We start from the raw sequence: 142753 nt of genomic DNA, 5'->3' as shown, positions 1-142753 counted from the left end.
GAGTAATCAGAGGTCCCTATTGACACCTCTCCTAGGCCTCTGGCTGCTCCAGGGTGGTGCCCGCTCACCCATCACTATGTCCACTTCCCTCAGCTCCCTATGCCTTGAGGGGAAGCCGAGAGAAGTTGTAAACACAAAAGCAAACCAACACACGCCAAAAACAAGGAAGGAAAAAGCCTTAAAACCGTTCTGCTGAAAACCTGAGGGTGTAGATGCTGTTATAAAGGTTTAGTACTAGCATATCATAAGCTCAAGGCCAGCAGTAAGGAACCAATAAGAACGAGGCCAGCAACTCAATAGAAAAATGAACAAAAGATATGAATAAAGAGTCCACTTAAAACAAAATGCCAAACAGCCCCTGAACATAGAAACAGATGCTCAGACTAATTCACTATTTAAAAACTGTAAATTAAAGTTTTTCTGAGATATCATTTTTTACCTATAAATTTGGCAAGAAATTAGAAGTTTAATAACATAATCTGTTGGAGAGGATGAAGGGAACAGGCACTCCACTGGAAGTTCAAAGTGGTGCCATCTCATGGAAGGTATTATGGCAGGATCTAGCCAAGTTATTAATACAAATGCATTTAGCCTTGACCTAGCAATCCTACTACCAGGTATTTATTCAACAAATATCCCAAATATACTTGGTTATTTATTTCATCATGGTTTATAACAGCAAATGATTAGAAATAACTCAAGTGTTCATAAACGGGGCTAATGAAATAAATTATGGTATATCCATTTTAACAGAATACTGTGCAGAATCTGATGACTCTCTGTGGACCATAGCAAGCTCTCCAAGAGGCAGTACAGCATAGCAATTAAGAATATGGATTCAGGCCAGGCGCGGTGGCTCATGCCTGTAATCCTAGCACTCTGGGAGGCCAAGGCAGGAGGATCTTTTGAGCTCAGGAGTTCCAGACCAGCCTGAGCAAGAGTGAGACCCCATCTCTACCAAAAATAGAAAGAAGTTAATTGGACAACTAAAAGTGTGTATATATAATTAGCCGGGCATGGTGGCACATGCCTATAATCCCAGCTACTCAGGAGGCTGAGGCATAAGGATTGCTTGAGCCCAGGAGTTTGAGGTTGCTGTGAGCTAGGCTGACACCACGGCACTCTAGCCAGGGCAACAAAGTGAGACTCTGTCTCAAAAAAAAAAAAGAAAAAAGAGTGAGTTAAAATTTGAAAAGCACCTAGAATAGTGCCTGATCACCATGCTAAGCAAAAATAGTCAAGGGGCCAGGCGAGGTGGCTCACGCCTGTAATCCTAGCACTCTGGGAGGCTGAGGCGGGCGGATTGCTCGAGGTCAGGAGTTTGAAACCAGCCTGAGCAAGAGCGAGACTCCGTCTCTACTATAAAATAGAAAGAAATTAATTGGCCAACTAATATATATAGAAAAAATTAGCCGGGCATGGTGGTGCATGCCTGTAGTCCCAGCTACTTGGGAGGCTGAGGCAGGAGGATCCCTTGAGCCCAGGAGTTTGAGGTTGCTGTGAGCTGGGCTGACGCCATGGCACTCACTCTAGCCTGGACAACAAAGTGAGAGACTCTGTCTCAAAAAAAAAAGTCAAGGTAGAGAATAGTGTGTATTACATGATATATATGTGTGTGTATGTTTATTATTTATACAAATAAATTCTGGAAGGATACATAACTATAAAAATAACTAGAATTCACAGTAGAAAATAAGAGACAGGGTTTTCACTATAAACCTTTATATATATATATATATATATATTTTTTTTTTTTTTTTTTTTTTTTTAAGAGTCTCACTCCGTCACCCCGCTAGAGTGCAGTGGCATCATCATAGCTCTCTGCAACCTCTCCTGGGCTCCAGTGATCCTCCTGCCTCAGCCTCCCAAGTAGCTGGGACTACAGGCCTGCGCTAACTTGCCTGGCTAATTTTTCTATTTTTGGTAGATGGGGTCTTGCTATGTTGCTCAGGCTGGTCTTGAACTCCTGACCTCAAGCCATCCTCCCACCTTGGCCTCCCAGAGTGCTAGGATTACAGATGTGAGCCACAATGCCCAGCCTGTTTTGATTTTTGAACCATATAAATAAATACCTATTCAAAAGAATAAAAACTAAATAAAACGGAAGCGTTAGGGTCTGTTCCATGTCAGCCAGCCATAACCTTAGTGATAATGGAAACAAATGGGCATTACCTGAAAAAGACTTAAAAGATGGGGTCATTTCTATCAGAAAGACAAAGGCAATGCTAGCTAGGTACAACCACGGTTTACAAACCAATATGAACAGGAATAAGTGAAATCCCTCCTTCACAAAAGAAATCTGCACAGGTGTTTCATGCTTAATAACATAACAATATTTATTTCATTTTTGAAATTATTTTTTAAATAACATTTTTCCTATGAAGTCAAAATGCATACAATGAACTTTTAATTTACAACAACAAACTTTCTCAATACTTATAATTCTTTCAAAAGGAGGGAGCGAGGGAATTTGAGATAGACAAAAAGGTAAAAGAAGAATGAAGGTGAAAGAACTACATAAGAAAGGGTAGAAGAGAATGAGCAAAATAAAAACTGACAAAGGGCCCACCAACCAAATGATAGCAAATAGAAATAGTTATAAGTTTTTGCCTTGTGATGAATTCCTAACTCATTCAGGCCCTGCACTCCTCTAGAAGGCAGGACTGTTGGCCAAGAACTATGCACTCCCTATATTAAGCAGGCAAGCCTAAAGGAGGACAGCAGAGCAGTGAAAGACGCCTGCTGGCATGGTAGAATAACAATAAAAAAAAAAAATCCAAGTGGTTGAAGAAGACTGAAGGGGGTCACAGAGTAGTGAGAGGATAAAAAAAAAAATGAGAAAAGAACTTAAATGTAGAGTCAGAGCCTGAGAAGTATTTGGAAACACCCAACAGTGGTGGTGGTGCTAGTGGGGCCTCTAGGCATGGAACTGGAAATGCAGATGGGCCATATGTTAGAGTTTGAGAGACAGAAAGTTTCCTTCCATTTTCCAGAGAGGATAGGAGTTGGGATTGGGGTGCTGGAGGTGGGGAAGTGTGGCTGAGAAGGAGGAGCTGGCACTGCAGATCTGGACATGGGTAACAAGAGTAGGGACAACAAGTCACTAGATAGCATGGTACCCAGGGAGAAGCCCAGGAGAAAGTGCCCATTTCTGTGGCTTCTGCTTTGAGGACGAGGTTCTATTAATATTTTATTCATGGAAGGAAATGCTCAAGATTTCTTTATGAGGAGCCCTTGAGACCATCCACAGCACTGGTGTTTTCTGGGTGGCAAGGCCCCCTGGGTTCCCAATTACTCCTTGGGCTTCACCATGAGGCAATCACAGACATCTACTAGCTCGTTGCTCTGAAAAGACAAATGATTCTCCAACAAAACAGGCATAGACCAACAGTGATGGGTGAAAATAGAGGAAGATGGAGAAGGGTGTCTTCCCCTCTGTCCAGTGGGATTCATGCTTCTTAGAGGACAGAAGGAAAACAGAATTTGACATTTACATTCCTTTTACAGCAAATGGTTATTCAAAAAAAAGCGCAGGAACACCTGAACTCTTCTAAAGAAAAAGATGACAAAACGAGCCCGTGGATCTCTGCCATCCTGCTGAAGGCCCTGTTTAAAAAGAAAGAGAGAGAGGTCAAAAAAAAAAAAAAAAAAAGGCAATAGAATAATTCAAAGTTAGAAACTTAACATTGGAGTTGAATATGATGATCAGAAATATAAATAAAAAGAAATTTAACACAAAATACTAATCAATCAATCCTGCAGACAATCTTCTTGGGTTGCTTTATCAATTGTATGAGCTGAAAGAGAGTCCCTAGGTTTGTTCCACATGTCCATATCCTTCCCATCACCTCTGAAGCTTTCCACTGGACGTGTTTTTCCACCTTGACTATCAGCAAGTGGGGCACTCTTTTCAGGGTTGAGAACCTGTCCCTCTGGCTTCCTCAAACACTTTCCTAGTCCTCTCAAAGATGCGAGAGAGTTTGCTTTGGATAGGACTTAGATGGGCCAAGAGGTACGGTTGAATATTAGGAAAACTGGAAGTTATAAATTGCACACCAGGTTTGTGGAACAGTAAATAAATGCCATAGTTTACGTGAACATCGGGAAAAGGAGACACAAATGATCTTCCCGCCCCTGCCCCCTACAGTCTGTTCTCTACACAGCCACCTCAGAGGACTGTTGAAATGTGCTCAACACTCTCCAATGGCGCCACCTCACTCAGAGGAAGTCTTTTTGGTGGCCTCAGGGCACCACATAATCTGGCCACCACCCGTATCACCATCTGACCATATCTTTTACTGTTTTCTCCCTCACTCAGCTTCAGCCACACTGGCCTCCTTGCTATTCTTTAAACATCCAGACACATCTCTGTATCAGGGTCTTTGCTATCCTCCTGCCTCCCATCCTCTGCTCCTGTCTGCCCCCATATTCCCTGCTCACCATCTCTTTTAAGGTTTTGCTCAGAAGTTACCTTCTCAGTGAGGCCCTCCCTAGATATCTCTACTGCAAATTACAACACCCCCAACATTCTTCCTCTCTTCCCTTGCTGTATTTTTCTCTAAAACATTTATCACTATCTGATAAACCACATATCTTATTTGTTTGCTTATTGTTTGTCTTTCTCATATACTCCTTGAGATCAGGGATTTTGTGTCTTTTGATCACTGCCATATCTCTAGTACTTAAACAGAGCCTGACATATAGCAGGTGCTTAATAAATATTAGTTGAATAAATGAATGAATGAATGATGCAGGCTGAGGGATTTAGACTTTGTCCTGTCAGTAATCATTAAAGGATTACTTTTTCCCCTTTTATAGTTGATATTGATTAGGAAAACTGAATGAATTTCCTCTTCCCATGGCAGACAAGAAAAAGTCAGATGGTCATATATTTAAATTCCAGTTTTGCCACTTAGAAGCTGAGTAACCTGAGATAGGGTATGTAATCTCTTTGAAACTCAACTGCTTCTCCTGAAATACTTACGATAGTGGATTTATAGGACTACTGGGAGAATTCAACATTAAATAAAACATGTAAAAGAGTACCTAGAAGAAATTGTTTAATAAATGTTAGTTTCCCTCACCTAACAAACTAAGAAATTCCCTATGTATCACTGTATCAGTCCGAGTACCAGAGGAGACAGATAGTACACCCAAATTAGGCTAATTTGAAGTGGGTTAAATAAGGAACACTATCTAGACTATCTATACAGAGAAGATAGTGGGAAACCATAGGAGATGGTGTGGCATTTCTGCCTGGTAACAACAGTATGTCACCACTCCTAGGCCTGCAGAGACAGAGAGGGAGCAGCTTCCAGAACCCAAAAGGAGAAAATCCCATGGAGAAAAATTTCAAAGGCACATTTAAGATCCTAAGAGTAATAAGAAGCCTAACTGTTTTAAAACATGCTTTATATTTAGAAAAATTACATGCCCCAGGTTAAAAACAACAACAACTACAACAGAAGAGGTACTTGAACCAAAACCCCACATAACTAAATGAAAAATAGAAGATATTATTTTGAGAAACACAGAACACTTTTGAAAACACAGGTACCTGCTTAAATAAAAAGAACAAGACAGCAAGAAATGTGGCAATTCAAGAACAATCAATTCAGCAGACAAAAATATAACTTGATGAGCTCCTTGCTAGGCAGTTCCAAGAGCAAGAATAAAAGTTTCTATAAATACATGAACATCAGGAAGGCATCTAGAGAATCAATGTGGTCACTTGATTAAACAAAGTACGAAAGGTAAACAAATGATGACTATATATGAAAGAAATGTGCCCTGCCAGATTTGAAATTCTGTTACAATTGCTTTAAAAGCAGCAAAAGTTTCAGCAATTTAGAGCCAAATTTAGGGGGAATTTTTAAAATTACTTTTTTAAAGTGCTGTGGTTTATTTAAAGGTGTTCTAAAATGCAACTTTGTAGTACAGGGTAAGACATCTTTAAAAGTCTAGGTCAAAGCTAGCTTTGTAAAAACACTGCAAGAAAAGCTGGGGCAGGCATAAGGTTAGATATAGATCAATGGAATATGATTGAGAGTCCAGAAATAAACCTTCACATTTGCAGTCAATTGATTTTCAACAAGGGTGCCAAGACAAATTATAGGGAAAGAGAAGTCTTTTCAACAAATGGTGCTGGGACAAATGGATTCCCACATCAAAAAAATGAAGATGGACTCAAAATGTATATAAAAATTAACTCCAAATGGGTCAAAGACCTAAATTTAACAGCTAAAACTATAAAGCTTCTAGAATAAAATATAAGTGTACATCTTCACGATCTTGGGTTAGGCAATCATTTCTTAGATATGGCACCAAAAGCACTAGCAACAAAAGAAAAAAACAGATAAACTGAACTTCATCAAAATTTTTTTCAGTTTCCTTTTTTTCTTTTTTAAATTTTTTCTTACCCTTAGACTCTTGAAATAAGACAAAATTTAAAACTTTTGTACTTCAAAGAACACTATACAGAAAGTGAAAGGACAACCTATAGAATGTGAGAAAATATTTGCAAATCCTGTATCTGATAATGAACTTACATCTAAAATATAAAAAGGACTCCTACAACTCAATAACAAAAAAGACAAACCAATAAAAAATGGGCAAAGGACATGAATGGACATTTCTCCAAAGAGATAAACAAATGACCAATAAGCACATGAAAAGATGCATATTAGTCATCAGGGAAATGCAAATCAAAACCACAATGAGGTACAACTTCACAACTACTAAGATGGCTAGAATCAAAAAGACAGTCAGTAACAAATGTTAACAAGGATGTGGAGAAACTGGAACCCTTACACACTTCTAGTGGGCCACAATGTAAAATGGTACAACCATTTCAAAAAACAGTCTGAAAGTTCCTCAAAAAATGAAATATAGGCCAGGTGTGGTGGCTTACACCTGTAATCCTAGCACTCTGGGAGGCCAAGGTGGGAGGATCTCTTGAGTTCAAGACAAACCTGAGCAAGAACAAGACCCTGTCTCTACTAAATATAGAAAAATTAGCCAGGCATGGTGGTGCATGCCTGTAGCCCCAGCTACTCAGGAGGCTGAGGCAGGAGGATCCCTTGAGCCCAGGGGTTTGAGGTTGCTGTGAGCTAGGCTGACGCCACGGCACTCACCAGTGCAACAGTGCAAGACTCTGTCTCAAAAAAATAAAAAAGTGAAATATAGAGTTGTCATATGACCTAGCAATTCCATTCCTAGGTATGTACCCAAAAGAATAGAAAACACATGTCTACACAAAAACTTATGCACAAATGATCATAACATCATTATTCGTAATAGGCAAAAAGTGGAAACAACCCAAATGTCCACCAACTGATAAATGGATAAACAAAATGTGGTATATATTAATACATACAAGAAATATTCAGCCATATAAAGAAATGAAGTACTGACACATGCTACAACATGGATAAACCTTGAAAAAACAATATGTTAAGTGAAATAAGCTAAACTCAAAAGACTCAACACTCCATATTGTGTTATTCCTCTTATATGAAATGTCCAAAATAGACAAATCTGTAAGACAGAAAGTAGACTGTTGTGGGCCAGGTGTGGTGGCTCACAACTGTAATCCTAGCACTTTAGGAGGCCAAGGTGGGAGAATCACTTGAGGCCAGGAGTTCAAGGTTGCAGTGAACAATGATCACACCACTGCACTCCAGTCTAGCCTGGGTGATAGAGCTAGACCCTGGTCTCTTAAGAAAACAAAAAAGAAAGAAATGAAAGTAGAATGATAGGGGCCAGGCTTTGCACTCTCACTGTTCCCTCTGCCTGGAACGAACTCCAGGTGTTCCCAAGGCTAGCTCATTTCTAATCTGCTCAACTATCATATCCCCAGAGAGGCCTTCCCTGACCACCCATCCAGAGTCACTCTCCATCACTCAGTGTCACCTCATCCTGCTTTGGGCCCATATCCCTGTCTGACTAGGCTGTTGATGGTTCATCTGGTTGATGGCTCATCCTCTGACCAGCTCACTGCTCTAGCTACCAATGTCTAGAACTGAGTCTGGTATATAGCAGGCACTCAATAAATACTTGTTTGAATGAAAGGGGTTTATCAAATATTTCATTGGACTGTGTTTTTCTCTTTGTTTCCTTCTTGCTTTTATAGCATTATTGTTGGGATCTCATATTCATGTTTTGTCTCGGGGGATGTTTTATTTGAGGGAAAGGCTGTGTATCTTCCACATTTGGACCACAGTATAAAGAGGCATGCATACTGTGTCATGCGTGCTGGTGAATAGCATGGTCACAGCTGCAGTGATTAACAAGACATCATCACAAGACAGGTGAATTAAGGGCAAGAAGTAGGGCTCTGAGGGGCAGCCACCGCTCCTACCATGCAGTACCATGTGATCATTCTCTGCTGCCAACTACAGCCTGTTCTGGGGGGAAACTATAGCTGTGGATTTTTTTTTTTTTTTTTTTGAGACAGAGTCTCGCTCTGTTGTCCAGGCTAGAGTGAGTGCCGTGGCGTCAGCCTAGCTCACAGCAACCTCAAACTCCTGGGCTCGAGCGATCCTTCTGCCTCAGCCTCCCGAGTAGCTGGGACTACAGGCATGCGCCACCATGCCCGGCTAATTTTATATATATATCAGTTGGCCAATTAATTTCTTTCTATTTATAGTAGAGACGGGGTCTTGCTCTTGCTCAGGCTGGTTTTGAACTCCTGACTTTGAGCAATCCGCCCGCCCCGGCCTCCCAAGAGCTAGGATTACAGGCGTGAGCCACCGCGCCCGGCTTATAGCTGTGGATTTTATCACTCCCAAGATTTCAAACAGTAACCATTAGTCATTCCTATTTTCCCTTATAGTCTCTCATAATAATCAGGAGAAACTAAGAAACTGGTAGGGATGGGGCTCACATCATAACCTTCAGGCTGATTCAAGGGAAATAACCACAATTAAAGGCTCAGGTTCTCCTCCCTGACTATGTGTTAGATTCACCTGGGGAGCGTTTAAAAAGATAGACGCCCAGGCCTTACCTGATGCCAATGAAATCAGAATTTCTCAGGGTTGGGCCCATGCATCTGTAGTTTGCAAAACTCTACAGGTGACTCTAATATGCATCCTATTTGGAGGGTGTAGACCACTTTCTCACACTTTACTATGCACACAAATCCCCTGGGGAAAGCGTAAAAAGGCACATTCTGATTCTGGCTGTGTGGACTGGGGCCTGAGATTTACACATCTAACCACCTGCCAAGTGATGCTGATGCTGCCAGTCCACAGACCAAGTTTGAATGTCAAGTGTGAGATCAGATGCTGGCTTTGACTCAGCTTCATAACTTTTAGATCTAATGTTTGATAATCCAGACAATATTAATCCATGAGTTCTGATAGTTCCCGAGCATCCCAGCCACTTGGCAGCCATTGCTTTGTTTGCGTTCTCCTCCCGCCTGACAGGCCCTTGCTGGGGAAAATGAAGTCTTACCTCTTGAACCATCATCCTATGATCCATGCTGTCCCCAATTTGTCTCAGCTGTATGGCCATCTTGTGAATTACTTCCTCCTGGTGATGCTTCTGGCCAACGTTATTCTCCTTGGGCTGAGAAGGTAGACTGTGATCTGCATTGACAGAAAAGAGTTCAAAAGAGATAACTCCATTTAATTATCTATGAATTTTGCTAGTTACTTAAAACTGTCTTAGACAATGAGAGGGTTGAAATCCAGCCATTGTAATAGTCATCAAAAAGCAAAGCCTTGCACTGGAATAGATCACCTCTCTTCAACAGAAATATAACTCAAGCCACATATGTAATTTTAAATTTTCTAGTAGTAAAATCAGGTAAAATTAATTTTAGTAATTTATTTTACTTAAGCCAATATACCTAAAATATTATCATTTTAATATAAAATCAATATAAAAAAATTTTCATGATATATTTTAATTTTAAAAATTCTATCTAAATCATTGAAATCCAGAGTTTATTTTATATTTATAGCACATCTCAATTCAGATACTAACTTTTCTATGGAAACCCCTGATCTGTATTTAGCTTTCATGAAGTTGATAGCTAAAAAAGTAGAATCATTGGGGGATGGTCACACTTGAAGCTCTAACTTGGGGGGGGCGGCGCGCATGGGCAATATACATAACCTTAACATTTGTACCCCCATAAAATGCTGAAATAAAAAAAAATCTACTTTTAAAGCTTTCTTTAAAAAAACAAAAAGTAGAATCACAAATCCAAGTTGTTTCAAACACACTTAAAAATTTTCCAACAATTAAATCAAGTATCGGTTTTTATTAAATAAAACCTAAAATTCAGCTCCTCAATTGCACTAGCCACATTCCAAGTGATCAATAACCAAATGTGGTTAGTAGCTGTCATATGTGATATGCAGGACTAGATATTTACAGTTTTTTAAAATAGATTTTTCCATTTCATACTTTTAACCACTCTCCTTGTATGAGGCCTCCAAACCTTACTTACTTCCAGCAACTAATGAGTGTTTTTAAGCAACACTATAAGTAAACTACTTACTGGGTGCTTTGGGGAACCTCTAAAGCAGGCGTCCTCAAACTACAGCCTCCGGGCCACATGCGACATTTATCCAGCCCACCGAGTGTTTTTGCCACCGCTGCCTATCCTGCTTACCAGCCAACCTGTCCGGGGCCCACAGTGCGCATGTGTGGAATGTGCGCCGCACTCTCCAACAGCTTTCCAATGGTCTGAGGGACAGTGAACTGGCCCCCTGTTTAAAAAGTTTGAGGACCCCTGCTCTAAAGAATAAAGACAAGGTTTCTGTCCTTTAGTTGCTTAGAACCCATAGGTTCAATACAATTCTCAAGTGCTTTAAGAATACAGAGAAGGAAGCCGGGCACGGTGGCTCACGACTGTAATACTAGCACTCTGGGAGGCCAAGGCAGGTGGATCGTTTGAGCTAAGGAGTTCCAGACGAGCCTGAGCAAGAGTGAGACCCCGTCTCTACTAAAAAAAGAAAGAAATTGATTGGCCAACTAAAGCTATATAGAAAAAATTAGCCGGGCATGGTGGTGCATGCCTGTAGTCCCAGCTACTCAGGAGGCTGAGGCAGAAGGATTGCTTGAGCCCAGGAGTTTGAGGTTGTTGTGAACTAGGCTGACGCCACGGCACTCACTCTAGCCTGGGCAACAAAAGGAGACTCTGTCTCAAAGTACAGTTTCATATGCAAAGCAAGTTTTGTGTTGGACATGTTTGATTTCAATAAAATTTGAGGACCTTTGATTTTTCAGGGCTGTCCTCTAAGAGTCTGGAGGGAGAGAGAGACACAAACTGCAATTCAACACGTTATAGCGAGAGCAAGGTTTGCAGAGGGTTCAGGAAGATGTCCCACAGAAGATGATATCTGAGTTGAGTCTTGAAGGATGAAGGATGAATTAGAAACAGCCAGGGCCAGGCGAGGTGGCTCACGCCTATAATCCTAGCACTCTGAGAGGCCGAGGCAGGCGGATTGCTCTAGGTCAGGAGTTCGAAACCAGCCTGAGCAACAGCAAGACCCCGTCTCTACTATAAATAGAAAGAAATTCATTGGCCAACTAATATATATATACAAAAAATTAGCCCGGTGTGGTGGCACATGCCTGTAGTCCCAGCTACTTGGGAGGCTGAGGCAGGAGGATTGCTTGAGCCCAGGAGTTTGAGGTTGCTGTGAGCTAGGCTGATGCCACGGCATTCACTCTATCCTGGGCAACAAAGTGAGACTCTGTCTCAAAAAAAAAGAAAAGAAACAGTCAGAAGAGACAGATGGGTTGTGTGTGTGTGTGGGGGGGGCAGAACTGGGAGGGAGTAGCAAACAGGACATTCTAGGCAGAAGGATAACATGAGGAAAGGTGAGGAGGGTAGCAGTAAGAGAAGGGAACATTTCTGTAAACTCTAAGTAGTACTGTTATTGAAAGGCAGGGAGCGATAGGAGACAAACCAACTAGAGAAGGCAAGTGAAAAGCTAATAGTTAATACAGAAAGCACAGAAAGAGGCTTGGACTTAATCGAATAGTGATAAATGGGAAGCTTTTATAAAACTCCCAAATGCTCAGGCCTTGCTCCATTCCACTGAAATCAGAATCCTTGGAGTTGGACCAAGTGTTAGTTTTTTTTTTTTAAAGCTTCCCAGGTGGTTCCCCTGTGCAGCCAAGTTTGAGGATTGATGGTTTAGACTGGTTGAGTAATTTGCTCAGGGTTTGAAAGCCACTGAATGTGAGAGTCAGGATTGAGACTCAGATCTGTCTGCTGCAAGGCCCATCCATGTTCTTAACTTTAGCATAGAGCCTAAACTAAAACAGCTCTAACACGGACACAATGGGGAAAAGAGATTCTATAAATATTTAAGAAACAGAATAGGCCGGGCGAGGTGGCTCATGCCTATAATCCTAGCACTCTGGGAGGCCAAGGCGGGCAGATTGCTCAAGGCCAGGAGTTCGAAACCAGCCTGAGCAAGAGCGAGACCCCATCTCTACTAAAAATAGAAAGAAAAAAATTGGCCAACTAAAATATATAGAAAAAATTAGCTGGGCATGGTGGCGCATGCCTGTAGTCCCAGCTACTCGGGAGGCTGAAGCAGAAGGATTGCTTGAGCCCAGGAGTTTGAGGTTGCTGTGAGCTAGGCTGACGCCACGGCACTCAAGCCCGGGCACAGAGTGAGACCCTGTCTAAAAAAAAATAATAAAAAAATAAAAAAAAGAAAGAAACAGAATAGGCTGGAATTTGGTGATAGATTAAATGGAAAAAGTAAGGAAAAGAGAAAGCTCCCACTTTTCAGGCTTGGGAGATTAGAAAGGCAAATGGCAACATCAGCCCCAATACAGAATAGAGGTGAAGGGCAGGTGTGGAAGGCAGAGGAGGCCAGTGGAAAGAGAAAGGAAAATTCGAGTTAATTTATAAATTTAAGGTACCTGTAAGTCATCTTAGCAAATATTTGGATATTTAATACAGTACATAATACTTAATTATGATAACAAATGTCTATGTTACTGGTTTATGTATTTATTATAGTATACTTTTTATCATTATTAGAGTATATTCCTTCTACTTATAAGAAAAAGTTAAGTGTAAAACAGCCTCAGGCAGTCCTTCAGGAGGTGTTCCAGAAGAAGGCATTGTTATCATAAGAGATGACAGCTCCAGGTATGTTATTGCCCCTGAAGGACAAGATGTGGAGGTGGAAGATAGAGCAGGCATACACTAATGTGTGTGTTGTGTCTTAGTTTTTAACAAAAAAGTTTGAAAAGTAAAAAATAAATTGAAAATGTTTTAAACAGAAAAAAGCTTATAGAATAAGGATATAAAGAAAGAAAATATTTTTGTACAGCTGTACAATGTGTTTGTATTTTAAGCTAAGTGTTGTTATTACAAGACTCAAAAAGTTTTTTAAAATCTGGGCAAGGTGGCTCACACTTATAATCCTAGCACTAGGAGGCCAAGGGGGGAGGATCGCTTGAGGCCAGGAATTCAAGACCAGCCTGGCAATACCAAGACCCCATCGCTAAAAAAATTTAAAATATTAGCTGGGTATAGTGGTGTGTGCCTGTAGTCCAGCTACTCAGGAGGCTGAGACAGGAAGATAGCTTGAGCCCAGGAGTTGGAGGCTACGATGGACTATAATGACACCACTGCAGAGGTGGTGATAGAGCAAGGCCCTGTCTCAAACAACAACAAAAAAATTTTAAATATTAAAGTTTATAAAATAAAAAGTTACAGTAAGCTAAGGTTAATTTATTATTGGAGAAAAACTTGTTTTTGTAAATTTAGTATAGCTTAAGCGTACAGTGTTTATAAAGTCTACAGTAATGTGCAGTAATGTCCCAGGCATTCACATTCACTCACCACTCGCCCACTAACTCACCCAGAACAATTTACAGTCCTACAAGCTCTAGTGCCCTACATAGGTATAGTATTCTTTTTATCTTTTATACTATATTTTTACTGTACCTTGTCTATGTTTAGATACACAAATACTTACCATTGTGTTACAATTGGCCTACAGTATTCAGTACAGTAACCTCCTATACATGTTTATATCCTAGGAATAATAGGCTGTATCATATAAGCTAGGTATGTAGTAGGCTATGCTATCTAGGTTTGTGTAAGTACACTCTATGATGTTCTCACAATGATGAAATAGTTTAACAACAAATTTCTCAGAATGTATCCCCGATGTTAAGCAATGCATAATAATTGTGTGTGTGTGTGCGTGTGTGTGTGTGTGTGTGTGTGTGTGTGAGTGAGATGATTCAGAATCCTGAAACACACCTTAGGGGCCCTACCAACTGTTATTTGATTTGCCACACCCTATTCCAGAAGAATCTATCCTATTGCCTAAGCAGTCAGGTTCTTTCCTGTGTATTCCCCAACCCCAGGCCATAGTTGATTGGATCAGAGATAGACCCCCCCCCTAAGAGCAAATAATCCATTGGCTGGTCAGGTACTCTGAAACTGAACCTAGTTTCAAAAGGAACAGGGTCAGGCAGCTTGACTGACCCTGCTCTGCTCACTGTGGCAGAGACCCAGTCTCTGCTCACTGTAGACTCAAGAGACTAAGGGAATTAGTTGCTAGTTGGGATCACAAATGCCACAGTATTGTGTTGGGTTCAGGATAACTGACAGCCACTTGCAAGTGAAAATTATGAAGAGAAAGAAAACATTTAAAACAGAGGCAGAGGATGATCACTAATAGAAAAATGAGCAGACACTCAGAAAGAAACTGAGACTCAAAAAAAAAGACAGGCCCCCAGAGCCAGTCTGCCTCAGGGCCAGAACCTTCCACATTCAGTTCCTTTTCATAGGCATCCTCACCAGAAACCACATCTTTCTGGAGTGGAATAGGTTTCTATTCCCTGCAACTCAACAAATAATCATAAATATCCATATCAATTACCACTGTCCAGAGCTGTCCAATGCAGATAAAACTGTGCAGGAGAATATATTGGCTATATATCAGCTTCAGCACAGACTCTGAAAGTGAAATTTTAAAATTAAGTTCCTGGCCGGGTGAGGTGGCTCACGCCTGTAATCCTAACTCTCTGGGAGGCCAAGGCGGGCGGATTGCCCCAGGTCAGGAGTTCAAAGCCAGCCTGAGCAAGAGCGAGACCCCGTCTCTACTATAAATAGAAAGAAATTCATTGGCCAACTAATATATAGAGAAAAAATTAGCCGGGCATGGTGGTGCATGCCTGTAGTCCCAGCTACTTGGGAGGCTGAGGCAGTAGGATCGCTTGAGCCCAGGAGTCTGAGGTTGCTGTGAGCTAGGCTGACGCCATGGCACTCACTCTCGCCTGGGCAATAAAGCGAGACTCTGTCTCAAAAAAAAAAAATTAAGTTCCTGATATTAGTGGGTTGTGGTTTTGGTTCCGGTCTTTTACCATGCCTCAAAAAGTTGAATGCAAAACAGATTGAGAGTTCTGCAGTACTTGAACTATATATGACATTATTTGCTAGCTAAAGAAAGTTGGTGTCCCTGTCCTGCAGACATTAAGATAGCCATACTACCATATTATAAGAAACATTAAAACAGGAAAGAAATCATTAAATCACAGCTCTAAATTGGTCATATATTGAAAGCAAGTGAAAGTCCTTTGACAAGATCATCAAAATGTACAAAATAAAAAAGTAGGCCGGGCGCGGTGGCTCACGCCTGTAATCCTAGCTCTCTGGGAGGCCGAGGCGGGCGGATTGCTCAAGGTCAGGAGTTCAAAACCAGCCTGAGCAAGAGCGAGACCCCGTTTCTACTATAAATAGAAAGAAATTAATTGGCCAACTGATATATATATAAAATTAGCCGGGCATGGTGGCACATGCCTGTAGTCCCAGCTACTCGGGAGGCTGAGGCAGGAGGATCGCTCGAGCCCAGGAGTGTGAGGTTGCTGTGAGCTAGGCTGATGCCACGGCACTCACTCTAGCCTGGACAACAAAGCGAGACTCTGTCTCAAAAAAAAAAAAAAAAAAAGTAAAAACTCTGTATTATTTTCCAAGTATTACATTTTTAATATCCAGAGGAAAAAAGTATCTCACTCCACAATTGTTACTGAAAAGTTGTGAAAATATGTATATATCCACACAGAGTTCTGAAAACAGGCATAGTCTAAATGGCCTAGTGAGGAATTTGGAAAAACATGGTTAATATTTTTGCAAGAAAAATTCCTTTGTAAAGCAATTAATTGGTCTCAATGTGTTGGAACTTTTAAAAAATCTTGTACATTGAGAATCCCATGTGGACCTTTGACCAGCTGTCCTTTCAGTTGCATTTAGGAAAGCTTTTAAGCAAACATGTTTTGAAGGTTTTGTAAGTACTTTTCCACTATCAGTTATAATGTTAATATTTTATTTTCTCATATAATGGTTATCCCTTTAAACTCCTGATTTTGTTCATTAAAAAGGGGGTATAGGGACCTATGGTTCACAAGCACTGGCTTCTCCATCTCTCCTAATCTCCTGCAAGACCTTACCAAAATGAAAGTATAAAAAAGAATAAAGCCACAACATTGAAGAGAATGGGAGGCAGTGTCAACAACAGATGAGAGATCTATACATGCTTCTGGAAGGCAGAATGCAGATGAGACAACATCCAGACAAATGAACCAGGCTGAGAAAGCACCAAGAAGCCACTATAGGGGATCCTGGAGCTTGGAAGCCCACCTACCCCATCAAGACCCAGAGGCGGCCAGCAGAGCTTGGCTGTGGGTGGTGGGTAAGCCCTTGTGTGTCTCCCCCGCTAGGCTCACACAAGCCATGCCATCCCAGTGGGATGGGAAGGAGGAGTTCTGCCCTGCTTGGACTTGAAAGAGATCCCAGCTTTGATGGAGGACTAAAAATAATGTAGTTAATTTGAGGGTGTTGCTATGCAGCTGTCAAAGAAAAAAAGATGAGGAAAGTCTCTGAACCAATATACAGTGATTTCAAGGATATGCTCTTAAAGAAGCAAAACACAAAAGCATATCTATAATATGCTATCCTTCATGCAGGCAAGAAGGGGATATAATAAAATATGAATGTAAACATGAAGGGGATACACACACACACAAAATATACATATGGCCTGATCATTGTGTGAAAGAAATTTAGGAAGGATAAACCAGAAACTAAAGAGAATAGCTAATGGGGATGAATTGGGGGAAGGGTTGGAGAGAAGGAGGGAATAAGAACAGAGTAGCAGGATTAATAAGGGAGCTACCAAAAAAAAAAAAAAAAAAAAGACCCAGAGGCTGGGAGATGGAGAGACACCACTAACTGGAAGTCTGATGGGGATCAACTATACCGCTTACTACCCTTGGCACCCCCAGCTCACTGCACCCAGCACAGGTTTCAGGCAAAAAGAAAGAAAAAAAAAAAAGCCAACCCACTCTTCTCTAATAGAAGAGAACAAATCTTATAGAAAAAGCAGAGGCTTCCTTATGGATGTTGGTGCCTGAGATTAAAGGTCTCTCTGTTCTGGCATTTGGGGGATGTGGAACCAGAGGTAGCCCTCTAACTCATCTCCCGAAAGCCCCCCAAATTGGAGTCTTCCTATGCCCTATTTGAGTCTCCAGTCAGCTGGGAGCCCTGGAGAGGCCACCAAGCATAGTGGTAGAATTCTGAAGCCAGAAAGCTTAAGTTTAAATATAAACTATACTACTTATTAACTATGTAACCCCGGGCAAGATATTTAATTTCTCCATGACTCAGTTTCTTCCTTTGTAAAATGGGAATAGTAATGTATTGTTCCTTACTATTATTGTACATTAATTACAATGTAATTGTATTACAATAATAGTAATGTATTGCTTAGATTTTTAACATGTCCAAAATCTGAATATGTCTTATAATCTTATAATGGCATGTCACATTTAAATAGCATTGTTTACCTTCTCAGTGGTAAACAAAATAATGGTTCATCAATTAAATTTAATGAAATATTATAATACTACTTCATAGAGGAGTTGTTGTGATGACAATTAATATATTTAACTTACACAGAACAGTGCCTGGAATATAGGTAAACACTATATAAATGTTAGAACCCATACCAGCTATTTAGTGTGTCTTTCTTTAAAATAACAAAGGATCACCAGGCAATTGAGGACCACAGAATAAAAGAAAAATCCAGGTAAACAAACAAAACAGTTATCCTAAGGAAAACATATAATTCAGAGAACAGAAAAGAATTGTTTTGCAAATAAAAATACATATGTTTAGACAGATTTAAGACAATATTAAATTCATGAAATAAAAGACAATGCTATGAAAAAGAAAAATCTTAGAAAATCGTGCAGAATTAAAAAACATGATTGCAAAATTAAAAATACAATCGATAGTCTGAAAAAAATTAAGTCAAGGAAATCACTGAGAAAAAAACTAGAATTTTAAAAACTGAGAGAAAAGATAGGACAGGTGTCCTCAAACTATGGCCCGCGGGCCACATGCCGTCTACCTAGGACATTTATCCAGCCCGCCAGGTGTTTTTGCTGCCGCTGCCTGTCCTGCTTAGCAGCCGACTTATCCCGGGCCCACAGTGCGCACTCTCCAACGGTCTGAGGGACAGTGAACTGGCCCCCTGTTTAAAAAGTTTGAGGACCCCTGAGATAGGCAATATAGACAACCAATATGGAAAGACCAGCATATGATCCATGGGAACCCCAGAAAGAGAAATAGAGGAAGAAATTATCAAAACAATGTAAAACAGCTTCCCACAGTTGGAGGACACAAAACATATTAAGAAGTCCCACTAAGTGCTCAGAATAACAAATGGGGAAATAAAAACTTCACCCCTTGCACACAGTGGAATTTCAAAACACTAAGAATAAGGATAAAGAGAATCCCAAAAACTGCTAAAGAGAAACATGAATTAGTTTCTCAAATGACTTCTCACCAACAAGAATGGATACTAGAATACAGTGGAACAATTTTTTTAATGCCCTCAAAGATTTTATAAAAAAATATTTTCGGCCAGGTGTGCTGGCTCACACCTGTAAGTCCTAGCACTCTGGGAGATCCAGGAGGGAGGATCGCTTGAGGTCAGGGGTTCAAGACCAGCCTGAGCAGGAGCAAGACCCCGTCTCTACTAAAAAAATAGAAAGAAATTAATTGGCCAACTAAAACTATATAGAATATATGTATATATAGAATATATATAGAGAGAATATATAGAATATATATAAATATATAGAATATAGCCAGGCATGGTGGCACATGCCTGTAGTCCCAGCTACGTGAGAGGCAGAGGCAGGAGGATCACTTGAGCCCAGGAGTTTGAGGGCACTCTAGCCTCAGCAACAGAGTGAGACTCTGTCTCAAAAAACAAAACAAAACAAAACAAAACAAAACATTATTTTCAATCTAGAATTCTATGCCCAGCTATCAATAGTATGCCAGAGGTGAATAAAGACATTTGCAGCATGGAAGGACTCAGGAAATTTTTCTCCCATACACAATTTGTTAGGAAGTCTCTTGAAGTATTCCAGTAAAACAGTAAATATCACACCTGTAATCCTAGCACTCTGGGAGGCTGAGGTGGAAGGATTGCTTGAGCTCATGAGTTCCAGAAAAGCATGAGCAAGAGCAAAACTCATCTCTACAAAAAATGTTTAAAAAATTAGTGCAGTGTGGTGACATGCCTACAGTCTCAGCTATTCCGGAGTCGGAGACAAGAGGATCACTTGAGCCCAGGAGTTTGAGGTTTCAGTGAGCTATCATGATGCCACTGTGCTCTAGCCCAGATGACAGAGCAAGACTTTGTTTCAAAAAAAAAAACAGACTAAATAGAGTAAGATTAATTTAAGAAAGAAAAAGCCATGAGACTTAGCAAACCCATTCACTAACCCACTTAGTGAATCCAACCCATGCGAAAGGAAGTCCCAGGATCTCAACAGTGCAGTGAGCCTAGAAAGACAGACTTGATAGAAGATAGTATAGTTGAGAATTTGGGGAACTTTTAGGACATAGTAATAACAAATCATGTGGAGGAGGGGAGGAAATGCAATGAGAATGCCCAGAAAACAAAAGATCATACAAAAAGTTTATGGTCCAGATGTGAAGCAAACTAAAATGTGGCTTAAGTTTAAGCCTAAGGAACTGTTTTATAGTTCCTTCCAAAAGGATATATTGCTCTGTGTTAAACATGGCAGTCCTTTATCTGTATGACTAGGCATAATTTTAAGCAATCACAGCCTTAATCCTTATTTCATTACTGAGAGGTGATTATTCTCAAGGGAAAATCATTCCAGGAACATATACAGTCTTTACTGCTGGTGGCCACTACCCCCTAAATCCCAAACCCTTAAGGGAATTTGAAAAAAGTATTTGAACATTTTGCCTTTGGAACGTTGACACAACAAGTGGTCAAAAATGAGGACACAAGTACTGGAAGTCCTAGCCTCTCCACATACTGGACCATCTGTTTTCAGTTTGGGAATACATACCCTGCTTTCTTGGAGACAAACCACCTTACCAGAACTGAAGGCTTCATCTCACATTCAAATTGATCACTTCTTTTAGTTGAGGAAAGTGGAGTATTTTATGAAGGTCTTAGGGCATTAGCTAGAGCTTTAAATTCTAATCACTTTGAATATTTAAGTATTTCAAGTATGAAATCAACAGTTATTGCCCCATCTCAAAGGGCATGCCCTTCCATAATTAGCCATAGTATAGTTGAATGTTTAATTCCTAACAATCTGTATAATAATTTCAAAATAATTTGCTTATATTTAGTAGGCCTACTAATCAATCTTGGGAAGGTTCAAAGTCTCTTGCCAAGGACAAACTGATCCTTTAAAAAGGGTTGCTGGCATAACCCACGATTGAAATATCGGAAAACACAATTCAATTAGAAATGCAGTAGAGATGAAAGGAAATTTGCATGACAGTGAAATATGAATTTGAACTCCCACAGTAACCTTGGCATCAATAAGTGTAGACTGCTCTTCCAAGAGTGGCCTGATGAAGAAATGAGAGAACTGGCAGTAGCTAGAAAAAGAGGTGTGTTGGAGGAATTTTCTAAGTTGAAAATCTTGAGCAGGTTTGTAAATTGAGGAGAGGAATTAGATCAGGAGCAATGGAAAATGGGAGATAGAGTAGTACAAACTGTTGACGCAAAGTCCTAGAGGTTTAGGAGGAATGAGAATAAAAACATGTGGAAGGATTAGCTTTGAACAGGAGGAGGGCCCCCCTTCTTTTGAGATAGGCTAGGAGGAGGTAAGATGGGATATGTGATGCTTATGTAAGGAAGCATCCTTACAAGGGAGATGCAACAAGGGACAAGATTCAGGTGCTTACTCCTGATTAAATTAATTTTGTACTTGAAACAGAAGACTAGGCCATCTGCTGAGGAGGGAGATCCTAAAGTGGCTGGAATTAGTCACTAACAGAAATGGAAAAAAAGAAAACTGAACAGAGTTGAAGACCATCAACCGCCCTCCCCCCCAAAAATAACAGAGAAATAAAAAATATGTATTTGATCTTGATGTACATTTTCTTTTCAGCTGTCAAGGACCCTAAACTTATACCTAAAGAAAAGAAAATTTTATCCTATCCTTTCATAGGGGAGGGGGGTTCAAGTCCTAGGTCAGCCGCTTTCTGATTTCCTGTTCTAAGACAAGTTACTTCCCTGGGCCTTGGTTTCCCCATTTGTTAAAAGGGACTTTCAGATTACTCTAACTATTAAACAATGATGTTCATAAAGTACCTAATATAGAATAAATCCTACATTATATAAGTGTTAGCTACTACCACTAGTGTTAGACACTATTTACATAGATATTATAATATAAACCAAGTTTACTGGTTTTTAATTTTTATTTATTTATTTTTTTGAAACAGACTCTCGCTCTATTGCCTGGGCTAGAGTGCCATGGCATCAGCCTAGCTCACAGCAACCTCAAACTCCTGGGCTCAAGCGATCCTTCTGTCTCAGTCTCCCGGGTAGCTGGGACTACAGGCATGCGCCACCATGCCCAGCTAATATTTTCTACATATTTTTAGCTGGCCAATTAATTTCTTTCTATTTTTTTTTTTAATGGAGACGGGGTCTTACTCTTGCCCAGGCTGATTTCGAACTCCTGACCTTGAGCAATCCACCTGCCTTGGCCTCCCAGAGAGCTAGGATTACAGGCGTGAGCCACCGCACCAGGCATGGCTTTTAATTTTTAGAACTGACTGATGGACAAAGCATGGAAGAGTTTGTTGTAGCTGGAGGCCAGAATGCAAATGTTAGCAACCTTAAACATGTAAAAATAAAAAGTAAAGGCAACAAATAGGCTGTGGAAGGGTGAGAAGACATGGAAGTTAGCATCTTTATCTTATAAAATAGGGATTCATGTGATATTGCTGAAAATAAGATGAAATAAAAAATAGGAGTTTACCATTACCCAAATACAAACTTTTAAATATATTGTGCAACTAGTGGGAACCATTTCCAATGAAAGGAAAGGGCAACCACCTACACAGGGTGATACAGAGGGGAAAAAACCACCTTTCATAATGGGCAGCAGGGCTGCAAGCTGACCAGAAGACAAAGACCGAGGAGAAGTGCTATGGGCATTGGAGAGGACCCACGCACTTCCACTGTCACATACCCCTTCCCCTCTAGACCAGAGTCAGGGCCGCCCATCTGGGTTCAAAAGTAAAGAGCTCTAGGCCGGGCACGGTGGCTCAGGCCTGTAATCCTAGCTCTTGGGAGGCCGAGGCGGGCGGATTGCTCAAGGTCAGGAGTTCAAAACCAGCCTGAGCAAGAGCGAGATCCCGTCTCTACTATAAATAGAAAGAAATTAATTGGCCAACTGATATATATATATAAAAAATTAGCCGGGCATGGTGGCGCATGCCTGTAGTCCCAGCTACTCGGGAGGCTGAGGCAGAAGGATCGCTCGAGCCCAGGAGTTTGAGGTTGCTGTGAGCTAGGCTGACGCCACGGCACTCACTCTAGCCTGGGCAACAAAGGGAGACTCTGTCTCAAAAAAAAAAAAAAAAAAAGTAAAGAGCTCTGATGGCAATGGTCCCCAGAGCTCCAGAACCCTACAACAGAGCAAAGAGGGAGAAGACAGAGCAGGCCAGAGTCTCAATGCATTAATTCACCTCAGCCAACGGTAAACTCCCAGATAGGTAGCTTAAACAGTAGGTAAAATATATGACCTTTTGATCAAAACTGCAACCCTGCTGCCTGTACTTTCAGTTTTCTGTAAAACTGTATCTTGAAACATACACATATGTGTATTTGACTACTGTCTGCTTCCTTTAACAGACTGTATGTATGCTCCAGGACGGAAGGGACAGTTACTGTTTTTATTTACTATTGTCACCCAGTACCTAGCACAATGCCTGGAATATAAGAGGTCCTAGTGCTTTTTGAATGAAAAAAGAAAATGTAGACATCTAGAGGAGGAAGAGTTGATTAGTCTTAATACAAATTAAAAAAAAAAAAAAGGGCAAAGAAAGCATCCGAGCACTCGCAAAGGGAAAAAGGTGAACAACTGAACTCACTACTGACTTCCACAATTATATATCCCGTTTATACTACGCACATACTTTCTATTTTGCCCTTTCTTTCCTATCAATAATTACTGTATTTTTGTCCTTTGTCAAATCATTTCATAACCCAAACAATGGTGGGCAGGGCCTCCTTTCACTTTTACTGAACTTTTGTTTCCCCAAGAGTTTCTAATTTCCCTTAAATGATGTCTTTAGGGCGGTTGCTCTGGACACTTAACTCGTCTAAGAGAAAGTGGCTTTAGCTGGGCGTGGTGGCTCGCGCCTGTAATCCTAGCACTCTGGGAGGCCAAGGCGGGCGGATTGCTCCAGGTCAGGAGTTCGAAACCAGCCTGAGCAAGAGCGAGACCCCGCTATTTCTACTATAGAGAAATTAATTGGCCAACTAATATATATAGGAAAAATTAGCCGGGCATGGTGGTGCATGCCTGTAGTCCCAGCTACTTGGGAGGCTGAGGCAGCAGGATTGCTTGAGCCAGGAGATTGAGGTTGCTGTGAGCTAGGCTGACGCCACGGCACTCACTCTAGCCTAGACAACAAAGTGAGATTCGGTCTCAAAAAAAAAAAAAGTAGCTTTAAATTCCTCACACAAAGATTATGTATTTTTCCCAAAGAGTTATATTTATACGTGTAGATTTCCCCAAAGTAACAGAGATAAATCTTGACTTCAGTGAGTCACTTTCCAGCCAATGGTGGCTTCTGATTTCCATTTTCGGTCTGTGTCACAGTCTCTGACAAATCACACTGACGGGAGAAGTGAAACTCCTCAATTACAAGTTTCCTCACTAACAGTTTTACTTTGGGCAGTACTTAGGGTTTTTTGTTTTTCTTAAGTTTCCTGGCCAAACAAACTCCCGTACCTTAGGAGGGCCGGAGACGCGCGCCACACGACCTACTGCTCCAGCCGCTGGCGTTCTTGTGGCTGGAAAAGCGCGCGCTCCGCCCGGCGTGTGAGGCGGTAGAGGTCACGTGGGCCGGCTGTGGCCAATGGGGAGCGCACGCGGGGGCGGGGGCGCGGCCGCCCCAGGCGGATCTCCGGCGCCGGCAGCGGCGCGCGCGTGGCTCTTTCCCGCCACTGACGGGAGCGGGCGGCAGAGAGGCAGGGAGCGGGAGAACCAGGTTACTCAGCCCAGCGTTTTTCTGTTCGTACTGGGTTACTCTGGCGTTCTCCACGATGCGTTAGCAACTCCCCGTCCCTCTCACATATCCCCTCACATATCCCCGTACTTTCCCTGTTCCTTCAACACTGTGAAGCGTCAGCGGAGAAGCGCGCCGCTGCCCCAACGCTCCGGCAGCCCAGGTGCCGGGAAGGGAAGTTGGGGGACCCCTGCTAGCAACGGTTCGGTGGGCAAATGCACACCGGTGGCCCAAGAGGCTAAAATACGTCACAAACAGGATTTTACCTACGGCGGACGCTAAAACGAGGGTTCTAGGCATGAAAACCAACACGGAGATAACGTTGTGGGCTGTTATTCTATAAATCAAGGCAGCAGCGTTAATTCTTCACCCTGCCCGAGCTTTTAAATAAAGAGGAACTAATTAGGACAGCATTTTAGGTGGTAACGCCCACGGGGCGCCTCAGAAGATACCGAGCAGCTTCACAGGAATCTCTGAGGATCAGGCAGTAGAGTGAGTGTAAAAGCATACTGGGAAAGGTTTACAATAAAATACTTAATACAAGTTCTAGAATAGTGGCGACGACTGCACAACTTTATGAGTACACTAAAAATCACTGTAGTCTGCATTTTAAAAGGGTGGGCGGGGGCGGGGAGGGTGGCTCATGCCTGGAATGCTGGTCCCCAGGCAGGTGCACTGCTGGAGCCCCCGAGTTCGAGACCAGCCTGAGGAAAATAGTGAGACCCTCCCCGACCCAGCCCCCAACTCCGTCTCTACGAAAAATGGAACAATTGGCCGGGCGTGGTGACACCGCCGGCACCTGCAGTCCCGGCCACTCGGGAGCCTGAGGCAGGTGAATCGCTTGAGCCCAGGAGTTTGAGGCTGCAGTGAGCTGTGGTGACGGCACTGCACTCCAGCCAGGGTGAGAGAGCCATACCCTGTCTCTAAAAAGTATTATAATTTTTAAAAGGGGGTGAACTCTATAGTATATAAATTATATCTTCATTTAAAACAAAAAATGTGTAAGTTCTAAACGGTGTTCATGGGTGACAGAATCTCATGCTTTGAGAAATAATTGTCGCTGACACCTGCACAAATAAAAATCGAAAATTTTAGTCCATTGAGTCTTTTCTAAAAAATAGAGTCCGTATTTGGTGTGGTAGCAAACAACTATCAGGGTGCTTGAAATTTCCACTTTCTCGGTGGCATGTAATTCTTTTAAACATGATAATAATTTGAAATTAATGTTAACAATTCCTTTCAAGTGTCTAGCATATTTTTAATCTAAAAGCCTAAGACCCCATAAATTTAATCCCAACTGTTCTCCTTTAATGCTTTTCACAATGTAAGAATTTAATTTTCCAGCATTTTGCAACATTTAGGAATCACACATTTTTGCAAAACAAATTTTCAAATTTATCTTTCCTTCATGTTCTCGCCTATGTTAGCAAATTCAAGAAGGAACCTAATCTGAATGTTCTCTGCCTTAACAATGCAGACATTGTCAGGTCAAGTTTAAAGACAAATTTTTATTAAAATATAAATATGATCTATTTTAGTCCATTTGGGATCATCTTAATTGGTTGTCACATCGATAATCCATGGCTAATAGAAACTAAGAGATTTAGTACTAGGAAGCAGTCAGTTGGATAGATTTACCACTATCTTCTTACAGTTAATTTTTAAATAATATACTTAATGCTCAATTTTATATCCTTAATATCAAGAAAAATACATGCTAAGTAGGATATTTATTTTAGTTTAATACAAATAAAATCTTACCTGGGTTCCTTGACATGGCTGGAACTGGCTGGGAGCTGACAAGTTGGGTCATGTTTGCCTCCTGAAAACTGTATTTTACCCACAGTGATTTGCAACAATTTGTTACTTTGGGGGTTGGATTCAGAACTTCCTCAGGTTCATAAACAATACCATCATGTTTTTTCTTCGAGGATTTTCCCTGTTGAAAAATATGTCTTCTTAGGATTTCCCCATTTGTCAGAAAATACGTGGAATATGTTAGATGAATATTGATGTTTTAACAACATTAACAGCCTTTATACCACTTATAAGAGAGTTATGGATTTGGGTGGAACAGGAGTGATCTATAAGGTCTTTTTCCATTTAGTTAAACATCTTTCTAGGTTGCTTGATATTTAGATCTGCTATACCAGCCCACCTCCTCATCTCCCATTAGTTTTTGTCATCTTTTAATACCCACATTCCATCGGGGAAAAGTCTAAATTGATACACACAAAGAGAGAAAAATTAGTGTAGCCAAAAGAAAAATAGATCAAAACTTAGAAAGGTAGGGAGGGGTGGAGGTGAATACAATATATTTCTCCTGTGTGTTTTTCCTCCCCAGAACCAGTTATAGTTTCTCTTTAATACTCCATACACACAGAGTCCATATCTACAAACACTGATGAAGGTTATTCTTCTGCCCTTTCCCCTTTTTCCCCTAATATTGTAGCACCAATCCAATAAGATGAAGAATACAATTAAGACTTTCATTGTATTTCTGGGCATTTAATTCTCTTGACTTAAAGTCTGGCCACAGAGTTCTATTCTACCTTCTAAATCTAAGCAGCTGCAAAAAGGGAAGGAAGGAATGGGTAAGAGCATAATGAGGGACTAAAGAAAGTAACATAGGTGGCCCTTAGGAGCTTTAAATCCATTCTAATAAGTGACTCACATGTCATTTTAAGTTTTCTAATAGTTATAATACATTTAAAAAGTAAAAAGAAGGCCAGGTGCCTCATGCCTGTAATCCTAGCACTCTGGAAGGCCAAGGTGGGTGGATCAATCGCTTGAGGTTAGGAGTTCAAGACCAGCCTGAGCAAGAGGGAGACCCCTATCTCTACTAAAACAGAAAAAATTAGCTGGGCATGTTGGCTCTTGCCTGTAGTCCCAGCTACTGGGGAAGCTGAGGCAGGAGGATCGCTTGAGCCCAGGAGTTTGAGGTTGCTGTGAGCTAGGCTGACGCCACAGCACTCACTCTAGCCTGGGCAACAAAACGAGACTCTGTCTCAAAAAAAAAAAAAAAAGGAAAAAGAAACAGGTAACATTAATTGTAGTGGTATATTTTATTTAACTTAATATAACCCAAAATAAATCCAAATGTTATCATTTCAACATATAATCAATATAAAAATTATTAATGAAATATTTTACATTCTCATTAATGTAAGTCTTAAAAATCTGGTATGTATTTTGCACTTACAGCACATTTCAATTCAGACTAGCCACATTTCTGGTGCTCAGTAGTCACATGTGACCAGTAGCCACTGTTTAGAGCACCCTTTAGAGGAATAAGCAAAAATTGAGAAGAAATGGGCTGGGCACAGTGGCTCACGCCTGTATCCCAGCACTCTGGGAGGCCAAGGCGGGTGGATCGTTTGAGTTCAGAGTTCGAGACCAGCCTGAGCAAGAGTGAGACCCCCCATCTCTACTAAAAATAGAAAGAAATTAGCTAGACAACTAAAAATATATAGAAAAAATTATCCAGGCATGGTGGCTCATGCCTGTAGTCCCAGCTACTCAGGAGGCTGAGACAGGAGGATCCTTCAAGCCCAGGAGTTTGACGTTGCTGTGAGCTGTGAGCTAGGCTGATGCCACGGCAACAGAGTGAGACTCTGTCTCAAAAAAAAAAAAAGAAGGCCGGGTGTGGTGGCTCGCGCCTGTAATCCTAGCTCTCTGGGAGGCCGAGGCGTGCGGATTGCTCGAGGTCAGGAGTTAGAAACCAGCCTGAGCAAGAGTGAGACCCCGTCTCTACTATAAATAGAAAGAAATTAATTGGCCAGCTAATATATATACAAAAAATTAGCCAGGCGTGGTGGCGAATGCCTGTAGTCCCAGCTACTTGGGAGGCTGAGGCAGGAGGATTGCTTGAGCCAGGAGTTTGAGGTTGCTGTGAGCTAGGCTGACGCCATGGCACTCACTCTAGCCTGGGCAACAAAGCGAGACTCTGTCTCAAAAAAAAAAAAAAAAAAAGAAATGACTTTGAAAGAATGGTAATAAATGGCTTGCTCAGCTATCCAAACCAAGGGGAGAAAGATCATTAAGTAGAATTCTGACTCATCATTTTTCAAATATACCACATTTTTCAGTGTAGAATGCTACTCCCATATATTGATTAAATTTGTAATTTGGGCCACATTGAGGAAGAAGGAGCTGAAGGATGAGGGGTTTTGGGCTTTGGGGCATTTTTAGTGCCTGACATTTTACCTATATTCATCAGGCAAACTTTTGATCTTAATTTATCAAGTAAAATTTTTATTGGGAAAAAGACATGATCTTTAACTAATACATCAAGGCCATATCAGCCCTGGATGAACTGATAAAATTTTTTAAATTCCTAAGTGGGCAAAGTTAGTAATCAAGATGCAGATACCAGGTGAGGTTCTTACCTAAAAGAGCCAACCAACAGCCTTACACATCAGCCCATTGTGGAATTGTCATTTTGTCTAGTTATGCATATGACATTGTATATAACTAAGAATAAAACATCTAACCATGGCCTTTTGAAATAATCAAGAATGTTGGACTTCTACATTTTAAACAACATAAAACACACTTCTTGCCAATAGTCTATAAGGATCCTATAGTTCTTCCAAACAAGTATAATTTTACTCAATGTTTAACTTAATTCTGACTATCAAACATCTATAACCTTTTGGTGTCAAGAGTTACAAAATCTATTTCTCCCAATTCTACAGCTTGTAGACTTAATAATAAAAATTACAGATAAAATGCTTTATTTCTAAAATGTAGATGTGTTCCTAATTAGATAAATATTAATAGGTCCTCTCCCCCTTCCCCAACAAAAGATATTTCAAAGACTAGTACTGTCAATAAATTGACTGACAGTATTTATCAATACCAATAAAAACAAAAAAGCGGCCAGGCACTGTGGCTCACGCATGTAGGAGGCCCAGGCGAGAGGATTGCTCAAGGTCAGGAGTTCGAAACCAGCTGACCAAGAGCAAGACCCCGTCTCTACTAAAAATAAACAGAAATTAATTGGCCAACTAAAAATATATAGAAAAAATTTGCCGGGCATGGTGGCGCATGTCTGTAGTCCCAACTACTCCAGAGGCTGAGGCAGAAGGATTGCTTGAGCCCAGGAGTTTAAGGTTGCTGTGAGCTAGGCTGACACCACAGGACAGCCCAGGCAACAGAGTGAGACTCTTTCTCAAAAAAAAAAAAAAAAAAAAGGCTTTAATTACTCTCAATTCTAAGATTTGTTTCCATAATCATGTTGTCATTGGAACATACAACTAATTGACTAATTCTGAAATGTCCTCTCTATTATTACATGTTTTATATTATCATAGGTCCTTGTTTGATCATGTATATTCAGGAATCTCTAAAGTTTCCTTATTATTTGGGGATCTCTTCTCCTCTTATTGTGTCCATCTCCTTCATCATGTTCATTTTCAAATGCAATTTCCTTTTTTTTTCTTGTCAGAAAAAAAGTGTCAGAAAAACTGATGAACTATTTCCTAAACTATATATGCTGAAGAATGATTAAAAAGATGCATGAACATTAACTACCAATTTCCTTAAGATATTTCTTTCAAAATATTCGACAGGGGCCGGGCATGGTGGCTCACGCCTGTAATCCTAGCACTCTGGGAGGCCGAGGCAGGAGGATCACTCAAGGTCAGGAGTTCAAGACCAGCCTGAGCAAGAGGGAGACCCCGTCTCTAGAAAGAAAATAGCTGGACAACTAAATATATATATATATAAAAAATAAGCTTGGCATGGTGACACATGCCTGTAGTCCCAGGTACTTGGGAGGCTGAAACAGGAGGATCACTTGAGCCCAGGAATTTGAGGTTGCTGTGAGCTAGGCTGACACCACGGCACTCTAGCCCCGGCAACAGAGCCAAACTCTGTCTCAAAAAAAGAAAAAAAAATTAGACAGAAATCGAATACCTGTGCTTATTTTTGCTGTAATTGTATCACAATATGTCTATTCTGTGCATCGTAAAAGGCAATAACAACAACCAAATCCAATAAAAGAAAACTTTGAAAATAAAGGAGAAAAATTAATCACTTCAAAAAAAAAATGTTGGACTTGATTTTCCCCAAGTAGATTTTTATTCTAGTGTAATTTTTCTTAAATAATTCTGCAGGATATTAATAGGTATTTATTGAAAATAATCAATGCTAATTATATTTTTCATCTAAAACTTGTTTTAAAATATATGTAAGAAAAATACTACACTTTTTTGTAACTTTATAAATGGTATAATTGGATAATTACCTCTGTGCCTACCTGAAAATACCAGGAAATCCCAGAATTCATAAAAACATGAGAGTGGACTTGCACATGGAAGCCTAGGCAATCATTAAGCTGATATATGTTGTCCCTTTAATAATCATTGGTTTATGTGAGGTATCTTATTATTTCAATATATATTTATGAAAATTTCACTTAATAAAATTATTTAATCTTCATTGTGGGTTGTTCTGATATAAAGTTTAAAATATATAGAAGTATCATTTGTATCATTTCTTGTAACAATTAATTCATCTATAGGTTCGCATTTTGCTGTCTATATGTGGTAGACTGAATAATGGCCCCCCCCAAAGATGTCTACCTCCTAATCCCCAAAACCTGTGAATGTTACCTTACCTGGCAAATTGGACTCTGCAGATATAATTAAATTAAGGCTCTTGAGATAAGGAGATTATTCTCGATTATCTGGGCCCAACCTAATCACATAGGTCCTTATAGAGGGAGGCAGGTGTGACAATGGAAGCATAGGAAAGAGTCAGGTGAGAAAGGATCTATGAGCCAACAATGCAGGCAGCCTCTAGAAGCTGAAAAAGGCAAGGAAATGGATTCTCCCCTCATCCAGAAGGAATGCAGCCCTGCCAACTCTAACCTTCAGACTCTAAGATAATAAGTTCATCTTGTTTTAAGCCATTCAGTTTGTGGTTATTTGTTAGAGCAGCAATAAAAAATGTATACACTATGTTAATCTGAGTGAATAGTATTAATATATTACTGTCAGTACATTATAATTTTAAAACTGCTCATTGTAAAATAAATTTGGAAATGTAATTATGGAAACTCTACACTGTAACATGGGCTCTTGTCCATAATAAGAAATAAACAATCATAATAATTAGGAATGCTGAACTCTATGAACTACTTATTAGTGACAGTAACTGTAAACTAAGCCACAAATCTTTATAGCAAGCAACATATATTGATTGATAATGAATAATATATATTGATCCTCTACTGTAGTGGTCCTCAACCTTTTTGACACCAGGGACTGGTTTCATGGACGACAATTTTTCCACAGACTGGGTAGGGTGGGGCGTGGGGATGGCAAACAATGGAGAATGGCTGTAAATACAGATGAAGCTTCGCTAGCTCGCTAGCCTGCTGCTCACCTCCTGCGGCTCGGCCCAGTTCCTAACAGGCCATGGACCACTACCAGTCCTCAGCCTAGGGGTTGGACCTCGGCCCTACTAAGTGCCAAGCACTGCAATATACACTGGGGATATACCAGTGAACAAGACAGACATGGTCCCTTCCCTTGTGAAGCTGACAGTCTAGTAGAAGAAACAGGCTTATATACTTAGTTAGAGTCATGTTAGTTGGTAGGAGAATATATCATGGGGAATGGCCCTAACCTAGTCTGGGTGGTCAGGAAGGATTCATCTAGGAGTTGAAGTTGGGACCTAAAAGATGACTTGGGCTGGGCACGGTGGCTCATTCTTGTAGACTGAGGTGGAGGATCACTTGAGGCCTGGAGTTCAAGACCAGCCTGGGCAACATATTGAGACCCTGTCCCTACAAAAAATTTAAAAAATTAGTGCAGTGTGATGATATGCCTGTAGTCCCAGCTACTCCAGAGGCTGAGTCAGGAGGATCACTTGAACCCAGGAGTTTGAGGTTACAGTGAGCTAAGATTGTGCCACTACACTCCAGTCTGGGCAATAGAGCAAGATCCTGTCTTGCTCTATTTTTCTTTTTTTCTATAAAAAAAGAAAAAGATGATTTGGAATTGGCCAGGAGGGAGGGGAAAAGAATGCTTCAGAAAGCTGGAATACCAAGTGCAAAAGCTCAAAGACAATAAAGAATTCAAGGCCTGTGAAGAACTAAAAATAAAAACAGTGAGAATTTTTCAATTCAAGACAGCTGAGATCTTCCCCACACCACTCTCTCAAAAGTAACAAGGAGAAAAAAAATCCACCCAGAAACATCTATTTCATTCTTATTGAACTGGGAGTCACCTCAAACCACAATGCACGAAAATGGAAGATGAATGGAGGCTGTTAAAGGACTTAGCAGACCCAAGCAAGGTCAAGCCTAAGTCAGGGGGTAAGGGGTGGGGGACCAAGAAGAAGCAAGGCAGGTCACCCTGAGGAACCCTGGAAAGGCTCAGGTATCAAAAGCAAGTAAGGTGCAGAGGGAAATTAAAGGGATGGAGATGGGAGAAATGTAGTGCTTCAACAGGGAGATTTGTTCGAAAATCTGTTTACAATGTGGTCAGAGCCCCAGGATCCCCCTCATCTTTCACCTCAATAGTTAACAGGAAATTTCAGTGCTGGAGAAAAGTAAACTAAAGGAGTGCTGGATAGGGGGACACCTGGCCCAGATAAGAGTGGGAGTCAAACATACTGCAAAAAGAGAGGAATTCACTGAAGCTGAAAATGAGAATCTAGGCCTCTTCTGCTCATATACAGAACTTCATAGTTTCTACACTCTAGCAGTTTCTACACTATAGTAGAAAAAATGGGTACTTAAGAATATGAGGCTTGAAAGAGCCACAGAGATCATCACTTGAGGGTCCTCACAGAAAAAGGCTACAGTGAATTCCTTCAATTGACAAGACTCAAACATATATATTCAGAGCCTCCAATCAGCTTTTAGTATTTTACTCTTAAAATATGAATATGACAAAAATCATCACATACTAGAGGAAAAACTTCACCATGAAAAAAATAAAAAACTTCCAACATGGTAGAATCAGGAGAAAAAAAGAACCACAGAAACCTGAGACAATGCAGGGAGCATAAAAATACTTCAGTGAAATTATAATATTATCAGAGAAATATCATATCCATGAAACAAGAACAAGATGATAAAAGAAGAAACACTCTTAGAATAAAAAAGAGCAGTTGGACATTACAAATATTATAATTAAAATTCTATACAGAAACTTTGAGAATAAAAAAGATAAAGTAAAAAAAAAAAAAAAATTCTGTAAAAAATTATATATTGAAAGATAAGAGAAATTCTCCAAAGTGGAATGACTTTGGAAATTGTTACAAGTCAGAAAAAGTCATGAGAAAATTACACAAGATCACTGCCCTGACGTTTTTAAGAAATTAGTATTATGGGGATAAAATGGTGGGCAGATGTGGGGCCACTGCTCAGATTAAAAGAGGCTAAAGTGAATACATTCAAATATAATACATGAAGTTTGGATCCTGGTTTTAAAAAAACTACTATAAAATGATATTAAGGAATTATTGTTATTAGTATCAGATGTACTAATGCTATAATAGGCATATGAAGAATGTCCTTAATTTTAGGAGTTTCATTTTGAAGTATTTTGTGGTGAAATGTCATACTGTCTGCCATTTACTTTCAAACAGTTGAGGGAAAAATAATTAGATAACTATGAAGATAAAGAAAATATGGGGAAATGTTAACAATTGTTTATTTCTTCATTTATTTATAGTTTTTGAGACAGAGTCTTGCTCTGTTGCCCTGGGTAAAGTGGAGTGATGTCATTACAGCTCACAGCAACCCCAAACTCATGGGCTCAAGGAATCCTCCTGCCTCAGCCTCCTGATTAGCTAGGACTACAGGCATGCGCCACCACCCCCAGCAGCTGTACCTCATAGGCATGCACCACCACACCTGGTAGCTGGACTACAGGCATGCACCACCATGTCCGGCTAATTTTTCTATTTTTAGTAGAGACAGGGTCTCGCTCTTGCTCGGTCTTGGTCTCAAACTCCTGAACTCAAGCAATTCTCCTGCCTTAGCTTCCCAGAGTGCTAGGATTACAGGTGTGAACCACCATGCCCAGCGTTTGTGGGGTGAGAATTGAGGCAGGTCCATGAGGAGATCGCTACAGAGGATAAGGAAATTGATAGGCAACAGAGAGAAATAAAAGAATACATAGAGACTAAGGTATAGTTTATAGTTTTATATATATATAAAGATCAGATATAACACAGCAGGGGTACCTAGGAGATTGGCGTATCTTTATAAACGCCAGCAATATGGTTAGATTTATATAGGTTTTTATAATCAAAGACATCAATTACCAGTTGTCAGGGTAACATATTTGCATATCAGGGAATGCAGTTGTTAGGGGATACAGGTAGTGGGTTAGGGTCAAAAGTCTTCTCAAGGGGCTTCTAATCTATCTAGGTGAACAAACAGGTACAAAGTCTTTTAGCGGCTAACTTTTAAGTTATAAGAGATAGTTGTCAATTAACAAAGGTAAAACAAAAGAGGTATAGTGACTCCATATTTTTTTGATTAGTTATGGTGGACTTAAAGGTAGACAGACAGGAGAGAGCAGGAAGCCTATCTCTAATAAACAGGTTGTTTATAACCACCGGGGCACTTCTCTGGGCAAAGTGCACTCGTTGTCTCCAGCTCCCATCCTGTGGGCCATATTTGCCTTGTCGTGTCTTTCAAGACACAGGGAAGCTCACAGATTTTGAGATACCGGGAAGCCTTCCTAGAAAACGTCCCTACCAAAGATTTGAGAGATCTCCCATGATAGCAGGCTCTAATAGGTGAACCATTGAGTCCACACATTCCTTCAGGGCAAAACCCTGCAAACTCCTGTTTCTGTCTTTAATATAGTAATATTGGGTTATTCAATAAAATAATGATCTTATGAGCCACATTTCATTAATTCCTCAATCATATTTTCCCAACAGGCATTAACAATTGTTTAAATAGAGAGTATACTAGTGTTGATCATATTATTCTCTCAACTTTTCTTTATGTTTGAAATTTTTCATAATAAACAGCCATAAAAATAAAGCAGATGTCAAGATGTTGATTATTGCATTTAAGTAGTGGGTATACTGGGGTTGAATATATTACACTCTCCACTTTTCTTTATGTTTGAAGTTTTTCATAATAAAAACTTGGGGGAAAAAGTCATGAGAAATATCTAAAATTTAATAAATTTTATGTTAATGTCTGTAAGAATTATGGCTTATTTTGAGAAAAATTCAAAATAGAATTAAGCAGTAAATAAATCAATTGAATCCAATCAAATGAGGGGCCATTATAGGTTCCAATCTGGTTGGAAAGTTAATGATGATAGAACTGAAATCCTCCTTCGTTTTTTTGTTGTTTTTTTTTTTTTTTGAGACAGAGTCTCACTTTGTTGCTCAGGCTAGAGTGAGTGCCGTGGCATCAGCCTAGCTCACAGCAACCTCAATCTCCTGGACTCAAGCGATCCTCCTGCCTCAGCCTCCCAAGTAGCTGGGACTACAGGTATGCGCCACCATGCCCGGCTAATTTTTTGTATATATATTTTTAGTTGGTCAATTAATTTCCTTCTACTTTTAGTAGAGACGGGGTCTCGCTCAGGCTGGTCTTGAACTCCTGATCTCAGGCAATCTGCCTGCCTCTGCCTTCCAGAGTGCTAGGATTATAGGCATGAGCCACCGCACCCGGCCTACAGCCTCCTCTTATTCTGGTCCACTCTCAGTTTCTTTCTCCCTCTCTGATTTCTCCTTTCTCTTCCCTAACTTTCTTCTTTGTGACTCTTCTTTTCCTTCTCCCCAACTTTAAATTTTTCTTCTGCCTTTTTCTCCTTTTCTTTTTTCTTCACCTTTTTCTCTTTCACTTAGTATTGGCTTCCCCTTCTTCCTCTCTCCCATCTCCTCCTTTCACGGGAATTCTCCCCCTTAGCTAGACATAATACTTATTTATTATATTTATTGAAAGTTCATTGCCTATAAAAATTTTATTTCCTACTTATAGTGCTAAAAATAACTTTAAAATGTAATATGTCTATATGTGTTCTTAATTTTAAGAACTATTTTAAGAGTACATTAAGAGCTAAATTAAGTTGCCTTTTAATTGCATGCGACTTTTCTTTGACTTCTCAGTGGTTCTGGATGTAAAAGTTTCCTTACCCTTATTTTCTAAGGAAAAGGAATACCCTGCAGTGACCTTCAAATCTTGGAAATTCTGCTTATTTGGACAGACAATATCTACACATATAAGTGAGGTTATCTTCAGGAAGCTTTTGGAACCCAGGCCAAATTCCACTTCCTGACCTATCTTTCCATATATATTTATATATAGTCAGAATCAGATTATAATGGCATTATGGACAAACTTGAAAGAGAAAATAGATCACAACCATGAGCTGGTCATGAATCTTCTTTGGGCTTTAGATCCCTTCTTCACAAGTGAAAAACCTGGCACTGATGATTTCTGAGTCCCTATCCACATTTGGCATTCCAGGCCAAACAATGGAATTTTTAAAAAGAGGATCATGAAGCCCAAAAGGTAGATTTCCTCTCCAAAGAATAGAATTGCAAAGCTGAAATGATTCCATGGAGTTTACCAAATGTGATCTAAAATGATAATTGCATCTCTTTGAACCGTGATTTTTTGCATGTGTAATATGGAACTAATAAGGCTGCTGAGAAAATTAGAGTTAGTGCCTGTCTACCATATGGAAGGCACTTAGCAAATGGTAGCTATCATTTGACCCAAACTTCCTCGTTGTTATTATTTATTTATTTTGAGACAGTTTTGCTGTGTTGCCTGCGCTAGAGTGAATGCCGTGGCATCATCATAGCTCACTGCAATCTCAAACTTCTGGGCTCAAGCAATCCTCTTGCCTTGGCCTCCTGAGTATCTGCAACTACAGGGTGTACCACCACATCCAGCTAATTTTTAAAAAGTTTTTAGAGATGGAGTCTCCCTATGTTGCCCAGGCTGGTCTTAAACTCCTGGCCTCAAGCAATCCTACTGCCTCAGCTTCCCAGAGTTCTGGGATTACAGATGTGAGCCACTGCACCCAGCCATCCTCATTTTTAGATAAAAATAAATGAGGCCAGGTGTAGTGGCTCACACCTGTAATCCCAGCACTCTGGTAGGCCGAGGCGGGCAGATCGTTTGAGCTCAGGAGTTTGACACCAGCCTGAGCAAGAGCAAGACCCCATCTCTACTAAAAATAGAAAGAAATTAGCTGGACAACTAAAAGTATATAGAAAAAAAATTAGCCGGGCATGGTGGCACATGCCTGTAGTCCCAGTTACTTGGGATGCTGAGGCAGGAGCCTCAGGAGTTTGAGCCCAGGAGTTTGAGGTTGCTGTGAGCTAGGCTGACGCCAAGGCACTCTAGCCCGGGGAACACAGTTAGATTCTGTCTAAAAAAATTTAAAAAAATGAGACCACAGAAGCAATGACTGACATAAAAGTGACCATGCTGGTATCAGATGTTAGATCTCCTTAATTCCTATTCAACTTTTTTTTCACCGAGAACCTTCTCAAAGTTAATTTTTAAATATATAGCTCCTATCCCAAGGCCAAGGGGTCTATTTCCATTTACAATAAATTAAAAAACAAGAGAGGCCAGGCGAGGTGGCTCACGCCTGTAATCCTAGCACTCTGGGTGGCCGAGGCAGGCGGATTGCTCAAGGTTAGGCGTTCGAGACCAGCCTGAGCAAGAGCGAGACCCCATCTCTACTAAAAATAGAAAAAAATTAGCCAGTCAACTAAAAATGAAACAAATAATTAGTCGGGCATGGTGGCTCGCACCTGTCATCTCAGCTACTCGGGAGGCTGAGGCAGGAGGATCCCTTGAGCCCAGGAGTTTGAGGTTGCTGTGAGCTAAGCTGATGCTATGGCACTCACTCTAGCCTGGGCAACAAAGCAAGACTGTCTCAAACAAAAACAAAAACAAAAACAAAAACAAAAAAAACAAGAGAGACCAATCCAAATAATTAGCTAAACTTAAGTTTAGCTTAATCTCTGTAACACAGAAATACAAAGCCAGAAGAGGAACTTTTTGAAATTGCTTTTGCCAATTGTTCACATGTTACTATCATGTGGTTTATTAAAAACCAAAGAGAAGCTGAGGAAAGAAATAAGCTAGCAATTCCTAATAATTCCTCCCAGATCCAGCCTGGAGAGTTGACATTGTGTGTGTGTGTGTGTGTGTGTATTTCACAACCTTTTAAGAATAAGAATCTATGAGAGCAATTATTTGGGGTATCATTAAAAAATGCATTAAAGTTTCCTTCACAGTGGAAGAGGGAAAAGAAAGAAAAAACATAGGCCAGGTGCAGTGGCTCACACCTGCTGTAATCCTAGCTCTCTGGGAGGCCAAGGCTGGACGATTGCTCAAGGTCAGGAGTTCAAAATCAGCCTGAGAAGAGCGAGACTCTATCTCTACCAAAAATAGAAAGAAATTAATTGGACAACTAAAATATATAGAAAAAATTAACCGGGCATGGTGGTGTGTGCCTCCCAGCTACTTGGGAGGTTGAGGCAGAAGGATTGCTTGAGCCCAGGAGACTGAGGTTGCTGTGAGGTAGGCTGATGGCCCAGCACTCTAGCCTGGGCAATAGAGTGAAAAAGAAAGAAAGAAAGAAAGAAAGAGAGAGAGAGAGAGAGGGAGGGAGGGAGGGAGGGAGGGAGGGAGGGAAGGAAGGAAGGAAGGAAGGAAGGAAGGAAGGAAGGAAGGAAGGAAGGAAGGAAGGAAGGAAGGAAGGAAGGAAGGAAGGAAGGAGAGAGAGAGAGAGAAAGAGAGAGAGGGAGGGAGGAAGGAAAGTTAAAGACACATTTGGTAGAAAACCAAATAGCGCCTTAAGAAGTGATGTTTAATTTTCTTTAAAATAATGACTTTATTATTAGCAGTGATTATGGATAAAAGGAGAAAATATTGAAAATATTTTGTCACTGTAACATGTGTTTATTTTTGTTCAAATTACATAACCAATGTTAAGGAAACTGGTATATTGTGATATACAAACAATTTAAGGTTGACATAAGGAGGGCAACTTTACCTTACAAAATGTCTTTTGGTGTTCCTTTTAGAGATAATATTAGTTTGAATGATACTAGGTTGGATGGGTTGATATTAATACTATTTAATAATAGTGCCTTAAGTTTTTCTAGTGTTTTGAGCTATAAAATAGTTTTGCATACATTTTGTTTATTTTTTTCCTCTTTGAATCTCATGGCAAAGGTAGGTGGGTTATCATCTTACAGATTAGGAAACCTAAGCTGTGTGACCAGTTCAGTCAGTAAGTGGTGCAATGAGCAGCCACAGAGGTCATTTGGCTCTTCCTGCAGTACTTTTTTCACTACATCATACTGGCTTATGACTATATCACTTCATGTTGTTATGCTTCCTCTTTCACATACTTTACATATTCAACACTGACTTGTTTCCACGTAGGCAGCACAATTCCAAATAAACAAGAAGAAAGCTTTGTTTGGGCTCTTGGCTAACAAGCAGAAGAAATCTTTCTGAATTTCCCTAGTTTCCACTATTTATCTTATTATTTATTTGTTTTTCATTGTGAACTTTCTCAGAGTGGAGATCAGGGGCCAGGACACATGCTTTGATAAACACATTCTGCATGTTTTGGTTGTTGAAATTTTGGGGAAAGGAGGTATGATTTGAGCAAGGTAAAAGAATATTAGGGTTTTCTGTGGTGGCTCAGTTGGGTGACTGGAACCTATTTTGTAAGCCTGAAGTTCATGAGTTCAAACCTCAGTTTAAAGAATGTATATTTTGGGGCTTGTTTATTTGTTTTCTTCTTCAAATGCAGTCTGTTTAAAACCCATGGAAGGGAAAAAAAAAAAAATTAAAAAAAAAAAAAAGGGGTAGGTGAGGGAGGCGAAAAAAAAAATAAATAAAAAATAAATAAATAAAAATAAAACCCATGGAAGGTTAAAAACAAAACAAACTTCCCAGCATTCTTGGTATTGGGGTCAAGAATGTGGCTTGTGTGTTCACAAACAAGAGGCAATGTGAACTGTTAGGGCTGGTGCATGGGATAGGAAGGTCGGAGTCTGTTTGTAACCCGGTAACAGCAGTAATAAGAGATAAACATTATCAGTTTACACCCAGCCTCAGCTGAGGCCCAGGGTAACATGCTTACTTGTTTCCTCACTCCTCCATTCTGATGCTCCATAGGACTTTTATTTGCAGAGGTGTATTTGATTATTGACTTTCAAACTTAGCATTCTGTGTACTTTTAAAAAGTCATACTGTTCTGAGGCAAATTATCCTGGCATGTGGGTGAGAAAGAGAAGAGCTCATGCCCTCATCAAAATGTCAACAGGAAATGTTTATAGATCACTCTCCTGGCTAGTACTGGAGACTGGTCTCCTTGTCCTTCGTTATTCCTGTTTGCCTTTCCTCAAGATATACTCTATTACATACTTGTCCATTATCTTTAAAAAAAAAAAAAGACAGAATGTCTAAATAAAATTCCAAAATTGTATTACAATATGTAATATTCCTCAAAGAATTTGTTTTTTCTTAAAGCATTTATTTTTCTTTTAGAATAATCTAACCTTAATATTGTCCCAGAAAGGCAAACATACATTTGCAACTAGCATGGTGTGGAGAAAATATATTTTACCTCTGAAGCAGGACCTCTGCCTTCAAACTTTTCCTTTTAAAATCTTTTTATTATAAAACATGGAAACAGAAAACCACACAAAGGAAATGTTTGTCTTAATGAATTATTCTCAGGGAGACACCCTTGTGTCAAGAAACAACTTCACCACCCATCTTAGAAGCCCCTTCCATGTGTCCCTTCTCAATAACTACTTTCCCCACCAACTCTGTAAGTAACCACTACCCTGACTTAGAGTAATCACTTTTACTTCCTTTCTTCTTTAATGGTTTTATCACCCAAATGTATACCCCTAGACAATATAGTTTCCCCTACCACACACACACTTTTTACAAGTTATATATATATATATTTCGTTTTCCTCAACCACACTGGAATGCATATATATATATATATATATTTTTTTTTTTTTTTTTTTTTTTTTTTTGAGACAGAGTCTCACTTTGTTGCCCTGGCTAGAGTGAGTGCTGTGGCATTAGCCTAGCTTACAGCAACCTCAAACTCCTGGGCTCAAGCGATCCTACTGCCTCAGCCTCCCAAGTAGCTGGGACTACAGGCATGCACCACCATGCCCGGCTAATTTTTTGTATATATATTTTTAATTGATCAATTAATTTCTTTCTATTTTTAGTAGAGATGGGGGTCTCGCTCAGGCTGGTTTTGAACTCCCGACCTCGAGCAATCCGCCCACCTCGGCCTCCCAGAGTGCTAGGATTACAGGCGTGAGCCACCACGCCCGGCCCTGGAATGCATATATTTTAATGTTTTGTTTTTACTTTACAATTTATTTCTTGAAAAACAGAGGCCTTTGGCCTATAGAGTTTTCCAGAGTCATGACTTTGGAGATTGCACACTCATGGTGCAGTTCGACATGTTCTTCTGTTCCCTATATTTCCTATAAATTGGCAGCTGGATTCTTTTTTTTTAAGAGATGGGGATCTCACTATGTTGCCCACTGACTTGAATTCCTGGGCTTAAGAGATCCTCCCACCTCAGCCTCCCAAGTAACTGGGACTACAGACACGTGCCACCACACCAAGCTTGGATCTTGAGGCTCGATCAGACTTAGGTCTGATCCTTTTGGCAGCATTTTGATGATGATATAGTCTTCTCTCAGGAGGCACATAATGTCGGGATCTCTTTTTATGATTTTAGGAGGTGTTGATGTATAATGCATATATTCATTCACAGAGATTTACAAAATAGAGATATTCTATCATTTCCTCTTTACTTAATAGTGGAATACATTTAGTTAGATTCACTTCCCCTTATCTCCTATCTGGTTACTCAATTTTGGTTATTTAACTTTAACTTTTAAAATTTCTTTAGAGCAGTGATCCTGCAATCATTTTCATAGCCTTTTTGGGGGTCCTATACCTTTGGGCTGGCTATATATTTTTAAATTTAAAGATGAAACATTTCCTTTAAATGAGACTGAAAGACACACTGAAGCCATACATAGAGCAAATGGAGTGCAGGGGATGTTCACAGGCGTGATCATAGTGTGTAGCAGCCTTAAACTCCTGGGCTCATGCAAATAAGGTTTTTTTTTTTTTTTTTTTTTTTTTTTTGAGACAGAGTCTCACTTGTTGCCCAGGCTAGAGTGAGTGCTGTGGCGTCAGCCTGGCTCACAGCAACCTCAATCTCCTGGGCTCAGCGATCCTACTGCCTCAGCCTCCCGAGTAGCTGGGACTACAGGCATGCGCCACCATGCCCGGCTAATTTTTTGTATATATTTTTTTAGTTGGTCAATTAGTTTCTTTCTATTTTTGGTAGAGACGGGGTCTCGCTCAGGCTGGTTTTGAACTCCTGACCTTGAGCGATCCGCCCGCCTCGGCCTCCCAAAGTGCTAGGATTACAGGCGTGAGCCACCGCGCCCGGCCTGCAAATAAGGTTTTAATAGCAAATTCCAGCCACTAGACACTTAAAATTCTTGATTTTCTGGTTGATTATGTATTCAAGGTACAGACTTTGTTTCCTGCTGATCATTAGCCTTTATAATTTTCATGAAGAAATTTTTAACAAAAGTGAACTGATGGAACTTAAGTAAAAAGATTCTTGTGAATTTGTTTTGGGTTAACATGCAGGGTCTCCCTCTTCCCTGAAAGTTAGAAATTAAACAATGATTTACGTCTATATTTGAGCACAATTTTGGACTTCCAAATGAAGGTGATTATTCTTTCAAAAAGTCTCATTTGATATGTCTGCAGTGATATAGAGATCATATAGCCTAAAGCATTTAGTTGAAAAAAATTAGCAAATTTAATTATTTTGAAAGAGTTAAAAAAAACCTTGAAATTTTGAGGGTTTTTTGTATTTACTATATATGATGTAGTAGGTAGAAAGCATAATTATATTTTATATTATAATTAATAATAGATATTATTAAAAAAATATTTTCATTCTTAAAAATACAGTTAACCCTAAATTAGTTGTCTGGTGTTAACAGCTGAAGGCATTTAAGAGTCTCATTACCATCTGAGCTAGCCAGATGACAGGCAGCAGCTGAAGGCATTTAAAGTGCCTCCTGGGCCTGGCACGGTGGCTCACGCCTGTAATCCTAGCACTCTGGGAGGCCGTGGCGGGTGGATTGCTCAAGGTCAGGAGTTCGAAACCACCCTGAGCAAGAACGAGACCTCGTCTCTACTATAAATAAAAAAGAAATTAATTGGCCAACTAATATACATAGAAAAAATTAGCCGGGCATGGTGGCGCATGCCTATAGTCCCAGCTACTCGGGAGGCTGAGGCAGGAGGATCACTTGAGCCCAGCTGAGGCAGGAAGATCACTTGAGCCCAGGAGTTTGAGGTTGCTGTGAGCTACGCTGAGGCCATGGCACTCACTCTAGCCTGGGCAACAAAGTGAGACTCTGTCTCAAAAAAAAAAAAAGTGCCTCCTGGAAGTGCTGAGGGATTCACCCAGAAGCAGTTAGATGGAATTGTCACATGCTCAGTGGATGGCGAGCAAGAACTTCGGGGTAAAATAATCTGGGTTCTGAATCCAGAAGCACCACTTAGTAGTCTAATGATTTAGATACTTACTTTTTTTTTTTTTTTTTTTTTGGAGAATCAGCTTTTTATTACGCCGGCAGTCTCAGAGGGGTTCACCATCGGGCTCAGAGGGACATATCACCAAACTCTGAGCCTGTTTTTTAAATTTTTTATTTATTTATTTTTTTCCATTTTGCAGATGAAGACACTTGTTTATGTGTTGTCTTCCTCATTTGTAAATCTGAATAATAAAATCTGTCTGCCATGTTTTTTGAGAAGTTTAAATGATGTAAAATGCTGGGGTGAGTGCTTTGTAATATTTACTGGTGGTAGATACTATTAAGTTAAGGAGACTTAAATAACTCAGTTAATCAGGTGAACTATATTGCCCTTTACATTGGCTATTACAAAACTGAAAACTTCAGGCCTGTCAGTTTGACATTGGAAAGGGTTTTGACCCAGCATGGTGGCTCATTCCTATAATCCTAGCACTTTGGGAGGCTGTGATGGGAGGATTTGGCGACCAGCCTGAGCTAGAACCCATCTCTACAAAAAACCAAAAACATTAGCCTGGCAAGGTAGAGTGGGCCTGTAAATCCCACCTACTCAGGAGGCTGAGGCAGGAGGATCGCTTAAGCGCAGGAGTTTGAGGTTGCAGTGAGTTAATGATCACACTATCGTACTCTAGCATGGGTGACAAAGCAAGACCCTGTCTAAAAAAAAAAGAACAAAACAGAAAGAAAAGGTTTCAGCTTGATATATAAATACATCTCAGAGCTCAGAGATTCAGGGCTTTGAGTGAGATACATACATTAAATTTGAAGTACAATGATAAAAATCAGCAAACACCTGTGCTTTTTGTGAATAGGTATTTCCTCATATTCCATCTCCTTGATGTCTAAAGTATCAGGTCTGATATGCTGTTCATTAAATTAAATTTAAGCCAAAAATAGAAATAGAACCATTTAGTCTTAACTATTAATTAAAAGACATCATTTATTCTAAATGATGAGTAATGGGCGTTAATTATATTTTATTGTATGGGAGTTTGTTTCGTTTTGTTTTGAAGAGACAGGGTCTCACTCTGTTGCCCAAGCTGGAGTGCAGTGGCCTGATCCCAGTTCACTGCAGCCTTTATCTCCAGGGCCTCCAGGGAAGCTGGGACTACAGTAGGTATGTGCCACCACACTAATTTTTCTATTTTTTTTTTTTTTTTATCGACTGGGCATTGTTATGTTGCTCAGGTTGGTCAGACCTCCCTGGCCTTAAGTTGTTACAGCAAGTGTTACAGCGGGTGGTCCCGTGGATTAACAGAGAAAGAGACTGAGAATCAAAGTTTATCAGCCAGCGGGCTCAGAGGAGTCTGGCCACCAAATTCTGAGCCCTGTCCACCCAATTTTTCCCACTTTTATTAAGTTGGGGTGATCTAAGGGGTGGGATATCAGGTGACAAATGCCCGACAGGTAATAGGTTAGTTGATGTATCAGGTAATAGGTTTGTATTATGTTGATGCACCAGGTAATCGGTTTAGTGTTATGCTGATGCACCAGGTAATAGATTAGCTGACGGGCCAGGTAATAGGTTAATACTATGCTGATGCAGATCTTCTGTGAAGGGTGGGGGTCTCAGGTGCCTGATGCACCAAGTAATGGATGGGGGTTTTCCTTATCAAAGTGACCCTTCTGCTTCAGCCTTCCAAAGTGCTAGGATTAATGCATGGTTTTTAATCTCCAAAACAAAAGTAATTTAAGAAAAGAAAAAAAGACAGTAGTTAGCCTGATTCTCCAAACTTTGGGGCAGATTTTTGTGTATCACAAATCTACAGGGAGAAATCTTTCCAGAAAGGAAGAATTTGTTTCAAGAATCCTCTTGCAGGAATATCAAACTTTTTTTTTTTTTCTTTACTAGAAGGCTATATATAACATTATACTTTATCAAAATGGAAATAAAGTCATTAGTTTGAACTATCCTCTGTGGTACTTTGGTTGTAAAGCTTGGATCCTATAGCCTTATTCAAATTGGTTTATCCCTATGTGTTCACCAAATCTTTTTCATATCCCAGGCACACAGTGAGTTATAACCTCACAGCCTTCTTCCTGTCAGCCAGGTTGAGCCATATGTCTAGTTCAGGCCAATGAAACGTCAGCAGAAGTGAAAAGACCACTTCTGGCAGAGGCAAATCCTTGCAGGATTCTCCAGTCTAGCTCTTCTGCCATCCCTGTTGTGCTGGAATGGAGTGCCAAGGATGGAGGCAGCTGGGCATGCTGAGTCACCACACGGAGGCGAGCTGCTCAGGACAGTCAGCTGACTTACAGGTGACGAGTGCAGCTTCTTCACCTAGCCCATCCTTACTGAGATAAACACAATACTGCCCTGCATACTTCATGATCATAAGTGAGGTTAGAGTAGAAATGGGAAATGGCCCTCAATTATAATAAAAAATTAATACCTTCAGTTTTGAAAATTAAAATTGTCGACCGTGGTAAAGCAATTTTGCTATACAAGTATCTGTAAATTATTTGAAACGTATTAGAACAAGTCAAAGTATTTCTCACATTCCTTCCATGTCAATACCAGTCCTAATTCTTAGCCCCAAATTAGTTTTTAGAGGCTCCCTTCTAAGGAAAACAACCCTTAAGTTTAAATCTCGATTTTAAAAATCATGCTTTTAGTTTACATGGCTTTCAACAATTTAAAAATAGCACAGCTTGCGTAATCAGAATAAATATTTAATTAACGTAATTTTTGAAAGTACAAAAGCCACTAGAAACCATAACAGTAAGAACTGATGCTATTTTTCTTTGTGTGTGTGTGTGTGTGTGTGGAAATATTTTACATAGCCAGTTTTCCAATAATTTGCTTCTGGTTGATTTAAAATTTGTAATTCAACTTTGCTGTAAGAGCTAGTTTCATGAATCAAAGTTTGACGAAAATGTGAGGCTTTTTCCTTTCTTTTGGCCAAAAAGCATATCCAGGATAGGCGCTTTCAAGCAAAATGCGTTTAAGGAGCTCCAGGATTCTTACAGACAGTGCCCCGAATGTACGGGTGGACCGGGCTCCACGTTTTTCTGTAAGCATTCGCTGTCCTGGGGCTGCAGGAGCTCACTTTACAATTCAGAAAACAACTAACTTTTCCGTCTTAGACCTTTAATAATTGAGAGAGGGTATCCGCGGCTCGGAACCCGAGTGGACCCCGGCAGAGCGCGTCCTCCCGTGCCGGCGCGGACGGGCAGGGAGTGGGGCGCCCCCCTCCGCCCCCCACGGGTCGGCCCCGGGCGGGAGCCCCCCGCGCCTTCCCGGCGTGCCCCGCGCGGAGGGGACTCTTAACTTGAAGCGCCGGGTGACTCAGCCGCGTGGCCGCGCCGGCCAGGGCGGGGGGGCGCGCGCCGCTGCGGCAAGGCCGGTCCCCGCGGCGGCTGGTGGCGGCGCGGCCTGCGCGCGCCTTCCCGGCGGATCCGGCGCGGAGCGCTGGAGCGCTGTAGGCTGCGGCGAGTAAGCGGAGGCGCGGGTTCAGGCGCGAAGCCCCGGGAGGGCGAGCGCGGCGGCGGGCGTGGCCCGAGTCCCGCCTTTGTGATCAAGTGGTGTCTCCTCGGGGCGCCCGCGGCGGCCCGGACCCCCGGATCGAAAGGCCGCGGGAGCGAACTCGGCGCCAGGAGAACGCCGGCAGATGGGCGACCGGCGCCTGCCTTCGTGCTGAGGGTGAAGTCTGGCCGTCGGGGAAGGGAGGTCACACGCTGCCGAGACTGTAAACACAGTCCCGGGGACGGCTGAAGTCTAACTTGACTGCTGTCCGCAGGCCTCCGGCGGCTCGTGCCATCCGCCCGGAGACCCGGGACGAGCCGGGGAGTGTCCTCTGCAAAACGCGGCCGGGCGCGTTGGTTCTGGCGACTGACTGCATCCGGTACGCCGGGTGGTCGTGGCACTTCCTCCTCACCTCGGAGCACAGAGCGCCTCTTGCTCGGTCTTTTCATCCTTGCTCCGGAGACTTCCCCGCCGCCCACAAGTTACCGCCTCTCCTCGGCGGCTCTGAGTGCCACAGAGATCCTTAACCGGTAATTCGCTTTTAAATAAAATCCTTACTTTCTGTAGCAGTGTCTACAGGTTTACGAGGCCAATTCTGACTATCAGAAAACTTGTATTTTGGAGTTTGTGATTCTTTCAGAAAATTCCTAGGTTGAATTGATTTATTTAAAAATGAGAATCCAGTGAAAAAGCTGACGTGATAAGCAAAGCTGTGAAGGAACTGTTTAACCAGCTTATGAAAATATATTTCCAAGTCCCTTTTTTTTTTGAGACAGGGCAAGACTCCGATAGAGTACCGATAGAGTACCTAGAGTGCCGTGGCGCCATCACAGCTCACTGCAGCCTCAAACTCCTGGGCTCAAGCGATTCACCTGCCTGGGCCTCCTGAGTAGCTGGGACTACAGGCGCGGGCCACCGTGCCTGCTTATTTTTTCTATTTTTAGTAAGATGGGCTCTTGCTCTTGCTCTTGCTCAGGCTGATGTCCAACTCTTGAGCTCAAGCCATCCTCCAGCCTGGGCCTCCTAGAGTGCTAGGATTACAGGCGTGAGCCACTCCTGTTTGCTATTAAACCACTATCTGTGCAACTGTTACCTGAGAAATTGAGGTGGTTTTTTAGTGGTCCCCAAAACAGAGTGTTGTAGTGATATCACTCGATGTGACAAATCCAGAGTCAGAGAAAGGACTTCACCCTCAACTCCCCTATCCCCTAAAAAATTCTGTGGGCCAGAGTTCTAGAACATAAGGTTGCTCCTTAATAATAAAGTTGCAGTAACCTAGCACCACTTCCAGAAATTTGATTCTAAAGATCTGTGATGGGTCCCTGAGTGCACATTTAAGCAAGCACCCCCTCCCTTGGTCTATTACTGGTGATCCAGGGACCATACTTTGAGAAACACCACCATTGGGCTGGGCTAGGATTTTGGGGGGCTTTTTTTTTTTTAAATAGATTTAGGGAGTACAAATGTTTTTTGTTACATGGATGAATTATATAGTGGTGGAATTGTACAGTGGAAGTCAGGGCTTTTAGTATACCAGTCACCAGAATGGTGTACATTGTACCCAATAAGTCATTTTTACTGGAAATTTTTAAAATTACCCAATTCCCTTATCCCTTTGATGACTTATTCATCCTCTGCCTCCAACCAGTCATATAGGCCAAGAAACCCTGACTCTCTTGAAGACAATGTGAGGAAAGATAGTGCTTTCTTGGAATCTGACACCAGGGTAGGACATGACTTTCATACATATTGTGATATTGCCATTGCTGTGGTGGTTTAGAGTTAGCCTAGGCCTGATTAATCTGTCCTTTTTCCTTCTGAGGGCTGCTTCCAGTATCACCAGAGCTTAAGCAATGCCCAGGCTCCCCCCTCCCAGCTCACTCCCCCATAGACCCAAGGTAGCCAGTTCCCATGGCCTTGAGCTCTCAAATTGTCTGAGATATAACAGTACCAGTATTTATAAGGGCTTTCAGTTCAGCTGGACATTAATTCAGTCACCAAATATCTGAGTAATGTCTATTTTGTGCAAAGCACTGTAGTAGGCCATTTTATCAACAACATTGCAAATATGGCATAGAGTTGCATTGCTTCTTTGAGGCAGAAATGAGGGCTGAATAACCTCTACTGCTGCCAAAAGCTTTTTCTATTTCTTTTTATTCAAGGGGGGAAATGCAGGGGGGGTTCTATTTCTTATTCCTCCTTCAAATAGATGTGTAGAAATGAGATTAGAGTTATGCCATGTGTTTCTTTTTTCCTGTCTTGGTATCTTTTTGGTGTTTCATTTCTCTTATTAATGGATATTTTTCTGTTGATTCACAAGATGTCATGTCTTTCCTTCTGTAGCCCTGGGCTTCCTGATTATTGTGTCTTCCTCTAACCCCTAATCTGACCTTGCCCTTCCTTGGCTAAGTGGAGTAAAAAATTGAGGGGAATTGTTGGAAAACAGTGATTTCTAGTTGGAAGACCCAGAGTTATGGAAATATGAGGCTTAGAGATATAAGGGAAATTATTTCAAACTTATTGAGTGCAATCCTCTCATCTTTCAGATAATCTTAGAGCTGAGGTGACAATGAGGATTCCTGGCTCCTAGCCCAATGCTCTTCCCACTAAATCATATCAAGAAAAATGCTTCAAAAATGGAAAAGGTCCAGAGAAATTATGAGTAGATGAAGAAGATGGAGAGACTTTCATATGACTACAAAAGCAATTTTATCTTATCTGGAAAGATGGAGATTGAAACAGAATATGATGCAACCATATAAATCATGAAGAGTAGGAATACTAATATAAGGAACGCTTTTAGATTTGAAATAAGTGAAAGGACAAATAAGAGTGAGCAGATAGCTATCTTATAAAACCCAAGAGATGTTATGAACACAGTATTTTAAAAAAGATTCCGTAAAGGTTTAGGTAAATACTTAAGTGATTTGTTATTAGATGTTAGATGCTTGAGCAATATCCAGAATCTTTTGAAGTTGTCATCATAAGTATACTGATGCCTTACCAGAGTTATTAGATATTTCTAGGTATCTCTGTGGTAGAATTTAAGACTGATCTATCTAACTACTAACCTCATTTATTTCTTAGTTGTGGGAAGTTAGATTGTTGGCATACTACATGTATTTCTGGAATAGTAGGAAGGAAAGAAGTATGGATGAAAGAAGAAGGCCATTTGATCTTTTAGCTTGGAGTCTCCAATTTTAGACAGTGTTGGATTGTTCTTGTATATTTATAAAAGTAGTAGAAATAAAAATAGTAATAGGGCTTACCAAGTATACATTATGTACCAGACACTGTACTAAATGGTTTTATATCATTGTCTCATCTAATTATCTCCATTTTATAGATGAAGAATCTAAGACACAGAGATTGAGTGCCCAAAATCATAGTAAGTGGCTAAGCCTGTGTTCAAATTTAAGTCCACCTGACTTCAATGCCATTAATATATATGCTTGATAGTGTCCTAGTTATACTTCATTGGGTAGTAGTTAAGAATGTGGGCTCTGTAGTCAGTGTTGCCTGAGTTCAAATCCTGCCTCCTCCAGTTACTAGCTTGTATAAGGTACTCATTACCTTCTATGTCTATGAAATAGTACCTAGCTCAAAAGACTTTTAGGATTGAGTTAATTCACATAAAGTGCTTAGAACCATGCCAAAATACCCATTTTATTTAAATTTAGATTGGTCTTTCCACTATTTGAAATTCTAAGGTTTTATGGTAAAGATAGATATAAAGTAGACTTTGTCTCTGTGCTTACCAAGGCAGGGGAGCCTTATTAAAATTTTGGAAAACTTTGGGATGTAGTATAAAGAACTATGACCCAGGCCAGAGGATTTGCTTCTAGTTGTCTCTGTTACTGCCTAGCTCGGAGATCCTAGGCTCAAAACTTCTGTTTCACATAGAAGGTTGTAAGGATCAGACAAAGTAATAAATATGAATGAAATTTGAATTTCATATATGAATATAAATTAGTGTTATTAAAATTATGGAGGAAAGTTACAATGAATTGTTGTTGGCTTTTTTTTTTTTTTTTGTATGTTTGGTTTTTGGGGTTTTTTTGAGACAAGGTCTCACACTGTTGCCCAGGCTAGAGTGCAGTGGCATCATCATAGTTCACAGCAGCCTTGAACTCCTGGTGTATAATCCTACCACTTTGGGAGGCTGAGGTGGGAGGATTGCTTGAGGCCAGGAGTTAGAGGTTGCAGTGAGCTATGGCGACACACTGCACTGTAGTCTGGGAGACAGAGCAAGACTCTGTCGCAATTAAAAAAAAAAAAGTCAAGTGCTTTAGGACTCAGATAATACTGTGTGTTACATTATCTACATGTCCCCATTTTTTCCAAGAATGCATGAAAACTTACACTGATTATCATTGGTCCTTGAACTAGATGACCTTTTTTACACCATCTTCTGACAGAGTGATTTTGAATTGTCTCCAGAATTTTCTACATGTTCTCTTGCTCTAGTACTGATTGTTCAAGCCTTCAGCTCTTTTATTGCCGTACGAACACTTAGCTCTTTTCTATAAAATAGCCTAATGCACTTTTTATTTTTTTAATTGTACTGCCTTTAAAAATGTTATTGTTAATAGAATCTTCCTTGGATTTACTAGAAGTTTGTCACTGAATTATCCTTAAAAGCCTGCATATCTCTTCTTTAGGAGTTTCAGTTAATAGCAAACAGAAGAGTATCCTGGATTTTGGAGACCTCATCCTGGAGATTCTACCATATGTTGACATGTCTTTTCTTAAGAGTCATGAGCTTTGCTTGGCCTATTGTGTGCTTTGGATTGTTCCTTGCTAAAGGTATCATTAGAATGACCTTAACTAATTAAATCTAATCAAAAGATGTAGCACTTTATGTGGAAATTATAAAATTTTATCCAATTTTTAGGTAATAAAGTTGAAAGAAGTTATAGCAGAATTAGGTAAAATCTTAATTTGAACTCAGATTATAAAACCAACCCCCATCTGGAGGTAACTGATTTAGAGGTCCTTTTGTAGCAATTATTTAAACAGAAAAGGTGGTAGGTATGTTCATTATGAGCACAGAAAGGTGTGAATCAGACCTATAAGAAGAGAGCATAGCATGATGGTAAACAGCATAAACTATGATGCCGGAAGCCTGGCTCCACTACTGGTTAGCTGTGTGACTGTGGGAACTTTTTCTCAACGTCCTCTTTCCTCAGTTCCTTATCTGTAAAATGGGGGTAATGGCACCTACTTTATAAAGTTTTTTGAGTATTAAATATTTATAAAGTATTTAAACAATATATAAAATGTGTGTTAAATCAATAAAGTTGAAGTCCATCTGGACTTAGAATGTGATGTTTTTGGTAATTTGACATTAAAGAATCTCAGCAGATTAATTTGTTCTCATTTAAAATATGTTCTTGAGTAACTGGTTTAGATTTGATTTACTTTAAGGATGAAAACAATTGCTATGTTTGAAAAGAATGTTGTAACATTTAGGAACTTTTTATATATACTATTTCTTTTTTTTTTTTTTTGAGACAGAGTCTTCACTCTTGCCTGGGCTAAAGTGCGTGGCATCAGCTAGCTCACAGCAATCTCAAACTCCTGGGCTCAAGCAATACTCCTGCCTCAGCCTCCCAAGTAGCTGGGACTACAGGCATGTACCACCATGCCTGGCTAATTTTATATATATATATATATATTTTTTAATTGTCTAGCTAATTTCTTTCTTTTTTTTTTTTTTTTTTTTTTTGAGACAGAGTCTCACTTTGTTGCCCAGGCTAGAGTGAGTGCCGTGGCGTCAGCCTAGCTCACAGCAACCTCAAACTCCTGGGCTCAAGCGATCCTCCTGCCTCAGCCTCCCGAGTAGCTGGGACTACAGGCATGCGCCACCATGCCCGGCTAATTTTTTATATATATATCAGTTGGCCAATTCATTTCTTTCTATTTATAGTAGAGACGGGGTCTCGCTCAGGCTGGTTTTGAACTCCTGACCTTGAGCAATCTGCCCGCCTCGGCCTCCCAAGAGCTAGGATTACAGGCGTGAGCCACAGCACCCGGCCGCTAATTTCTTTCTATTTTTTTAGTAGAGACGGAGTCTCACTTGTGCTCAGGCTGGTCTCCAACTCCTGAGCTTAAATGATCCACCTGTCTCGGCCTCCCAGTGTGCTAGGTTCCAGTGTGCTAGGTTACAGGTGTGAGCCACCGCACCTGGCCTGATGAATCGTTTTTACTTCTGGAATTTTCTATTTAATATTTTTGGACCACAGGAAACCTTGGATAAGGAGGGACAACTGCATCTATCTATATATATAGAGAGAGTGTGTGTGCAGGATGTGAAGCAGGATGATCATTGATGAATCTGAGTAATGGGTATAAAAGTACCAATTATAATGTTTCAATTTTCATATAGATTTGAAAAGTTTCAACATAAAAAGTTGGGGAGAAAATATTACCTATACTTTATAGCCCAGCTCAGATTTTTCTTTTATGAAGACTTCCTTTTCCCAACCACAGTAGCTAGGGGTGATTTTCTAATAAGAATTTTTAAAATTCTATGTTAATGATCCCCAACCAAACCTGAATGCAGACGAGAACTGCCTTAGAAGTTGTTTTTTCTCTTTTTTATTTTATTTTATTTTATTTTATTTATTTATTTATTTATTTTGAGACAGAGTCTTGCTTGTTGCCCAGGCTAGAGTGAGTGCCGTGGCGTCAGCCTAGCTCACAGCAACCTCAAACTCCTGGGCTCAAGCGATCCTGCTGCCTCAGCCTCCCGAGTAGCTGGGACTACAGGCATGTGCCACCATGCCCGGCTAATTTTATATATATATATATTAGTTGGCCAATTAATTTCTTTCTATTTATAGTAGAGACGGGGTCTTGCTCTTGCTCAAGCTGGTTTCGAACTCCTGACCTTGAGCAATCCGCCCGCCTCAGCCTCCCAGAGTGCTAGGATTACAGGCGTGAGCCACCGCGCCCGGCTTTTTCTCTTTTTTAAATTACAAATTCCTAGACCACAGTGTAAGCCTATGGAGACAGACTCTCAGGGGATAGGCTTAAGAATCTGGACTCACTGGTCTGTATGTACTACCTATTCTGTATTTACTAAAGTTAACTTACATCTTTTCCATATATCCCCACTTAACTAGCTTGGGAACTGAGGGCCAGCCCTTGAACGTGTTGCTCAATCCAGTGTGTCAGTGCTGGCACCATGCCTTCCACCCAATAGACATTTGGTAAATATATATTGAGTATATATGTTGATAACCTGAAGAGATTACCAGAAGTTTCTCTATAGCTGTGAGATATTAAAAAAGAAACCAAGCTGATATAAGTGCTTAGACAATACAGAAGATCCAGTTGCATGATTGGAAAGCTTTGTAGTGTTTTAAAACTATAGGTTTGACTTACAGAAATAACATGGTCATTATCAGTATTTACTTGGGATTGTGTTAACAATGGTATCATAATTGAGTTTTATTATCTCTGCCAGAACCTGCTTTGCTTTCATCTGGTGGGTGATCTTGTCATCATGTCTTATTATCTCAGAAGTCTAGGGAGATGTGAGCAAGTCATGGGAAGCATCCAGTGATTCGAGTGAAGCCTGACCAACTTGATAGGAATAAATCACTGCTCTCACCTGGTACCCACCCAGCATGGGTTTTAACCCTAGCACCCAAAATTTTTAAGGTTCTCAAAGGTGAAATTTTAGAGTATTATTGAGAATGAATGACTTTTGAAATGACCACATTAAAATGAGCTATCTTATTTATCAGATAAAGATGAGAAAGACTGAAACAGTGAATGTTAACATTCCATGCTGTTGGAAGGGTAAATTGATGTTTATAGAGGTCAGTCTGGCAATATATATCAAACCTTTAAAATTACCCTTTTCTACAGCAGTTTTACCTCTAGGATTTTATTCCAAGGAAATAATGGGGTAAATGCCCAAAGATACATGTACAAAGATTTCCCCACAACATCGTTAATTTTTCAAGTATTTATATTTTTCTGTATTGACTGAATTTTTTTAGTGAGCACATACTAATTTTATGAGCAATGAAACACCAATAATGTTTCAGTCACTGGATTTCTGCATTACTTCCCTAACTCCTAATTGATAAGAACTTCAGCAGCAGTGACCCTGGAAAATACTGGTTTTCTCTTTATTTCAGACAAACAATAGAGGGAAGAATAACTTCTAGAATCAGTAATGTATGAAAGACAAGATGGTTTTGGGAAACAGTGTGATGGGATGGAAAGAGTATGAAAATCCAAGGACCCAGGTTTGGAATCTATCTCTGCCTCTTAGCTTGAGTTATAATTGGGGAAAGGGCCTAACCTCTCTGAGACTTGATTTTCCCCCCCAACAGTAAAGTGAGGATAATTAAAGTATCTCTCTTGGGGTTCTTTCAGGATTGAATAAGATTAGGCATATAAAAGCTCTTTGTAGACTCAGAGTGTTAGTGTGGGGTGGGAAAAATAACAATCAACATTTATTGAGTGCTTTCGGTATGCCAGGCATTGTATTAAGCACTTTAAATGTGTTAACCTCCTTTAATCCTTACAGCTTGTGTGGTTAATGGTTATTTTCCTCTCTTACAAGTAAGGAAGTTGAGACAGAAAGACTGAGGAACTGTCCAGGGGGCCACCATTATAAAAGGTAGAGTCATAATGGAAGATCATAATTTTGGAGAAAAGCAGCAAGCGATCTCTAAGATGTATCCATGCACGTCTTACCAGTCTGCCAGTGTTCTTTGAGAGAAACAGCAAGTAGGTGGAAAGGAGAAGTACCCTGTGGAAATACTAACAAGCGTCTATTTCTTTGCTAATATAAGCGGCTTAAGTTTGGGGTTTGGGGAACATATTGTAGGAAAACTCTGAGATTTAGATATGTTAAGAATAGAGTTTTTTGGCAGGGCGTGGTGGCCCACGCCTGTGATCCTAGCACTCTGGAAGGCCGAGGCAGAAGGATCTTGGGAGGATCGCTTGAGCTCTGGAGTTAGAGACCAGCCTCAGCAAGAGCAAGACCCATCTCTACTAAAAATAGAAAAAATTAGCCAGTCAACTAAAAATGAAACAAAAAGGCCGGGCGCTGTGGCTCACGCCTGTAATCCTAGCTCTTGGGAGGCCGAGGCGGGCGGATTGCTCAAGGTCAGGAGTTCAAAACCAGCCTGAGCAAGAGCGAGACCCCGTCTCTACTATAAATAGAAAGAAATTAATTGGCCAACTGATATATATATATATATATATATAAAAAAAAAACTAGCCGGGCATGGTGGCGCATGCCTGTAGTCCCAGCTACTCGGGAGGCTGAGGCAGAAGGATCACTCGAGCCCAGGAGTTTGAGGTTGCTGTGAGCTAGGCTGACGCCACGGCACTCACTCTAGCCTGGACAACAAAAGTGAGACTCTGTCTCAAAAAAAAAAACAAAAAAACAAACAAAAAAACACACAAAAAAACAAAAAAAAATGAAACAAAAAATTAGCCGGGCGTGGTGGCTCGCACCTGTAGTCCCAGCTACTTGGGAGGCTGAGGCAGGAGAATCACTTGAGCCCAGGAGTTTGAGGTTGCTGTGAGCTAGGCTGATGCCATGGCACTCACCCTAGCCTGGGCAACAAAGTGAGACTCTGCTTAAAAAAAAAATAGATTAATACTGGAGTGTTTTTACTTAACATTTTTAGAAATAATCTGGAAAAAGGAAAATCAGAAAGCGTTAATAGTCAGAAGACAGAATTCTTTCTGAGATTGGAACATTGGGGTCACATATGCAAAGGGAATGATTAGCACCATGATAAAAAAGCTTCAGTGGATTTGGTTTTAAGGAAAATATACCCTTAAAATAATATACCCTTCAAATACACATTTTGAAGATGGTGACCTCTTATTATTTGTTAATAATAGTCCTAGAAGGAGATCTTATAGACCTATTAGATTGTGCCTGTCCATTTCTCCTTAACCCACTTTTATCCCTTTTTAACTAACTTCTATTCCCAGAAATCCTGGGTATCACCAGAGAGCATATGTGAAGCAAAAAGGGAGACCTGTTTAATAGAAAGCATTAGCAGAGTTCTCATTATTATGCATAAAGGAAAAATGATAATGGAACTAGCTTAAGGTCAATGATTAAAATAGTTAAATTCTTATAATTAAATAATTAAATTAGTCATTTTCATGTAAAGAGACTGAAAGGGCTAGGATTTTTCAGTTTGGAATGAAGGTTGGCAAAGATGTAATTACTTTTTAAATTTGGTTACAGAGTGTGAGTTAAGGGTAGTTCAGTTTATTTACCAGATTCAGTGGCATCCGGTTTCATCATCACCACCCACTTAGAGTGGGTACATAGTCTTAAGTACAGAAAGGGAATGCTGCCGTTTTAAAAGATCATGCCCAGTCTGAAAGCATTATGCTTTTCAGATACATCTGTGTTAAGTTTGATTGCACCCACCCTCATTCCAACTAGTTTTTTAAAACATGAATAGTTCAATGGTAGAATATTAAACTTAATGGAACAATGATCCTGGTAAATATCTTGTTTTTTCAGAAATAATTGATATGGGGAAATTACAAATGAGAAAATACATAGATTTATTATCTAGAGGTTATTTTGGATTCATACTCAAGATGATTACGTTCAAGGGAGAAACCAGTGTGTTCTTTTTTAGGTGCAGGGAGTATATGGAGATAATTCTATCAAAGATTTTATGTAAATTTTCCAAGATGAGATTATGATGCTAATAAACTATTTTGCTATTCTGGGTCAGCAAAATTAAGACTTAACAAAATGGGCTAGATGTGGTGGCTCACGCCTGTAATCCTAGCACTCTGGGAGGCCAACTCGGGAGGATTGCTCGAGGTCAGGAGTTTGAAACCAGTCTGAGCAAGAGCAAGACCCCCTCTCTACTATAAATAGAAATTAATTGGCCAACTAATATATATAGAAAAAATTAGCCGGGCATGGTGGTGCATGCCTGTAGTCCCAGCTACTCAGGAGGCTGAGGCAGGAGGATTGCTTGAGCCCAGGAGTTTGAGGTTGCTGTGAGCTAGGCTGACGCTACGGCACTCACTCTAGCCTGGGCAACAAAGGAAGACTGTCTCAAAGAAAAAGACTTAACAAAATGGCCTTCATGGAGGCTTGTGAAATAAATAATAAAATATATACTTGCATAGCTCTTTTGGTGTAAAATACTTTTGCTTAATTTATGGAAGTGAAGCTTGAGCTGGCTTGCTGGATGTTAAGTTTTTGGTGCTCCACAGCTGTACAGTGTGAGTTCCAGTATTAATATATTTTTAATCTCCTGGTTCTTTTCTGCAGTAGTCTTTTCTGTTATTGGTTAGGAGTGCCAGGGGGTGTGGTGAACCCTTGGTTCTTGTAATTATGCATTGCTGTGACTTTCAGGGTCATCTTGACCAAAAAATAGTTTTGTAGCAATAAAGAACTATATTGTGCTTTGCTTATTTCTTTTTCCCCCCTTAGATCTGTTCTAAGGACCAAGATTCATTTGGGGGATGGTTACAGAATTGAACCATGGTAGTCAATGAAAGTATCATTCAAAGTTGAATGAAAGATCCATCCTTGAAAGGGAGTAGACCCTTACTATTTTGTTTAACCAGCTTCTCTGTTGTACAGTGAAGAATTTGATGTCAGTCAGTTTACTCCTTAGGTTTCATAGGTCAAGAGATTTTTGTTTTGTCATTCTGGGATTATAGGGGACTTTGGGAAATGCTGGATTAGGTGATTTCTTAAAGGGTGTGCCATTAAACATTAATAATCCGGAGAAGATTTCTTGTAAAAAGGAGTTCTGAGGCCAGATCTCTGCAAACTGTATCCTCTCTTGGAGTTTCATAGTACACTCTGACCTTGTTCACTGAAGCATTGTTATAGTTGAGTTATAAACAAATATTCATAGATATGATCAGAATACTATGCAGCAGTTAAAAAGGATTGAACTATGGATGGATGGATAGTTCTCAATATTAGTTTAGAACAACATTATATAATGAGAATTATGCATATGGTATATAGTTTGTGTTTTAAATATATCTGTATAATATAAATGCCTTTTAATAAAGTCTAAAAGGATTCATACCAAGCAAATAGTGATAGTTACTTGGAGAAGTATCTGGGATTGGGGATGATCAAAGCAAAGGGTCCTTTTTGCCTTACCTGTAAGGTTTGCATTTTCTTAAAAGGCAATATATTCATGTATCACTTATAAAAAATAAGTACAAATGTCTGTTAAGGGTTCAGAAAGTTACTGGGTTTTTTTTGTGTGTGTGTGTTTTTTAAGACAGAGTCTTACTCTGTTGCCCAGGCTGGAGTGCAGTGGCATCATCACAGGTCATTGCAACTTTAAACTCCTGAGCTCAAGCAATCCTGCCTCAGCCTCTTGAGTAGCTGGGACTACAGGTGCATGCCACCAGCCTGGCTAATTTGTTCTGTTTTTAGTAGAGATGGGGTCTTGCTCTTGCTCAGGCTGGTCTTAAACTCCTGAGCTCAAGTGATCCTCCCACCTTGGCCTCCCAGAGTGCTGTGATATAGGCGTGACCCACCTCACCTGGCTTATAAAGTTACTTTCTTTTCCCTTACTGGAGATACCTACCCTGCTAAGCTTCAAGTACATCTGTTTATTAATTTACTATATACAAATTAAACTGAGTTTTGAGCCCTATTATTACAAACTAAGAAGGGAATGTTTTGCTATATTCCATTATAACAAAACTATTTTTTCCTACATTATAAGGATTAAATGAAGTGATTTAGACAGTCTAGTCCAGTGGTCCCCAAAGTTTTTGGCACTAGGCACTGGTTTTGTGGAAGACAGTTTTTCTAGAGATGGGAGTAGGCAGGGATGGTTTCAGGATGATTCAAGTGTACTACATTTATTATGCACTTTACTTTTTTTTTTTTTTTTTTTGAGACAGAGTCTCACTTTATTGCCCAGGCTAGAGTGAGTGCCATGGCGTCAGCCTAGCTGACAGCAACCTCAGACTCCTGGGCTCAAGCGATCCTGCTGCCTCAGCCTCCCGAGTAGCTGGGACTACAGGCATGTGCCATCATGCCCGGCTAATTTTTTCTATATGTATTAGTTGGCCAATTAATTTCTTTCTATTTATAGTAGAGACGGGGTCTTGCTCTTGCTTAGGCTGGTTTCGAACTCCTGACCTCGAGCAATCCACCCGCCTCGGCCTCCCAGAGTGCTAGGATTACAGGCGTGAGCCACCGCGCCTGGCCCTGCACTTTACTTTTGTTATTATTATATTGTCACTTGCTACTCACTGATAGGTATTTTTGTTTTGTTTTGTTTTTGAGACAGAGTCTTGCTCTGTTGCCTGGACTAGAGTGACATGGTATCAGCCTAACTCACAGCAATCTCAAACTCCTGGGGTCAAGCCATCCTCCTGCCTCAGCCTCTGGAGTAATTGGGACTACAGGTGCATGCCACAGCCTGGCTATTTTTTTTTTTTTTCTATTATTAGTAGAAACAGAGTCTTGCTCTTGCTCAGGCTGGTCTCGAACTCCTGAGCTGAAGCGATCCTTCCACCTCGGCCTCCCTGAGTGCTAGCATTATAGGTGTGAGCCACTGCAGCCAGCCTTAGTTCTTGAGCAGCTAGAAAGCAATAGCTATGGTTCGATTGGAACATTATGGTTCAAAACCAGGTAAGCCTAAAGAACCAGACTCCCTTTGATTGTTAATGCTCTTTGGGATGTTAATGCTCTTTCTACTTCTGTGGACCTTCTTCATCTTGTTCTCTAGACTTTATTTTGACATCTTCTGAGTCAAACTTGAAGTATTGGTGGCTCTGCCAATCACTGGAGATCAATTTCATGTATCTGCATTTTTTGTAATGTAAATATGTTTTTTCTTTAAGAAAGAGTAATCCTGAAAAAGCTGTAGCCACATAGCAGGTTTTGTGCCAGTACATTCACTTTATTGCTTCAGTTTGCTTTATGTTGTAAGACCCATTATATGAGAATAAAGATTTCATCAGCTTGAAAGTATCTCTTTTTTAAAATGATTTATTTTCAGACATGCATTTATCCCTCTTTTCAAAGTGGTCGTTTTTATATTTCATCTAAGTGAAAACAGAGTAAACTGATCAATCAACCTTGTGCTCAAAATATTTTAATACAGGCTATGAAGGGATTCAAAATTTAAATCACATTACACATATTTATTATGCTTATTATAGATGTTTGTTGGTACCTACTACATGCTTGGTATGTCTGGAAATTTGGAGTATTAAAATGTGTTTCTACCGTTGGTGAACTTCCTGCTTCCTAAAATATTGTTAAAAGCAAGCAATCCATATGCATACAAATTACTGGTCATTTAAGATGATTCTTCCAGCAGAATGCCAAGTGAAAATTAGTATAGTATAAACTGAAAATGCTAATAAGTAGGGCGAATTTCAGGAATGTTTTGAGCAGGACAGCTGGTGAGGATGGGAGAGTTGCAGGCTGTGATTACCCAGTAGAAAGGTGTGTGGTACTCCCTTCTGCCTGGTCAGTGAGTGTCTTGCACGTGTCAGTCACTTGGTATGTGTTGTTCATGGAATGGGGATTGTGCGTTTCTTGCAGGAGAGATGACATGGATATTAAGCCTTATAGCAGTATTATTTTGAGGTGGAGTTTAGGGGTTGAGCAAAGGTACTAGGGTAAAAGAAAGAAAAGGGAAGATAAAAAGGAGAACTTGAGCACTACAAACCAAAGTTTGTTTGTTTGTTTGTTTGTTTGTTTGTTTGAAGCACAGATGACTCTTATACAGGCATTATGGTTGTGATAGTTTTTAATTTCCTGGTGCTCAATTGTTGGAAGAGTGTATGTGGCAGTTTTTAAAAACATGGGCAGGTTTTCTTTAATTGAACAGTTGCCCCCCACCATGTCTCTATGGTATAAACAACATTGAATTATTTTACCACCATTTAATATGTAGAATTGATCATGAATGTGGCCAAAATCAGTGAATTTGATGTCTATTTATGGTTAAAGCGTAAAATTATTCTCTAGTAGGAACTTTATCAGCATTCTTCGTGGTTTGGTAAAGACCACTGAAATCAGCCCAATTTTTCTCAATATAAAATCACAAAAATGTTTCAGATGCCCATGTTTCCTGAGAACAAGAATGAGAGCTGTCCATCAATTTTCTGTATTGGCTTTCATACCATGGAATTCCTTGGAAACTTGTTTTATGAGTTCTAAATCATGTATATTCCTGTCTTTTCGGATTTCATTCTGATCAAGCAGGCAGTTCAGGATACAGAATCCAAGGATGAATGTTCACCGCAGCAGTGAGGGCGACAGGTTATTGCGACAGGAGGCCAGCTGCCTAGTGGATGATACTTCAGCTGCAGCCCAAGAGAAAGAAACAAATGGCTTAGCTTCATCTGGTCTTCATAGTCTTACTTATCCACTAGGTCCCAGGAATGAAGGTACAGTGATTGCCTCTTGACTTAATTTAGGGGTCTTTCTAACACTTCAGTATCTGTTCTTCCCAGAAGGCATGAATGTTCTTAATATAAACAAATCATGCAAGGCCAAGCACAGTGGATCATACATGTAATCACAGCACTTGGGGAGGCAAAAGTGGGAGGATCGCTTGAGCCCAGCAGTTCAAGGCTAAAGTGAGCTGTGACTGTACCACTGCACTCTAGCTTGGACAACAGAGTGAGACCCTGTCTCTTAAAAAATAAATAAATAATCCAGTTGGCTTAGCCTGCATATCACAGTTATACAAAGCTGACCTTCACAGAAAATCTCCACTCATTTAATTGGTCTAGCATATCCAGCTTGGTGGTAATGGTGTAAGAAAAACAGCCACAGGTTTGGAGGCAGAAGACATATTCAAAATCTGGCTCAGCTACTTATTAGCTGATAAGATCTTAATCTTTCTGAGCCCTGCTTTCTTAATCTAGAAAACAAGGATATTAATATTCTTTCTACCTTGCAAGGCTGGTGGATTAATGAGTTAATTGATGTGAAAGCTCCTGATAAACTATTAGGTTCTTTTTAACTTTTAATAAAAACAACAGCAACAATAATAGCAACTACCATTTATTGAGCATGCACTGTGGTAGGAACTTTACATACACTTTTGAGATCAGGGTGGCAAACTATGGCCAAATCTGGCCACCTGTTTTTGTAAATAAAATTTTATTGAGACACAGCCATCATGTCTATTTGTTACATATTGTCTATGGCTGCTTTCTTGCTACATAGTGGCAGAGACTGTGACACACAAAGCCTAAAATACTTACTTTCTGGCTCTTTGTGGAAAGTTTGCTGATCCATACTCTAGATTAGTCCTTACAACCACTATCCTTGTTTTATAGATGAGGAAACTGAGGTTTAGAAAGCTTAGATAACTTGCCCATGTTCACATTGCTAGGAGGTAGTAGGCCAGCATTTGAATCTGTGTCTTTCTGACGAGGCTGTGTTATATATTTAATATCTATCAACTGACAGAAAAGTATGTGACTGCCAGCCTAGAGTATACCATTAGGGAGAACTTGTTCAATGAGTCTCTTTTCCTACTCACCCATTAAGCAGGGTAGAACCTGAAGGGCTTCTTTCTTGGGTTTGGGAATCAACCCAGTTTAATTGCTTCATTGTTGGGGAAAATCAAGCATTCTAAAGTACTGCTGAATTAGTAATTCCAGTTACTAATTCCTGTTTCTTTTTTTTTTTTTTTTTTTTTTTGAGACAGAGTCTCGCTTTGTTGTCCAGGCTAGAGTGAGTGCCGTGGCGTCAGCCTAGCTCACAGCAACCTCAAACTCCTGGGCTTGAGTGATCCTTCTGCCTCAGCCTCCCGAGTAGCTGGGACTACAGGCATGCGCCACCATGCCCGGCTAATTTTTTATATATATATCAGTTGGCCAATTAATTTCTTTCTATTTATAGTAGAGACGGGGTCTCGCTCTTGCTCAGGCTGGTTTTGAACTCCTGACCTTGAGCAATCCGCCCGCCTCGGCCTCCCAAGAGCTAGGATTACAGGCGTGAGCCACAGCGCCCGGCCTAATTCCTGTTTCATTTTTAAGAACAGCACCCCAAGTGTGAAAGCCTGTCCTGGTGATCAGAGTGTTTCTTATAACAAGCTTGCCTGTGAATTGCTTGGAAGCTTAGCTCTTGGTGTGCAAACACCATGTTGAAATTTTTTTTTTCTTTTTTGAGACAGAGTCTCACTCTGTTGCCCGGACTAGAGTGCCGTGGTGTCAGCCTAGCTCACAGTAACTTCAGACTCCTGGGCTCAAGCAGTCCTCCTGCCTCAGCCTCCCAAGTAGCTGGGAATACAGGCATGCGCCACCATGCCCAGCTAATTTTTTCTATATATTTTTAGTTGGCCAATTAATTTCTTTCTATTTTATAGTAGAGACAAGGTCTCACTCTTGCTCAGACTGGTTTAAAACTCCTGACCTTGAGCAATCCTCCCACCTCAGCCTCCCAGAGTGCTAGGATTATAGGCATGAGCCACTACACCCGGCCCACTTTATAAATTTTTAATCATTTTATTTTCAAGTGTGGGTATTCCTGCCTTCATTCACCCACCCCCACACATACATGGAAAAAAGTTGAGGGAGATCTAGTATGAGTCTTGTTTCTTATTTCTTTTTTACTTGCTTTGGGGAAGAGTTTTTGCGTACGAACACCTAAAAGTTTGGTTTTTTGTTTGTTTACCTATTGTTTTAAAGAAGACAGTGTATTTTGCTCTCAAGTTATTTTGATTTCTTTGTATATTCTTTTAGACCTTTCACTTGACTTTGCCTCTCCGCCAGCAAATCTTCAGTTCTCTCACATAATGCCACTTCCTGATGACATCAAAGGCTCTTGCTTCCAAAATGGAAATAAACGGAACCATGAACCCTTTATTGCTCCAGAAAGATTTGGAAACAGCAGTGTAGGCTTTGGCACTAACTCCCATTTCCAAGCACCAGAGAAAGTGACGCTTCTTGTAGATGGCACACGTTTTGTTGTGAATCCACAAATTTTCACTGCTCATCCAGATACCATGTTGGGAAGGTAAGCGATGATAATTTTCTTCCAGATTCACTCTGTTCTCTATAAATAGACATATCTGCTGTTTATCTTGCATTAGATGTGAGGATAAGAAGCATTGCATTGCCCATTTTCCTACCTTCACTTTGTGCAAAAGGGAGGGCAGGCTGGTAAAAGCCTAATGTGTGTTAGTGATTTGGGTGAGGGGGAGTGTACTTATTTCATTTACAAAGCCAGTATAGTAAATGAGCCTCTACCAAAGGAAGTAAAATCTAGTTGAACTATAAAAAATAACCTGCTGAATCTCATTCCCTACTCCTCTATAAACTCACTGTAATGTTTTCAGCTAGGCGCAGTGGCTCGAGCCTATAATCCCAGTACTTTGGGAGGTCAAGGTGGAAGGATAACTTGAGGTGAGGAGTTCATGACAACATAGCCTGGGCAATATAGTGAGACCCTATCTCTATTTAAACAAAAAATTAGGGATGGTGGTGTGCACCTATAGTCCCAGTTGCTTCGGGAGGCTGAGGCAGGATGATCACCTGAGCCAGGGGTTGGAAGCTGCAGTGAGCTAAGATTGTGCCACTGTACTCCAGCCTGGGTGACAGAGCAAGACTCTGTCTCAAAAAAAAAAAAAAAATCAGGCCAGGCACGGTGGCTCATGCCTGTAATCCTAGCACTCAGGAGTTTGAAACTAGCTTGAGCAAGAGCGAGACGCCATCTCTACTAAAAAAAAAAAAAAAAAAAAAGAAAAGAAAGAAAGAAATTAGCTGGAGAACTAAAAACATATAGAAAAAATTAGCCAGGCATGGTGGCTCATGCCTATAGTCCCAGCTACTCAGGAGGCTGTAGCAGGAGGATCACTTGAGCCCAGGAGTTTAGGTTGCTGTGAGCTAGGCTGACACCACAGCACTCTATCCCAGGTGACAGAGTGAGACTCGTCTCAAAAAAAAAATCTTTTCTGAGTTCCACAGGTCAAAGATGCTGGGGGTAAGGTGAGACCTAAGTTTTGTTTTGTTTTGTTTAAATAAAAAGCAAAATTAGACAAATGTTCCATATGACACAAGAACAAAGCCATTTTACTGAAAACATTTTGCCTGCCATCTATTGCCAGTTTTGTGCTTGGCAATAGATGCTCTGCTGTTATTTTCTGATGTCTCCATTACTATTCAGGTTGCTTGAAATAGAAGCTTTGTATCTAGCTGTTTTGTTTTCATGTTTCATGTTCTCTTTATTCTTCATGGTCTACTCTCTGTGCTGCTTCATTCAAACTTACCCTCCTCTCTTCTAGCCCCCAGATTTTTAGAGTTAGAATTTCAGAAATGAAAATAGATGCTAAGGAGGAGTACTGTCCAGGAAGTAGTCTTTTAGCCTGGGCTGGGTAAGAGATTCTCTTTTCTAGCCAACCATAGACCTTAACCTGAGGAAGAGCAACTTGGAATAAGAGTAAAAATAATAATAATGATAGTGTGTTTGTAGGTTTGGCTTTTTTTTTTTTTTTTTTTTTTGAGACAGGGTCTCACTTTGTTGCCCAGGCTAGAGTGAGTGCCGTGGCGTCAGCCTAGCTCACAGCAACCTCAAACTCCTGGGCTCAAGTGATCCTCCTGCCTCAGCCTCCCAAGTAGCTGGGACTACAGGCATGCACCACCATGCCCGGCTAATTTTTTGTATATATATTTTTAATTGGTCAATTAATTTCTTTCTATTTTTAGTAGAGACGGGGTCTCGCTCAGGCTGGTTTCGAACTCCCAACCTCGAGCAATCCGCCCGCCTCGGCCTCCCAGAGTGCTAGGATTACAGGCGTGAGCCACCGCGCCCGGCCTGTAGGTTTGGCTTTTAAGGATTTTCATCTACTTTTATTCTGTTTAGAGATCTAACCTTAGGAGTTTGAACAAATTTGAACTAAACTAGAAGTCAGAATGGATCATTCTAATATGCTGAATTCTAGACTGAATGGAAAACAGCTATTTAAATATATGTATATTTGAACTTACAAATTCATAATGACCCATTTTTAAATACAACCAAATCTGTCTATATATTACTCAAACATCTAAAGTAAGATGAGGCCGGGCATGGTGACTCATGCCTGTAATCCTAGCACTCTGGGAAGCCCAGGCAGGCGGATCGTTTGAGCTCAGGAGTTCGAGAACAGCCTGAGCAAGGGCGAGACACAATCTCCACTAAAATAGAAAAAAATTAATTGGCCAACTAAAAAAAATATATAGAAAATAATTAGCTGGCCATGGTGGCGCATGCCTGTAATCCCAGCTACTCGGGAGGCTGAGGCAGAAGGATCGCCTGAGCCCAGGAGTTTGAGGTTGCTGTGAGCTAGGCTGACGCCACGGCACTGTAGCCCGGGCAACATAGTGAGACTCTGTCTCAAAAAATAAAAATAAAGTAAGATGAAAGTAGAACATTAAAACATTTTCCAGGCTGGGCGCGGTGGCTCACGCCTGTAATCCTAGCTCTTTGGGAGGCCGAGGCGGGCGGATTGCTCGAGGTCAGGAGTTCGAAACCAGCCTGAGCAAGAGCGAGACCCCGTCTCTACTATAAATAGAAAGAAATTAATTGGCCAAATAATATATATAGAAAAAATTAGCCGGGCATGGTGGCGCATCCCTGTAGTCCCAGCCACTTGGGAGGCTGAGGCAGAAGGATTGCTTGAGCCCAGGAGTTTGAGGTTGCTGTGAGCTAGGCTGATGCCACGGCACTCATTCTAGCCTAGGCAACAAAGCGAGACTCTGTCTCAAAAAAAAAAAAAAAAAAAAAAAAAAAAAACATTTTCCAAATTGGCCCTTTATTTTATCAGGCTTGACTTCCTGTTCTTAGTTTTGGTATCTCCACCATTGCCTGCCCTCCCTGCTCCCCTCCACCCCCAAAAAACGTGTTCCTCAGTGTAGGCTGGCTCTTTTAGATATGTTGCCTTTGAAAATAGTGCATAAGAGAAGAAAGGCAAGCATTTTCTGGGTAATAGATTCTCAGGTGACACTGGTTCTTTGAATCTAGGAATGGGTTGTCCCATGAAGAGGAGAGTCTGGTTCTTTATCTAGGTGGTTCATTCAGCTGAGTAGGCCAAGGTCACAAATTCTGTGAGTTAGGTTTGTTCTGTCTTGTGGCTACCTGTCCTGTGGTTACATACAGTACTCATACATAAGCCTTGCCAGTGAGCTTACAGATGTGGGCCACTAGTCACAAGCTGAGAATGAGAATGGATTAATGAAAATCCATGCCACTACTAAATAAATATCTCTGAGCTTAAGTTCTACTGATGATAGAAGGAATTATATTTCCAACATGTTGTTCACTATTTTGATTCATAGCTCTCTCAGCTAGACTTCAACCAGTGTTCTAGAAAAAAAGTCAGCATTCTTTGGAGGCTACTTTTATCAGGATGGATTTCTTATGCATGGTAAAATGATTTGGAAAGCATGTGATATGGAATCATTTTTAGACCTTTGAAAAGCAGCCAGTTGAGGGTGGAGGATACGAGTTGTGAACAGCAGCGCTCCCCAGCATGTTAAGGAAGAAAATGGCAGTGAGTTCCCACTGGGAAATCGAATCAGGCTGGCTGAAGATAGCGACAGCCTGCCCTGTCCTTTGTGCTGTCTTCCCATTCCACAGCTCATATGCAAAAGTCCAGCAGGAGCAGAAAACATAAGGTCAGTTAGACTGGTGGAGATCTAGCTGAAGGGAGGAAGGATGGAAGAGGTGAATAAGAAAAGCAAGCCCCCTCCCTATACTCTCATGACTTCTGAGTTCATGCCAAGAGCAGACCTGTCTCTCTGAAACATGTCAAACTGCGGATGAGCCTAATACTTACTAGGCTTTTCTACTTGACCTGAAAGTCCCATTGTCAGAGTTACTCCTTAGATGGAGTAAGGCCATTTTTTTCCAGGGCTCCACTATTAAGACATAATAGGAAAGGGAAAGTATTAACATAGCCTAAAATACGGGTTGTCTGTCAGATTAGATGCTGAAAAGCAAAACTCAGAAATATTGAGGAATGGCATACTGGATAGGTAACTTAATAGAGGAGGGGAAGAAACAGGAATGGTCAGGAGCAGAGATGCTGTCTTCCTGAGCTGTCATGTTTTCCAGTGGCTGCCTCCGCAGTTGCTGTTTTTACTGCATTTGCTGCCAAAGAAACTCACTACAGATGAACCTGTAGACTTGCTGCTTCATTTCTCTTTGCACACAAATGTTTAAGGCAATTGCTATCTTTTGTTTTCTGAAGGGAGTTTCCTAAGACTTAAGTTGTCTTATAGGCATAGGGTCCCAGTGCTGTGTTTCTGTCTTACACTATAAGAGAGTGGAATGTGGTCTTCCAGAATGAGTGAAGAAGCGAGAAGTCTCAGTGGTGAAGAATCCTGCCTGCAAAAGGTAACATTGCTGCCTGGTTGTCTTTCAGGATGTTTGGGCCAGGAAGAGAATACAACTTCACACGGCCCAATGAGAAGGGAGAGTACGAAATTGCCGAAGGAATCAGTGCGACTGTATTTCGTACCGTGCTGGTATGTAGAAAGAAGCCTTTTTTGTTACATCCTCTTCCCCAGAGACATGCATGGTCAGTGGCCTTGGAATTCAACTACGTTACTGACTTTAGGGTCTGTGGTTTCAAGTTGTTTCTTTGTCCTCTTTATTCCTGTAACTTTTAAGTCTGTCGTGCTTGTGCGAGTTCAATCAGTTACCAAGTCTGATTAAACATGTCAGGATAGCCAGGAGCTGCTTTGCCATCTAGCAAATCATTCAACTTGGTGATAACTGCAGTAACCCATTGCTTTAACAGAACCAAGAATGAATAGGGATAAACAAGTAATTTTTTATCTCGTTCTTTGCCTACATTTCTTCTTCCTAATCTGTTTACAGGATTATTACAAAACTGGTATCATTAATTGTCCTGATGGCATCTCTATCCCAGACCTTAGAGATACATGCGATTATCTCTGCATTAATTTTGACTTCAACACTATCCGATGTCAGGATCTGAGTAAGTACAGGAGTAGCTGCCATCTGCACTAGAGTTGCTGAACTTTGAGTTTGGTGGAAATAACTGATACTTTTTATTACTAAACAAGAGTTTCAAGTGTGGGTTGAAAATTATCGACAGAGGCAAAAATGTGATACTAATTAACCTATTCCCTCTCTTGCTTCAAAGCACTAGGAGGAAGTGGAATAAACAGGAAAATGGGTAGTAGGTTCTAAATCTAGCTTATCAGTGAGTGACCAAGTTCACTGCTCTCTCTTGGGACTTTGGTGTCTCAACTCTAACAGACAAGGATACTGATTGTCCAACAGGAGAAAAGGCTCACTAATAAAATCAAACAGCATAGATTGGTTGGGTGGTTCTTACCATTATTTTTATCATTATTAATTAACTTAGTGTTTTCTAAGTGCTTTATAGATGTGGAGCTTGTAAGGTAACCCTAAAAGATGGGTGATAACCTCATTTAACAAATGAGAAAACTGAGAAATTAAGCTTGTTCAAAGCTAAGCATTAAAGCTAGGATTAGAACTAGTCAGATTGTCTGACTACAAACTCCATGCTCTTATCATTACCCAGGCTTCCTGAAATTATTTAAAGATTTACTCTTTGAATTTCATGATGCATTTCCCTACATGTTACATAAAGACCTCTGGACTTGTGATTTCTATACTAGGTCTGGTACATACTTAGAGTAAGTGTTTCGGTGTCACTAAAATTCCGATTATTCCTCTACAGTAGTACTCTAACTCCATGAAATAAGGGTCCAGAGTATGGTTCCATGTCTTGTAGAATTAACATCTATGATATGACACTGTATGTCCAACAGAACTTCAATTGATCAGAATGCTCAAGGATTATTAAACATGAGTAAATTGAAGAGTGATATAATATAAAACACGAATTAACAAGGTCAGTTTAATTATCATCATTGGCAGGAAACAGTCTTTGCCTTTAAATGTGCTACTTCTCTGACCTTATTAATGATAACAGCCATTACTTCATCAGTATTCTTTTTTTTGAGACAGAGTCTCACTCTCTTGCCTGGACTAGAGTGCCGTGGCATTAGCCTAGCTCACAACTACCTCAAACTCCTGGGCTCAAGCGATCCTCCTGCCTCAGCTTCCTGGCTAGCTGGGACTACAGGCACACACCACCATGCCTGGCCACCATGCCATAGTTTTTCTATGTATTTTTAGTTGTCCACCTAATTTCTTTCTATTTTTAGTAGAGACGGGGTCTCGCTCTTGCTCAGGTTGGTCTTGAACTCCTGAGCGCAAGCAATCCTCCCACCTCAGCCTGCCAGAGTGCTAGGATTACAGGCGTGAGTCACCATGCCCGGCTGAATATTCTTCACTCAAGTAATATTTGTATTTGGACAGATAGCGTGCTCACCTGCATTTTCTCTCCCCAGGTGCTTTACTGCATGAACTGTCTAACGATGGTGCTCATAAGCAGTTTGATCACTACCTCGAAGAGCTGATCTTGCCCATCATGGTGGGCTGTGCCAAGAAAGGGGAGCGAGAGTGCCACATTGTTGTGCTGACAGATGAGGATTCTGTGGACTGGGATGAAGACCATCCTCCACCCATGGGGGAGGAATATTCCCAAAGTAGGAGCACCCTGCATGGTGTAGATATTTTCAGCAAGAAACACGCTGCCCAGGGTAGCAGCTAGATCTTAGAACCAATATGAATATCACTGTTGAGTCCATGATGAGCACATTCACCTGGATGATAAACCCCTAGTGATGCAGGTCTAACTGTCATGCTGGGGAAGATAGTGAATTTGGTTAAACTGTTCACTCTTACCCCTGGTGTCTAGTACTGTGTCAAATACTGAGGCAGCACATTAAATGGTGTGTCGTTCTTCTTTTCATTCGTTTCATTTTTATTTTTATTTTATTTTTTTTGAGACAGAGTCTCGCTTTGTTGCCCAGGCTAGAGTGAGTGCCATGGTGTCAGCCTAGCTCACAGCAACCTCAATCTCCTGGTCTCAAGGGATCCTCCTGCCTCAGCCTCCTGAGTAGCTGGGACTACAGGCATACACCATCATTCCCAGCTAATTTTTTCTATAAATATATTAGAAACTTATATATATATATATATATATATATATATATATATATAAAATGTATATATTAGTTGGCCAATTAATTTCTATTTATAGTAGAGATGGGGTCTCACTCTTGCTCAGGCTGGTTTCGAACTCCTGACCTTGAGCAATCCGCCCACCTCGGCCTCCTAGAGAGCTAGGATTACAGGCGTGAGCCACTGTGCCTGGCCTCATTTCATTTTTAAATCCTTTTGAATTGGTAATAATTCAAAATTCAAAAAGAATAAAAGGATATACATTAAGAAGTTTTGTTCCCACCCCGCCCCATCTCCCCAAATTTTCCTCTTCAGTTTCTTTTTTTTTTTTATTATTTTATTTATTTATTTATTTATTTATTTATTTATTTATTAATTAATTATCTTATGGAGCCACCATTATATATGAGGTCCACTGTTGACTGAAACATCATTATGTAGCACATAACTGTAATTTATTGGCTGCCGAAGAATGGACCTCACAAAATGAAACCCAGATGAGGCAAAAAGCCATCTTCTACTGTAAAAATAAAACGGTGGCTCATATGGCTATTTCCCAGGCATGAAGAATAGGGGTAAGCTGTATAAATACTTGGGTGGGACATCTTACTAGATTATGCTTTCAGTAATTATGTTTTGACTGCCAAGCACTGTGCAAGGTTATATAGCAGCAAACAAGAGGAAACACTTTATTATCTAAGCTAAGAAATACTGACAGTTACACTACAGAAAATCTTTACGAAACTTTCTACACTAATATACAAATAGCTTGTTCACTAAAATGAATTTTCTTTGAAGTCAATCCTGATTATGTACTTAATACAGTTGAAATTCAAAGCAACAGCTGTTATAGACTAGTTATTTGAGATCTCACATTCATCTAAATCATTATTCAGATTAAAAATCAAGCAAAAAAATATTTACTGAGTGCCTATGTAATACCCACATCAAACTAGGTTTCATGAAAAATATATATAACAGTGATTTCCAAAAATGCTAAGAACTAAGTCCAATGAAAAATGCACCCTCCCCTTCACTTTTTTTTTTTTTTTTTGAGACAGAGTCTCACTTTTGTTGCCCAGGCTAGAGTGAGTGCCATGGCATCAGCCTCGCTCACCTCAAACTCCTGGGCTCAAGCAATCCTGCTGCCTCAGCCTCCCAAGTAGCTGGGACTACAGGCATGCGCCACCATGCCCGGCTAATTTTTTCTATATATATTTCTCTTCAGTTTCTTTTATACCCTTCCAAATATATTCAGCGCACATACATGAACAATTTTTCCCCTTTTTTTCAAATGATACAGTATTATACAGACTATTCTGTACCCTTTCTTACATAAAAATCTTCCACATTCTTTTTTATGGCTGTATAAGTATCCTGTTACACAAATGTGCCATAACTGATTTAACTGGCCCTGTTGTTGGACATGTAAGCTATAAATTATGATACTGCCATGAATATCTTTTTAAACACAATCTTTTCATGTATGTATGTATCTCTACAGAATATGTCAAAAGCTTTGTGCCTTTATAATTTTGATAGACATTGCCAAATTATCCTCCATAAAGATTATACCAATCTATACTCACAAAACAATATATGGCAAGTTTGTTTCCCACACTGTCTCCAAAACTGTTTTAAAAACTTGCTGTGGCATCAGCCTAGCTCACAGCAACCTCAAACTCCTGGGCTCAAGCGATCCTCCTGCCTCAGCCTCCCAGTAGCTGGGACTACAGGTGAGCGCCACCATGCCCGGCTCATTTTTTCTATTTTTAGTAGAGTTGAGGGTCTTCCTCTTGCGCAGGCTGGTCTTGAACTCCTGACCTCGAGTGATCCTCTTGCCTCAGCCTCCCAGAGTGCTAGGATTATAGGCGTTAGCCACCGCACCTGGCATGTTTTAAAAACTTTTATCTTTACTACTTTCCAATAGGTTAAAAAAAAACTATCTCATGATCAGCATGAGTTTTAATTTGCATTTCTCATTTCATGAATGGGTTGAACATCTTTTTAATTTTTAAGAACCATTCTAATTTCCTTTTCTGTTAACACTATGCCTATTACCTATCACAAAACTGGATTATTAGTCTTTTATATTTAGTGATTTGTTCTCTATTTGTGACAACCCTTTCTATTAAGGAAATTAGCCCTTTGTAATATGAGTTGCAAATAGTTTTCCTGTTTGGTTTTTTTTTTTTTAGCTTTGTTAGATGGTGGTTTGAGCTGTACAGAGATGTTATTTCTATATAGACATCAGTTTTTCTTTAATGACTTCTAGATTTTATGTCATATCCAGAAAGGCCATTTCTACCCTAAGATTATAAAATTTCTCTTATGGTTTATGTATTATTTGACGTTTAATCTTTGATCCATCTGGATATTCTGACATGAAAGGTCAAGTATACTTTCCATTCGTTTGAATCTATTAGCTTATCTCCTTCCTCTTTACCAAGGTCTTCACACCATGACTAACCCTAAGTTTTTTCTTTTTCAGTTCTTTATAGCTCCAAGCTCTACAGATTCTTCAAATATATTGAGAATCGGGATGTTGCAAAAACAGTGTTAAAGGAACGAGGCCTGAAAAACATTCGCATTGGAATTGAAGGTAAAAAAAAAAAATCCCAGTCAGTCAGTGTCCAGGTTGCATGCTTATGGAGTAGGTTGGAAATTCAGCTTCCAGAGGGCCTAGAGAATAGACATACATGAAAATCACATTCCTACTCAAATGTGAAGGATTCCTGTTTTTGTTTTTATCCTCATATTTCCTTTTTATTTTATCTCCAGTTGCAAATTCTTTAAAACAACCACAGCATTAGGTTCAAGCTTACTACTTCCAGGATAAAGAGCAGTGAAGGCAGAGGACGCTAGTAGACAGATGTAGCAGGGCTTGTGGGCTCACCAAGTGGTAGGATCATTCTGCCAGCAATCTTTGTGAGGATGTTTCTGGGATCTGGAAGGGTCATTCTGAAAAATACAGCTTGGAGATTCAAAATTTAAGATTATTGCATACCTTTGAAGAATGTCTGGTTATACTGACAGAACTACTTAAAATGATCTTGAGCAGTGGCTCCTAACCTGTGGTCCCCATGGGAGGGTCTCAGAGACTGATTCTTGGAGAGTCCTGAAGCCATCCTGGTCTCCCCTCCATGGATCTTTGACTCTTGTTTTTCACTGCTCTTGCTGCCTCACTTCTGCCCACAGAACCCATCAAACCTTCATTGTGTCTGACTTAGACTGAAATTTAAAGTGGGAGGAAAATTTTGAGATTGTCTATTAAAACTCCTTCCCCTATATCTTTCTCTTACCTCTTGGGACACTCTAGGAATATAATGAATAGGGATCAGAACCTTTTCCATACATCTGATGGGTAACTGCCTCCTGCCTGTAGCTTCCGAAACTATGTTGAATGAAATTTCTCCCGTTTCCACGTGAGAGTCTTTTAGGTATTTTAGGCAGCATCCCTGTTTTTTCTTTAGGCTAAACATTCCACATTTCCTTAACTGTTTCTCATACAGTGTGCCCTCTAAGCAACAGAATTAAGAGGACTAGAGTAGCCATGCACTGGCAGAATTTTTGTCCTATGGTGATTGTTGCCAGCAACTAAAGGTTCCTGAATTAGTAAAAAGGCTTCTCTCCCTCTTCCATTAGAAGGGATAGAATTCTTGTTACTTCTCTTAGATTAGTCCCTTCTAGGGACAATACCAACTAACCTTAGCAGGAGGGAAGTGAGCATGAAGGTGGTTGGGGCTGGGAAAGCATGGGGTAGGGATTGGACACTTCTCACATCGTTTTTCATGCTGTCTATGGATTTGGAAAAAAATGATGTGGCTAGGGAGGACACCAGAGTGAGCACAATCTGCCAGTTATGAGAATGGCCTTTTTCTCTGCTTCAGGTTACCCTACCTGTAAAGAAAAAATTAAGAGAAGACCTGGTGGCCGGTCTGAAGTCATCTATAATTACGTACAACGCCCCTTTATCCAGATGTCATGGGAAAAGGAAGAAGGAAAGAGTCGCCATGTAGATTTCCAGTGTGTTCGAAGCAAATCCCTCACCAATCTGGTAGCTGCTGGTGAGGATGTCTTGGAGGACCAGGAGATACTAATGCATCACCCTCCCCAAGTGGATGAACTTGACCGGCTAAATGCCCCACTTTCTCAGATGGCTTCTAATGACTTTCAGGATTAGGGCTAGCTGTGGGTCCACCCCTCACTGGAGCTCTTCTCAGTCTGAGATGCCCACAGCCAGCCCTCCCCAGCCTCCCCATGATCTGTCTCACCCAAAGTAGGAGATATGCTTCTCCCCTATCCTTTTCCTTTCTCCCATAATTAACATGTGTCCTTTTCAGTAAGTCCATGCCTCTGGCAGGGGATGAAGAAGTACTCACTGGTAATTAAGCTACCAGCTTTGCAGCAGCCCTGGTAACTTGAAAATTTTGGATCTGGTGCTGTTCACTGAGTCTTTGTATAACTGCAAAAGCAGGAAAGGAAGTCAGGACTCCCCCCCGTGTTTAGCAAAGCAGTCCTTGTCATTTATACTTTCTTCTTGAGTTTTGTTTTTTTTGTTTTGTTTTGTACCAGACAAATTGCTTAGTAGCAAAGGGACCAAACTTAAAAGGAGACAATCTGTGTCTTCTAAAAGCAGGCACTAATGGGATGCTCATTAGAGGTTACTGAAGATGCTATGCTTGGTGGCCTGTGCACTCAGATTGCATGTGGGGAGAACTAGACTCTCATTCAAAATGTCCAGAAGGAAATTCTTAAGAGCTTAATTCAGTTTTGTTTCTCATTAATGCAGTGAACAATCCAAAACAGATTCCTTGGCAGGAATGATAATGGAATATCAGTGTTTGTGAAACCTTTTTAGCTTTCAGGTTTCTGAGCCTAAACAAGTTGATAATTCATTTGGAATGAAACTCACAACTCAAGTAGAAGAACCTCTCCAAATCAGGCCAATTGGATTATTGTGGCTTGGAATCTGGTATGTAAACATAGGTTTTGACACCCTTGGGCAGCGTATTGCTGTGGGTGTGACTGGGAGTCCTTAAATATGGATTAAAGGCTTTCAAGATGAGGGTAGAAATTTCTCACAAATGCTCAGTTTCTCAATAGAAAGACTTAAAAGAGTTCTAGGGAGGGGGTATTTGGGATGAAGCTGGGTGGAAAACATCACCTGCACAGGCTCTGTCTTGGTGTAGGATTTTTCTATGTATGTAATTTTCATACCATGGATTTTTTTTTTTAATATCAGTATATTTCAGTTTTTGAAATAGCCTAGCTGCTCACATACTGGGTAACAAAATGATACTAATGTCATCCCTAAAGAGTGATTTGAAGGGAAATTAGGCCTAGGCCTAGTCATTTCATTTGATCTGTCAGCTGTGTTAAGTGTATAGTAAATGACAACCCAGACCACTGACTCCATGTGCACCTTCCTCTTCCTCTCTCTCTATTAAAGCAGAGCTAAATTTAGAGTCCAGAGCCAGATAAAAGTATTTTGAGATTATCTCACTTTGTAGAAGTTGACCTTCCAATCATAAATACCCTATCATACCTGGGGTATTTACTCATCACAAATTGTGAAGAGGTACATAGTCTCCATTAAGTTCTTTGAAAATATGAACAATATGAAAGAGTGTTTTTCTTAAATTCCATTCGCATAAGATAATACAGGTTGAGCATCCCTATCCAAAATGCTTGGGACCAGAAGTGTTTTAGATTTTTTCAGATGTTGGAATATTTACAGAATATTTGCTGGTTGAACATCGCACATCTAAAAATCTGAAATGTTCCAAGGAGTAGTTCTTTTGAACATCAAGTTGGCACTCAAAAAAGTTTCAGATTTTGGAGCATTTCTGATTTTGGATTTTTAGATTTGGGATGCTCAACCTGTATAGGGCAAACTACTTGATTCCATTTTTATGACCGCCCTAGTTAAAATCCTCCAAAGGTAAAAGTTAGATGGTGTTGAAAACTCCTCTTTCCAGGCTTGAAGAACAAGAGTGTGCTTATGTTTCCTGTGCATGTGACCAACATCACAGCGGAAATCACAGCTCTGTTGCTTACTTAGAAAAACTAGTAGTAAGGGGTTAACTGAGCCATCCTTTACCTAGAATTCTTCTGGTAACCATTGGCATCCATTTACAAGGCTGAATGGCCCAGGGTCAAAGGTTAGGGTTATTTGTAGCCAGAAGAAAGTTTTATTTCTGTGAAACTAATTGGCTCATATTTGAGGTCAGATTTGGTCTTGACCTTACTGGCACCACATTCATACCCACTAGCAGTTAGCCAGCCCAGATAATTGTTAAATGGTGCTTCCTTTATGTTTCTCAGTGGACTTCCATGCCATTACAATGGAAATTTGAATTATCTAATGTTTGTGTATTCTATTATACAGATTATGTGTTGTTAACATTTAAATATAAACATGCCACAGCTAACACTTTAAAACTAATTAGTCCTTGCTTAGGTAAAAAGCCAGATATGAAAGTATGGCATATATGTGACTCTTTGTTCTATGTAATCGATCAATTTCCTCAGGCTTTCAAGAACTAGGTCTTTTCCCCCAAAGTGAGTTAACATGCATTTGGCCCCAACCTATGGGGTGTAAGCTGGAAATCCATGAAGGTATATCTGCTATTGTTACCGGGTGGTAGTGACTAAAGGAGAAGCTGGGACCACAGGTTCCTTCTGGTGGAGAGAGAAGTTTCTTCTGCACCACTCTCACTCCACTCCAAGGTGGAGCTCAGCATCACTGTAATTTGGTGGCTCCTCCTGGCCAATCCTGCTCTATTCCAGGGCCAGGACATTCCACGATGGCAGGACCTCTCAGTCCTCACAGGAACAAGAGCTGGGCTTTGGTCATCCCCTTCAGAGTCAGTTACTGGCCAGATGGACAAGAGGCCTTTCTCTCTAATAAAAAAAGGTAGAACTCGGGTTTGGTGTTTTTTCTAAGTGCCTAAATAAGTAAGCCAGGCTGTTTATACAGAAACATTTTCATAAGAAAATGGTTTTAGCTAGAGTATTTCAGAGCATCTCAGCAAGCCAAGATGAATCTGAATTTGAGGTTTAGAATCTTGAGTTTATGTCTGCATCATATCGTGTATAGTTGATAGGAAACGTTGCCATTGAGGAATTGGAGAGAAGGCAAGGGAACCGTGCTAAAATGTGTCAGGTTATTTAATGGTTTCTCCTCAGTGGAGGAAAGACACAAAGTGACAGCAAAAAGGGAAGGAAGACAGCCCTCACCTCACCCCAACCCCACCATCTCCTTCCTCCCTTCCAAAAAATAAAAAAAAAAAAAAGGGAAGGAAGACGGAAAGTCGTTGGATTAACTGTACAGTATGCAGTGGCCAATATTATTTAAACTAAATCCCAAGAGAATAGTGGGATATCAAATGTACACATCTATACAAATACTGTGGAATAAACCCAGGAAGGATAGATGTATTTGCAAGTGGTATTCCAAAGCATCCTTCTTTAAATAAAACAAATATTCAGACCACAGGCTTTAACTCATATGCAGGGTTTTTTTTTAAAATCCAGTGTCAATAGAAGGTTAAAAATCAAGGGTTTTTAGTAATACATACAATGCCACTTCTTGCCATCATCTTGAAATTATTAAAATGGGTGTAGTGAGCTCAGACAAAACCTGATGCCTTCGTGGGAGATGGAGCCACATTTGTGTTCTGGGTGGGATCGCCTCTGCAGGAGGACGTTACATTTTCTCCTACAGGCAAAATGCTTGTAGGTTTTGCCTCTTTAATTTGTATTTACTTTTAAATTGCACTTGTTCACCTACCAGTGTTTACGAAATCCTGTATTTGGGATGCTTTTTCTATAATAAAATATCATTTCTGTGTCTGTGTTGTTTTTCAGCAGAAAATAAAATTGGAAATCAGGATGTTAAAAAGGACTTAAAGGGGTGGCACCCAGACTGCCTAGAGCAAAGCCTCTTCCTAAAGGAGACATGGAGCTTGCCCAGAGCCTGCACATGCTTTTCCCACCCTGATTATTTTTTATAACTCACAGGTTCCAGAGCCCTTAATGCTCTGCCTTCTCTTGAGTTCCTGGGTAACTTGTACTTGAGACCCCTTGAATACTTAAATCCAACTTAAGCAGGATCCCACAAGGCCAAACAAAATTGAAAGATAAGGGATCCATGAACTTCTGTGTTCTAGTTTTGGTTTAAAGCAAAAAACGATGCCAGAAATGAAAGGCAGGTGAAAAGGAAGAGTACAGGTGGAGTACAGGCAGGCACCTCAGAAACACTGCTAGAATGGATGGCCATGTCCTTAAATTATGCATGCTTACTAATGGGAGCCATGTACAAAGGTGCTAAGGTTTCTGGCTTGGACATCTGGGCAGACTGAGCCAGAAAAAGGGGGATGGGAACAAGAGAAACTCCATTTGGATGGCTTTAGTTTGACCCTATAGGACGCCTTTCAGGTTACAGTTTCTAAGTTCTGGGGAGGGGTCTAGGTAGATTGGTAAGCAGGTCTTTGAAACCTCACTACAAAAGTGATAGTTGGACCGGGCTCATGCCTGTAATCCTAGCACTCTGGGAGGCCGAGGCAGGCAGATTGCTCAAGGTCACGAGTTCAAAACCAGCCTGAGCAAGAGTGAGACCCTATCTCTACTATAAATAGAAAGAAATCAATTGGCCAACTAATATATATAGAAAAAATTAGCCGGGAATGGTGGCTCATGCCTGTAGTCCCAGCTACTCGGGAGGCTGAGGCAGAAGGATTGCTTGAGCCCAGGAGTTTGAGGTTGCTGTGAGCTAGGCTGATGCCATGGCACTCACTCTAGCCTGGGCAACAAAGCGAGACTCTGTCTCAAAAAAAAAAAAAAAAGTGATAGTTGAAGCCACAATATGGGGAAGGTCAGCAAGAGATCATGAGACAGCAAAGGCATGGCTCTGAGTACCAACATTTAAGTGGTGGGCAGAGGAACCATTAACCACTTCGGTACGGTGCTCACCGGCCACAAAACCTTGCCCACAGCCAGCACTCACAGTCGACACAATAGTTTGTGCTGTGTATTGATGAGTCCATTTTGCTCTTGTGTGATGAGGAAAGCTTAGAAGCACTGAAAGTTTGTTTTACTTTACAGGCAGCTTTACTCATAAATCAGAATAGGTAACATACATAATATGTTTTCATTACATTATTTTTAAATGTTCACAATTTTATTTTGATAAATGAAAAATTATAAAAGTCATCACGGCTGTGCGCCTTCGTATCACGGCTGTCGGCTAAAGTGGCTGTGCGTGTTCATCTGTGGCTATCGACTATGGTTGATACTCATACCGAAGTGATTAAATACAAACATCTGGGAAGCTTCCCTAAGCTACTCATAACTCTGGGTTGGCTTGTCAGCACTCACATCAACACTAATGTATCCCATTAAGTGGATGCTGCATTCTGTTAAGCCATTTGGTGGGAATTCTCTCCTCAAACTGCTGTGGATTCAGAACCTTGGTGCGCTCTCTATAGCATCCTCAGAGTTCTGGGAATTGAGTTCTGCACATAATGGATGCTTAAATGTTGTTTGGGCAAGATGTTTTTCTCTGAAAGTGAGTCAAAAAGCATCATGGAGGCTGTTTTTAAATCAGTGTTGGCTTTGATAGATTATTCCAGGAAAATGTATGCTGTGTAGGAAATGAAAAATACCATTCAATGTGTCCTTTTGAGTACAATTAAAAGCACCATTTGAGTTACATACAGAGGCCCAGGACAGACAAACAGGACAAAGTGATCCCAAAAATATGCTTTCCAAGGAAATGATTCTGAGAAAAAGGATTAGCAACTGATGGTAGAGGACTCCTTATTGGATCACATAAATGAGACTTTAAATTAGCAGCCTGTTATTCAGAACCTGAATATTAATCCTGAAGGAACTCATCTGAATCTTACTTTTGAAAGTAATCATATATAGGAAAAAAAGTACTAAAGAAAATTGTGATGCACTCATGAATCAAGAAGAGACTGACATCAGCGTTTGGTTTCATTTTTGTATACAGTACAGTTAAAGTTTATTATTTTCTAACTCCCCCCATAAGAGTAGAAAACAGAGTTATCTGTGAACAGGATAAATGCTGAGCCAGTTTTTTCCCAACATGTTTCTTGGGATCCATGAAAGACATTACCCATTCTTCCTGTTCTTAGCTTCCCTCTGCCTGCAGCTTCTATTCTAAGCAGTCTTTGCTCCTCCATTCCCGATTTTCCAAGGCTCCCTTCCCTACCAGAAAAGGGGCTAGCAAGTGGGACATATAGGACTCCTCCTGTACAACATCTCAGAGACTGAACCCAGATGTTCTGGACATGGAGGGCTGAGAAATCCCATCCTATGATTTCAGGGGATTCCTAGTTGAACCCCAGGCTGGAAAAAATGGGGCTGTAAACAGCTGTTTAAAAGGTCCACCAGTTGACAGCACTTTGTCAGCAGGTGTCTTTGGCCTTACTGCAAGTGGAAGACCCACCATCCAGTAACACTGAACCAGAAAAAGTATGTGTAGTGGGGCCAACAGTCACTTCATCTGGACACCAATTCAGAAGACTAGCTCCCTGTGAACAAAAACACCAGTCCCAGCTTCCCTGAGACAGAAAGCACTTTGCATGAAGATGGCAATGCAGTTTTGAAATTAACATTTGAAATAAGATATTCTGAAAATATATGGACAAAGGGGTACAAAAGAAGCCACCAGCACTCTGCCTCTTGGAATTACAAGCCACATTTGCTTTAAAACACATCACAGATTTCCACTACTGTTTTCACACAGTTTATTCAGAAGTTTCAAAGTTAAAATGTGGGCATTTTCCCCCTAAAACAAATCATTCACTACCACTCCCCAACACAGACTCTACCACTGCTCTCGTGACATCTCTTTACCCACACTTACCCCCCACACTCTTGCAGAACACACGGGGGTCAAGGCCCCAACTATTTGGTAATACAAAGAGACTACAAAGTTACACAAAAGTTTCTCATTTACTTCCTTTTCACTAAGAGGCTATGAATGAAAGATTAAGGGGCAAACACATTACCTTCATCCAGAGTTAAGACTTCCCTAACACTCTTCTTTTTAGATGAATCTAAAACATCTTCTAAGATGTTAAAACCCAAAGCCCCGTTTCACATACGACTGTAACTCTGATACTCCATTTTTCTCTTCTCAACGGCTACACTAGGACATACTTTGCTTTCAAAGCTGATCTCCACAGCCACAGACTGGCAGAGAGCAGTTTCCCAGTTGTAGCTTGGCCATGACGGCCATGATGCTCTGCAACAGGCAGTTACCACACAGGTGCAAATGATGCTTTAAGAGTTACCAAACTTAAAAAAAAAAAAAAAGAAAAGAAAAGAAAAGTAATAATGCATTAATATGAAGCCTCCACATTTTTTCTGACAAAATTCCTCTAAAGGTAGTGGCAGCTGTGAAAAAGAAGGCACTTTGTGCTAAAATTCAAAGGGTCTCTCATGAGAGAACACCACAATGGAGTGGCCCGGTCAGCAGGCAACCCTTTAGGGTGAGGGGGAGTACCCCCCAGGAAGGCATCTGCAAAGGAAAATTTGTAATCATGATTCCAAGGCAAAATGGCTACTTAAAGTTGGGAGAGAAGGAATACCAAAAGAGAAGACAAAACACAGTTGCACCAAGGATTGAGGAGTGAACTCTACAAGGACTTGTCAGCTGGCTCCACACTTTCTGTTGGGTTGGTTCCTTTACCACTTCCAAGGAGGTTCTAGAGACCTTGCAGGAGCAGCACCTTAGCCAAGAGGGTTCCTCCTTTCTGTGTTCCCAGGAACAAATTAAACTCTTGTTGGTAGCACTTGCAGGTGTAGCTGGTCCACGGCAGCATCTGTTTTAGGATTTTCTGATAACAGCCGTGAAGAGAAAGTCAGGGTTTTCCACATGATCTGGGATCCCTTGGCAATGCCCAGTGGCTTTTTTGGGCCTTCTAAGAGCAACAATGGACTGGTATCCCCCACCCCTGTCGGCAATCAGAAAAGCAGCATGAGTATATCAGATGGGTGGGAGGGAGGAGATAAATCAATGGGTTGAGGGTCTTTATCTTAGTACCATAAATAAAGTGCACCATGAATGGAAGCTATAAAAAGCCACTTGCCCGAGGCCGAGGTATGGGGACAAATTACCATCACCATCCCTCAGGATGGTAGATCATTTCCCTCAGCCAGAATGCTGGCTGCTGAAACTTTCATTATTGCTTTATTTCCTTAGTGGAACTGTTAGCTATAAAGAAAAAAAAAATACTTGGTGGGCTTGGCCGACAGTGCGTCACAAAGTCAAGGAATTGGCTGATATTTGATGAGTATTCATTATAATCTCAACAATGTTGGATGATGGCTGTATTTCCCCTTTATTCTGATGAACTCAGGAAAAATTGTTTTTAAAACACCTATCAAATTGGCTCATGATGCTTCTGAAGAAGCAGGACAGCTGTTTATGGCTGACGTAGTAAAAATAGTTGTCTTTGTTCTGTAGGTTTTCAGATGCATTATGGAAGAAAATCCTCTTACTATCACATTTCAGGAGACTTGACTATGACATATTGGTGGTTCCATAAACTTCTTGGAAGCTCTTTCAGAAGAGTATGAGAAGAAAACCATGAGGTTGTATAAAGAACTCTGCTCCATTTAGGATTCCGTGACAAGGGTACTATTTTGCTGCTTTCATGTAGGAAGGTATTGCCCCCCTTGCAGTCAGGCCCTCAAAGCGCTTGTATGTGTAATTGATGAAGACCCAGTCTTTGTTCTTGTAGTCAGTTTCAGGGTGATTACTTGTGGCCACTGGGAAAGAAATAGACGTGAGAGTTGATTCACTGTCTTACCTTTAATGGCCTACTCACAGTACTCAAGACATGACACTCTGAAAATACCACAGTTCCTATTTGGGAAAGGTTATTTTTCACTTCACACATTTGCTTGCCTGTGTTCTTTGAACCTCATATTTCTTCACAAATATTTTTAAAGTTTTATTCTCCCATTACTGTCATTTCAGGTTACCTAACCTTTAATTTAATAAATAACAAAAGAACAGATTTTTGTGGCTTACCCACAAAAGCCAGCTCAGCAGTCTAAACATGGGAGTTGATACTCACTTCCATTTAATAAGGTTTCACCACTACCCAGCATTAGCATTGGAAAAATACTTACAAAGAACCTAAAGAACTGAAGTTCCTCTCCATGTTCTCTACCCTGATTTGTAAATATCACCCCAAAACTGGGGGGAAATTAATGTGCTTATGAAGCAGTGAGAGGCAATGCTGGTGATATTACCTGTTGGCTTAAGAATATCAGATTCTGGAAACTCATCGAAGTTTGAGGTATCATCAATGCTTTTGATTTCGATAGATATTGCAGCAGGTCTCTCTCTGCCAAGAATACATATGCCATTAGTAATCATGTGGATCATACTAATCAAGTCTTTCTCCAAAAAAGACCCCTTGTCAGACATGAGAAGACTATTCACTGGCAGGCTGCATTTTCTCTGAAAAGCTTGTAAACACTGACCAAGCCAACTGACTGCATCCAAATAAATTAGGAGGAAAAAATATCATTCATATCCAAAAGAAAGACAGGAATAATAAGGAACAACCCAGTGGCCCATCCTGTCCACTAAAAACGGAAACTGAACCCCTAAGTGTCCCCCTCATGTAGGGTTCTGCCCTTCTTCCACTGGAGGTGTCAATGAGTGGGGTGGCTAAAAAAGTGGCAAAAAAGGAGGAAAAGGTAAAAATCACCAGGATGTAAATCAGAACATAATTATAAAATAAATGAAAGCATCTTCACCTTCTGTTTAACACCCAATGAATGCTGAGTAAGAAGGTCTGGATCGCAGCGGGCAGTGCAGGCTCTCATGGCCGTCAGCAGCACTCTGCCACCCCTACCATGACAATTTCCACTCTTCCTTTCCCTGTCCACTTCCCTCCCCCCAATCTTTCCTCCACTCTTTTCTCCCTTCTCTATCTCCCAGTGATAGCCTCTAGCCTGGGCAAGGACAGTCCTGCTGGTGGCCCTAAGAGGTTGCTGAGTTCTAGGTAAAAGCAAGGACAACACGCCTCTCAGATGCTTCCTTCACCATAGAACCCAAAGTTCACTCACTTTGTAGATAACTTCTGGTTTCAATATATCCCCTAGGACACAGCTGACAAGAAGCCTAACTTTCAATTTTCACCATGAATGAAAGTCAGGAGAAGACCCTAAATTTCTAAGAAGCTCTCTTTCCTTAACTTGGTTTGCCAATGATGGTTCTTTCAAATTAGTGTTAAGCAAACTATAGACTTTCGGAAATAATTCTAAAAGTTTTTATATTGAGTATACCTGATATGTTCCCAGTCAACACCTTCAAAAAAAGAGTTACTTTTGATTTCCTCAACTCCAGAGGCTCCAATTCTATGCTCCCACTCACAGCAGAATCTGGAAAAGACAGAGGCCTTTCAGCACACTTCAAGCAACCTCTTCAGAGAAAGAAAAGGAATAACCTCTCTCTATTTTTTTTTTTCAAGAGAGAAATGGGAGGAAACAGGCAGATATAGGAGATAATGATTCACTCATGTCAAAAAGCCTGGGCAGGAGGTGGAGGGATGTTCTCTAATACCTCAAAATTAGATCCTTGGCTTTCTCAGAGATGGGAACTTCTGGAGGAAAAGTCAAAGTTTCTTTCCAGTTCATCACCTTCTTATATGTCTCTTGGGGAGTCTCAGAACAGAAAGGTGGGTAGCCTGTAACAAAAAAGGAACTTGGGAGCTTTTACAACCCAGAACTTTGAATCTAAGATTATGCTCCCTAATATATAACTCTATGTGTCTTTAAGGACTATTGGATACCTCTGTATGTCCATCCCTCCATAGTGTGGGCAGGATTTCTACTTATCCCAGAAAATATCTGGACCAATTTTTCATTTTCTCCCAAATTCCTAAACCCAAAGTTAAGTTGTGCCTCTGGTACTGATGGGAAGCCAGCTAGTAGTTGGAGATGGGAAAAGGCAGGAGGGCATAGGTCGAGTTGCAGGTGTGGGAATCACCATGCCCAAGAAATGAGGAAATCAAAGGATGAAACACCACCACTAAGAAACAACTCCATTCCAGGAAAGCCTTACATGGGTAAAGTGCCAAACAAGTTTGAATAAGAAAAAAACACTTAAGTTTTAAAAGTGATCACTATGCCTCTTTTAGAGAACTATAGGCAAGAGGATCAACATTCACCCTATTACCCCATTTGCCCTCCACACACAGGGTATGCCCACCTCCACAGGCATCCTTCCAATGTTCTCAAAGAAAACACAGCCAGACAGACTCTCCTGGGACCACCACAGATATACTCCCTGTCCTACTGTTCACTGGCACACGGCCACCCCCACAGATTGTCCCCTAAATACAGAGACATACCAACCCAATAAAAAAGGGAGAGGCCAGAGGGTTCCATGTTTTGAAGGCTTTGACAGAGGAAGGGAGCAGCAAATTAGAAGCAAAGAATGAGAGAAGCAATGCCCAGTTAAAACACACTGCATACAATGGATGGTGAATGAACGCTAGTAATTAAAAGAGCCGCTAGATGGAGAGCATAAAAGTGTAAAAGAAAGAAAACCATAATAAATGATCAGCAAAGCAACCACAGGATGCCAGTAAGCCCAAGAATACAGCGGGATACATTTGATTGAAAGAGCTACCTAGGAAACTTCACTTTGAAAGACAAGGGGGGGAAAGTGCTTAGATCACCCCCTATTGAAAGAGTTTAATATTAATGTAGAAGTCTTTCTTGGATGCACAAAAAAAGTCCTCTGAAAGCATGCAACTTACCGATGAGCATCTCATACATGATCACCCCAAGCGACCACCAATCACAGAGCTTGTTGTACCCGGTCTGCATGAACACCTCAGGAGCAATGTAGTCAGGAGTGCCTACTGTGGAAAAGGCCTGAAACATGGACCACACATCAGGGAGGCCCAGCCAGGCAGGAGGGTGCCCAGAGTTCTGTTCTAGAGACCAAAGGCTACCAGCACCACCTGGACCTACCCCAAAGTAAATAAGCAGGACTGCCCAGTAGCTTAATGGCAAGCTTGATTTGCCAAAGCACTTTCCAAAATGAACAATAAAGATTTGCTAATGAGGTAAGAGAGGCTTCCTAAACACATTCAAAGCCCATAATTCACTAGGTCAAAGGTATCTCTACCATAACAACTAGACTATAATTTACTGAGCCCCAGTAAATACCAGGCTCTGTACTTCTTAATATGCATATGAGCCTATTTAATCCTAACAAAACTTCTCTAAGAAGGACCTTATTAGCCCAACTTTAAAGATAAAATTTGATGCACAAAATGGCTTTGCCCAAGGCCTCAGAACTAGTTAAGTGGCAGAGCTCAGTTTGGAAGTTAATCTTGCTCCAAATCATCCCTCCTTCCACTATATATATTATTTGATTTGAGAAAATCATAAAGGGAAGCTTTATTATCAAAAGCTATCCTATTAGTCAAATGTTTCTAAATGTCTATTTATCAGACTTGATCATTTCTGTAAATAGTTCTTAGAAGAACATTTTCTCAATTCCAATCTTTTACTCTAATATACCAGGACTGCAAAATACTAGGAGAAAGTACAGTCAAAGCCTTAAAATGTACTTAACATTTGATTGCTTAGCATGTGCAAGGCACTAATATAAGTGCTTTAATTTTACATAACTTTTAAAATTAAAAATTACAGCTGTGTTGTCTTTTAAAATATTTATTATGAAATATAATAAACATATAGGAAAAAAACAGACAATACAACACATATACCCATTATCCACATTAAAGAGGTTAATAATCTGCTATATTTGTCTCGGATCATTTGTCTTTTTAAAAGAAACAAAGCTGTAGAAACAATTAAAGCTCTGCCCCATATATCTCCTTTCCCCCTTCCCCACTAAAGTAAAAACTACCCTGAAATTGCTATGTTCTTATATAAGTATGCTCATAAATAACACAGTATTACTTTTTGTATATTTAAACTTTTAATAAAGGGTTTCATACCAAACTGCTTTATTCTTCAATGCCAGAACTTTCTTTTTTTACTCAACATTCGGTTTTGACATTTAATCACGTAGCTATAGTTCACTCATTTCTCTGCTGTGCCATTGTATAAATAAATCATGATTGTTTTTATCCATTCTTCTGTAAATGGACACTTACGTTATTTCCAATGTTTCTCTATGACAACGCATGAATAAACATTCTTGTAATACCTCCTTGGGCACTGTGTAAGAATTTCTCTAGGGCACAGGCTCATAGTAGTAATGCTGGGTCCTGGGTTATAAGCATCTCAAGTTAATAAGCTATCCTCCAATTGTCCTCCAAAGTGGTTAGTCCTATTTATACTGGCCCAGTGGGGATGAGCTCCTGGTGTTCTACACCTTACCAAGACTTGGCTTTGTTGGAATTTTACATTTCTACCAATCTGATAAATATGAAATGAGATCTCATGTGGTTTTTTGGGGTTTTTTTTTTCCCTCTTCTTGGAGATGGAGTCTCACCATGTTGCCCAGGCTGGAGTATAGTGGCTAGGTGATCTTCAATCCTCCAGCCCTCGCCAACTGAGTAGCTGGGACTAACTAAAGGGGCCCACCACAGTACCTGGTTGGGATCTCTTTGTTTTAAATTATATTTCCCTTACTTCCAGCAAGGCTGAGCACATATTCTAATTAGGCATCCTGGTCTTTTTTTCTGTGAATTCCTGTTCAGATTCTTTGCCCACTGGTTTTTGTAGTTGTGTTGTCTGTTTTCTTATTGATTCATGCTTTATGAATTCAGAGTATTAAACCTTTATAGTTTTGCACATTGCAAATATTTTCTCCCAGTCTGAGGCTTATTATTTTATTATGGTTGTTTAAATGAAGTAATATTAGTTACATACATACCAAAAATAAATGTCATACATACATGTGTAATTATCAAATTATGACACATAACAATGAAAACGAATACCCATGAGTTCAATTAAAGAACTAAAGAATACCAATTTTTTTTTTAAGGAAAGGTTTTGCTCTGTCACGGAGGCTGGAGTACATCGTAGCTCATAGCTCACAGCAACCTCAAACTCCTGTGCTCAAGCAATCTACTTGCCTCAGCCTCCCAAGTAGCTGGGACTATAGGCGCACACTACCACATCCAGCTAATTTTTCTATATTTTATAGAGATGGGGTCTCACTGTGCTCAGGCTGGTCTTAAACTCCTGGGCTCAAGCAGTACTCCTGCCTCAGCCTCCCAAACTGCTAGGAGTACAGGCGTGACCCACCACACCAGGCTGAAGAGCAATATTATTAAAGCTAACAATTACTCCTCCCCATCCATCCTCCTGCCTCTCCTAACCATGGTGAATTTCATGCTTATCATTCCTCTGCTTTTAAAAAGAATAAATTTTTCCATGTGCCTCTCTAAATGAAATATTTAGTTTGTTTTTGAGCTTTATGAAAATGGTATCATTCTATATGCAGTCTTCTATTTGATTTTTCCTCTCAACGTTGTTTCTAAAATTGATTCATGCTATCACATGTAGCTGTAGTTCAATTATTTTCACTGCTGTAAAATATTCTATTCCACAACATAACCATTTTCCTGTCGATGGACATTAAGTTATTTCTAGTGTTTTGCTATTATGAAAATGCATTCTTCTACATGTTTCCGGGTTCACATGTACAGTTTCTCCAGGGCACATGACTAGGGTAGAGCTGCAGGACTGTAGGGTGTGCATATGAACTCTGCAAGGTACTCCGAAAGTTTCTGTACCATATGGTTTGTCTTTTCATTTGTTTGTCTTTTCATTTCTTTTGATATATAGAAGGGTTTTTCCCCTTTAAAAGTGGTAAAATAAATCAGGTTTTTCCTTTATGAGTTGTAATTCTTGTTTCTTATTTAAGAAATCCTTCCTTACTCCAAGATCATAAAGTTATTATCCTGAATTTTCTTTAAAAATTTTTTTTTTTTTTTTTTTGAGACAGAGTCTCACTTTGTTGCCCAGGCTAGAGTGAGTGCCATGGCGTCAGCCTAGCTCACAGCAACCTCAATCTCTGGGGCTCAGCAATCCTACTGCCTCAGCCTCCCGAGTAGCTGGGACTACAGGCATGCGCCACCATGCCCGGCTAATTTTTTTTTTGTATATATATTTTTAGTTGGTCAATTAATTTATTTCTATTTTTGGTAGAGACGGGGTCTCACTCAGGCTGGTTTCGAACTCCTGACCTTGAGCAATCCGCCCGCCTCAGCCTCCCAAAGTGCTAGGATTACAGGCGTGAGCCACCACGCCCGGCTCTTTAAAAATTTTTAAAGCTGTATTTTCCATCTAGAATTGACTTTTGCATAGACTGTCAGGTAGGGATCCATTTTTTCCATATAGACAATAATATGCTGTTTTTATAAAATACATATATTAAATAACATAAATGTCAATTTTTTTAAGCTTTAAAGTCTGAAATATGCCCAAGAAGCGAAGTATTTTCATTCTAATCATAAAGAAACTACAGATACCCTTTAATTTAGAGACTAGATTTTTTCTAGCAAAGATAAATGTTAAGTAAATCTTACTTGTCCAAAGATTTCTATTATGAAACCAGAGGTCTATTGTTACAGGAAAAGAATTTCTCCAAGATACCAAAGCATTAAAAAAACTCTTAGAGTTATAAAATATAGCCAACATAGGCTCCACCTGTGAAAGTAAGAGAAATGCTCTTACTGTGGAAACTAGTTTGCGACAGTTGCTCAGTCTCATTTTACCACATTATTTACTGCACTGTTTGTACCACGTTGAGCCTTTCCAATTTAGTGATCCAAACCTTTGTTGTTTTCCACACCAGGGTGTCCTCCAACTCCAACCTCTTAAATCTGTACCTTCATTTTCCCTTTTGTTGTCTGAGTATTTCTAGTGGTTTTTTTTTTTGAGACAGAGTCACGCTTTGTTGCCCAGGCTAGAGTGAGTGCCATGGCGTCAGCCTAGCTCACAGCAACCTCAAACTCCTGGGCTCAAGCATCCCACTGCCTCAGCCTCCCGAGTAGCTGGGACTACAGGCATGTGCCACCATGCCCGGCTAATTTTTTCTATATATATTAGTTGGCCAATTGATTTCTTTCTATTTATAGTAGAGACGGTCTCGCTCCTGCTCAGGCTGGTTTCTAACTCCTGACCTTGAGCAATCCGCCCGCCTCGGCCTCCCAGAGTGCTGGGATTACAGGCGTGAGCCACCGCGCCCGGCCTATCTAGTGTTAATCAGAGCTGCAATCTAGAAAAGCTCTGCTGATTATTAACAGTCATTTCAACCACATGATGTGTTCTAACCTTAAAATTTTATTTTAGAGTTTTAGGAGAAATAAAGCAATTTAATATCCTACTTAATCACTTCTGTAAATTCTACCCTAAAATAAATTAAACTGACAAAGACTGGATGCCTGTATATCCATCACCTTTTACCTCTGTGGTTTTATAACTTAAAGCGGACTCATACCTATTCTCCAATCAGTTACTAGGGCCTAAGGTTTCCCAGGACCACATAACAAATTTAAAATATTACAGTATGATTCAAGCAGCCAAGGAGTAAAGCCAAAGCTTCGCTGCCCCCCCCTGCCCCCCCCCCCAGTTATTCCCAATGGTCTGAAAAGTAATAGCCCGAGTAAGCAATTACATGTTAGGCTTAACCTATAGCAGTAAATTTATATTAAGCATTAACTAACATCAATCTTCAGCTTCATATTAGCTGAATGGGATCACTTACAAAAGAAGGTCAAAGTAATATGGTTAATTAACAGTTGGACAACTGAGAGGTGGTTTTATTATCTTCAAGTTATGAAAAAAGGTAATATAGGATGACCTTAATTTACACTTTCCCATTTCTACTGTGTATAGAATACACAGGCAAGAACCTTAATCATAGATCAAGGCCTTAAGTTTATTCAGATTTTCAAAAAACTTTTAAAACTATTAAATGACATTTGACTCCAAGTACAGAAATTATGAAACTGCCTTCATTATAGAACTATAAATGGTTCCTAGTAAGCCTTACATGATACTTTAGTTTAGTGCATATCAAAGACCACAAAGCTTGTCTCATAGTGTGTGGACAATTCAGGGTACTTACACTTAATTATCCCCAAAATAAATGTTAACACAATAACCAAAGATTAAATTCTGGCCTGCTTTAAAAAAAAAAAAAAAAGGAAAGAAAGAAAAAAAAATCACAAAAGATTCCTTACCTTTTGTTAGTTCCAAAGTATAAACAAACATCAGTTTTCCAACAATGCAGAAGCTACTATTTAAGACATTGTCTCTTCAGTGGAGGGTCTCAACATTCACTGCACAGTAGAATCACTAGGAGTCTTTTAAAATCAGATGCTCAGACTCTATCCCAGGTCAACTGAATCAGAATCTCTGTATACAAGACCTGGACATCAATATGTTCTGAAAGTCCCAAAGTGATTTCATTGTGCAGCCAAGGTTAAAAACTACTGCTCTATGGAGAGACATAATAGTAGTATCTGACCAATTTATTTCTGACATTCCTTAACCCTCAAGAAGCTATGTGAACAGTTTTTTAGCCACATACAGAATTTAGAAGTTGAAAAAGTATCAGACCTCCTAAGGAACGGAGACTGTTGTGGCTACTTATACTAAACTGAAGTATTCCCAAGTTAATGTCAGAAAAAGACATCAAAGATTAATTTCAGTTACTGCAGCTCCAAAGGTGTTTAAGTTAATGCTTCCCCCAGGTTTAACATAAAAAATCATAATCTCAAAGCATGGTCTGAGGCCCCCACTGATGGGCTTCAAATAAACCAAAACAAATGCAAACCTTTCCTTTGATTCTTTCTTAAACCATCCACAGGCTTCCACTCTCAACATATGACTGATATCTACTTATTAGTAGATATTAGTGAGTGACCTACTAAGTGAGTTCTTAAAGATATGATAAACTTTACATCAGCATTTTAATAAGTCTGACTGGAACAGTGTGTGGCGAACGTGCCAAGTTACTATTATGTAAGCAGACAAGCACAAGTGCTATCATTTCTAGACAATACATGTGCATGGCCATCATTCTAAGTTAGTAATAGTTTCCCACTGCTGCTATTTTTGCTTTCTAATGACCAAATGTTAGTTTGGCTTTACTGTCCTCAATTTCATTTGCTATGGGTTTCTAACAAAGCCCAAAGTATGTAGTGATACAGATTTCTATTACGTGGCCAATAATTTTCCAATAATTAGACACTGGGGCAGAGACATTTTTTATGTAAAATATGAACCTATTAATCAGCTATTGGTAAGAATAAATTTTGCATAGACAGCAATATTTCACTGGTGAATTTGAACTATTTAAATAACATTACTTCCAACAAACTATCAACATAAATGTAGTAGTTTCTTATTTTTAAGCTTGTGGGGCATAATTTTATATGGGTATATACTCAAATGCTTATAACGAGATATGCATTTCCTTTATATTTCTCTCCAATTTTTGTTAACAAGTTCTTTTTTCCATGACAAAGTAAGAAAGGGTAAAGCAGATGAATTGAGGAGTCTTGACTTGCCCAAGTAGATCAACCAATGCCTGAAAGCTCTAGGTAGATACTTGTACTTTTTTTTTTACCCCAACTACTCAAGTGCCATAGTGAGAGGAGGGTACAGAATAGAACAAGGAGTTCAATCTGTAACTAACTGTGAGCAATCAACTGAGATAACTCACTACCTTTGGACCAACCCTTAGTTTTGTTTTAAGAGAGCTCCAGTTTAAATATAATCCCTTTACCATCATAAAAATAGGGAAAAGGTGGAATAGGAAGGAAAGATATTGCTACCAACCTAAAAGGTTAGAATGATGTCACCCACTGAAAATGTCACAATCAAAACAACCTAATATCTGCCCTCCTTCAAAAGATTCTTTTTGGTGCTACCAACATAATGACAATGTTCCCTAAAGGTAATCTTAAAAGCAAGGGATATATTGTCTATATTTACCAAATGGAAACTTATGTGCATATTTTTTTAACTTATTCATACTTGGTTTGTAGCATTTCAGAAGCTACCGATATTACTTACTAGTTGACGTCTATTTCTTTTCCAGGTTTCTGCTTTCCTTTTGGAATTCATGTTCTGGAAGGCTAAAAGTAGAGAAAATAAGCTTTCATGAAAATTCAGATGGGAATGTTTACTACTTTGCTAGGCTCTGGATCAAGTCACATGAAACCCTAAAGTCTTGCTTTTCTATTCATACATCAAAAATTCTGGGTGACAAATTTCCCAATGACACTATAGAAAGCCCAAATCAGAAGCTCTAATCATTAACTTAAATACTCACACAGTGAGAGTTGTAAATAGCATTTCCATGTGGATCAGGTGGCCACAGAGGACACAGCCTTAATCAGAATTAAAGGGAATTCAATCTTAAAGCATTCACAAAATTACTATCAATTCTCAAAATTACTATCAATTTTCTAACAGTAGAAATTGTTATACATTAAGCAACTTCTGAATTTATGATACATTATTTGACACAGGTTTTCTAGGATGAATTGTAATTTTACTACATAGTTGTTAATGATTTGATAGTCATCAAGTGGAAGTAACCCTTATGAATAACTTTCTCTGCCATGAAAGAAGGAAGCACCTAGGATAAACCTAGTGTGGAGCTGTTTCCAGAACTTTTTCCTCTACTCCCTTTGCTTGCCTGCTCCATATTCATCCCCTGTAACCTTCTCAGTAGAGCTCTAAAGAAAGCTTCTTTCAGTATCTGTCTTTACATATTTCATAGCACTCATTTTGCGCCTCACCAGACGATACAAATCATAGACAGACCTGGGAAGGTATTTTTTTTCTCTAAAAACTCATACCATGACAATCTCCTATGTATCCTGCATAATTTGGTTGCCAGGTAAACAACTCTTCCAGGGCCACTTAAGGAAAAGAAAGGCTAACATCACTGTTACCACTTACTGAAATCACTGGGGAGGCTGTGGTTCAAATTCCTATAAAATTCTGTCCTGTGTGCTTTCTTCAGTCCTGTGCAAAGGCCAAAGTCAGAAAGTTTCACATGGCCCTATGGGGAAGAAGAAACAAGGTGATGGATGGATAAACATTCTTAGATGTAGAACAGAACATTATCTTCTCCTGCTCCTTCTAGTATCCTTTACATCTCTGCAAAGTATGCTGCTTTTTCTTCTTTATTATAGGAAAAAGCATGTAATAGCAAATAATTTTTTTAAGATGACACCAGATCCTATTTACACTATACTAATAAAACTATTTTCATTTTTGTGTATTATCTTTGGTCTTGTCCAAATATAGACTTTTTTAAACATAGTTGACCCCTCCATAATAACATCTAGAGACAATTTTACTACTTTTTTAATTAAAATATTCGTTTTAGGCCGGGCGCGGTGGCTCACGCTTGTAATCCTAGCACTCTGGGAGGCCGAGGCGGGCGGATTGCTCAAGGTCAGGAGTTCAAAACCAGCCTGAGCGAGACCCTGTCTCTACTATAAAAATAGAAAGAAATTAATTGGCCAACTAATATATATATATAAAAAAAAAAAAAATTAGCCGGGCATGGTGGCTCGTGCCTGTAGTCCCAGCAATTCGGGAGGCTGAGACAGCAGGATTGCTTGAGCCCAGGAGATTGAGGTTGCTGTGAGCTAGGCTGACGCCACGGCACTCACTCTAGCCTAGGCAAGAAAGCGAGACTCTGTCTCAAAAAAAAAAAAAAAAAAATTCGTTTTAATATGGTCTTCAAAAAGACCATTTTAAAAAATCTATCATTTTTATTTCAGAGATGGAGGTCTCACACTGTTGCCCAAACTAGAGTGCAGTGGCGCATTCACAGCTCACTGCAGCCTGGAACTCCTGGGCTTAAGCAATCCTCCCACCTCAGCCCCGTATGTAGCTAGGACTACAGGTACAATCCACTGCACCCAGCCAAAGCTACCTTTTTTTTTTTTTTTTGAGACAGCCTCTCACTCTATATGCCCAGACTAGAGTATAATGGGGTCATCACAGTTCACTGCGACCTCAAACTCCTGGGCTCAAGACATCCTCCTCCTGCCTTAGCCTCCCAAGTAGCTGGGACCACAAGTATACAACACCACACATGCAAAATTATACTTTTAAAGTCTACATAGGCCAGCACAGTGGCTTATGCCTCTAATCCCAATGCTTCAGGAGTCCAAGGTGCAAAGATCACTTGAACCCAGGAGTTATAGTGAGAAGCTCAGATTACAGTGAGCTATGATTATGCCACTGCACTCCAGCCTGGCCAACAAAGCAAGACCCCATTTCTAAAAAAATTTAAAAAAAGAAAATTCTACATAATATTCAATTGACTTGGTACATCATTGTTTACCTAGCCATCCCCCTAAAACTGGATACTTTTTCCATTTTCAATTCTTTGCTCTCACGTAACGTGGATTATAAGTACCCTCTGACACAAAGGGTATTTCCAGTTGTAGCTGCACATGACACAGAGGATGTCCTTAATCAATGGTTGTTGATTAACAATGAGTAAACAATGAGTAGATGAACAAATCTTTGTTCATATAGCTTTTTCTCCTCTTAAATTATTGCACTGGGATAAACTCCAAGGAGTAAACTATTTCAAAGACAAAAAGAAATTATTGCAGAGTTCTTGATAAATGTTGCCATACCATATTTCAATAATAAGCCTCTGACTTTATAATTCTCATAAAGGAAAACATATTTATGAGCCAGTTACTATGATCAGTGCTTTAGTTGAATACAACTCATTTATAGCTCTTAAGCCACACATCACAGACCTGGAGTAATTAAATGGATTGCTGGTGAAATGGCAAAATCAAAGCCAGAAATCAGCCCATGCTCTTTCCCCCTAGACCAGAATTACTTTCTCTCTCCAAAGCCCCATTTTCTCATCTAGAAAATAGGGATAAAGATAACTTTCTGGCAGGAATGAGAACTAATGCATGCAAGACTCTTAACACAGTGACTGTCATATAACCAGCCCTCAGGAAGAAGTAGGTATTCTTGGGGTGATGAAATTTTAAGTAGATAAGGAGGTGAAATAAAAAATAGAAGAGGGAATCCTGATGCTCAGGGATCTACATTGCTCAAGGTCACATAATCAGAAGTGTTCTGGCAAAGATCTGAGCTCCAATGACTTCAGTGTCTGTGGCCTTTCCATGATACCACCTTCTTTCAGAACATCCTCAGGTTTTAACATGTAAACTTCTCAGAGCACAAGCTACAGGACTGCTCTGATGGATCTGGTTTTATTAAAGTTTGTTTTAAAAGAAATCGCATTAGGTTTGGGTGTAGCTATTCTGAGTATAGAGCAGAAACTCAAAACTTCTACATTTCACTATTAATCTATGTAGCTGAACACAGAAATGAACTTGCTTGTGAGAACATTTTACAGGTGTGAGCTAGTATATTGTAGAGGGAAAACCTGTACCTAACAGGATTTCCCACCCTTCCTAACAGGATCTCCCTCTCCTCTTCAGCTAGAGTGAGTCTCCAAGATCTTTGACTTTAATATATTTGCTGGACCTCAATGTAGACTAAAGGGGGACAACTAAGTCAGGATATCTGAACCTAAAACCATACAAGGTAAGGCCTTACAACTATACAACCTAAAACCATACAAGGTAAAACCACACAAGGTAAAGTAAAACCATACAAGGTGCTTTATTAAAAATATATCTGAACTTAATGACATAGGAAAATTTCTTGTATAGCATTAATGTTTTAATGTTTATATAGAATACCATACCATTTACTTTTAGGATGCTAACTTTATAGAAATTATTGACACAAACAGAAAGGTTATCAAAGCTATTATGACAAAATAGTGATTATCTTCCACTGATAAGATTAAAGGTAATTTTTCTCCTTTATAACCATCTGTATTGTACGAATTTTCTACTATGTATGTGTATTATTCTTTTGGGGGGTGCTAACCTCTTCCCATCTCCCCTTCCCCCATTCTCCCAAGCCTCTGATAATCACTATTCTACGCTCTACTTCTGTGCATTATTCTTATAATGAAGGGAAAAAGCTATTAATTAGAAGAAATTATCGGACAAGTCTCCTTCTCTCTCTCACTCTCTTTTTTTTTTTTTTTTTTTTTTTGAGACAGAGTCTCACTCTGTTGCTCAGGCTACAATGCCAAGGCATCAGCCTAGCTCACAGCAACCTCAAACTCGTAGGCTCAAGCGATCCTTCTGCCTCAGCCTCCCAAGTAGCTGGGACTACAGGCATGCACCACCATGCCCGGCTAATTTTTTCTATATATTCTTAGTTGGCCAATTAATTTCTTTCTATTTATAGTAGAGACAGTAGAGACGGGGTCTCGCTCTTGCTCAGGCTGGTTTCGAACTCCTGACCTCGAGTGATCCTCCTGCCTCAGCCTCCCAGAGTGCTAGGATTACAGGTGTGAGCCACCACACCCAGCCTCCTTCCCTCTTAAAATAAAAAGACAAAGGTTTTGAAAGATAGACAAAAAAACTTCAGGTTTTTCAAAGAAAGTTATCAAAAGACAGCAAGTAAGGAAAAAACCCTAGGAAATAAATTTACTTTCTACTTAAAAGAAAAATTTAGTCAAGACAACAATTCTGTATTATACAGAATTATATATAATAGAATGTATTATATAGATGTATTATATATAATAGAATGTATTATATATAATAGAATGTATAATAGAATGTAACACTCTAAAATTTTAGAGCTGGAAGGGACTTCAGAGGTTCTCTAGATTAACATATTCACTTTATAGACAAGAACAATGAGGTCCAGATGGTAAGAGATTTGCCAAGGGTTATCCAGCAATTTAGTCAGCAGCATAGGGATCCCTTCCTAATTTTCTGTAAGTTTAGAAACTAAGCAACTCAGCTTATTTGCATGTCTAAAGATAAATATAAACAGGCTATTACAGAGGCTGAGTAGGACTCTTTTTTTTTTTTTTTTTTTTTTTTTGAGACAGAGTCTCGCTTTGTTGCCCAGGCTAGAGTGAGTGCCATGGCGTCAGCCTAGCTCACAGCAACCTCAAACTCCTGGGCTCGAGTGATCCTTCTGCCTCAGCCTCCCGGGTAGCTGGGACTACAGGCATGCGCCACCATGCCCGGCTAATTTTTTATATATATATCAGTTGGCCAATTAATTTCTTTCTATTTATAGTAGAGACGGGGTCTCGCTCTTGCTCAGGCTGGTTTCGAACTCCTGACCTTGAGCAATCCGCCCACCTCGGCCTCCCAAGAGCTAGGATTACAGGCGTGAGCCACAGCGCCCGGCCCTGAGTAGGACTCTTTTAAGCACAGAGCATATGATTTGGAACCTGGACTTCGTGACAAGTTTTTGTTGTGAGTTGTTTTTGCCTTACTTCCTGGTTCCTGGCTGAGTTCTTCATTAACGGAGGAGGTTGCCCAACAGAGGGGTTCTAGATAGGTGATGCATTAGTAGTATAGTTAATTATATGCTAAGAGAAGATGAATATCTTTGGCTTTATTGCAAAATAACTCTCTAAATCAATTTTTTTCTTGATCATTTTCAAGAGAATTTCTTTAATTTTAAGAGGGATATTCAACTGAATTATAGGATGATAAGCCTTTCAGAGAATGGACGTGACAGAAAACTTATCTATAAAAAAGAGAAAACCTACAAGGCTCCCCTACTGTGATTACAAGTGGTAGAAGTGCTAAGCAGAGGCTGCTCAGATAAGTAAATATGCACTATTTATTAATGCTTCTACCCGCCACAGATACCTTGCTGTCCAGGAGAAGGTTGTCTGGTTTGATGTCTCTGTGGATGAATCCAAGTTGGTGAATGGAGTCTATGGCTAATACTGTTTCTGCTATATAGAACTGAGTCTCCTCTTCTGTCAGAGTGTCCTTTTTCATCAACAAAGTCATCATGTCCCCTGGAAACAAGAACATGCAAAGCCACCACATACACATACACACGCGTACACACACACACACACACAAATAACATATAAGTAAGTATCAGTTTTCAGATATGTCTTCTCTATCTGCCAATATAAGGCAGCTAAACAGACCTCTGTTGTGTTCTAGAGATAAACTCACATTGCCAGTATGGGGGAAAATGGTAAGTAGTCATTAAAAGATAAAAATCACAGCCATAGAGAGGCCAAGCATTTTCACACCTAAGCTAGCTATACTGACCCCTAAGCTGTGATTTCTATTTTACTTTTAAGAGAAAAACGAAATTTCTCCCACACTTAAAAACAAAGTACATTTGCTCAGGATAATTTTTTTGGTCTGGAGGGAAAAAGCTACTTTACTTTTTACTTTCCACAAATATCTACAAGTTCTCTACATCTAGAACCAAAAGGCACTTCTTCCACATAGATTGCACTGATATTGCTAGAGAGGCTAATATGCCAGATAGAAGTGTAAACATTTGGGGAGGCTGAAAACAAAGTTTCCAACTTCTACTCAGAAAACACTGAAACATAAACAAATAAAAAGGTGGGACTTAGGTAGCAAAGCATTAGTCCACAGAAGCTAAAAATGAACCAAAAATGCTGTGAACTAGAATGTATAAAAACTGCCTCCCAGAAGTGCTCATTGAACACTTCTCAAGATCAGTGCTTTTGTCTCTCAAGTGTTTTATTATAGGTATTTAAATGTACACCAGTACCTTTTATGTAACTTTTGAAACACAGTATCAATATTTTAGCAACTGAAAGGTAACCTCCTTAGTTTTCTACAAAGTCAAAATTTAATTATTTTTGCTTAATGGCAGCAACATAAAAGGGTAGAAAAAGATTTACATCCTAACTCAACAGTTAGAAAAGCAAAGGAAATGTGTATAAGTAGTTTAAAAATGCTAAGAGAAACAGGAAAGATTCAGTTTAGACCTCACATAAAGCCACTTACATTAGAAAACAGGGAAAGGAGAAAGAAACCTCTGATTTTAATAGCATTGTGCTACTTTTTGAATTTCACTTCATCTATAACTTTATTTTTAGTATTCTTAGAAAAAAGTAAATATTTTTCCCTCAGGCAAAAATTAAACCATTTATTAAATGCTCTTTTTTGGCCTAAGGCTTAAAAAATATGATTCCCTAATCACTCCTGGCAGCCATTCAATCCGGAGGCACAGCAGAGACTAGGGGTAGTGCACTCAGGCTGGCTCCAAGGTAGTTGTGTGGCCTTAGCTCCATGGCCCAGGAGAGCAGCCAATGGCCTCACCTGTGCGAGCTTGCCCAGATGATCAAAGAGCTTAGGCCAGATGGTCTATGGCTCTGCTGGCCAGCTCCCCCGAGTACAAAGGGCAGGGTCCAGGAGACATGAGAAGCTATGGAAGATGGTGCAGGTAAGACTTGAGGAGACACATGTGAGAAGCCGGGGACTAAGCTGGCTCTTACTCCTACTTAAGAACTAGCATCTAAACGTTAAAAAGTTTCTCCTCGTTCTACCAAATTCTTTTCTAACCTTGAGCAAATTGTTAATGAAAAATAACAATGATCCTAATCTAAGGGTTGTCACAAAATCAAAATATGCCACAACTACATGTGCTTTGCTAAGAACCAAAAGGGAAAAAGTTTGTCTTTTTTTTCCTCACAAAGTTTGCTCAGAGTTCATCTGTTCACTGGGAAACAGACTGTGTTCCCCAGAACAGATGGCATGTTCTGTTCTGCATTTACTTTGGAGCTGTCTTAGGAAATACACATGCCTAGTTACATAAAACCTGAAATCTCAGAAATGAGGACTGATTCTGTCTACTAATATAGGTATTGAGAAATTTACTCCTCATTAATATAGGTTATACAAAAAGAAAGAAAAAGTTGGAAAATGTTATAGCTTCAATTTTGTCACTTGGATAACTTATGATACATGATTCCAACTGATAGGAGAGCAGGCAGAGCCCCCTAGTTAATTCCTATATATTTAACAAAGAAAAAGAAATGAAAGAAAGATCCATCTGAAATCGTGAGAATGAATGAAAAGGTTACTTTTATGGCACTAAGATTGTAGAAATGCACCCCAGCACAAGACAGGTTACTGACCTCCTTTATAGACCTAAAAAAAGATACAGAAAGCAACTTTGTGAGCACAATTAAAAGTAGAAAGGAGGGTTAATTGTTGATGTGAGAGAAAGAAACCATAGAACAATAAGGAAAAATGACCTTTCATCGTCAAGTAATTACCTCCAGGCAGGAACTCCATGATTAGGTAGAGGTTTAGCTTATCCTGAAAACTATAGAACATTTTCACAACCCACAAACTGTCTGCCTCCACTAGAATGTCACGCTCCGCACGAATGTGGCCAACCTGGAGGTATATGCATTTGATTAATGACAAGCCTTGGTCCGCTTTATTAGACTGTATATTTGTTTAAACAATTTAAATACTGTTTTGAGTATTTAATGGTGATGATGCAAAAGATCTCATTTCTGTTTAGGCAAATCTATAACTCAAAATTGACATTTGACTTGAAGGTATTCGGTGATGAAAACTTGAGTGATGAAAGGCTTTTTAAAATGGCAAAATGAATGGCTTTAATGCATACAGCAACTTTAACATGCTACAAAGAGAACCTCTGATTAAAATTACCATTCTTTTTTTTTTTTTTGAGACAGAGTCTCACTCTGTTGCCCGGGCTAGAGTGCCATGGCATCAGCCTAGCTCACAGCAACTTCAAACTCCTGGACTCAAGCAATCCTCCTGCCTCAGCCTCCTGAGTAGCTGAGACTACAGGCATGTGCCACCATGTCCAGCTATTTTTTCTACATGTATTTTTAGTTGGCCAATTAATTGCTTTCTATTTTTAGTAGAGACAGGGTCTCGCTCTTGCTCAGGCTGGTTTCAAATTCCTGACCTTGAGCGATCCACCTGCCTCAGCCTCCCAGAGTGCTAGGATTACAGGCGTGAGCCACCGCGCCCACTCTTTTGCTTATATTTTTGTTCTAATAATCTTTTATGATAAAAATAAGTCCTCAAGGTAAGACTCTCTAAACAAGTCCTACCTCAGGTCTTCAAATGATATCTGATTATCTGCAATGACAGTGCCCTGGTTGACAATTCTAGAATGCTATGCCACAGGATTTAGATCACGGCTATGCACATAGCATGTGCTCGATCAATTCCTAATGAATTGAAATATAAGAACACCTAAGAAAAGTTAGATTCAAAGTAATGACATTTCTAGTTTTCTACTTTTATTGAAGTATCTAGCTAAGGAGACCAAGTTACAGGAGGTGTAGGAGAACTAGAATTACTTTGTTAAAATAATGCTTTATTGTCAAGTTTACTTTATTTACTTTAAATACAGAACAGTAATCAAAACATTGCTGCATATTATCAAATCCCACCTCACCCTTCTTTTATAAGTATCACAAAATGCAAATTGGGTTGAACTAGAAATACATTTATTAAGACCCAGTTTAATCCCTGAATAGAGGTTTTGGTCTTAACATATGCTACAATACAAGTCTTGAGTTTTTACACTATGTTCTAAAGTAAAAGATGTACCAAGATTCACAAACTGGCACTTCTGTTGACAAATTCAGCCCATGGCTATTGTTTTGTCTGATACAATGCACGTGTTTTACCGGAATGTCTTCAGCAAGACCAAACACTCATCTAATACTCTTCCATTTGGACACAGATCCCACCCTCTCTCCTGTCTTACACCTAATGCCTCAGTCTTCAAAGGTAACTCTTGGGGGCCTAGAAGCATTTAAGTTTGTATATTTGATTTTTCGGTCTCTACTAAAATTTTTCTTTTTCTTTTTTTTTTATTGAGACAGAGCCTCACTCTCTTGCCTGGGCTAGAGTGCCATTGTGTCAGCCTAGCTCACAGCAACCTCAAACTCCTGGGCTCCAGCAATCCTTCTGCCTCAGTCTCCTGAGTAGCTGGGACTACAGGCATGCGCCACCATGCCCGGCTAATTTTTTCTATAGATATTAGTTGGCCAATTAATTGCTTTCTATTTTTAGAAAAGACAGGGTCTCGCTCTTACTCAGGCTGGTTTCGAACACCTGACCTTGAGCAATCCGCCCGCCTCAGCCTCCCAGAGTGCTAGGATTACAGGCATGAGCCACCACGCCTGGCCTCTACTAAAACTTTTCTTTGGGGAATTTTTTAATACCTTCAATGTTACAGAAGACTTACATTTTTTATCTGTATTTATGGTATGGGGGTGGGAAAGATGGATAATAAGAGTGATAAGAACAGTGCCATGAAACCATCAAGAAGCCAAGTACAGCATCTGCCTTCACTTGACATTAATGCAGAAGTAAAGCTTTTGTAAAACAGTAATGCCGCTTGCTGACCCACTGCTGGCTATGACCCAGCCACTGTCATACACTAATACTGTAGAAGGCAGCCTTCACCTACCTGGCTCCCCTGGCTCCTGTTAAGGCCCCTATCTATCGCAAGGAGCCAGAGAAAAAGGGAGGCACTACAATTACCACTTGTCACTCACCCTGGAGAACAGAGGGTGACTGCAACATTTCCTGTTTGTCAAGGGGAAAGCTACAGTAACTGTATGTACACATTGCCCTTCTCTCCTGATGCTGAAATGGCAGTTAGAAACCACAAGATCTAGAAGTGGAGTCAGTTGAATATAGGATAAGAAAGGGAAGATTGAGAGGTGCAATTCACACAAAAACCATTCTCTTTCCCACATTCCATAAATATTTAATAGGGTGGAGGTACAAATTGCTATCCTGAGCACTAAAGAAAGCAGAGATAAAAGCCAGTCTTTTGTTCCATCATTAATAGTATACTGGGAGGCCCAGCATGGTGGCTCACGCCTGTAATCCCAGCACTCTGGGAGGCAGAGGCAGGTGGATTGCTCAAGGTCAGCAACTGCTCAGGCAGTTCGAAACCAGCCTGAGCAAGAGCAAGACCCCATCTCTACTATAAATAGAAAGAAATTAATTGGCCAACTAATATATATAGAAAAAATTAGTCAGGCATGGTGGCACATGCCTGTAGTCCCAGCTACTCGGGAGGCTGAGGCAGTAGGATTGCCTGAACCCAGGAGTTTGAGGTTGCTGTGAGCTAGGCTGACGCCACGGCACTCACTCTAGCCTGGGAAACAAAGTGAGACTTTGTCTCAGAAAAAAAAAAAAGTATACTGGGGCTGGGTGCATGCAGTAGCTCACGCCTGTAATCAATCCAGCACTCTGGGAGGCCGAAGTGGGTGGATCGCTCGAGGTCAGGAGTTCGAAAGCAGCCTGAGCAAGAGTGAGACCCCGTCACTACTAAAAATAGAAAGCAATTAATTGGCCAACCAAAAATATATAGAAAAAATTGGCCGGGCATGGTGGCGCATGCCTGTAGCTACTCAGGAGGCTGAAGCAGAAGGATTGCTTGAGCCCAGGAGTTTGAGATTTCTGTGAGCTAGGCTGATGTCACAGCACTCTAGCCCGGGCAACAGAGTGAGACTGTCTCAAAAAAAAAAAAATAGTATACTGGCATCAAAATTGAAGGTTTTCTTTTGCACTGAAAGAGAAACATCAGAAACTAGCTAAATGCCAATGTGTTATTCTCTAAAATTTTCCAGATAGCAGAAATTTCCACCCTGTGGACTAGAATAACCTGAACTCTCAATGCATAGTTTTTTTGTTTTTGTTTTTTTTCAGACAGAATCTCACTCTATTGCCCCATCTAGGGTGCAGTGGCATCATAGCTCACAGCAACCTCAAATTCCTGGGCTCAAGCAATCCTCTTGCATCAGTCCTCCAAGTAGCTGGGACTATAGGTGGGTGCCACCACACCTGGCTAAGTTTTTCTATTTTTGGTAGAGACAGGGTCTCACTCTTGCTCAGACTGGTCCTAACCTCCTGACCTCAAGCGATCCTCCCACCTTGGCCTCCCAGAGTGCTAGGATTACAGGTGTGAGCCATCACGCCCAGCCTCAGTGCATAGATTTAATTCTTGCTCAGTTTAGTGAAAACAAACAACAACAAAATTTTTCCTCTGGATAAGGCACCTATAACTACAAAAAGTTAGGTTCTGAATCTAAACTTTGTCAACCCTACCCAAAAATGATGATGGATTTGTACTGGTCTACTTCCAGCTTTCACCTAGCACACACCCAATATAAATTTCTTCAAGTTGGCTGACCCAGGTAGAGTCTGTGGCCAGAGGCTTTAACTGGCCCATACTGAGATCAAACCTAGGGATCTGAGTCCATCAGCTAAGATCAGCTAAAAAATTAACTTACTGTACCATTTAATGCATAAATTAATGCATAATTTAAAAATCCCTTTACTTTCATTTAGAAAAATTTTAAAAATTGATTTTGAAGAAGGTATAATATTTGAGAAAATATGTTTGGCTCTTCCTGTTACCATTCCAGACACCTGGCACATAATACTTAGAATTAGTAATTCTCAAAGTACATATAACGATATGTACTTCTCTTTACAGTTTTATTCTGACTGCTAATTATTTCATAAAGAGAAGGTTTAAGCATTGGTTAAAACTGTAGGAAATATGTATTGTAAAAATAAAAAATTATTCATGAGGCCAGGCGCAGTGGCTCACGCCTGTAATCCTAGCACTCTGGGAGGCTGAGGTGGGTGGATCACGGAGATTGAAACCAGCCTGAGCAAGAGCGAGATCCCATCTCTACTATAAATAGAAATAAATTAATTGGCCAACTAATATATATAGAAAAAATTAGCCGGGCATGGTGGTGCATGCCTTTAGTCCCAGCTATTCAGGAGGCTGAGGCAGCAGGATTGCTGGAGCCCAGGAGTTTGAGGTTGCTGTGAACTAGGCTGACGCCATGGCACTCACTCTAGCCTGGGCAACAGAGTGAGACTCTGTCTCAAAAAAAATCTTATTCGTGAAATACAAATATACTGACCAGTCAATGTAGAAGCTTTATATTTTCCTTCTCAAGATTAACTAAAACTCTTTCAGTGCCTACACACTCAGACCACACACTAATTTTTATATAATATATAAATAGGGCTACTGTGCATTCTGAATAAGGTTGGTGTTAGCATAATGTACAGTGTCTGAAGATTTACTGCTCAGGTATCTGATATTCTCAACTGCAATTCCTAGGAGTCTAAATTTTCTGGGTAACACGTGAAAATTAAAGAGAAAATAAAAATTCCAAATTTTGAGGTGGCACTTAAATGAAGACAGAGAAAACTCAGTGATTATACCTCCTCTCAAGAGGCAGAAAGGATTGGATGTGGGGCCAATCTCCATTCTTGCTCTTGGGTTCTATATCAGCAGCATTCCTTGCCACAGGGTCTCTCTTTGCTCTCCTGTAACACCAGATCTTTTATAGGACATCTGCAGTCATCATCCACTGCAATCAATTCTTAAGCAAACAGCTAAACTAAACTAGATTTATAGAAAGTATGCATCTTGCTTTTTAAAATATACTGTCCAATATTTAAAACTTTATTTTACATAAATTACTTATGCACCTTATAGCTCTATTTGTAAAGTGGGTTTGAATTTTAGAAAGTGTTCTTACTTATTAAAGGAGAATTTGTATTGTTCTACCATTTGCATTGTATTTTTCAAATTCATTCAGAAATTGGAAGACTCTTAGGCAGTGCTGAGGTACCTAGAACACCCAACTTTGATTTAGGTATACAGAATGAAGCATATGTTTTAGATTGTAAATTCCAAATTCTAATTCCTAGTCCTAAGTTCCAAAGTGCATATACAATTTCTATTTTTCAGCATTTGGGAAGAAACATACTGCCATATCAAGTATGACTTCGAAAAACAGGCTCTCATGACAAGGACATCTTGTGATCAACTGAAAGACACAAATAGCAGCTGCTTTTTTATTAGGTTTTCTAGTTTTTAAAAAACTGTACATAATCCAGAGGCATTATTTGTACTTTTAAATATGTAACTGCTTCTTTGTAGGGGAAAAAAACGTAATATTATATGTATAGTCATACATGACAGAGCTAAAGAAAACTGTAATAAAAATACACATTTCATTTAAACACAGAGACTAGTTTTAGGAGACAAAAATTCATAAGCTGACTAAAAACACTGCTACAACTGTGCTTTACCTGCTCTTTTTCAAGCATATCCGCTTTACGGAGTATTTTCATCGCATACACATGCCCTGTATCTTTCTTCTGAACAAGTCGCACCTAAAAGTTATAAAAGAAATGCCAAGTCAAAAAGTCACACTGCCAAACTAATATTTCATGTGTTTCAGGAAGCAGTAATTAAACTGAAAAAGTATGATAACTTTAATATAAGCAACTAGCAGTAACAAAGCAGAAGAAAATGAATACATTCCAAAATGAATACATTACACACAATGATGTCAATGCTGGAAACATTCTCAAATATCTCTATACCTGAACAGCTTTGGCTCCCTAGTTGAACAAACCAATCTAATTTAAAATTTTCAGTTTCAAACTTAAGGACTCATTAAACCTCTGGCATACATTTCTGGCATAGGCTGGGCACGGTGGTTCACGCCTATAATCCTAGCACTCTGGGAGGCCAAGGCAGGAGGATCACTTGAGCTCAGGAGTTCCAGACCAGCCTGAGCAAGAGCAAGACCCCATCTCTACTATAAATAGAAAGAAATTAGCTGGACGACTAAAAATATATAGAAAAAATTAGCCGGGCATGTTGGCACATGCCTGTAGTCCCAGCTACTCGGGAGGCTTAGGCAGGAGGACTGCTTGAGTCCAGGAGCTTGAGGTTGCTGTGAGCTAGGCTGACGCCATGGCACTCTAGTCCAAGGAACAGAGTGAGACTCTGTCTCAAAAAAATAAAAAATTAAAAAAACTCTGGCATTTGTCATTCAGTCAGCTCAGAAAAATCTAAATAAATTATTACAACAATGTTTAAAACAACGTAAAACTTCACACATAGGAAAAATATAAGGGAAAAAAAAACCCTAAAATGTATAATTAGGGAAATTGGGTTTTGTGCAGCTTTCCTTTCCTTTTTATATTTTCCAATGTTTTTGAAGAGAATAATTTTATGATGAAAAGAAAATGATTTACAAACCAAAAGTTCACAAGTTCCTGCATATCCTCCCCCTCCACTCCCAAGTATGTTTTCTTTCTCCTGTCCCTTTCCTCACGTTTTTCCTAATTGAGTACCATGTCCTTTCCTCACTGAACAGAAAGCTCTTTCAGAGGTGGTATTATATCTTTTCTCTCTTTCCAGAGGCTAACAGGGATTTTGAACACTGAGGGATCAAGTTTATCTTTACCTGTACCTTTGAATATACTCACATTTCCCCCTGTGTACTGGTTTTTAACAATATACTTCTCCTTCTATACACAAAACTATTGCATCAAGAGGTTGTCCACTTTGGGTGTTCTCCATCAATGGGAATGACTTTGTGTGGGCTCATTTAAACTCTCCCCAACAGAATGATCTTGTGACCAAGCAGGATTCATTTCCAAGAATAGCTAGGACAAAGCTATAAACATTTTCAACTCTCCACCACTACCAGCATAACTCCTTTCTATAAATTCTGTCTCCTAGGGCCATCTTTTTAGATCTGTACCAATCTGGCAATAAAAAATAAAGGATGTACTTTGCCAGCAAAGGAGGAACAAAAAAAAAAGAAGAAGAAGAAAAATAAATAATAATAAAGGGTGGAGATATAGTTTGCTCCTAGAGAGGTGGTACAATACTGAGAAAAGCAAGAGCTTTGAGGGCAGAAAGACTTAGACCCAACTTCTGGTCCCAGTGCTCAATGGCTATGTGACATTGGAACACTATATATACCTTCAGATTCTTAATTTCATAAAATGGGTTATTGTCCTGATTGTATGTGAAAAGCACTGAATAAATAACAAATATTGATTTCCTTCTACCTTTCAACTCCCCCTCTAGATCAGTATTCAAACACCAACATCACCTCTGGCAAAACAACAGAGAACAGAGATCTGGGACAGTGGAGAGGGAAGAAAGAGAGAAAGCAGTTGGGATGTGGGGCTGGCATGCCTGACATTCCATATATTTCAGTTATATCAACAATCATGAGCTTACAGTACGTCTGAAGCTTTGAAGTTCTGTGATGTTTTTGTACTTCGTAAGTAGCTATGGTTTTTACCTCACCAAATGCTCCTCTGCCTATTACTTTTAAGGATTCAAAATCTTCCAAGCCAAGCCTTGTTCTCTTCAAACGAAGAAACTCTGTTTCCTTCCGAGCATGTGCTGATCTCCTGAGTCGTTTCTAATGTTTAAATAAGGGAGAGCAGGAAAGGAAACAAGTTGAAATTCTGAAGCTCTGCAACAAAGTCATATTTGTGATTTACCAGGTAGAAAACAGGGCCACATTAGGCATAGCCTTTTCACACATGAAAGCACCACAGAAGTATCCTTAAGATACTTTTTAAGATACTTCTCCCTTCCCTGACTTGGATATTTTTCACCAATGTCCTGGGGTTCTGTGATTCAACCTCATTTCTGAAAGCATTTCCACTGCCTGGGTTCTATGATTCAATCCTATTTACCACCATTTCAGTTCCTTGCACAGTCCCTTGTTAACTATATTTTCTCCTATCACATCTGTGGGTACTGGGTGGAAGGGCTGATTTGAGAGGGATATTTTGCTTTGATAAAGATTTCAGAAATTTACCCCACTTCTATCCAGCCTTTCCAGTGAATCCTATAAGAATGCTACAGTGTACTCTTTTAAATTTTAATTTGACTTCACTGAATTCATCCCTTCTTTCTCTTGTGATTCTAAATCTAATTTATTATAACTGTGCTTAAAGAAGTCTTCCTCTCCTGGGTAGGTAATAATTAACTTCTCCCTGTGCATGAATATCCAAGAAGCACACCATCCCTCACATTCCTCTGTTATTGAGCCAAAACCCTTCCCATGTGCACCACGGCTAGGACTTGCTGGACAAGATATAACCTGCCATGTGGGGTTTCAAAGAAAACATTTCCAATATTAATTACCTCTTCATCTTTTAGGCCTTCTTCTTCCATCACTTTTTCTAACTTCTTTTGTCTAAAACAAACAAAAATAAGAGACATATGAAATAGCATTTGAATAATAATTTTCTGAAAATTCTATACAAACATAATACTGTGATTGGTTTTGAAAAATGACAAAAACAGGTAAACCTCAAAATGCCTCATTAAAACACAAAAAAATTGCCGTTACTAGGACAACTGAAAAGATTCCCATTCTTCCTTAGTCTGCATTTTCAAAAAAATTGTATAAGATGTTAATGCAACAAAGAATCTTGTTTCAAGTTCTGTGATGTTTTTATATTTTCTCTCTTTTTTTTTGGCAGTTATTTCCTCCTCGCCAAACAACAAAATAGCTGGTATTTGATAATCTCTTATATCATGATGTTTCTTTCCCTCTGACCAAAATCTACTTCCTTTATTTAAGCATCTTCCTGCTCCTCCCTGCCACAAGCAAAGAGTAATAAGCAACAAAGGTAAAGACAAAATTTGGAGGTTTAAGGGGAAAATTATGATCAAGAAAGGTGATTGGCACCACTATCAAAACTTAAACCTGCAAACTCTTAGAGTACTGAACTTCAGTTTAGAAACTGCATCCAATAATATTTTTTATATACAGTCTCATACTGACTTGATAAAATTAAAAGAAGTAAAATTTCCTTACAACCAATTCCACAGAACCTTCATGTATTCAGCATAATAAATGAAAGCACATGGGCTAGAAATCTCTACCACTTATCAGCATTGATAAACAGGCAATACGGACAGGGCAGGGAAGAATAAAAGTGTATGCTGTAACAAGAGCATGTAGTATAGTGTGGCTGATGCACATAGCACTTAACATGCCACACCAAGAAGGTTGGATCTTATTCTGTAGACAACTGAGAGCTTAAAAGAGGCTTGTATGCAAAGGAATGATGTGATGAGATTTCTATTTTAGAATTGATAAGCAGCAGGAATGAGAATCTGATGGACCGGCAGGGAAAGCAACTCAGCAAGATCTGAGGCAAGTTGAAAGTTACTGTAATGATTCAGATATGTAGTAAAGATCTGAACCTAGAACAAAAATGAAAAAAACTACTACAAAGATGACTAATTGGCAGTGGGAGTCAAGGGAAAAGTCTTACAATTCCTGTCTAGAGGGATAATGATGCCACAACCAACATAGGAAACACAGAGGTAGGAACATGGAAAGAGGCCTCCCAGCGCTTACCACAGGCTGTGTTCTTACACTGACTGTACAGAAAGAGGAAGCAGAGTAAAGCTACCCATGTACACCCCAGCCCAGGCCCTGTGCCTGGTCTGTATTGTGAATGGGAGAACATGCAGTGGAGGAAAAGAAAAAAAAAAAAAGGAACGTGGGAAGAAAATGAGTTTCATTTTGGTCAATGAATATTTATTGTAAATAAATAGCATTTAGTTAAAATGAATATTTTGTTAGAAATTATATTACAAATTCACAGGATGAAACAATAAATAAGAATTTGTGTCCAAACTCTGAGGAAGTGAAATGATCTACTCTGATCCTGATGGAAAGAAAAAAGCATCTACATGGCTCCCACTCTTCCCAATTTTCTTCTCCCAGTTCCCGGAATATTTTGAGATATGCATCTATGCATGCACATGTACTGGAGGAAGAAAGCTGCAATGTTGGTAGTTTCAGGGGTATAAATTAATTCCATTTCAGTCGTTAGATAGTTGAAGTATAGAAGAGTAAGAACAGTCAAAGCATAATGTATTGGCAAAAGCTATAAGAAGTCAACTATGGTCAGCTCTTATTGTGTCTTGAGTACCAAATACCACCATACTTCCCAATTATATTTTTTTTGAATGACCACATCAGACTAGGCTACAAGTCCAATATGCTATCCACTACATCACAAAACCAGCTCCTTCTGATTATATTTTAAACCTAACTTCAAACTGAAAGGGTTTCTACAGCTTTAATGAAGTGTAATTAAATTGGTTTCAGCAGAACATGTGCCTAAGAGTAAAGTTATCAGAATTAACTCCTTTAACACAATTAGATTATTTCATTAGAGAAATTATCCAGAAAAAGCTATCATGATAACGATTTATTGGGACCAGATTCATAAAGGCCTTGAGGACACCAAAAATAGTAGGTACAGCCTGAAATGACACTTAAAAGTGACATCCTCTGTGAAATGATACCAAAAGAATTATTGTTAGTTTGGTTAGATTCAAAGTGGCATTTAGACTATGCAAGAAATTGGCCATACAGGGCCGGGCATGGTGGCTCACGCCTGTAATCCTAGCACTCTGGGAGGCCCAGGCGGGAGGATAGCTCAAGGTCAGGAGTTCAAGACCAGCCTGAGCAAGAGCGAGACCCCGTCTCTACTAAAAATAGAAAGAAATCAATTGGCAAACTAAAAATATATGTAGAAAAAATTAGCTGGGCATGGTGGCACATGCCTGTATTCCCAGCTACTCAGGAGGCTAAGGCAGAAGGATTGCTTGAGCCCAGGAGTTTGAGGTTGCTATGAGCTAGGCTGACGCCACGGCACTCTAGCCCAGGCAACAGAGCAAAACTGTCTCAAAAAAAAAAGAAAGAAAGAAAGAAATTGGCCATATTTTTGGAGATGCATATTAGAGTATGTAAAATTAAAATGACAGATGTTTGGGATTTACTTTAAAACACCATACAAAGAAAAAAATAAAATGGAATACATAAAGCAAATATGGTAAAGTCCTAATAATCACTGAATCTAAGGGATGAATATATAGGAGGGTGTCACTGTATTATTCTTTCTGTCAGTGTGTATATTTAAAATTATTCATAATGAAAAAGAAAAGCAAGCCCCCCAAAAGGCATGCTCTCTAGTGGCAGTGCCAGGTTAACTAACATTCCAGTCTTCAAGAGAGGCACCCTTCCCCTCAATCAACTCCAACGTTCCAAAGCAGAATGCTGGGAAAGAGACCAGGCCACTTTTCACACTCATAGGCCACACCCACCCTCACCCCAGCAACACCTTCCATGTCCTCCATTTATTTCCGTGTATGTTCATTTCCCATCTGAGAGAATAAATTCTTTTGCAGGCAAAGACTACATCTGAATCTCCTATCTCCACTACGAACAGTGCTTTGTACACGGCTAGTTTTAAAAATGTATGCTGCTAAATTAAAAAAAAAAAAGGTCAGAATGTTTAACAATGTGCAGACACATTCATGACTACTACTTATAATTAGCACTCTTTTTATACCTAATTTAGGCTCCCATCCCATCACAGCCTGATTCAGAGGCAATAAAATGGGAAAGAAGGAGCTCTTCCACTCTACAAGACAGATAAATAGACAGTATTTCTAATTTCTGTTGTTGAGAAACATATAATCAGGAAAAATAGTATAAACTGTGATTATATTTCCATGATCAAAATTGAGAAAATGGGCCGGGCGCGGTGGCTCACGCCTGTAATCCTAGCTCTTGGGAGGCCGAGGCGGGCGGATTGCTCAAGGTCAGGAGTTCAAAAACCAGCCTGAGCAAGAGCGAGACCCCGTCTCTACTATAAATAGAAAGAAATTAATTGGCCAACTGATATATATATGAAAAATTAGCCGGGCATGGTGGCACATGCCTGTAGTCCCAGCTACTCGGGAGGCTGAGGCAGAAGGATCACTCGAGCCCAGAAGTTTGAGGTTGCTGTGAGCTAGGCTGACGCCACGGCACTCACTCTAGCCTGGACAACAAAGCGAGACTCTGTCTCAAAAAAAAAAAAAAAAAAAAAAAAATTGAGAAAATGCCTAATATCCTGAAAATTAATATTACTTAGACTTTTTAAATCTCAACAAATTACTTCAATTCTATACTCTGGTTTCACTGTTATCTGTCTGGTCAGTGAAGAGCATTAGGTCTGGATTTATCTATCCTTAGGACTTAAATAAAACTGACACTGGGTCACTAATAATAATCACATACTTCTACTCAGTATCAGATCAGATCAAATGTAGATACAGTTAAGGAAAAATAGGTAAGAATATCAGCCAGGCCCAGTGGCTCACAACTGTAATCCTAGCACTCTGGGAGGCCAAGGCAGGAGGATCACTTGAGCTCAGGAGTTCCAGACCAGACTGAGCAAGAGCAAGACCCTGTTTCTACTAAAAATAGTAAAAATATTAGCTGGGTGCAATGGTGCGTGCCTATAGTCCCAGCTACTCGGGAGGCTGAGGCAGCAGGATTGCTTGAGCCCAGGAGTTTGAGGTTGCTGTAAGCTAGGCTGATGCCATGGCCCTCTAGCCCAGAAGACACAGTGAGACTGTCTCAAAAAAAAAAGGAATAATATCTAAAGGAGTTGTAGAACATAGATGTTCCCACAGAGGAAAATGTAGGGAAGTCCTTATTTAATTTTGTGGACAAAAGAGGCATACCATTATTATCTATTAAATTGGATTTTCATGGCTTTAATGAATCTACCAAAATAGTCTTCAAGAAGAAAAGAACATTATTTTTTAATTAATTGTTTCTACTATAGATTAGTCTTGCCTATTATATACAAGTACAACATGTAAATGAAATCATATTTATTTGAATAAGGCATCTTTCATTCAGGGTAATGTTTCTGAGGTTCATCTGTGTTAAAATGTCTATCAATAATTTGGTTCTATTCTAGCTTTTGATTGAATGTGAAAAAAAAAAAATAATAATTTGTTCCTGGCCAGGTGTGGTGTCACATGCCTGTAATCCCAGCACTTTGGGGGGCTGAAGCAGGAGGATCACTTGAGGCCAGGAGTTAGAGACCATCCTGGGCAACACAGTGAGATCCCATCTCTACAAAAAATTTTAAAAATTAGCCAGGAGGCCAGGCGTGGTGGCTCACGCCTGTAATCCTAGCACTCTGGGAGGCCGAGGCGGGCGGATTGCTCGAGGTCAGGAGTTCGAAACCAGCCTGAGCAAGACCCCGTCTCTACTAAAAATAGAAAGAAATTAATCGACCAACTAAAAAATATATATACAAAAAATTAGCCGGGCCGGGCGCGGTGGCTCACGCCTGTAATCCTAGCACTTTGGGAGGCCGAGGCGGGCGGATTGCTCAAGGTCAGGAGTTCGAAACCAGCCTGAGCGAGACCCCGTCTCTACCAAAAATAGAAATAAATTAATTGACCAACTAAAAATATATATACAAAAAAAAAAAATTAGCCGGGCATGGTGGCGCATGCCTGTAGTCCCAGCTACTCGGGAGGCTGAGGCAGTAGGATCGCTGACCCCGGAGATTGAGGTTGCTGTGAGCCAGGCTGATGCCACGGCACTCACTCTAGCCTGGGCAACAAAGTGAGACTCTGTCTCAAAAAAAAAAAAAAAAAAAATTAGCCGGGCATGGTGGTGCATGCCTGTAGTCCCAGCTACTTGGGAGGCTGAGGCAGGAGGATCACTTGAGCCAGGAGATAGAGATTGCTGTGAGCTAGGCTGACGCCACGGCACTCACTCTAGCCTGGGCAACAAAGTGAGACTCTGTCTCAAAAAAAATAAAATAAAATAAAGTCTACAGTGGCAATAACAGAAGACCATCAGGTGGCATCCTGCAACACTGTGTAATGGACACTAGAGTCAGAGAGTTTAATTTTTTTTTTTTTTTCGAGACAGAGTCTCGCTTTGCTTGCCCAGAGTGAGTGCCATGGCGTCAGCCTAGGTCACAGCAACCTCAAACTCCTGGGCTCAAGTGATCCTTCTGCCTCAGCCTCCCAAGTAGCTGGGACTACAGGCATGCGCCACCATGCCTGGCTAATTTTTTCTATATATTTTTAGTTGGCCAATTGATTTCTTTCTATTTTTAGTAGAGACGGGGTCTCGCTCTTGCTCAGGCTGGTTTCTAACTCCTGACCTCGAGCAATCCGCCCACCTCGGCCTCCCAGAGTGCTAGGATGAGAATTTAATTATTTTTAAACCCATGTAGAACTTGATGTAGTGCTTCTATGAAACTGCTCAAAGTTCTCATATTTTACTTTTATACAGGAAACAAGTGCCAAATAAATGTTATTCTTTCTTATATCTGTAGGTTTTGGACACATCTCCCCTTGCAGTACTAAGTCCTTTATTTCAAATATAACCTATTGCTCTACTATAATAGATCAAGGCAAAAGTTGCATATTGGCCAGGTGCTATGGCTCATGTCTGTAATCCCAACACTTCAGGAGGTTGAGGCTGGAGGACTGCTTGAGGCCAAGAGTTTGAGACCAGATTAGACAACATAGTAAGACCTCATCTCTACAAAAAATAATTTTTTAACAAAAAAATTTTTGTAATTAAGCTGGGTGTGGTGGCATGCACCTACTACAGTCTCAGCTACTCAGAAGGCTGAGAGACAGGAGGATCGCTTGATCCCAGGAGTTCAAGGATGCAGTGAGCTATGATCAGACCACTGCATTCCAGCCTGGGTGACAGAGTAAGACCCTGTCTCTTAAAAAAAAAAAAAAAAAAAAAAAAAAAAAAAAAAAAAAAAAAAAAAAAAAAATCAGTCCAAGTAATTTGCCTTATTAAAAGAATAAAGGAGAAAAAATATGATTATTTCAAAGATATAGAAAAAGCATTTGAAAAAATTCACCTATTCATGATAAAAACTCTCAGCCAAACACAAACTAAGAAAACTTCCTCACTCTATAGAGGACATCTTTGAAAAACCTACAGCTACCGTCATAAATAATAGAGAAATATTGAGCAAGTTGCCTCTTAAATCAAGAATAAAGCAAAGATATCCATTTCCACTACTTCTAGTCAACATTTTACTGGAAGTTCCAGCCAGCACAATAAAGCAAGAAGAAAAAAGTTGAATAGATTGAAAAGAAAGAAGTGAAACAGTCTCTATATGAATGACATGATTGTTTATGTCCTAAGGAAAATCCTAAGGAATATGCAAAAAAAATATGAATAAGTAAATTAATAAGTTACAGGATATGAGGTCAACATACAAAATTCAGTTATATTTCTATATACTAGCAGCAAACAACTGGACAGTGAAAGATATCCATTTACAATAGTAGGAAAAATCCCCAAAATACTAGGAATAAATAAACAAAAGACACGTAAGACCTCCACACTAAAAACTATAAAACACTGCTGAGAACAATTAAAGACCTATAAAACAGAGAGATATACCAAGGAATATGGTATCTAAAATAACCATGGATCAGAAGATTCAATACTGTTAAGATGTCATTTTTCCCTGATTTAATCTACAGATCCAATATAATTCTAATCGTAATTCCATGAGGCTTTGCTGTAGAAATTGATGAGGTGACTCTAAAATTTAAATGGAACTACAAAGAACCTGGAATATCCAAAGCAACCTTGAAATAAAAAGAACAAAGCTAGAAGACTTAACGACACTAGTCATCAAGGAAATGCAAATTAAAATCAGAGAGAGATAACACTAAGCATACCACCAAAATAACTAAAGTTAAAACACTGACAACACACAAATGTTGGCAAAAATGTAAACGAACTGGAACTCTCATATATTATTGGTAATATTTTGGAAAAAGATTTCATAATTTCTTATAAAATTAAACATACACCTATTCATGTTTATGATCCAGCAATTCTACTCCCTAGGTATTTACTTGAGAACTAAAAACAAAATTTCACTGTAAGATCTATACACAAATGTTCATAGAAGCTTATTCAAAATAGACAAACACTGGGCACGATGGCTCGTGCCTATAATCTCAGCACTTTGGGAGGCTGAGGTGGGAAGATCACCCGAGCCTTGAAGTTTGGGATTAGTCTGGGCAACAGAGCAAGACTCTGTCTCAAAAAAAATTTTTTTTTAAATTACCCAGGCATGGTGGCCCACATCTATAGTCACAGCTACTGGGGAGGGTGAGGCAGGAGGATCTTGTGAGCCCAGGAGTTTGAGGTTGCTGTGGAGCTGTGACCATGCCACTGTACTCCAGTCTGGTAGGCAACAGAGTGAGACCCCATCTCAAAAAAAAAAAAAATCAATGTTATTTGAAAAAAAAAAAAGCCAAAAACTGAAAAAAGTCCATCAATAAAAGAGTGGATAAACAAAATGAGATATAGTCAGAAAACAGAATGGTACTCAGAATATTTATTTTTATTTTGTTTTGAGATAGGGCTTCGTTCTGTCACCAGGGCTAACGTACAGTGGTATCATCATAGCTCAATGCAATCTCAGACTTCTGGGTTCAAGCTATCCTCCTGCCTCAGCCTCCCAAGTAGCTAGGGTTACAGACACGTGCCACCACATCTGGCTAACTTTTTTTTTTTTTTTTAATTTTTTTGTAGAGATGAGGTTTGGCTACATTGCTCAGGCTGGTCTTGAACTTCTGGCCTCAAGTGATCTTCTCACTTCAGCCTCCCAAAGTGCTAAGATTATAGGTGGAGCCAGCATACCCAGCCAGGAACAAATTAGTGATACAGATAGCAACACAGATGAACCTCAAAAACACAACACTAATAAAAGACACTTTACTCAAATGAATATGTACTGTATCATTTCATTTACATGTTCCACTTGTATGGAATAGGCACAACTAATCTATGGTCGAAACAAAATCGCAACAGTGGTTCCCTGAAGTTGAAGGAGCAAGAGGCATGAAAGAACTTTCTCAGAGGATGGTGATGTTCTATGGTTTGATAAGGGTTTAAGTTATATAGGTGTATACATTTGTAAAAACTCATCAAATGAAACCCTTTGACTTGTACATTTCATTGTATATAAATTTTATACCCACCCCAAAAATATATAAATATCAAACTCTAGTTAATGTTATATAAGCAGAAATATTCAGAAGTATACTGATGTCTATAACATACCAAGCATGGCAAAAAATTAAGATGGACTAATGAATGGATAGATAGATGGATATATGCTAAAATAAATATAATAAATGATAATAAAAGACTCTAGATTATGTGTATATGTGTATTCACTGTATAATTCTTTCAATTTTTCTGTACTTCCAAATACTTTCCTAATAAAATATTGGAAATATTTTTTTTAATTATGAGTTACTACATGGATAGTATATACCAGATCAGTAATAATAATAGCTGCTACTACCACCATTAACTAAGTGATTACAATGTACAAAGCACTGTGGTGGGTATACGTGTATGTTATATCTAATTACCACAGCAATCGTGCAAGGTAAGTATTATTATTCCCATTTTCCAAATGGGGGAAATGATACACAGAAAGACTAAAGAACTTGTTCTAACTTTATATAGCTACTAAATGGTACAGACAGGATTCTAAAACCAGGTCTGACTTCAAAGAGACTGCTCTTTCCAATATATCACCCTGCCTTTAAAATTAATTCCAAGGATCTGGCCCTTTTTTCTAAGAGATAGGGTTTCGCCATGTTGCCCAGGCTGGCCTTGAATTCCATAGGCTCACGTGATCCTCTCGCCTCAGCCTCCCGAGTACCAATTATTTTTTCATATTGCAATAGAACTTTGTGTTATTGACTAGTAGACATAAGTGGGTTAATGGCAGGAACTTTGAAAATCCATTACACTATCATTCCATTGTAATGGCATAGGCTATAACCTGGCTGCTACTATTCTTGTCTCCTTTCAACAATGTAAGTATGTTTATGACACAAGACATGAAGGCCATGACACAATTTTTTCAAACAAAATTCCTTACCTCATTTCTCGTTCTTCATGTTGAGCGATAAGGTTGCTATAAAAATTCTCCAGGGTCACTTTGGTCATTGTCACCCTTTCCTTTGTGTGATTACTCATGGACGAGCAAGGTGTTGAGCCTGTCATTGCCATGGTTGCTAGAAACAAAGAAAAGAAGAGGTAATACTTTTGGAGTTAGAATCCATCAAATATGCACTCCTATTGTACTGGCAGGAATGTAGATTGGTACAAGTTTTCTGGAGGATAAACAGACAGTACGTGACAAAAGCCAGACAAACAGAATACTTAGTGAAAATACTATATATTAGTGTCCTATGACCCAGAAATCCCACCCCTACATACAAAAACTAGAGACTGTCACACAGGCTTTTAAGACGACTAACACAAATGAAAAGTGGATGTTCATTATGCCATCATTTGTGTTATGGGAAACTGGAGGCAATTCTTTAAGGAAATAAATAAGTAAAATGCTGTGGATACATAGGAAAGACCATGCAAAGGTCAGAAGCAACTCTACTGGTACCTACAAGCCACATGAACATATCCTTAAAACACAGTGCCATCTTTAAAAAAGAGGAGAATAAGATCACAACACCATATGGGTAAATTAAGAATCTAGGTTGGGAGCAGTGGCTCACGCCCATAATCCTAGCACTTTGAAGGCTGAGGCCAGAGGATCGCTCAAGGTCAGGAGTCCAAAACCAGCCTGAGCAAGAACAAGACCCCGTCTCTACTAAAAATAGAAAGAAATTAGCTGGACAACTAAAAATATATAGAAAAAATTAGCTGGGCATGGTGGCACATGCCTGTAGTCCCAGCTACTAGAGAGGCTGAGGCAGGGGGATTGCTTGAGTCCAGGAGTTTGAGGTTGCTGTGAGCTAGGCTGATGCCATGGTACACTAGCCTGGGCAACAGAGTGAGGCTCTGTCTAAAAAAAAAAAAAGAATTTATAGTAAGGCCAGGGATGGTGGCTTATGCCTATAATCCTAGTACTTTGGGAGGCTGAGCCAGGAGGATCACTTGAGGCCAGGAGTTAGAGACTAATTTAGACAATATGGAGACCCTCATCTCTACAAAAAATTAGCCAGGCATGTATTGGCTTATGCTTTTCCTTGTTTTTCTGTATTTTGTCCAATGAGCATGTACTGTTACCAGTAACATTTTTTTTTTTTTTGAGACAGAGTCTCACTCTGTTGCTCAGGCTAGAGTACCCTGGCGTCAGCCTAGCTCACAGCAACCTCAAACTCCTGGGCTCAAGCAATCCTTCTGCCTCAGCCTCCGAGTAGCTGGGACTACAGGCACGTGCCACCATGCCCGGCTAATTATATATATATTTTTTTAGTTGTCCAGCTAATTTCTTTCTATTTATAGTAGAGACGGGGTCTCGCTCTTGCTCAGGCTGGTTTTGAACTCCTGACCTTGAGCGATCCTCCCGCCTCAGCCTTCCAAAGTGCTAGGATAACAGGCGTTAGCCACCACGCCTGGCCACCAATAACTTTTAAGTTTACAATTTCTACAGTAAAAAAAAAAAATCTATTAATAAAATGCTAATCAGTAGGTATATATGTTCTGTAACACAGCCTTAAGGTAGTTGATAAATGTCTCCTGTTTATTTGAATTTACAAGTTAAAATAAAGACCCATAAAGGGAACAATGTTACAAAGAAAAAACCTGAATCGCAATTCTAGTAATGAAAGATACCTTAAAAACCAGGATCCTAACTTCCTCATTTTACATAAGAAAAAGACAATACCAACAGTTTTAGATAACCTATACAATGATTTTTTTCCTAAATTTAAAATCTCATTTCCCCCTAGATACTCTGGATAACCTATATTATCATACTTGGCCAAATTGTTCACCAAAATTACATGGCTCCAGAACTAGCAATAGTGCTGGATCTTTTATTCTTATCATGCTTCTGTCTTTTCATCCCAATATAAAGCTGAGTAAAAATCAGGAGGGACCACGGGCCATTTTCAAAGATAGTACATTTTATAAAAAGTTTTCTTAAGGTTTTCCCCCATAATACTTAGCAGCTTTTTAAATTGTTTTGTGGATTAAATTAAGGCTTGTAAGAAACAGTGTAAACATTGTTATTACTAAGATAAAAGGCTTAACATTAAGCAATTTTTTAAAAATATATTCAGACAAAATTCACATAAAAATAATCCCTTCAGAGCAGAAATTCAAAATCAAGACTCTAAGAGTCAAAAATTTTGATTCATGATAGGCCAATGATCAGTAATCACAAATTCAAGACATTGTACTCAGAGTTACCTTAACTATAAAATGTTATTTTTTATGGGAAAGTTTCTACTAATACCAAGTGTTTTTAGAATATCAGTGGAAGAATTTTTTTAAAAACCTCTGGTTTATGAAGCTTGGGTGTGGTTCCTTATTTGTCAGCCTGTACTCCCTCCACCCACAATGAAAACCACATGCACTCTAAGTGTGTCTGGTGAAGAAATTTTAAAACCAGATCTAAAAACAAGTCAAAAGCAAGTGACGGGGGGGCGAGGTGGCTCACGATTGTAATCCTAGCATTCTGGGAGGCTGAGGCAGGCGGATTGCTTGAGGTCAGGAGTTAGAAACCAGCCTGAGCAAGAGCAAGACCCTGTCTCTACTATAAATAGAAAGAAATTAATTGGCCAACTAATATATATAAAAAAAATTAGCCAGGCATGGTGGTGCATGCCTGTAGTCCCAGCTACTTGGGAGGCTGAGGCAGAAGGATTGCTTGAGCCCAGGAGTTTGAGGTTGCTGTGAGCTAGGCTGACGCCACGGCACTCACTCTAGCCTGGGCAACAAAGCAAGACTCTGTCTCAAAAAAAAAAAACCAAAAAAAAAAAAAAAAAAAAAAAAAGCAAGTGAGAATTTTTTACTCTTCCTTTTCCTGAAAATTTCAGGAGACACTTTTTATACATATGTAGTTACATTTTAAAAACTGAAATTACTTCAACATAAAAATACAACAATTTGAGAGAATTTAGCCCTAAGATAAACCATGCCTTCCACACATCAGGCGGTTAATCAATGTAATGTGAGCAAGTTAATGATTTTTAGTTGTCAACACAACTAAAGATCAAAATGGGTATATAAAACTGGGGGGGAAAAGTTTTGACTCATTTAAGTCACTGACTTTACTTCCTAAACTTTTTTTGAAAAGATCAAAAAGGCTGGGCACAGTGGCTCATGCCTGTAATCCCACCATTCTGGGAAGCTTAGGCGGGCAGATTACTCGAGGTCAGGAGTTCCAGACCAGCCTGAGCAAGAGTGAGACCCTGTCTCTACTAAAAATAGAAACAAATTAATTGGCCAACTAAAAATATATATAAAAAAAATTAGCCAGGCATGGTGGTCCATGCCTACAGCCTTCCAAGTAGTCCCAGCTACTTGGAAGGCTGAGGAAGAAGGATCGCTTGAGCCCAGGAGTTTGAGGTTGCTGTGAGCTAAGGCTGATGCCACAGCATGCTAGCCCAGGCAACAGAGTGAAACTCTGTCTCAAAAAAAATAAAAAAAATAAAAAGATCAAAATGACATAAAGTGCACTGAAAGATGCTCATATATTAGGCCAATAAATTTTTTAGCAGAGTAGTTTTCAACTGTCACATACAGTTTCTAATGTAATGATTAAGGTTGCATTGTCCTACCATTTGACCTTTCTTTAAACCCTCCTCCTCCACTCACAAAAAGTTCAGCCTAATTCTAATAACCTTTAATCAAAAGATACAATTAATATTGCCCTACAGCAATTCATAGGTTTACCAGGCCAACCAACTTTTCATAAGATAGGGCTTTTCCTCAAACTTTCAGTAATTCAAACCTTCCTGCCCTGACCTATAGGCCATTGGAGGCCTTTGCCCTATTTGTTTCATCCTCCTTCAACTCTGCAGAATCAGGGAATAATAGTTGGGTGAGAAATTCTTTTCATTTGTATGACCCCACCACCACCAGAAATTCTTAAAAGTTTTTAAAAATTAACAAATGGGGTAGGGACTGCAAACTCAAAAGGAGGTCAAATGAAAACCATTGTTTTATTCAATCTAGATGGTTATGCCTGTTTGACCAATGGTACTCTGTGATCTCTATAAATACTACTTTTCTCAGGAATACCGTACTTTCTTTCCTTGTGAGTTACAATCCATTACCTTTCAACATTGGGGCTAAGACTATTCCTCAAGCCACATTTCTAATCTCTCTTACTTAACTATAAGCCACTGAAAAGCAAGCACAATGTCTTATACTGGTTTTAATATCCCCCCATCTCATGCACTTAGTAAGCACCTTAAAAAAAAAAAACATTAACTAGAAAAAAACACTTGTTGATGTCCATTCCTAGGAGTTCAGAGTATATATATTTGATGGGAGATAGGGTTGGGACATGAAACGTTTTTCTATACAGAGCTGGAGAACAGAGTTCTCATCCTCTTATAAGGAAGCCGATATCTAATGTTTGTGGTGGGGAGAGGAAACTGTTACTGTGGTGGTGGTTGTTTTATGTTTAGGGGAACCATATCTACCGCCTGTCTAATTCAGAGCCAAGGTCAGCTGAAAGGGAGAGGAAGCGTAGGGTCTACTTCACTCCACCTTTCCTTGCATTACAAAAAGAATAAGTTTCTCTTTGTGTCTTAGTCTATTTGAGTGAACTGGGAGATTTGGTCTCTCGGCTAGCCGTTCTGCACACTTTCTGACACAGACTTTCCTCTAAGTCCTTATCGACTTTTTCCTTTCCTCTGGCTGTTCCTTTTCCACTCTCTTCTTAAGAGTCTTCCCTGAAGCCCGGTACCCCAAAACTAACTACAGGGAAGGAAGGGAGCAGACTCCAAGGTACCACACCCCAAGGTGGGCTTTCGACATCTCTGCCTCAGATAACAGCTCTCAGGTTCTCAGCCTCCAAAAAAAGGAAAAGCAGGTGAAAATTGGGGACAGATTTCTGAGGGGACTGATTGGTGGCAGCGAACAGACAAAGCTGGCAACATGGAAAGAAGAGGAGAGCCTGGCTCCCCGCCCCAACTGCACACGGAGAAAGAGAAAGGACAGGGTGGAGAGCCTGGGACTGAGAAAATGTGGAGTGCCCACACGGAGCCTCTGGACACGGAGGAAGAGGGAGGCTGACAGGAGGCTGAGGAGAGAGGCCGAGGGGCTGAAGGGACAGGGCTAGAAAGAGGGCGCTGGCGGGAAGGAGGAGTCGGGGGAAGAAGGAGATTAAGGGAAAAGCCTGGGATGGTGTGAAGACGGCGACGTTAAGAAACTCACCAGAGCACCAGGGGAGGTAGGGTTGAGGGCGGCGGACAGCCGCAGACGCCCCCCTCCCAGCCAGCGGTCTCGGCGTGCAGACAGGCGAAGCCCCAGCGAGAGCGACCAACCAGCCAGAGGATACTAGGGAACGCACAAGGGGCTCTGAGACAGAGGCCGAGAAGCGGTTGCGGGTCAGGACAACAGGAAGCGCCCCAACTGCCGGAAAAGACGGCACCGCGGAGGGGCCAAGGCAGCCGGGGCCCCAGTCGCGGAGAGGGGTTGGCGCGGCAGCCCGGGGCCCAGACTGCGCGTGCGCGACTTCCCGGCGAGGCCGGGATTGCAGGACTGCGCATGCGTAGCCCCGCCCGGCCCCGCCCTAGCACCTCAGCCGCCGCCACCGCTACACCCACACCCCCCCACACTCACACACCCACACCCCGCCCCACGCCTCGGGCGGGTGAGGGCAGGTGTGTGATGATGTGTGGACTGTCTAGAGGTCGGCTGCGGGCGCGGGGTGGGGGTGGGGGGTAGGGAGGAGTTCCCCTTGTATTTTTTTTGTTTTTATTTTTCACTTCAAAATCATTGTAGACTCTCAAGAAGTTGCAGAGTTAGTACAGAGTGGTTCCGTATACTTGTCACCACCCTGCTTTCCTCAACATCTTACATAAGATACAACATTCTCAAAACCAGGAAACTGAGGTTGACGCAATACAATTAACAAAACCAACACAATTAACTTCATTACAGACCATATTCGGATTTAACCTGTTTGTCATCACTCGTATGCATGTGTATATGTGTAGTTCTATGAAATGTTATCACCTATATAGTCTCTCCCTCCTTGATTTTCACCCCTTTTAGGTCTGCTGGAGCCCTTCGTCCCACCCACTCCTCCTTGAATTAAGGATTAATACACCTTACCTGAATTAAGGATTAATACACCTTAACTGAGCTCTCAGATTTGGGAGGCTACCCAGAGGACGACCCAATGTGCACAGAACCTGCTTTTCAAGGCTACACAACCGCTTAGTCTGTAGCACCTTTTGGGGTCAAGAGGTCCCAAGTTTACTAGCCTTTGGGCACACACTCATTCCTTGGGAGTGGAGCAGAGTGCCCTCAACTAGAACGTATCAGGCTTCTGGAAACAAAGATGAGTAAGACATGGTCCCTGCTTGCCTTCAAAGGGACCATCTAGGGAGTGAAAGGAGCATGTGCTCCCAGTCATCATTCAGGTGTGTCGTGATGGGTGTTATGGTGCCCCCTGCTGTCCCGTAACTGTGGTGAGACCATAGGACTTGGTTTTGTCCTTCAAGCTTGGGATCTCAGGCTTTGTTCCCTTATGGTCTGAAAAAACAAGCCTTCCTTGACTGCTTTCATCGTTAAAGCCCAGTTTCCTTTTGTCTAGCCTCATCCAAAAATCACTTCACCTTTCATTCTCACTGCCCTTCTCCTCCAGAGCTTTTCCTCATAGTCCCACCCATCCTTAACCACTTAACATTCCAAGTTGTTTGCATAGTGCTTTACAATTTGCAAACAGCTTTCACTCTTTTAATCAGTTGATCCTCACAACTCTTTGGCAGATCACATAAGATAAAGCTTTACAGATAAACTAACACTTAGAGAAGCTAAGTGACTGGCCTGAATTTTCACAGCTACTAAGCCAAGAAGCCAAGCAGAGAATCCCACTTCCTGACTGCAAATCCTGTTCTTTTTCCCTTCCCCTTTCCTTCCTCTAAAGCCCTGCTCAAACTTTATCTTCTCATTGGAGCCTTCCCAGTTTCAGACTAAGAATTTTAGGCAGGCACACTGCGCCTGTAATCCTAGCACTCTGGGAGGCTGAGGTGGGTGGATTGCTTGAGGTCAGGAATTCGAAACCAGCCTGAGCAAGAGCGAGACCCCGTCTCTACTATAAATAGAAAGAAATTAATTGGTCAACTAAAAATATAGGGAAAAAATTAGCCAGGCATGGTGGCACATGCCTGTAGTCCCAGCTACTCGGGAGGCTGAGGCAGCAGGATTGCTTGAGCCCAGGAGTTTGAGGTTGCTGTGAGCTAGGCTGACACCACGGCACTCACTCTAGTAAGTGAGACTCTGTCTCACACACAAAAAAAGAATTTCACTTTTTGTTCTCTGTTCTCATATGTTAATTTACCCGTACCCCAACTCTAATAAACACTAAAGTTTTCTTCAAATAGCCAGAATATGCTGCTCTCTCTCTGTGAACCCCAAAGATGACATTTTACCAAGACTCCAATAAGTATAGTAGACATTTGTTGTTCTTTTTGGCCACCCAAGCACCCGAACCCCTTCAGTATGTTTCCCACTTCCCACTACCAAAACTGAAAATTCCAAATATCCTCTCTCCAAGACCCCCTGGCAACTAGGTTATAAAACCTAGATGCCACTAATCACTTACACCTGCCCCAGTTGTGAGTTGGAAACTTGGATGACCTGACCTGTACTTGCCTTGCTAATCCTGGTGTTTTCAGAGTCTGCCTTTATTTAAATTTTGATATTTTGTTCATAATGGATTTTTTGCATGAATTTAAATTTTTGCATTAGAATATTCTTTATCTTGATTACTGAGTTTTTTACCGCCCTCTTAAATCTTCTGCCCAAGGTGAGTTGCTCACCTGCTCAGCTCACCTTAGTCCAGGCCCTGGAAGGATCACTCTGAATCCATTCTGGCAAGGGGGGGGGGGGTGCTGCCTCACACAATTTCTGGAAGCTGATGTGGCCATGGCTTAGGTGGCAGCACAGCCAGCATCTACTGTCAATGGTATCAGCCACACCAGCTTCAAGTCTGGGCCCAGATTCCTTCATCAGACCAAGTCATCAGTTGTGATATTAGGGCTTTTTCTTGCAGGCTTTGCCACTAAGCCTGGCTCTATGGCTGTCCCTGGCATTCTGGGTACTACCTAGCATCCTTTATTTTTTTTTTCAATATCCTTTTAATAAAGTCTTTTCTGCATAAATTGGCCAGAGTTAGTTTCTGTGATTTGCACTTAAAAACTCTGACCAATGCAATATTCTGTTGTTACTCTTGTCCAAGGACTTCTGAAAATGAAAAGTAATATTAGGCAAACTGATATAATATTGCTTTATTTTTATTCATTGTATAGATTGTGTGGTAAAGTCACCCATACTTTATGACTTCACCTAAATCACCAGGGGTTACAGCCACAGACCCACCAAACTGTGGAGAGATTCTTACCGCTTTAGAATTCCCGCAAAATATCCATCAGATGAAATGCTGGTAGTATTTGAACAAAAAGAATTGGTACTCTAAATATATTGTTTAGAATGCATTTCCCTTCAAGTCACAGATAACTGGATTCACAGTGGCTTAAGCAAATATGGCTTTTTTCCCCCTCACATATAAAGAATTCTGGAGGTATATGGCTCGATGGTGGCAGGCTTGTCTTCTCTAATTCTTTTGGCCTTTGCCTCGTTGATACAAGTTGGCAGCCCCAGCTCCAGTCATCGTGTGTACATTTAAGGTGAATGAAGGAATTGGGGCACCATCCGCTGTCTTTCTCCCTTTAATCAAGAGAATAAGAGCTGGCTTGGTGTGGTGGCTCACGCCCATAATCCTAGCACTCTGGGAGGCTGAGGTGGGAGGATTGCTTTAGCTCAGGAGTTCAAGACCAGCCTGAGCAAGAGAGAGACCCTGTCTCTACAAAAAAAGAAAGAAAAGAGAACAAGAGCTTTCTCAGAAGACTCCAGTATATTTTCAGAGTCTCATTGGCAGAACTGTGTCATTTTCCTGGGAAAGCAAATACTCCAGTACCCTCCCCCCATTTTTTTGCTGTAGACGCAGGCAGGAAGAAAGAGGCTGGGAATGGATACTAGGTTACCTAGCCAATAATGTGTGTCACAATAGTATATGTTACTTTGCTGTTCTATTTTAATCTAACTAATCTATATGGAGAACTGACATCCATAGCAGGACTATTATTGACTTCTAGTTAATGGGAACACTAAACAGAGACAATCCCTTTATGTAATCTATTATATATTGTCTCTGCCTTCGTATGATAATTATAATTCACCTAATCAAAGCTTCTCGGTTTTGTAACAAATTTCTCTGAAACTCTGGGTGGGGGGCTCAGGGAAGAAAGCAACCTTATAGCTTGATAAGTTATTCATCCCCATGGGACTTGACTTACTTAGTTTGAATATTAGCATTTTTTGTCTTGCTCTTTTCCCCAGTTTCAGAGCTAATAGCCTTTCTCTCCTCTTTAAACGTTGCCCCAAGTCATTCTTTGTCCCAAGGGAATCACTTGCCTCTCTTCATCATGCTGACCTGCGATTGCTTCACCAGCTGAGGCTCAGCCTCTTGGCGAGAACCACAACCCTCTTAAAGACAGGCATCATACCACTCATCGGGAGCAATGGTATCAGTTGCCTCTGAACATTCCTTCTACAAGAGGGCAGGACCTGTGCTTGGTGCCTGCTAGCCCGATGCTTCCCAAACTGTAACATGCACATAAAGCCCCTGGGATTTGGTTTAAAATGCAGATTCTAGTTCAGAAGTTCTGGGGCAGTGCTGAGCCACTGTATTTCAAACAAGCCTCCAGGTAATGCTGACACTGCTGGTCCATGCACACACACTTGGAGCAGCTAGAAACTCGAACATATAGCCAAGTGAAAAATAAGAAGGGGAAAGTGCCCTGAATCCAGCAGCCCTCGGGCCTAGCACATGAGGGAGGCACCCAGGGCACAACATGTATGGAGATACACACCTCAGGTGCCACCCCTGCACTATCACGGTCCTGAGGGTGAGGGCTGACTCACACTGACGTCTTAGAAGCCTTGCTTGCCTCGCCCTCGTCCCACCCCTGGTAACATACCCACCAAGTAATGTTTTGGTGGCTATTCCTACAGCCTACTTTACATATAAACACGTGTGGGATCATACTGTACATGGTTATATTGTATGTAATTATACCTACAGTATTACACTCACGGTATACTATTCTTATTTGTTCATTTATATCTAAATTGTGGTGTTTTAAATCTTTAAACTCTAATGATTTTATCTCACAAACTCATTTAATAATCCTAGGAATACCTCTAAAATGCATACAGTGGCTTTCTCTGAGTGGAGGAATTGTGAGTGGTTATTATTTTCTTCCTTATGTTTTTCTGTACTTTCCGAATTTTCCACATTGGGCCCACATAATATTTTTTTAAATACCTGCCCCAGTTGGGAATAGCCAACTTTTAGTTTTTATTTTTATCAAAGTAATACGTGTACAGACTTGAAAATGATTAAATGATCTACAAGGCTGAAAATGATAAACAGCACTTCCCTACTCCACCCACTCCCATCGGATTTAGTGGAAGCAGCTGCTTTCAGCGCTTTTAGCTGTTTTTTCTGCTGTTTACCGATTTGTTTCTAAATAACATTGCTACTTCTTTTTTTTTCCATGAGAAAATGTAATTTTTTTTTTTTTTTTTTTTTTTTTTTTGAGACAGAGTCTCACTCTGTTGCCCAGGCTAGAGTGCCGTGGCATCAGCCTAGCTCACAGCAACCTCAAACTCCTGGGCTCAAGCAATCCTTCTGCCTCAGCCTCCTGAGTACCTGGGACTACAGGCATGCGCCACCTTGCCAGGCTAATTTTTTTTATATAATATATATTTTTTAGTTTTCCAGCTCATTTTTTTCTAGTTTTTTTTTAGTAGAGACAGGGTCTTGCTCTTGCTCAGACTGGTCTCGAACTCCTGAGCTCAAAACGATCCACCCGCCTCAGCCTCCCAGAGTGCTAGGATTACAGGTGTGAGCTACCACGCCCGGCCTACTTCTTAAAATTTCAGTTTTAGGTTTCTGTTTTTGGTTTTTGAGACACAATCTTGCTCTCTCACCTGGGTTAGAGTGCTGTGGCATCAGCCTAGCTCACAGCAACCTCAAACTCCTGGGCTCAAGCAATCCTGCCTCAGCCTTCCAAATAGCTGGGACTACAGGCAAGAGCCACCATGCCAGGCTAATCTTTCATTTCTATTCTTAGTTGACCAGCTACTTTTTTCTATTTTTAGTAGAGATGAGGTCTCGCTCTTGCTCAAGCTGGTCTTGAACTGCTGACCTCAAGTGATCCTCCCACCTCAGCCTCCCAAAGTGTTAGGATTACAGGCATGAGCCACCACATCCAGCCAGTTTTAAATCTTTTTAATTTCCTCAGTGAATATGAGAATTTAACTTACTTACACTACGATTTTCATACAATCAATATTGAGTTCTTCCTTCCTTCCTTCCTTCCTTCCTTCCTTCCTTCCTTCCTTCCTTCCTTCCTTTCTTTCTTTCTTTCTTTCTTTCTTTTTCTTTCATTTAAGACAGAGTCTCGCTCTGCTGCACAGCTAGAGTGCAGTGGCCTCATCATAGTTCACTGCAACCTGAAATTCCTGGGCTCAAGTGACCCTTTCGACCTTAGCCTCCCTAGCAGTTAGAACTATAGACATCGCCACCATGACTGGCTAATTTTGTTTTTCTTATTTTTTGTAAAGACATGGTCTCCCTATATTGCCCAGGCTGGTCTCAAACTCCTGGCCTCAAGTGATCCTCCCGTCTCAACCTCCCAAAGTGCTAGGATGATAGACATGAGCCACCGTGCTTGGCCAATTCAGTGTTTTCAATTGAGTCAAGTTGTCCTCTTGTACCACTTTTTGTTTTCCCTGGAGTTAACAATTGCCTCAGTTTTTTCTCTTGCATAGTTTTGTTTTTAAATATCTATAACTGGCCAGGCACGGTGGCTCACGCCTATAATCCTAGCATTCTGGGAGGCAGAGGCAGGTGGATTGTTTGAGCTCAGGAATTCAAGATCAGCCTGAGCAAGAGCAAGACCCCGTCTTGACTAAAAAAATAGAAAGAAATTTTAAAAATAAATAAACAAATAACTATCACTTATCTGCAAGCTTTCTGACAAAACTAGAAAAGTTCTCAGATTACAGTCAAACTCACAATTGCTCTATCAGCTCAATTTTTTTCCTCTAGAGCCATCCTCCCTGGAACCTTCTGGAGTCAGGGTTCTCCAGAGAAGCAGAACCAATAGGCTATATAGACATTTTTTTTTTTTTTTTTTTTTTTTTTTTTTGAGACAGAGTCTCACTCTGTTGCCTGGGCTAGAGTGCTGTGGCATCAACCTAGCTCACAGCAACCTCAAACTCCTGGGCTCAAGTGATCCTCCTGCCTCAGCCTCCTGAGTAGCTGGGACTACAGGTATGGGCCATCATGCCTGGTTAATTTATATATATATATATTTTTAGTCATGCAACTCATCTCTTTCTATTTTTTTGATAGAGACAGGGTCTTGCTCTTGCTCAGGCTGGTCTCAAACTCCTGAGTTCAAATGATCCACCCACCTCGGCCTCTCAGAGTGCTAGGATTACAGGTGTGACCCACCACACCCAGCCAATATAGAGGTTATTATATAGAGAGTATATAGAAATAGAGATTTATTGTAAGGAATTGGCTCATGCAGTTGTGGGGGGGGTGGAAAGTCTGAAATGTGTGGGGCAAGCTACAAACTCAGGCAAGAGTTGATGTTGCAGTCTGAAGTCTGAAATCCACAGGGTTTTTTAGCAGGCTGGAAACTCAGGATTTCTATGTTGCTGTCTGGAGACGAAATTCCTTCTTCCTTAGGAAACTAGCCTTTGCTCTTAAAGCCTTCAACTGATTGGATGAGGCCCACCCACACCATGGGGGGTAATCTGCTTACCTTAAAGTCAAGTGATTGTTAAATGTTAATTACGTGTAAAATATACCTTCCCAGCAACATCAAACAACTGGGCACCTTAGCCTAGCTAAATTAACACATAAAATTAACCATCACGATGGCTGGGCGTGGTGGCTCATGCCTATAATCCTAGCACTCTTGGAGGCCGAGGCGGGAGGATCACTCAAGGCCAGGATTTTGAAATCAGCCTGAGCAAGAGCGAGACCCCATCTCTACTAAAATTAGAAAGAAATTAATTGGCCAGCTAAAAATATATAGAAAAAATTAGCCGGGCATGGTGGCACATGCCTGTAGTCCCAGCTACTCTGGAGGCTGAGGCAGGAGGATTATTTGAGCCCAGGAGTTTGAGGTTGCTGTGAGCTAGACTGACGCCATGGCACTCTAGCCCAGGCAACAGAGTGAGACTGTCTCAAAAAAAAAAAATTAACCATCACATTCTCTATCCTCCTAATTAATCCCTCCTCCAAGTTTTATTTTGTTTTTTCTCTTTAGTGTCACCCTCCTACTTAATTTCATGGCCTTCCTTTTATATATCAACCATAGATTTCAGCAAATATTAATATTTCCTGGGTGAATTAAGACAACCCATCAGGGATTAGTGCTAGGGTAGTCAAAGTGTTTTAAAAAACCCCAGGGTGACCCAGTTGTGGCGGCCCATGCACTTCAGGAGGCAGAGGCAGGAGGATGACTTGACTCAAGGAGCCCAGGCAATATAGCAAAACCCCATCTCTACAAAAACATTTCAAGAAAAAAATTTTTAAAAAGCCCCACAGGGTGGATGGGAATGTCAATGGGCACTACCTCCACCCCCGTCTAGCTACCTCTTCACCTCCATTTCTTTCCCACTGTCCTCAGAGGGGAGGAGGGAGAGTTCTGAGCCCTGGCAGCATATACTCTGTGGGGCATGCTGAGTAGCCGATAACCACGTCTGGCCAGGAGAAAGGTGTATTTGCAGCCCCAGTCCTTCAGGGAAGCACTGGTATAATTAGCTGGGCCTGCAACAGCTGTCTGGCTGGTCATTTCTATCCTGATGCTTTGACTACAAACCTGTAAATCTCAAAGTAAAGAGAGCACCAAATGCAAAAATAGCTTTCCATATTGTTTCTTGGTTTCAGACTTGCAGACTTGGTTTCAGACGATGCCAACACATAGTACAATGGTAGCCTTGATCATATGTTTTTGCTTGCCTAGAGATTTTATTTCCTTTAAATTCAATGCTTAAGGATGGGGCCAAAGTAATCGAGAAGTCTTAAGAGACATGGATTTTAAATTAATTTTTTCCAAATGACTGTGCGTCTGTGTTGTGATGAGTCAACGTTTCTTTGGGAATTGAGGGTGAAAAATCTCAAAAACTAATGAAGGATGTGAAGTGTGGCAGGTCCAGTGCCCAAATGACATGTAAACTTTTCTTACCTATTTGCTTGGGAGTAAAGATATTAGAAGGGAGGGAAACGTAGCCTGAGGCCTTACGGAGGAAGGACACAAAGAGAACTATATAATTTGTGAACAAAAAGGGTGATGAAAACAAGTTCCCAAAAGCAAAAATAAATCTGAAAGCCAAAGCCAGAAGTGAAAGGGATAAGATGTCCACTGACCTCATTGTGCTTAGATGGAAACTTCCCGGTAAAACAAGGGAGTTTCTGAGGCTCCCACTGTTGAAAGGTTTTCTTTCAACTGGTGGGGTGGAGAGCTGCTTGAATCACAGGGTCAGGCTCCCTCAGGAACGTGCTAAGTCTCCCCATGTTTGCAGAGGCCCCAAAACTGTCCTAACTGCCAACTGCCAACTGATCTCATAAATTCCCTAAAAACGGAGGTATTTGGATCCCATTTGTTCCAAACAGAGGTAATAGGACACACACACCCACACCCACACACACACACACACACACACTAAAGTGTTCCATATCCATAAGTTTTGGAAATGCTGGGTTAAATAAGTTATGTAAATTTCTTTATTGCAGGACTTCTCAGGACCTTTAATAGCATTGTGACTCTCCATCAGGACCAGTTGTTATACAGAATTTCCCAAATTTATTTGAGATGTTTTGTGGAGCACAGATTAACATTTCCCTAAACTTGTGCTCTGAGGAACAGGATCTAGATAGTCACCATCAGGATGTGAGCTTAGGAGAAAGGGGCCAAGATCACCCAGTAGTCCTTGGGTAGCTGCAGGTCAAAAGAGCAAAAAGAGGCCCAACAACCTGTTACCATCTCCTGGATTTAAAAAAATGATCTCATAAATTCTCCTTACTTTCTGAATTACTAATACTGGTTTCAGAATCCAATAATATCAGAGCTAAGAGGGAACCTAGAGATCACTTCATCTAATCCTTTCATTTTATAGATATGAAAACTGGCCTAAGGAGATAAATTGCCCAAGGTGACAAAGTTAATTAAATTGCAAAACTTGATTAGAATCCGGTTTCCTGACTTCTTGTCCACTGATTTTTCTCCTGCCCTGTTATACTTCCCCATTATGACTGTATCCACAGACTAACAATGGGCTGGTACTACATGATTTTGACAAATCTGCCTATAATAAAAAATGAGATCTAAGCCCATCTGATGGCCATGTAATCTCAAAAAAATCTCAATATGGTGAAACCTCAATGTGATAAAATAATTCAAACAGTTATTGGCTTGTGAATGAAAAGTTGATCTTTGATTTCAACACTGGATTCTTAACTTTTTTCTGAACCCACAGACTTAGGATGTCTTCCTTGAAAACTGAATGGTAGATCATATAGATGGCATGATCCATCTCTCTTTCAAAGATTTTCTATTATTAAAAAAAATTGATCAAGGATTATAAAAGATTAAACATGAAAATCTCATTCCTACCTCTGTCTCCCATCCTTTCATTTCCCAACTTCCCTCTCCATATAGTTCCCCTCCCTCTCCATATAGTTATATTACAAAAATATAGTTTGTATTTGTGTTTTGTGTATCCTTCTGAAGTTCTTTATGCAAATGGAAGCAAATATGGATATAGAGACTTTTTTTTCTTTCTTTCTTTTTTTTTTTTTTTTGAGATGGAGTCTCTGTCACCCAGGCTCACAGCAACCTCAAACTCCTGGGCCCAATTAATCCTCCTGCCTCAGCCTCCTGAGTAGCTGGGACTACAGGCATGTGCCACCACACCGGGCTAATTTTTTGTATTTTCTGTAGAGATGGGGTCTTGTTCTTGCTCAAGCTGGCTTTGAAATCCTGACCTCAGGTAATCCTCATGCCTCGACCTCCCAGAGTGCTAGGATTACAGGTGTGATCCACTGTGCCCAGCCACTTTTCTCCCATTTTTACACAAAATGGCACAATCTTTTTATTAGGCAAGTCTCTCCCCTTTTCAACCCTCATTTTCTGATTTATGAAGAAAGGAGATTGCACTGACTATCCACAATCCCTTCTCTGACATTTTCAGATGTTGGGAATGCATGGAGCCCCTGCCACTCTCTCTGCCTCTCTTAACAATGTTTGGCTTTTTGGAAAGTCACACTTGTGTGGCTGGTTTTTTCAGTGACCTCAAATTTAAGCAATCAGGGTGTGGTTTGCAGACGCTGGTATTCCATGCTTTAAGAAAATCCAGCACACAAATGTCAACATTTCCAAAGCAAATTAGGGAGTGGCTGTTTGCATTACAAATGAACCTTGCAAAATGATTCACCAACGGCTTTTTTATGTACTTGCATATATATATTCGTTAAACAAATAATACTTATACTTGGTATGAAATTCAAAAGAGTATGCAATGAAAACCTTCTACCTTGATCCCCAGCCACTGAGCTCCTCTCCTCATGGGCCACCCACCTCTCTTACCAGTTTCCTGTGTGTTCTTCCATATTCTTTGCACATGCAAACATATCCATATATATTCTTTTTTTGAAAATAGAACTGTAAACATACTGTTTTGTACCTTGTTATTTTTCCGCTGAAAAATATGTCTTGGAAAGCCTTCTGTATCAGGACAAATCAAAGTGTCTCATTCTTTTGTTTTTGTTTTTTTTAAGGGCTGCAAAATTTCCCACTGACGGTTACATCAAAATGAATTTAACCTAAAAGGAGCTCAAAAATGGTGAACTCAACCATTCTATCAACAATCTGATTGAATTCCTGCAGTCCTGTTTTCAGTTGCACCCTGTTGTAGGAAACAAGATCCTCTCAGGGTGCGTCCCTCTGTGCACGAGCACAATGAGAGCAGCCTCAGCACCTGCAGACAAGCGCGTCCAACAGAAACTCACCGCATTTTCACCTCCTAAGTCTCAGGGTTGAATCTCAGACTACCTCAAGATTTCTAATTTTTAGAGTAACTTTTTCCCTTCCCTTATTTTTACAATAAGCTTCTCTCTCCCCCTCCCTCCCTCTCTTACTCCCCTCATTACTGAAAACTGAACAATCTAACATAGCTTTACTTCTCTTTTCTTTTCTTTCCTTTTAAGCGCCAAGTTTTCGAAACCAGCCTCACTCTCCAAGGCTCACTCTTAACCCGCTGACGATCATAGCAGCTCCTATGTACCGTGTGGTGGCCGAATAGGAAAACTGTGATCAGAGGCAGGGGGTGCTGAGATATTAATCTCTCAGCCCGCAGGGTAGCGAAGGTGGAGGTACAAGTGGCATTATTTTTTATGTGTGACAGTAAAAAGACTCAGAGCCCCGACGAGCACCATGAGAGGAAACACCGTCCTGAGCAGTGCTTGGGACATGGCGCGTTCTCAGTCACGATATTATAGGATTGGTTGATTGGCTGGCTGAATGACATAATCAAAGACTAGGCACTCGATAATAGTAGATATGACGACTGTCATGATTACATCTTCTTACTGTTCTTTGTGCCTTAAGCCAAAGAAAGAAGAATGTATGACATCCAGTGGATAGTTGGTAATCCTACTGCTAGTTAACTTTTCATTTCCACTTACTTAAAATATTCACTTCCCTTAGTTCTAAGACATGAGAGCTCCTGCTTTTCTTTTCTTTTTCTTTTTCTTTTTTTTTTTTTTTTGTTTTCTTTTTCTTTTCTCTGCGTTCCCGTCCTCTGACATCTCTTCTTCCTACCTTCTGACTCTTCTTCCTCCACCAGGCCTTTAAATGTTGTGGATTCTCCAAATGTAGCTCTCCAGCCAAGAGACACAGTTCTTTCTCCCTGAGCCAAGTCAGTATTTCCAGGGGCTCCAGAGACAAACTGCATAGTGATGAATCCTAAATGGATGTTTTCGGCCCTTTCTCCTGTTCTGAACTCGAGCCACGTATCCAACTGCCTCCCTGTCATTTCTTCATAAAGTCACTAAGGTGAAACTTTGGCCACCTGGAGGAAAGAGAGCTTGAAACAGGAATACTGAGAGGACACAGACATATAAATTTTTTCTTGCACACTTGGAATTTGTGCCCACTCTCATGGCTATTTCAAATCTTTTCTGCCTTCAGTTCTTTGATGTTGCCAACCTTTCCAATTCATCCATGTTCCCCAGTGCCCTACCCAAGTAGCAGAGCCTATCAGCTCCCACTCCATAGAGGGGACAGAGGCCAAAGAGAGCTCCCTTACTTTTGCCGCCAAATCTACAGACATCTGCATCCGCTTCCATTCTTTTCTCCTCCTATTTAGGCCAATTTCCTACCTGGGGGTTGGCTTGTGTCCCTTCTGGCTCTTTGGGGGTCTCTGTCCTCTGTCTTTTGACTGCCCTCTCCGCTTGCTGCACCCTACCAACATCTATACGTAGGCAGAGCTCCCTGTTTTAAAAGCCTCTTCCTTTGTCTAGCCCCCACTGCTACCCTTTCCCACTCCCTTCACTGCCAAATTTCTTGCCAAGGTTGTCTCTGTTTACCATCTCTGTGTCTACACCTCCCATGTGTGTCACCCTCCTGTGATTTTTGCTTTCTTCCCACAACCTGCTCAAACTGTCCTTGACAAGGTCGACACCAGTGTCCTCCATACTATTTAATCCGATGGACTCTTCATGGTGTTTATTTTGCTTGGCCACTCTGCAGCATTTGCCACCACTGGCCAGTCCCTTCTCCTTGAAGTGCTGTGTTTACTTGTCATCTTCCTCACAACAATGATTTTTAAATGGTTCTGGGTGGCTCACCAGGTAATTGCCAGCCCAGGGACTGGGTTTTCCTTCTCCCTTCATAAACACCTAGTTATCTCTAACTCACCCTTCAGGTCCCTGCTCAGGGAGCCCTTCCCTGTCCCCTCAGACCAGTTTGCATGGCTTCCTGTGCTTTGCCAGAGTAGCAATTATCCCAGATTGCAATTAGATGTGCAAGGGTCATTCTATACCCCCAGATTTCCCCCTGGGTTGTATTTAATTTCCAGGGACTTCTGTGGTAGCAAAACACAGAGGAGCACCTGAATATCATCTGTTACACTGGCCAGGCTGAAACGTACTAAGAGCCCACAGTCCTCATGCATGCTAGTTTACAGTGATCTGAACGCTCCCCTTCATTCTCCTCACACATTTTCATTTTTTCCCAATATTTTTCCAGACATGTGCAAAGTGATATTGGAAATGACTGCAGCACCAGTCCCTTGGGGGGGGGGGAGCGGCTGATAGTGGCTGGCTACACAGCCTCTTTGTATGAAATTTCCTCTAACAAACAACAAAGACACCAAAAGGAGTCAGGGGATTCCTCTCGTCTCCATTTCTAACTCCTGTCCAGAAGGCCTGGTCCAGTTCTAGGGGCACATCACAGGGCCTGGACAACGCAGACTTCTGAATACTCCCGTTGTCTTCTCCTCAGTCCAAGGACCCTGATCTTATGTGGAGGTAGATTCTTCCAAGCTCTTGTGTTGCTTTGCACGTGGGTTCTTTCTGTTTCCCACGGGGTCATGGCCCGAAAGCCCGCAGAGGAGTCCTTCCTCTTTCAGCCGGGGTCCACTCTTCCCTAAATTGAGACAACAAAGATTTAGTTCACAGAGCAGGGACAAGGGCCCTGGAGAATATAAAATCCTGGGGACAGAAGCCATCGGTTGCAATATTCCAAAATGGCATCCTGACACAGCACGTGACCGCAGGCACTGAGAATCTAGGGAAACAAGGGTTTGGAGACAACAGATGACTCCAGAACTCCCTGATGTCCTCAGGAACTACACAGATAGGTATAGCATGAGGGGGAAAAATCACTGAGGGGAAAAAAATCAAGAGTAGAAAAAGCTGTTTCATCTTCAGTATTACAGAGAGGAATTTCTAGAGGGAAATGTGAAGATTTTGTGATTGTTGAATAGCAAAGGCTATGAGTCATTTGTAAATATTAACAAAAATAACACATGTACTTGTGCCTAAATGTAGCTAGCAATGAAGTTAACAATCGCCCACGTATCTCCCCTTAATTACCTAATTAATCTAATTACCTCCTACCATCTTTTGACCTCTCTCCTCCCACACAGCCCTACTTATTATTACCTAAATGAAACAACACATTCACTCTAAACAAAAAGCCCACAGACAACCCAGAGAAGCCACATGTTTGAGAAGGACTCCCATCATATTTT

General features: G+C 40.3%; 3 protein-coding genes and 1 non-coding gene across 15 annotated transcripts; 2 read left to right on the top strand and 2 right to left on the bottom strand.

Annotated features, from left to right (window-relative positions):
- Positions 1 to 3495: 3495 nt before the first annotated feature.
- PXT1 (peroxisomal testis enriched protein 1) lies at positions 3496 to 42319 on the bottom strand. Its single transcript, XM_076003588.1, has 4 exons — positions 42230 to 42319; positions 26351 to 26528; positions 9454 to 9587; positions 3496 to 3606 (listed from the first exon to the last, which is right to left on the bottom strand). Exons 1-4 carry the CDS (start codon positions 42317 to 42319, stop codon positions 3502 to 3504), a joined length of 507 nt encoding a protein of 168 aa, XP_075859703.1. The 3' UTR covers positions 3496 to 3501.
- Positions 42320 to 47531: 5212 nt separating this feature from the next.
- On the top strand, positions 47532 to 80605 carry KCTD20 (potassium channel tetramerization domain containing 20). Of its 12 annotated transcripts, none has more exons than XM_076003395.1 (13): positions 47532 to 48235; positions 49354 to 49431; positions 51052 to 51093; positions 52367 to 52511; positions 55859 to 55969; positions 56294 to 56456; positions 62929 to 63116; positions 65427 to 65700; positions 70088 to 70190; positions 70546 to 70666; positions 72075 to 72272; positions 75242 to 75352; positions 76641 to 80605. In XM_076003395.1, exons 7-13 carry the CDS (start codon positions 62957 to 62959, stop codon positions 76931 to 76933), a joined length of 1260 nt encoding a protein of 419 aa, XP_075859510.1. In that variant the 5' UTR covers positions 47532 to 48235; positions 49354 to 49431; positions 51052 to 51093; positions 52367 to 52511; positions 55859 to 55969; positions 56294 to 56456; positions 62929 to 62956; the 3' UTR covers positions 76934 to 80605. The 12 variants fall into 12 exon arrangements, with proteins under 12 accessions (XP_075859510.1, XP_012602329.1, XP_012602332.1 ...); XM_012746875.3 differs by having other exon boundaries at positions 56290 to 56456; positions 62932 to 63116; XM_012746878.3 differs by having other exon boundaries at positions 56290 to 56456.
- Positions 80606 to 83511: 2906 nt separating this feature from the next.
- On the bottom strand, positions 83512 to 127858 carry STK38 (serine/threonine kinase 38). Its single transcript, XM_012746872.2, has 14 exons — positions 127559 to 127858; positions 122301 to 122436; positions 112666 to 112717; positions 111809 to 111931; positions 109788 to 109871; positions 103928 to 104051; positions 101517 to 101671; positions 96724 to 96826; positions 95830 to 95891; positions 88569 to 88686; positions 87368 to 87491; positions 87091 to 87186; positions 86047 to 86141; positions 83512 to 85557 (listed from the first exon to the last, which is right to left on the bottom strand). Exons 2-14 carry the CDS (start codon positions 122429 to 122431, stop codon positions 85427 to 85429), a joined length of 1398 nt encoding a protein of 465 aa, XP_012602326.1. The 5' UTR covers positions 122432 to 122436; positions 127559 to 127858; the 3' UTR covers positions 83512 to 85426.
- LOC142871308 (small nucleolar RNA SNORA51) lies at positions 113877 to 114007 on the top strand. Its single transcript, XR_012919558.1, has one exon. It is a non-coding gene; the product is annotated as a small nucleolar RNA SNORA51 (small nucleolar RNA).
- Positions 127859 to 142753: the final 14895 nt, after the last annotated feature.

Source organism: Microcebus murinus, chromosome 5 (genome assembly GCF_040939455.1).
Source record: "Microcebus murinus isolate Inina chromosome 5, M.murinus_Inina_mat1.0, whole genome shotgun sequence".
In the NCBI taxonomy this organism is placed as follows: domain Eukaryota; kingdom Metazoa; phylum Chordata; class Mammalia; order Primates; family Cheirogaleidae; genus Microcebus; species Microcebus murinus.
This window is presented reverse-complemented; position numbering and strand designations above follow the sequence as displayed.

Coding starts and splice junctions, on each gene's coding strand:
- PXT1 (XM_076003588.1), bottom strand. CDS start 42,319: ATGTGCCTCCTGAGAGAAGACTATATCATCATCAAAATGCTGCCAAAA. Junction 26,529..42,229: donor AGCCTCAAGATCCAAGCTTG/GTGTGGTGGCAC, acceptor ATTTTTCAACAG/GGAAAATCCTCGAAGAAAAA. Junction 9,588..26,350: donor AGCCATGTCAAGGAACCCAG/GTAAGATTTTAT, acceptor CTGTCAATGCAG/ATCACAGTCTACCTTCTCAG.
- KCTD20 (XM_012746883.3), top strand. CDS start 62,957: ATGAATGTTCACCGCAGCAGTGAGGGCGACAGGTTATTGCGACAGGAG. Junction 65,701..70,087: donor CCAGATACCATGTTGGGAAG/GTAAGCGATGAT, acceptor GTTGTCTTTCAG/GATGTTTGGGCCAGGAAGAG. Junction 75,353..76,640: donor CATTCGCATTGGAATTGAAG/GTAAAAAAAAAA, acceptor TCTCTGCTTCAG/GTTACCCTACCTGTAAAGAA.
- STK38 (XM_012746872.2), bottom strand. CDS start 122,431: ATGGCAATGACAGGCTCAACACCTTGCTCGTCCATGAGTAATCACACA. Junction 109,872..111,808: donor GCAGAGGAGCATTTGGTGAG/GTAAAAACCATA, acceptor TATAACTTTTAG/GTGCGACTTGTTCAGAAGAA. Junction 87,187..87,367: donor GCCAAGGATCTAATTTTGAG/GTATTAGAGAAC, acceptor TGTCTTTTCCAG/ATTCTGCTGTGAGTGGGAGC.